Raw genomic sequence first — 121,896 nt, forward strand, 5'->3', positions numbered from 1 at the left:
AGGCCAATATCCTGTCACCACGTCACCCTTTATTTACACTGATCCAGCTCACTCAGAGTGAACAGAACCCCTGACACTCCCATTTATATCTGTCAGCCTGGGCTCCCTATTGGACCAGATTAACAACCCCAATTAGAGAACTCAGATTCTAAGAGGATCCTCCCGGTTATAGTCACTACATGTGGAATGTCACACCTGTACAGAGCCAAGGAAACCTCAAACATAAAGATTTAATAGAAAGAGATAAAGACAGTGTGACTACCTATCTCCCCCTCAGTAGGGTGGCATCTTCTATAGATGTGTTTGTGTTTTAAATTTCCAGGGATATACAAAAAAAGAGGGCTTCGAAACTGACTACAATGCCTGGTCTATGTGCGTTAGTGGCCTGGCATATTGGTGTGTGAACTCATGGGCTGTGAAGGTCACAGCTTGGAACAGCCACTGAACACCCCTACACTCCAGGTAAAAAGGAAAAGGATGTCTCTCCATCTAAATGCTGCCAAAAAGCGACATTCGAAAGGAACTAAACCAAAAAAAATTCAATCAAGCCGCAAAGCCAAGAACATCAAAATCAATTGTTTATCCATCAGCATTAACATAACTACAGTCCTTAAATTCTACTATCTACTCTTCATTAGCAATTCAGAGATTGATCCCTATGTCTGTTCTTAACTATTTTTGGACTCACTTTGTATTCTTGATCTATGTTGCATTTGTGTGGTGTTATCTTAGTTTCCTGTATTTAATAACTAACATCATTCCTTTGGTAAGAAAGCCTGGTTGTTTGTTCCTTTTATAACATAAATTTATTTGGGTCTGGGGGAAAGACATCTACAAGGGAGGGCAATCTTGATAGACTAACCTCGCTGCAGCCAACCTGGGGGGTGTGTGTGAATGAAGAAAGGGATTTGTAGAGTTATAGAGTCATAGAGATGTACAGCACAGAAACAGACCCTTCGGTTCAACTCATCCATGCCGACCAGAACTCCTAACCTAATCTAGTCCCATTTGCCAGCATTTGGCCCAGTTCCCTCTAAGTAAAAAAAGGTAAATCCCTCTAAACCCTTCCTATTCAGAAACGAATCCAGATACCTTTTAAATGTTGCAATTGTACCAGCCTGCACCACTTCCTCTGACAGCTCATTCCATAAAACGTTACCCGTTAGGTTAGTTCATCTCCTCTCTCCAGGAGCTTAGCGATTTGGATTATCCCATCGAGGACAGTAACCCAGTCAGGATCCATAGCTAGGAACTGGTTGTGACAGCTGCCTGTTAGTTTGGAAGGTGACAATGGAATGCTGGGATGTCATTGGAATGCTGATTACTGATGGCCAGGCTAATTCCTTATGATTAAATCCCATCATTACAATTCCTGGACAAAACCTGGAATTGAAAGCTCGTCTTTGTGACTGTGACCATGACATAGTCGTTGATTGTTGTAAAATCCTACCGGGTTCACTAATATCTTTTTGGGAGGAAAATTGGCTGCCAGTACCCAGTCTGCCCCAACCTGTGTGACTCCAGTCTCACAGCAAGGGGGTTGACTCTGAAATGGCCCAGTGAGACACTCAATACAAGGGCAATAAAGGTGTACAATAGATGTCAGGATTGTCAGTGACACCCACAGCCCATTAGAAATGTTTTAAAAGGCTGTGCACCTGATCATTGGGCAAGACTGGAGCCCAAATCTCCAAGCTGGTGAGCAGTGACTCCATGCTCATTATCAGCCTGAAGCCATTTCCCTGCTGTCTCACTCAAACTGTAGGCATGTCAGAATTCCATCTGGGAAGAAAGGAAAGACTTGCATTCATATAGCACCTCCCGCATCCACCAGATGTCTTAGAACAAACCAGTCAGATCCCAAAAGCTGTGACTCAATAATGACTTGTTTATTAGATTTTAATTGAGGGATAAATCTTGGGTCAGGGCACACAAAGATAACTTTCCTGTTCATCTTCTGGACTGTGACACAGGTGCTTCTAGCCCCACCCAGCGAGTGGAGTGGGCCTTGTTTTAATGCCCCATGTGAAAGACAGCACCTCTGACACTGCAACGCTCCCTCAGTACTACAGTGAAGTATCTACCTTATCCTTGTACTCATGTTTAGTTAAGATTAGATTGCTTACAGTGTGGAAACAGGCCCTTCAGCCCAACAAGTCCACACCGAAGCGCAACCCACCCAGACCCATTCCCCTACATTTACCCTTTCACCTAACACTACGGGCAATTTAGATTGACCAATTCACCTGACCTGCATATCTTTGGACTGTGGGAGGAAACCAGAGCACCAGGAGGAAACCAACACAAACACAGGGAGAATGGGCAAACTCCACACAGTCAGTCGCCTGAGGTGGGAATTGAACCCGGGTCTCTGGCGCTGTGAAGCAGCAGTGCTAACCACTGTGCCACCGTGCCACCCACTATGCATTGGGACTTGACCCAGAGGCTATGCAGTTGTGATATTACCTCCCAGCTGAGTCTGTCATTCAGTCAGGATTAGGAATTATAAATCACTTCACTGGAAGTCAGATTCTCATCCTTAATTGCATGATAAATATGTCCAATCTTGAAATTTCATTTTTCTTTCCTTAAACTGTTCTGGATCTGTCTCTTAGATTAGTTCAGGTTTACTGAAAAGTTTCCTTCATACAAATCTTCTGTAAGAGTTTCATTGTACCTCATTCTCATTATCTCGATTGGTTGTAAGTTATTTGCACTGGAAAATGGAACATAAAATGTAGCCCCTTCCCCAGTGTCACAGTCTCCAACAATGAACAATTACTGTTTTATGAACACCATTCTCTATAAGGGCCCACTTTGAGTGCTGTTTTCAGAGAGGAGTTAACGAGAGCACAAGAGACATGGAACATTGTCACCCAGAACTGCTCTGTAACCAGAAATCACCGCTTTATGATAATTACAAAACAACGAGAATGAGAGATGAGGAGACAAAGCAGAAATCTGGGACACACTGCCTGAGAGGATGAGGGAAACAGAGCCAATATTAACATTTAAAAAGTAATTGGATAAATGTTTGAAAGTGGGTTATGGAAATAGTTATGGGGAAAGAGAAAAGACAGTGGAAACTTGTACAAATACAGTGAGATGTACTGGTCAGGTGGGGGAGAGCTGCACTATCAGAGGTGCCATCATTTTGGATATGATTTCGGACTAAGATCGATTCACCCTCCCTCGTGAAGGCAAAAGACTCTGAGGCATTATTTCCAAAGTTGGGGGAGGGGTGGGGTGTGTGATTCTCTCTGGTGTCTGGCTCAACATTTATCCATCACCAAAACAGACGGTGTATTCCTGAAAAGATACATTAAGTTGATGCTTTTTTTTTGTCTCGTATGCACCAGGACATTTTGCAAGAATTCCATTACAAAGGGAAGCCAACATTTTATAATGTATGAGAGGAGATTGCTAACTGGTAGCCAAAGGGCCTCTTATTATAGTGGCATTACCTTGGAGAACATACAAGTTAGATGATGAGTGACAATTACTGCTAAATTTCTTTAAATTTAAACCAAGCAGGTTGACTCTGATAAGTCAAGACATTGCCCTCAGGAATGAATCAGAAAATGGCTGTCAATATTTTATTGAGTTGAAACAGTTGCAGTGTGTGTAGGTGTTCTTTCTAGCAACAAAGAACAGGCCCCATTTACTTATGGGAGAAAGTGAGGACTGCAGGTGCTGGAGATTAGAGTCAAGAGTGTGGTGCTGGAAAAGCACAGCAGGTCAGGCAGCATCCGAGGAGCAGGAAAATCGACGTACTGGGCAAAAGCCCTTCATCAGGAAGGGCTTTTGCCTGAAACGTCGATTCTCCTGCTCCTTGGATGATGCCTGACATTCTTCGTATGTAGCTTCTAGTATAGGCAAGTGAGCTGACTGACAATCCTAAATTAGTTGCCAGCATAATTCCTAATCCACTCAGGATTGTTTAACAAATGTTATCTAATTACAGAATCACACCTAATGTTGAACACTGCGTTTCATAAACTGGGGCTAATCTGTCAGTATCATCTAAAGAGATGTGTTGTTTGGAATGATCTTTCGGATGGGTGGCCTACATCACACCAGCACTGAACTTGTACCATACTCATTTGTGTGACTGGTAGGACATTGTGCTTGACAGCAGCATCCTAACCCAACTGCAAATCCAGGCTAATGTGCTGGGCTCATGTGCTCAAATCCCTCCACAGCAGCTGTAGGACTTTAAGTCAATGAATCACATCTGGAATTGAGTTAGGCTTCAGTTGGAAGGTGACACCAGTTCTGGTTGTCAATCTTAAGAAGGCTATCAGGCAGAAAACTTGTCAGGGTTGACAACAAGGATGAAGAGCTTATGCCCAAAACGCCGATTCTCCTGCTCCCCAGATGCTGCCTGACCTGCTGTGCTTTTCCAGCACCACACTCTTGACCCTTGACCCTTGACACCAAAGGTGGGGCAGGAAGGGCTCTTTGATCTTGGAAGCTCTGAGATGAGACTCCTTTCTTCAGAGCAAGGAATCTATGAGACAGAGCTGGAGTTAGCCATTTGACCCTCAAATCATCTCCACTATTCAAGAAGATCATGTTGGTCAGCTCTAACCTGCCACATTTCCCCATACTCCAGAATCCCTCAAATAACTAAATGATTCAATCTTGAACATATTCAATTCAACACAACCCTTTTGGGTAGCGAATACCAAAGATTCACCATCCTCTAAGTGAAGGAATCTCTTCTCAACCATAAACAACCGATCACTTATCCTGAGACTAAGACCCATAGGTGGCTGTGCAGCAGCAAGAGGGAACCAGTGTCTCAGCAAAGATCCTGATAAGAGGGTTAAGGGGAGTCCTAATGGAGCAGCCACACAGGAAGACCAATACATCATAAATCATCACCAACCACTCACCATCCTGACCTAGAAAGGTATTGTTGCTGCGCATTCTTTAAAGCTGCCTCATGTTAACATAGTTCCCCTTAGTTCTGGATTCTAGAATAAAGAGTTTTGATATATCATTGACCAGAGTCACAAATATAAAATAATCAGCAAAATAATTACAGGGGAAATTGAGACTGTGTCTTCACACAAAGGGGTATTTGGGTCGAGAATGTAGATTTCATATGGTCAGTCAGAAGACTATTGGACATGTATTGGTGGACCAATTTGCAGGGTTATGGGTGAAAAGGCTGGGCTGTGGAATAAACTGGACATGCCAATGAAAGGACAGCACGTTGTGTAGCCTTTCTTTGCTCTATGAGATTTGACATCTGTCAGCTCAAAATGCACTCTGGAAGCTGGAGCAACACAACATAGGGTGAGACTTCAATGTAGCACTAAAGGAGAGCAACACTGCCTGAGGTACAACCATTTGGGTAAAATGCTAAATACTGCCCTCTTCAGGTAGCAGGAAAAAATGTAGTAACAGGACTTCAGAAAGTACAAAGGTCCTTATCCCTTCAACGTTTCCTACACATCCAACAGGAGTTAGAACCGAGTACTGAATTGGTCATCTGGCGTTTCCTTATGCAGAAACAGAATATTTCCTGAAAATTCGCTGATTGAGGCTTGTCACTGTGTTTTGTTCACAGAAAATCTGCTTCAAAAACTAACTGGAACAGTTCAGGACATTTCAATGAACAACACAACAGAACACAAGAAATATTTCATTGTTAAAGTGAAATGCTCTCTCTTTTATCATAAGTTGAATCTTACTTTCCGTGTGCCAGTAGGTTTAATAGGGGTTTGAGCATTCACTGATGAGAGACCTGTTGCCAATCTGTCACTCCTGTTCCCCACCATTATAGCACAAGGGCTTCTCATTTGTAGGCATTCAGTGTCTGATCGAACGAACTGTCACTGGGAGGGGACAGCTTTCTGACAGCTCTACAAACCTCCCCAGTCACTGCTCAGACACCCCCAACAACATCTGCCCTCTCTGCCCCCTCCCTCACCACTGCGTCTTCTTCTCACTCAAACCCTCCAATCCTGGCAATATCCTTGTAAATCTTTTCTGCACTCTTTCAAGTTTAACAGCATCATATATCTTTGATGTTTTCTGAAATAGCTCCTTAAATCTCTGATATAATTCGTTGAACTGTGCATCACAGGTGGACAGGATGGTTAAGAGGTGTTTAGCACACTTGCTTTCATTGCTTAGACCTTTGAGTATAAAAGTTAGGATGTCATGTTGAGGTTGTACAGGGCATTGGTGAGGTCTTTTCTGGAGTATTGTACCCAGTTCTGACCGTCCTGCTGTAGGAAGGATATTATTCAACTGGAGAGGGTGCAGAAAAGATTTACCAGGATGTTGCTGGGAATGGGAAGTTTCAGCTATAAAAATAGATTGGATAGGCTGGGACTTTTCTCATTGGAGTGTAGGAGGTTGGCGGGTGACCTTATTGAGGATTATAAAATCATGAGGGGCATAGACAGGGTGAATGACAAGGGTCTTTTCCCTGGGCTGGGGTAGTTTAAAACTAGGGACATATTTTTAAGGTGAAAGGAGAAAGGTTTAAAAAGATGAGGGGCAACATTTTTTAAATAGAGTGGTTTGTGTGTGGAATGAACTGCCAGAAGAAGTGGTGGATACAGTTAAAAGACATTTGAAAGGTACATGAATAAGAAAGGTTTGGAGGGATACAGGCCAAGCGCAGACAGGTGGGACTAGTTTAGTTTGGGAACATGGTCCATGTGGACTGGTCAGACCAAAGGGTTGGTTTCTGTGCTGTATGACTCTATGACTCTGTGACTGCGCCTGTATTGATCACTGCCTTAATCTAGTTTGTCAATTCACCCTCTGACCTCCTGCCCCACAGACTATAATCATTAAGAATAGGTGATAACACCTCCTCCACCATAATCCTCACACTGGTGCCCCGCAGGGCTACGTACTCCAGTCCTTATACACTCACCAATGTGTGGCCAAATCCACTTCCAACTCCATTTACAAGTTTGCTGATGACACCAGCATTGTAGGTCGGCTCTCAAACAATGACGAGAGAGAATACAGGAAAGAGATTGAGTGCTTAGCACCGTGGTGTAAAGACAGGAATTTCTCCATCAACATCAGTGAAATGAAGGAGCTGGTCATTGCTGAGGTGGAGAGGGTCAAGAGCGGCAAGTTCACTTTATCCAGTTCTGCTTTCATGCCCGCTGAACTAGCCTTGTTTAAGGTTAGAATATGACTTCAGGCTCACTCTTCTCACCCATAAACTGAAGATAAAATGCAATCATATTATGGATTGCTGCTTTCTAGAAATCCCTTCACAATGAGGTCACTAATCAGTCCAATGTCATTGCACAATTCCAATTGCAGTATAGCCTGCTCCATAGTTAACTCTGGAATGTGCTGCTCTAAGATAGTGTTCTCAAATCATTCTATAAATGTTTTATTTAGACTGCATTTGACTATTTACTTTTGCAAACTCTATGGAGATTAAAATCCCACATGACTATCACTGTGCAATTCTGCCAAGCTGCCATTCTTTCATTCTTTATACATTTCCAACTGTCTGGTTACTTTTCGGAGTCCTGTACACCACATCCACAAGTCAGTTCCTGCTTTTATCATTTCTTGTGTCCATCCAAACAGCTTTCACATCCTACATTCCTGAATCACTCTCTTCTGATATTACTAACAGAGCCACCTCTCCACCTGTTCCCAGCACCCTGTCCTTCCCAAATGTCATGTAGTCTTCAGGATGCAATTGATGTTGCCCTGCAGCCCTATCTTGACACTGGCAACCACATTTATTTCTACTGGAGTAGTCAGTTCATTAGTTTTGGTTCAAATGCTGCCTCCGTTCAGTGACAGACCCCATAGTTTTGCATTTTGACTGTTTTCATGGCCTATAGCCTTGCTTGATGAGTTTTTTTAGATGAGTACTTTCTACCCCTTGCCGCACCAGCCACTTTATCATTTTGCATATTCAGATCTTTCTTGATACTGTACCTTCCCAAATTTAGTCACTTATCCTCACAACTCACAAATGGATGGGACACGAGGTGGATCAGACTTCGGAGCGGAGTTTTGGATGAACTGAAGTTTACAGAGGGTGGAAGCAGGCTGGAAGAGCACTGGAATTGTTGCAGTTCCTTCTCATCTTTGTAATGATGGAACATTAATCACTTGAAGATGAAATTTTCCCAATTACAAATTAATAATGGATTTCCGAGTACATTATATAACTAGACAGACAGCAATCCACATTCATGGCACTGGTTGAGACAGGTTGATGTTAGGAAATATCAGCTTTTTGACAATTATACTGACTCCAATTATACTGATTATGAAACCTTAGTAATTTGTTCTTTACAGTTGCAACTTGCAGAACTAATTTTTGGCATTGAAACAACTGGATCTGATCTTCCATTTTCAGTAGTTTCCTTTGAAATCAGTGATGCAGGTTTCTACTTGTGGAACTTGTGACCCGAGGTGAAAAGATTCTGATTTGATGAAAGCTTCTTCTTCTTTTGACACCGTCCACGATACCATCAGAATGCTCGCAGACATCACTAACCTCTCCCTACTCTGATCTGAAGTCCCTACCTGCTTCAAGAAGATTACTATCATCCTGGTGCCAAAGAAAAATCATGCAGTATCTTCAATGACCACTGCCCGGTGGCTCTGATCGCCGTCATTCTGAAGAGCTTTGAGAGGTTTGTCATGACTCACATCATCGCCAGCCTCCCGGCCCACCTTGACCCTTTATAATTTGCCAACTGGCACAACAGGTCCACAGCAGACACCATCTCCCTGGTCTTACACTTATCCCTGGAACTTCTGGATAACAAGGATACCTAGGTCAGACTCCTACATATTGACTACAGCTCCATCTTCAACACCATAATCCCAAACAAACGCATCTCTAAACTCCATGACCCAGTTCTCTGCCCTCCTCGACTTCCTGACCCATAGACCATAATCAGGAAGAATAGGCAACAATGTCTCCTCCACAATAATCCTCAACACTGGTGCCCTGCTAAGCTGTGTACACAGCCCCCTACTGTACTTCTTATACACACATGACTGAGTTACCAAATTCCACCCCAACTCCATTTACATGTTTGCTGACAGTGCCACTGATCCAGGCGGATCTCAAACAACGACAAGAGAGAATACAGGAAAGAGACTGAGTGCTTAGTGGCGTGGTGTAAGACAGCAATCTCGGTGTCAATGGCAGCAAACGGAAGGAGCTGGTCATTGACTTCAGGAAGCAGAGTGGAGGACACACCCCTGTCTGGATCAATGGAGCTGAGGGGGTGATAACTGAGAGCGTTAACTCCCTGGGAGTGATGATCACCAACAATCTGTCCTGGTCCATTCGCATTAACATGGCAGTCAAGAAAGCACAACAACATCTCTACTTCCCCAGGAGGCTAAGGAAATTCAACATGTCCTCAATGACTCTTATCAATTTTTATAGATACACCATAGAAAGTATCCTATCCGAATGCATCACAGTGTGATTTGGCAACTGGTCTTCCTAAGACTACAAAAAATTACAGAGAGTCCTGTCCGTCATACAAACCAGCCTCCCATCCACTAACTCCAACCAACATAACCGAAGATCCCAACCACCCCAGTTATACTCTCTTCCACCCTCTTCAAGACCTCAATCATGTTTTATTTTACTTCTCCATTGCACTCACACCCTGACCTCCCTGCTCTCAACCACCTGACCATCTGAATGAAGCTCAATGAAGATTTTCAGAACAGCAACTCAACCATTGATTCAGCTTTTGACCCCTTGCCAGACACAATACAGCTTCAACAATTTCAGGTTACAATGTCTGCCCCACTTCCAGGACAGTAGCAGTTAGTAATGGTTTTGCTATTCTCATTAACACGATCGCTTGGCCAACCTCCTGTCCTATTACCATCTCCTTATTGCCTTACGCCATCATGCTTTTTAGCATTTAATCTCTGCTGTCCTCTGTTCTTTCCCTCCCCTCTCTGTAATTTCTCAAAGGCAATTATAGCTGAAATGTTTTTCAGATTCCAATGAAAATCACAGACCCGAAACATTGGGCAAGAACATTCTTCCTGTGATGGCCCTGTCCAGTTCTATTGGAATTTATTGAATTCTTTGAGATCCCCCATTGTTTTTCTAAACTCCAGTGAACAAAGTCCTAACCGATCTTGTCTCACCCCATTCATCAGTCCTGCCAAGCCAGCAGTCAGTCTGGGAAACCTTTGCTGCATTCCCTCCATCACCAGAACACCCTCCCTCAGATAGGGAGATCCAAACCACACGCAATAATATTCCAGGGGTGGTCTCACCGAGGCCTCTGTGTAATTGCAGCAAGACGTCCCTGCTCCTGTACCCGAATTCTCATGCTCTATTGGCCAACGTACCATTTCCCTTCTTCACCATCTGCTGTACCTACAATGCTGACAGTCAGTAATTGGCGCACGTGGACACCAAGGTCTCCCTTTCCCAAGGTTCTGCTGGAGGAGTCTGGCTGACACTTTGAAGAATTGTGACCTGAGAGGAAGCTTGTAATAGGCTTGTCTGTGGGGGAACAGTCCTGGTGTAAGTTTAAGGCTGAGACACACTTTTCATCAGTGGCGCAACCAAAGGTTACGAGGAAAAGGCAGGAAGATGGACATGAGGAAATTTGGATCAGCCATGATTGCAACAAATGGCAGAGCAGGGCTGACCAGCTTCCTCCTCCTGCTGCTGCTATTTCCTATGGTCTTACAGACTTCTTAAGGATGTAGAGGGGTGGGTGGAAAAGGCAGGCATGGGAAGGGGACTTATGCAGAGAAGCATGAGGAAGTTTACTTGTATTTGATAGGAGGGATGGCTGGAGAAAATACACCACAGTTCCAAAGGAAGGTCTAGGAGTCAATGAGGCTACATGTGCAGAAATCGCTGAAGTTGGCAGGATGGGTTGAGAGAGTAGCTATGCAAGCACACAGTCCAAAGAATTACAGTTGGTTCTGACATTACGCGATAGTTCCGAACTTGTGCGATCCCACGTTACAAGAAAATCGTGCAATCACCACACCATTTAAACGAATGGGTCAGGAATTGTGTTATAGCCAATACAGGTAAGGAAAGTTCACATTCTACAAATAACAATCTAAGTTCCTCAATAGCGGTATATCCGATTTGTGTTGAAGAAACCCACGTTATAACAGAACTGCCTGAATGTTTTTTCATGCAGAGAAGACAACACTCAGAAAGTTTTGCAATCTTTGTATTTTATTTAAATATATATTTAAATCTCAAATAATCTTTCCAACTGTAGAGAAAGTATGCTTTCTCTGGTAAACACTCATTCTATGAAGAACAGCCAATATGAAATTGGGGCTGGAGTCAACCCTTCAGCCCATCAACCCTGCTGCACCATTCAGCAAGATCATGGCTGATATCTGTTTGAACTTAATTTTCCTGCACTATCCTCCAACCCACTTTAACCTAAACTCCATGGACCTCTCTTCTGCGGCTATCCCAGGATGGGCCACCCACAGCTCTCTGAGTTAGAGATTTACAAATTTTGAGAGAAAGAAGTTTTCTTCATCTGAAGTCCAATGACTTAATCCCTTATCCTGAGATTGTCAACATGCATTCCAGATTCCCCAGCCTCAAGACCATAAAAAATAATAACAGGAGTAGGCCATTCAGTCCCTTGAGCCAGCTCCACCATTCAATACGGTCATGAGTGATCCAACATTCCTCACGTTCACTTTCCTGCCTTTTCCCCGTGCCCCTCGATTCTCTAACTGATTAGGAGTCTCTCTGTGTCAGCCTTAAATATATATGTACACTCTGCTCCAAATTGCACTCTGTGGCAAGGAGTTCCAAAGACTCACAACCCTCTGAAAGAAGAAATTCCTTATCTCCATCTTAAATTAGTGCCCCTTTATTCTGAGACTGTACCCTCTGGTCCCAGACTCTCCCATGAGGGGGAACATCCTCTCAGCATTGACCCTGTCCAGCCCCTTCAGAATCCGATATGTCTCAATGGGTTCACCTCCGATTTTTCTCAACTCCAGGGAGTAGAGTCCAAACCTGTTTAATCTTTACCCCTAAGACAATCCCTCCATCCCAGGGATCATCCTCATGAATCAGCTCTGAGCTACAACATTCACTCCAATGAACCCTGGTTTAGAGGGACTGTCTTTCCCAATTTCCACCTTGTCAAAACTTATCAGAGCTTTATACATTTCAACTAACTCATCTCTCATTCTTTTAAACATCAATCTCTCCTCATTAATGGGAATGTTTATCCCTCAACCCACGTGACCAAAGCAGACCATCTGATCGTTATCACGTTGTCGCCTCTGGGATCTTGCTATGCAGAAACTGGCTGCTGTGTTTCCAACATTGCGACAGTGACTGCATTTTAAACGTGCTTCATTTGCTGTGAGCACTTTGGGACATCTCCAAGGTAATGATAGGTACTACAGAAATGTAAGTCGTGCATTTTTAACTTGGATACTGGCTGTTTAAAGTATGTAGTGCTTTGCGATGTGGATGATGTTAGCGTTCTGTGAAGTAAGCAGCCCTCAAGATGATTCCTGATTGACTAGTCACAACAAGATCAGAGGGTAACACTATCCCTTCCCCGGAATGTGACAGATGAAAGGGAGAGCTGACTTCCTCCTCAACTTTCCAACATGCTCCGACAATGCTCAATAGAAGGAATTTCATCCCTGATCATCAAAACGGCCTTTTCTAAAGTCCTGTAGAATTAATTCAGGGAACTCAGGATAAAAGCATTAGTTATTACCGTCAAAGTGACAATTCATGAACCAGACATCTAATCCAAAACTAGTTTATGACACATTTTCCACCATAGACAGTAATATTTATTTAGAGTTGAAGATTATATCCTAATAATCTTTCACTCCCAATTCACACGTTTCAATGTCTGACCAACAAACTGCAGACAGAGATAAAGTAGAGACTGACACATTCCATTCATTAAAAACACATTTGTCCATCTTGACCCCTTAACTTTTCAGAAAGGAATGTTTTGTTATAAATGACACGGCCAAGAAATATCCACCAGCTTTCGGTTCTAGCTGATGGTCTAAGGGATGCGCTGTGGTCTGATTGGATATTGTCTTCCAGTTTTAGCTTCCCAATACTCCCTCTCTCACAATCACTCCTTGTCCCTGTCAATTCTGTCACTGTCAGTACAGCCTTGAGATATTGCTGATTCACTGACTCTTTGTGGTTCGTACAACATTTAAAAGACATTAGGACAGGTACATGAATAAGCAACGTTTAAAGGGTTATAGGGCACAATGTAGGAATGTGGGACTAGTTAAGTTTGGGAAACTTAGTTGACATGGATGAGTTGGACTGTAGTGTATGTTTCTGTGCTTTATGACTCCATGACTCTGAGGATCCAGATTTGCTCTGAAATCAGGACTCAGACCAATCCAATCAATCCAACTCACTCTTTCCTCAGAATCCCATCTTCCTATAACCTCTCAGCCACTAAAATCTAGTCATAGAGTCAGCTCAATCACAGCCTACACAGATTCACATGTCTCTGACATTTTGACATTTTTCACCTTATGAAAGTTGATCAGGAGATGAGCTGCTAGCTCAGGCTTTTCCAGAAGAAGATGATTTAATGGGAAAGCAGGAAAAGATCAGAAAATTAAACAATGAGTACAGGGACATTACCAAGTCACTCGTGCTGGATGACTTAAGAGATAAAGTGAGTGCCCAATCATATACGTCGCTATGGGTAGCACGGTGTCTCAGTGGTTCGCACTGCTGCCTCACGGCACCAGGGACCTGGGTTCGATTCCAACTTTGGGGTTTGCACATTCTCCCTGTGTTTGTGTAGGTTTTCTTTGAGTGCTCCGGTTTCCTCCCACAATTCAAAGATGTGCAGGTTAGGTGAATTGACCATGCTAAATTGCCCATAGTGTCCAGGGATGTGCAGGCTAGGTGCATTAGACAGGGATAAATATAGGGTAGGGGAATGTGTCTGGGTGGGTTACTGTCTGGAGGGTCAGTGTGGACTTGTTGGGCCAAATGGCCTGTTTCCATATGGAAGGGATTCTACCTCCACCTCTACAGCATCGCCATTCTGCCCCATTTCAGCTCATGTGCTGCTGACATCTTTATCCATGTCTTTGTCATTTGTGGATTTATCTGTTTTAGTGTTCTCCTGCTGATCCCCATGCTTTCACCATCTATAAACTCAGCTTCATTGGAAACCCTTTGAACAGAATACTCTCACACCAAGTCCTTTTTCACCCAGTACCGCTAAACCAATTCACCCTCCCAGATTTGGACATCTTAAAGCGTCTCACAGCCAATGGTGTGCAGTCACTGTTAAAAACATAGAAAGATAAACAATTGGAGCAGGAGTAGGCCATTCAGCCTTTTGAGCCTGTTCCACCATTCAATATGATCATGGCTGATTATCCAACTCAGTCCCCTGTTCCTGTTTTCTCCCCCATATTCTTTGATCCCTTTAGCCCTAAGAACTGTGTCATTCAATGTTTTGGGCTTAACCATTTTCTGCAGCAGAGAATCCAACAGGCTCCTCACTCTCTGGGTGAAGACATTTCTCTTCATCTCAGTCTGGAATCCTGAGACTGTGACCCTCTAGTTCTGGACTCCCTGGTCTTCGGGAACATCCTTCCTGTCTAGTCGTATTACAACTTTATACATTTCTATACGATCCCCCCTCTCCACATTCTCCTAAACTCCAGAGAATATAGTCCTAACTGATCCAGTCTCTTTTCATCAGTCCTGCATCCCAGGAATCCCTCTGGGAAACCTCACTGCACTCCCTCCATCACCAGAACATCCTTCCTCAGATAAGGAGGCCCAAACTGCACACAATAATACTCCAGGGGTGGTCACACCAAGGCCCCTGTAGAATTGCAGCTAGACATCCCTGCTCCTGTACCCGAATCCTCTTGCTACATAGTCCAAGGTACCTTTTTCACTGCCCACTTACTTTCAACGACTGGCACATGAGGACACTACAGTCTCATTGCACCTTTCCATTTCCCAATCTATCACCATTGAGATGATAACATGCTTTATTGTCGCTCGCTCAGGGGATAACCTCACATTAATGACAGTGTGTCACAGGTCGGCCAGACTGGGTAAGGACAACAGACTTCTTTTCTTGAAGGGACATTAGCGAACTAGCTGGGTTTTTAACAACAATGGTTTCTTGGTCACCAGGAGGGCCAGGTTTAATTTTAGATTTTTACTGAATTTCAATTTCACCACTTGCCATGCTGGGATTCATTAACCTTGGTTTAGAACATTAGTCTGAGGCTTTGGATTATAATCCAGCCACATTAGCACTGTCAGCACATCTTCACTGACCAGAATTCATTCACAATAGTCCGAAAATAACACCGCCCTCTGGGACAGTATTTGGGCCATTGATGCTGGTGGGTGCTGGAAGTGATAGGGATCCCTGTTGCCACCAGCCAAGAACAAGAGTCTTGGCAAAGATTAGTTCATTTGCGGTTCCCTATTACAGTGACTAAGTCATAACTGCAATGATACAACATGCCACAAATAGATCACCACCAACAACAACAATTTGCATTGATAAAGCAACTCCAACACACTTCATTGGATCCTTATCAAACCACATCAGGAAGTACTCTGAGCCAAGAGCTTGGTCAAAAGGATTGGTTGTAAAGGGATAAAGGAAAGTGAGGTGGACGGGTCTACGTGATACTCAAGACACCAGAGTTGGGAATGTGCCAAGATTTTGAAGGCTGTGAATGTTGGGTGAGGTTACAGACATCATGAGGTGGAGAGATATAAATCATTGATGGTACAGAGTGAACCCACTAAGTCCATGCTGGTTCCCCGTGGAGCGGTTGCATTTCCCCCAGTCGTTCCTCGGAGCTCTGTAAGTTTCTCATTCGAGAGCTCCATCTGGTTTCCTCGTGAACCCATCAATTATTCCCATTTCCATCACCCTCGGGACATCATTCCCAATCACTACATGATGAGGTTTGTATATCTCTGTACCTCTCGCCCAAAATTTTAAATCTGTATCCCCCAGCCCTTGCATCATCAGCTAATGGATTGTAGCACAGTCGTAGTGTCCCTATCTCTGAACCAGGAAGCCTGGATTCAAGTCCCACCTACTCCAGAAGTGTGTACTAACATCTCTGAACAGGACGATTAGGAAACAAAGAGTCTGTCTCAAAACTGTCATGCTCTTGAATCTTCCGTCAATCTCCCAGCCACTTGCCCCTGCTACAATAACAGCTCAGCCTCTCTGGTCTAATCTTGTCACTAAAATTCCCCTATCCCGGGGATAAACCTCCTCTGCGTTTTCTCAAGGGTCTTCATGTCCCTCCTAAGGTGTGGTGATCAGAAATGGACATGATACTTTAGGAGGGGCCTAGCCAGAAGGTTAGAAAGATTCCACTCAACTTCCTGCATTCTCTGAGCAGGTTTAGAATTGTAAAAGTCACAATGTTATCAGACCAGGTGTCAATGTCAGTCAGTGAGCGAGGTAACAATTGAACAACATGGATTACAAAGTTCAGGTCTCCATTTATATAAAGGATGTGGAGACACTGGAGGAGGCACAAAATAAACTTCATGAGGTTGATACATAACAAAAAGAATCAAACGTTGAAGATTGAACACTTTGGGAACCGTTTATCCATAAAAGAGAAGGCTGAAGAGTGACCTGACAGTGTCTTTAAACTATGAAAGGGCCCAACAGCTTTGACATCGACAGGATGGTTTAATTTGTGAGAGAGACTAAAATGTGGCTCATCACCAAAAGATAGTCATTAATAAAACATAGAATCGTAGAATCTCGACAGTGTGGAAACAGGCCATTCAGCCCATCAAGTCCACATCAACTTTCCCAAGAGCGTTCCACCCAAACCCAACTTCCTTACCCTATCCCTGCAACCCTGCATTTCCTATCCACATAACCTGCGCATCTTTGGATTGTGGGAGGGAACAGGAGCACCCAGAGGAAACCCACACAGAAACGGGGAGAATGTGCAAACTCTACACAGACAGACAAATCTGTCCTGAAATTCAAGGGAAACTTTCAAAGTGTGGTGAAAATGTTTTATACACTCCCACAGTCAGTGGTGGAAGTGTACAGTGCAGACACTCTACAGTGTAAGGTACACTGTATATAAGAAGGAGAAGGAAAGAAAGATCTTCTGAAGGGATGAGATAAAGACATGGTAGGAGGAGGTGCGTGTGGAGTAGTCAGGCCGAATGGCCTGTTTATATGGTTCAAATTCTACATGAAATGTTAACACTTGAAACTCCTAAGCAGTCATATTTCAGCTGGCTTAGATAATGCAGAGGAGAAAGTGAGGACTGTAGATGCTGGAGATCAGAGCTGAAAAATGTGTTGCTGGAAAAGCGCAGCAGGTCAGGCAGCATCCAAGGAGCAGGAGAAGTGACGTTTCGGGCATAAGCCCTTCTTTAGGCATAAGCCTAAACGTCGATTCTCCTGCTCCTTGGATGCTGCCTGACCTACTGTGCTTTTCCAGCAACACATTTTTCAGCTTAGATAACACAAAGTTGAGCTCATTATAAATGTAGGAAGAGTGAATAACTCATTATGGCCATAATCACAGTATTGGTCATCTGAGTGTTGCTAAAGAAATTCACTATGGCATCTCCACAAACATGGACAAATATATTTTATCTTTTCAACAAGTTTAAAATGTTCACTAAAAAAAAGGACAATATTTGAAAACAAATTAATATATAAACAGTTTTGAGGAATGGTCACTGGACTGGAAACATTAACTCTAGTTTCTCTCCACAGATGCTGCCAGACCTCCTGAGCTTTTCCAGCAATTTCTGTTTTTGTTTCTGATTTACAGCATCCGCATCTCTTTTTGGTTTTTAATGTATAAACAGGGTTTGGTGACAGCATTAATTGCGTTGTCTAAAGGTGTAATACTGAGCAGTTTCTTACGTACCACCCACTATGATGGTGTCATCTGGACTAGTTGTGCAGAACAGTTTTGAATCTCGAACATCAATGTCCTATTCTCTGTAAAAGATCTACCTTACTAATGTTACCTGTAACTAGCTGTTAACATGTAATAAACAACCTGTTAATGACGACAGCTGCTTCTAGTTAGGCCAGGACATGGTTTTCTTTCCCACACTAGATCATGCTGTCCCTGTAGATCCCTGTCGATCCCGTAGATTCTTACACTTTCGGGGGAATGGTAGCAGCAGAACTATCCCACGGTAATGTGCAGACTTGGCTTAGCTGTATATATAACAAAAAAAAATCAGAAACTAGTACAGTATGAGGTCATTCAGCCCATCAAGTCTCTCTTGGCTTTTTTCCGAGGCTAATCCAGTTAGTCCCACTCCCTGACATTTTCCCCAGATCCCAGTAAATTATTTCCCCTGAGGTAATGCTCCAATTCCATTTCAGGTTTATTTTTGAATCTGTTTAAGGCAGTGCATTCCATAACCGCTCGCTGCCTAACCCTAACTCCATCACAAGTTTTTCCCAATGCCTACCCGACTCTTTTGTCAATTATCCAACATTTTAGCTGTTTGAATATCAACCCTTCAGCAACTGGAGACAATGTCATTTTATTTACTCTATCACAACATGTCATGGTTTGAACCACCTCCCCTTAACCTTCTCTACTCTAAGGATAGGAATCCCAGCTTCTTCAGTCTCTCCACATTCTGTAAGTCTGATTGTAGGCTGAATTGGGTAATGGACTGGTTCACAGCAAAGAGTCAAGAAGGAGTTGCTGTATTTTTAAAAAGTAAGTTACTAAAACTCATTGCAAGTTGTGTTTACACTGTTGCTTTATTCAACCAGTAGGGAATTCTATTTGCAGATGGATCAACACCAGGAGGTGTGTACAGAGTTTGTGGAGTTGTACCCAGTTGGGGGTGACAAAGGACCATCAGCCTGACAACAACTACCTGGTTGGCTCCTGGGAAGCTGACAGCTTGTGGGTGTGAACGATGTAGGGGGAAGCATTTGGACTCCTATGGAGGGCAGATGGTGGGTTTTATCTCTGATAAAAGACCCAAAGCCTGAGGGAACTCGGTTTATTTTCCTCACCAGTCACTATAAATTGTGGCCTTTAACCAGTAACTAAGGAACTTGGTTGTTAATGTAACTAATTGCCTGTGACTCCTGTGAAGAGTGATAAGGACCTGGAGAAACGAGACTGAAGAACTGCAAGTCCTGACAAGAAAGAGGATCATCTCAGAGAACCCTGTGGACGAGCGCCATTGAACTGCCTTCCCCAGTTTTACTTCCCTCCACCCCATGTCACCAATGTCACTGTATACATGTGCAGTTTTATAAGGGGGTAGAGGGTAGAGCTTTAACTGGCAGACTTAGATGTCAGCAGTTCTTAATTGTTTACTTGTGGTTAGAATTGCTGTATTTGTAATAACCAGTAACTGTTATTAAATATGGAAACTCAATCCCTGATTTATGTTAGGAGAAAGTGAGGACTGCAGATGCTGGAGATCAGAGCTGAAAATGTGTTGCTGGAAAAACGCAGCAGGTCAGGCAGCATCCAAGGAGCAGGAGAATCGACGTTTCGGGCATGAGCCCTGATCTCTGTTAGCCTGGGTCTAATCAGGGAATTTGACCAAATCTGGAGACTCTGGGAATAGTGAGGGTTGATTTTCCAGCTCACTCCCCCCAGTGATGAGTGACACATTCAAAATTGCAACTTTAATTGTGACTTTTTAAAAAAGAATGTCCTGGCACGAAGATTACTGACATGGCAACAGGACTGCACTTGTGCCCGAGCGCAAGGTGCCCGTGGGTGTCTCCTGGCAGGTGCTGAGACTGTAGGGCATGTGGTGTGACCCTCAGAGGATGGGCATCACACCCACAGTGATGACATCAAACAGCTCCCTTCCTTCCAACTGAGTGCTTACACGCAAATAACTTTCCGCCACATTCCTGAGTTTTGAAACAGAGAGGAAGGTGGGTGCAATGCTTTATTTTCTTTGGCATTAGATTTGACAATTTGTCCAGTAATTAGCATTTTAATTAAATCAATAATTCACTCTCTCCCAACAATGTCAGCTCTGCTAAGATTAACCCAAAGCAGCGATCGTGTGAAATTCCTCACTCTCCTATCTTCAGCATGGTGGTGCTTCATACACTCTTCCCAACAACTCAGATTTACATTGTACGTTTAATACAGCACAATGACTTACGGTGATTCACAGGGACACTGGCCAAGCCAAACTGAACTCTGGGACTCACGCAACTATACTACAACAGGTGGTTTAAAAACTCGCTAAAGGCTAGGTTTTAAGGGGCATCTCAAAAGAAGGAGCTACAGATGGTGAGGTTCAAGGAGGGAGATGCAGATGGTCTAGCTGAAGGTATGGCTACCAGCAATGGAACCATTGAAATGAGGAGGGGGAGGGACAAAAGGGCAGAACGGGGTGAGGGGGGGTGGGGTGTATGAGTGCTGCCTTGGAGGGTTGCAGGGGGCTGGAGGAGATAAAATGTCAACAGTTTGAAATGTGGATTCACCATCAACATTGACACTATCTTCAATTACATTAGTCAGACCAGTCCAAAAGCTAGTAAAACAAGCATCAGCTATAAAATGGCTCTTGGATATCCACAGATACCACAAATAAACTTTGTAACAGTGGCACCTCACTACGCCTGGGATTGTCTGGCACTTGTTATGAACGTGTTGTTCTGGGGTGCTCTGGGTAAATTCAGTACCATCAATCCTTCATATTGATATTGGTCTTTGACATCCTGATACCAGATGAGGAAGAATAGCAACCCAAAGTGTTTGGCAGAAGAGACATTTGAATATGTTTGTTACATAGTACTTAGTAGCTAGTTACATTCATTCTGGCTTTCATGTTAGACCTCCGGTTAGAATTGGCTACATAGACATAGCAGTTACAACAACCCTGGAGCTCTTGTATGCATACACCCCTCTCCATGACAGCCCTTGTGGATCTTGTAATGTAATGTCAGTTAACCCTTTCAATCCTAACTGCCTTTTAGGATAATTCACCATCAATGTGTACCTCACCCCCACCCCTGACCAACTCAAACACTTGCCAGGTTAGATTTCTGATATCACATTGCAAACCATAATTCAGCAGCTTCTGCCTCTGGTTCATGAGGTTGAGGGTTCAAGTCACACTCTGCAGCCTTCTCCCTGTGTAAATGACATTTCATTAAGTGAAGTGATCAAACTCCTCATTTCATTTTTCTCTTGGGTAGAATTTTATTCCCAACCAATCGAAATAAAAGGATCCATCTCAATGTCCCTGTGGGATTGCACTGAATGGATGCAATCATCTAACACTATCTACACTGTTCACCTCAATACCCAGGCCTGTGTAATCAAATGTTTTGAGGAAGATTACTTTGGTTTTAGATGAAGTTCAGAGATCCACTCTTGAGACAGAAAATTGACAAGTCAGGCCCGAGCCCCACTTCAGAAAATGGTGCACAAAACTCCAGGGCAGGGTTGGAGACATATTATGTTGTTAGAGGGTCTGTTTTCTGGATAAGGTGTTAATTCAAGGTTCCCACCCAGTTCCTGTAAAATATAAAAGATCCCATGCACTATTCCAAAGAAGAGCTGGAGAGTTCTTTGCCAAATACACATCTCCCTTAACAAACATCGATGCAAAAAGTATTGGCTGGCTCATTATCACATTGTTGCTTGTATAGTGTTGCTGTGCACAAATCAGCTACCAAGTTAACATACTGGATTGTTAAGGGGTGTGGCAGGGTCAACACTGAGAAGTTTCCCTTCATAGGAGAGTCTAGGACCAGACAGTATAGTCTCCGAATAAAAGGGCCCCAATTTAGGATTGAGATAAGGAGAAATTCCTTCTAGGAACTCCTGGCCACACAGAGCTGTGGGGGCAGAGTTTTTGTGTATATTTAGGGTAGATAGATTCCCAGTCAGAGAAGCAAGATTTACAGGGAAAGGACAGAGAAGTGAACGCGAGGAATGTTAGATCAGCCGTGATCCTATTGATTGGCTGAGCAGGCTCGAGGGGCTGAATGGTCAACTCCTGTCTCTGTTTCTTACTGTCATATGGTCTAAATTTCTTAAATTACAACAGTGAGTCCACTTCAAAAGGACGCTTAATTGATGCCACGGACTTTCTGAGGCCATGAAATACCTTCTAAAGATGTGAGACTCCTGAAGGAAGATTCAGCTCCCATCAAATGCCAGTCCAAGAGGCCACAAGAAACATGGGTGACCTCAAAATCATGGTGGCTGTGAAAGTTCCGCACAGATTGTGACCCCTCGAGTTCTGTTTCTTAATTAAATTATTTTGGTTTTCCTATCCTTCAACATCTCTTCTCCCTTCATTTCCACTGTCCACCAAGCCCATTTGCTGAAGGTTAACCATGATCCTTCAGAAGCTCCAGCCGTGAGTCACAGTTAACATTCCCGTCAATCTATCTTACTTTATGAAGTGCAAGGGACTGCTCAGTTGGCTGGACGGCTGGTTTGCAATCCAGTGTGAAGGACTCTCCTTCTCAAACTCTCCCCTCACCTGAGTTGAGGTGATCCTCAGGTTAAACCACCACCAGTCAGCTCCCACTAATGAGACAGTAACCCATGTTTGGGTAGGAATATGGTGACTTCACCATTTTAGGATTGCAAAGCACTTTAAGACATCTAGTGGTTGTGTAAAGTGCTACAGAAACTTTCTGTTTTTCTTTGTCTTTCACAACATCAGAACAAGATCATGTATTACCTGTCCTCATTGGAGCCCAGAGAAATGGAAGGGCATCTGATTGAAACATTTAGGACTTTGAGGGGGTTTGACAGAGTAGAGTTTTCTCTCATGGGGGAGTCTAGGAATAAGGGGAATCGTTTAAAAATTCTCCCATTCAAAACTGAGAAGAGTTTTCTCAGAGGGTCATCGTGTTTGGAATTCTATACCACAGTGGGCCACTGACTGTATCCGAGGCTAAGTTAGACTGGTTTTTGATTGACTACGGAGTTAATAGTCACAGCAGGAAGTGAAGATGAGATTGACATCAGCTTGGCCATAATGATATTGAACAGCAGAGGAGGCTCAATGGGCCAAATAACCTACATCTATGCTCCAATTTCTGTTAGTGACAGACCATTCAGCCCAAATGGTCCACACTGGTGTTTACACTCCATACGTATGTCCTCTCTCCTCCACTCTTCATTTCACCCTATCATCATTTCTTACTCCTATCATTCTCAAATGCTAATGCACCTTCTTTCTGATCCATATGGATGCTGTGCACCTCCACCACTTCATTTGGGAGTGAGTTCCCCCTTCTCCCCACTGTCAGGATAGAGGAACGTCTCCTGAATTTCCAACTGGATCTATTCATGTCTTTTATTGAAGGCCCCATTAGTTGTAGAGCCAGCCACAACTGGAATAATCTTCTATTTGTCTACCCTCTGACACGATAGGCTCGACTGAACTTTCCTTCTTCCCCATTACACTGAATGCTCCCTTTGTGTCTACATGGGATGGATGGGGCTTGTTTTCATTTTAAGGAGACTATGAGTTGAATTCAATTCTAGTTCTGCCATTTAGAACATGAACTCTAAATGTCAAAACACATGCCTGGTATTTGGCCGTGACAGAGTTCATTTCCCAGAGTTTCAGTGACTCCATTCACTGGATACCAACAAGCAAGAAGCATCAGTAATGAAACCCAACTTGAGTGTCCTTCAGTTACCTCACCAAGGAAACCCTGCAGCCAAATGTGCATGCACTCACAGAACAGCATCTCCCCCCACACTCACACACTCGGCTCTGCTGATTATGTTTGTTTAATCAATGGACCATAATGGAGCGGGGGTACAGTGGTCTTCTCAATATCAAAATGGGAGACTCAAGCATGTAAGGAAATCCCTTTCTGTTACACTTCTGATTGTCGTTTTTCTTTTGAGAAATAAAGTCTCCCAGTTGAGGTCTGCTCTATGTTCTATATTTTACATCAATGTATGTTGACAGCATGAGGCACATTGAAAATTACAGTGACCCTCCACTAGCCACAATGTATAGCTCCTTAAACAGGCCATGACTGAGGGAGTCAGAGATTTTACAGCATGAAAAGAGACCCTTTAGCCCATCATGTCCATTCCAGTCATCAAGTATCAATCTATTGTAATCCCATTGTCCAGTACTTGGCTCATAGCCATGTTCACTTCAAGTAATCCTGGAGGTTCGACCTCCTGTTGAATCTGCACAGCACCCTCTCGAGTACAATTACATCCCTGCCAACGTGTGGTGACCAGAACTGCACACATTCAGTGTTTACTCCCTTACCTTGTTAATCCTCCCAAAATGCATCACCCCTTCCCCACCCCCCCCCCCCATTTTCCAACGTTAAATTCCATTTGCCACTGTCCAGCCCATTGGACCAGCCTGTCTACAGTCATCCTGTTGTCAAAGACTTTCATCCTCTCTTCTCACCGCACCACTGATCTCCACGTCATCTCTGATCAATCCCTTTGATTGGAATCTGCAGCATGAGGTCTGATCTCCCATTGGGAGCCGCTGATCATTTGTCCTGGATACTGCTCACTTTGTAGGGCACAAAGTGGTTGCTGGGTTTTCTATATTACAACATGTTGAGATCTCTGGGGATGGTGAGAAAGGGGTGCTTCTAAAATGCAGGTCTTCCCTTCTCCTTTTTTCTGACTTTCCCTAATCCAGTAGCTCCTGACACGTCTCTGTGACAGGGAGCCAACACCACTAACTTCATCACTGTGCACCTAGATCTGGGAGAGAGGATCTGCTTCATTCCCAGGCATTGGCTCAATGGAGTTGATGTTAGTGTTGTGTGCCTGAGGTCTCCAACAGTCTCCATGCAGACACCAGCCTCCTCACTGTCCCATTGACCACTGTATTCTGTCGTGCCTCACAGCTCCACTCGTTCTTCAACTCACCCAGTCTCCTCAGACAGCACCTTCCAAACCCATGACAACTTCCATCTAGAAGAACAAGGGCAGCAGATACATGGAAACACCACCCTCTACAAGTTCCCCTCTAAGCCCCTCACCATCCTGACTTGGAGGTATATCATCGTGCCTTCACTGTCACTGGGTCAGAATCCTGGAATTCCCTCCCTAGGGGCATTGTGGATCTACCTACAGCACATGGACTGCAGCGGTTCAAGAAGGCAGCTCACCCCCACCTTTTCAAGGGGCAACTAGGGACGAGGCAATAAATGCTGGACCCAACCAGTGACACTCATGTCCCACAAGTGAATTAAAAAAAATAGCTGCCGCCTAAATGCTGTCAATTTGCCTTTAAATTAACTTTGCTGTCTACATTACCATTCATTGATATTTTCTAATGGGTTTTCTCTATCAGTGTACCACACGTTCTGATTAGCTGTGAGGGTACTCCCTGGTGTTGTGTTGGCAGAAATAATCCTAGACTCAAAAGGTTAGCTTGCTCTGTCTCCCTGGATGCTGCCTGACCCACTGTGATCTCCAGCATCTGCAACAACTTGCTGGCCAGAGTGAGACTATCCTGGGATTCTAGAAAGTTCAACAGCGCCACCAGGAGGAACCCGGAATTGGCAGCTGAGTTTCTCGTCTTCATTTCCATTAAAACATAAAACAAAAGCAGAACGCACTGGGGGAAACTGGGGAGGTTTTGCAGAGTCTGAAACGAGAGGATCAGAGTTAATGTTTCGGGACTTTTCTTTGGAATCTGAGCTGGCTGTTCTCTCTCTATTTCCAGTTACTGCATCACCAGCCAAAATGCCACACACAGCAAGTCCCACTGATTCCTACTGATTTAATTTGATTAATTATTGTCACATGTACCAAGGTACAGTAAAACATAGAGCATAGAACATTGAAAAGTACAGCACAGAACAGGCCCTTCAGCCTACGATGTTGTGCCGAGGACTAATCCTAATGTAAAATAAAATAACTTAACCTACGCACCCCTCAACTCACTGCTATCCATGTGCATGTCCAGCAGTCGCTTAAATGTCCCCAATGATTCTGCTTCCACCACCTCAGCTGGCAATGCATTCCATACACTCACAACTCTCTGCATAAAGAGCCTACCGCTGACATCCCCTCTATACCTTTCTCCTAATATCTTAAAACGATGACCCCTTGCCCCAGTCAATCCTACCCTGGGGAAAAGTCTCAGGCTACTGACTCTATCCATGCCTCTCATTACCTAGTATGCCTCGATCAGGTCACCTCTCTTCCTCCTTCTCTCCAGAGAGAAAAGTCCGAGCTTATTCAACCTCTCTTCATAAGGCAAGCCCTCCAATCCAGGCAGCATCCTGGCAAACCTTCTTTGCACCCTCTCCAAAGCCTCTGTATCTTTTCTATAGTAGGGCGACCAGAACTGGACACCTTATTCCAAGTGTGGTCTCACCAGGGACTTGCAGAGCTGCAGCAAAATCTCACAGCTCTTAAATTCAATCCCCTTGTTAATGAAAGCCAAAACACCATATGATTTCTTAACAACCCTATCCACCTGGGTGGCAAATTTGAGGGATCTATGTACCTGCACACCAATATCCCTCTGTTCCTCCACACTGCCAAGAATCCTTTCTTTAATCCTATACTCAGCATTCAAGTTTGACCTTCCAAAATGCATCACTTCGCATTTATCCAGGTTGAACTCCATCTGCCATTTCTCAGCCCAGCTCTGCATCCTGTCAATGTCACGCTGCAGCCTGCCATAGCCCTCGATGCTATCAATGGCACCTCTAACCTTTGTGTCATCTGCAAAGTTACTAACCCACCCCTCAACCTCCTCATCCAAGTCATTTATAAAAACTACAAAGAGCAGAGGCCCAAGAACAGAGCCCTGCGGGGCCCACTCAATACTGACCTCCAGGCAGAATACTTTCCATCTACAACCACTCTCTGCCTTCTGTCAGCCAGCCAATTGTGAATCTAGATAACCAAATCTCCTTGTATCCCATACCTCCTGACTTTATGAATGAACCTACCATGGGAAACCTTATCAAATGCCTTGCTGAAGTTCATACACACCACATCCACTGCTCACTCTTCGTCAACCTGTCTTGTCACCTCCTCAAAGAACTCAATAAGGTTTGTGAGGCATGACCTGCCCCTCTCAAAGCCATGCTGACTGCTTTTAATTACACTGTGCTTTTCCAAATAGTTGTAAATCCTATCCCTCAGAATTATTTCCAAAACCTTGCTGACCACAGACGTAAGACTGACTGATCTGTAATTGCCAGGGATTTCCCTATGACTATTCTTGAAAAGTTTTGTTTTGTGTGCAGTACAAGCCGATCATTTCATACAGAGTGCATTAGGGCAATAGAACAGACCGCGGAATACAATGTTACGGCTGCAGAGAAGGTGCACAGAGAGCAAGATCAACATTAGCTTTGAAATTTGAGAGGTCCATTCAGAAAAAATGGTTAGAATCTTTACGGACTCACTGGTCCCATTATTGCTGTCTGAAATACTAGAGGTACTTGAAATCTTCTGGAAGGGACCTACAACACCCTCCACTTCACACGTCTACCATTTCTGCTGGGAGTAAGGTCTGCAGTCTTTACATAAATGAAGCCCACACTTCCCATTTATTGTACCTTCTTCTGGAGTAACTGCTGGGTTTCTCCTTCAATAACCTGCACAGGGGATGGGTCTGGCTCCTTCGCTGTTGACAGGTTGCTGCATTGGCTCCTCTCTGACCTCGGAAGAAATGGGGCTGTGTCTTGGACAAACAGAATCTCAGAGGTGTTAGGGGACAGAAAGAGGCCATTTGGCCCATTGTGTCTGCACCAGCTCCCTGACTGAGCATCATGAGTTTGTACCAATTGTGTCCCTTTTGCCGGATTAGAGTGTTGCTGGAAAAGCGCAGCAGTTCAGGCAGCATCCGAGGAGCAGGAAAATCGACGTTTCGGGCAAAAGCCCTTTATCTGTGACCCTTTTCCCCAAAACCCTTCAACATTGTTCCACTTAAATAACCATCCAATCCCCTCTTGCATGGTTCAATTAAACCCGCATCCAACAGTTTCTCAGACAGTGCACTTTAGACCCTAACTACTCCCTGGGTGAAAAAGTATTTTCTTGTCACATTTGCTCTTTTTGCAAATGGTTTAAATCTGTGCCCTCTTGTTGATGATATTTTCATTAGCAGGAACAATTCCTCCCTATCATTTGTACAGACCTCGATGGAAACCTCTTTTAGATCACCTTTTATCTGCAGGGGAAAACAGTCTCAATTTCTTTAATCGATCTTCATAACAAAAGTACCACATCCCAGCAATCATTCTTATAAATCTCTTCTCCATTCTGTCCAGCTGTAATGACGCATACTCTGGTATATCCTCAGGTTCCTCGTCTCCTGAGCCACGATTAGAATTGTACCCCATATTTTATATTATCTGCCCATGTTCTCCACATAAATGCATCACCTCACACTTCTCTGCATTGAAGCTCATCAGCCAGCTATATGCTCACTCCACCAAATTGTTTATGTCCTTATGGAGTTCTACACTGTCCTCTTCATTGTTTACAATTCTTCCCAGTTAAATCCGTATATGCGGCAGGTACTCATGTGATTCAGCTAACATTGTCTTTCTTATATGCTGCAGGCAAAGATGCCCCGAAGCATGGCACATTGGCGAGACCAAGCCAATGCCGTCACAATGGATGAATGGGCACTGTGCAACAATCACTAGATAGGAGTGCTCCCTTCTCATCAGGGAAACACTTCAGAAGTCCAGGACATTCGGCCTCGGTCCTCCGGGTGACCGTCCTCTAAGGCGGACCTCGAAACAGGCAACAACGCAAAGAGGCCGAGCAGAGGCTGACAGCTTAGTTTGGTACCTATGGGAATGGCCTCAACCAGGACCTTAGGTTCATATCACACTACAGGTGACCCCACTGCACCACACACGCGTGTATACACACACACACACACACACACACACACACACACACACACACACACACACACACACACACACACACACACACATACACAGACTCATACCCCATCACACTCACACACATGCTTGACCAAGCTTACACATAAGTATACACACACTCTGTCTCATGCACTCACACACACACACTCACATACACACACCCACTCTGTCTCTCCTGCACACATACACATTTTATTTTATGGGGTAAATTTGTATTTGCAGAGTTACATTTTATTTTGCTCAAAAACTGCATAAATCCATGTAAGATTCTGTAAGCCCCACTTTAAAAATAGAATTGACTCAACATTGGTACAGACTTTACCTTTACACATTTAATGCATTGTCTGAGCTGAGATGACACTTATTATTAGATAAGCTGACGCCACCCTGATAATGTAATTCTGGGATTTACATATTAAAGAACCGAAACCACCGTATCCCATTCTAAAAGATGAAAGACTTAATCTGAATTTGTTTACGAACTGTAACCTGGTGTTGTGTGATTTTTAACTCTGTTGGACTATAACCTGGTGTTGTGTGATTTTTAACTTTGTCCAAGTTAAATCTCATCTGAAATTGTCTGCTGTACACCAAAAACCAAATAAATAATGTATTTCCAGAAATGGACATAATGCAGAATCTCTGGGGAAATTCACTATTAACCTTTTCCCAGCGTGAATATAATCCATTGACCATTATTCAGTGTTGGTAAAAACAATGACTGCAGATGCTGAAAATCAAATACTGGATTAGTGGTGCTGGAAGAGCACAGCAGTTCAGGCAGCATCCAACGAGCAGCGAAATCAACGTTTCGGGCATTATTCAGTGTTTCCTATCACTCAGCCAGTTTTGTTTCCACATCGCTACTGCCCATTTTAATCCAGGACTGTAACTTTTCTCCAAAGTCTATTGTGGGGCATTATTTGGAAAGCCTTCTGTGAGTCTGTGTAAACCACGTCAACTATATTACCCTCATCAGCCTTACAGTTATCTCTTTAAACCACTCCACCAAATATAGTTGGACACTGTTTTCGCTTAGCAGCTCAACGCTGAATCTCCCTTAGCAACCCAAGGTATGTCTCGCAATGACCAATTCTGTAATAATGTACTGTTTCTAGAAGCTTCTCCACTACTGAAGCTAAACTGACTGGTCTGTATTTACTGGGCTTCTCCCTTCAACCTTCCTTGAACATGGCTGCAATGTTTGCAATTCTCCAGTGGGTCTGGCATCTCCAACAAGTCAAGAGAAGATTGCAAGATTATTGCCTGTTCCTGCAATTTTTCATTCTCAATTCCTGTTGCATCTAACCTTTCTGGATTCAACTCCTCCTGACTCCACCTTGCCAGTTTTAAGAGGCAACAGTCAAACCTACACTTTCTCCATAATACATTTTGAATCCTTGAAATGGCAGTTTCTTTATCCAGCTCATTGCCTGACGAGTATAGAGTCATAGAGATGTACAGCATGGAAACAGACCCTTCGGTCCAACCCGTCCATGCCGACCAGATATCCCAACCCAATCTTGTCCCACCTGCCAGCACCCGGCCCATATCCCTCCAAACCCTTCCTATTCATATACCCATCCAAATGCCTCTTAAATGTTGCAATTGTATCAAACTATCTCAGGGATCACAAACACACCTGTTACATTAGTGCAGTGAAATGTTCCCAGTCCCCTGGGTTCACTCAGACAATCCTTTCGTTTGGCCAGGGCCTGTTTCTCCTTGGTTTCTCTTCTCTAAATACTTTCATTCGATTGAGGGAGGCACAGAGCAGCTGGTTCACTATTTATAAAGACTCTAGGTTATTGGTTCAAAGGAAAAACTTATAGCAACTGGTAAACAGGCTTTCTTCAGAATTTAGGGTTTTATCTTTCTGCAGACACAGCAGCACCACCGCCCCTTCCAGAGGTCCGAAGGCTTCTGGCCATAACATTCATACCCACAAGCTACCTGGGAGCTAGTTGCACAGTTGTTGGCAGGTCGAAAGCAGTCACCATCAACAACTGTTCCCCACTCAACAGACCAAACAGCTACCTGTTGCTGGCCGGATCTCCCTCATACACACCCCCTGCTTCCAATCTATTCGCACTACATTCCTCTCTGCAGGAAGAAACAACGACATAAACAGCAATGATTGTCAGAAACTTGCTTTTAAAAAGCACAACAATCCTTGTCTGGCAAAACACATCTCTTCCCTTTTCAGACCACCGTCAAAATACAGAATAAAAAAGGAGCAGGTTTTACAAAAAGCAGTCTTACAGTCTGGTACTCGCTCAGCACTGACCCTCTGACAGTGCGGCACTCCCTCAGCACTGACCCTCTGACAGTGCGGCACTCCCTCAGCACTGACCCTCCAACAGTGCGGCACTCCCTTAGCACTGATCCTCCGACAGTGTGACAATCCCTCAGCGCTGACCCTCCGACAGTGCAGCACTCCCTCAGCACTGACCCTCCGACAGTGCGGCACTCAATCAGCACTGACCCTCCAACAGTGCGGCACTCCCTCAGCACTGATCCTCCGACAGTGTGACAATCCCTCAGCGCTGACCCTCCGACAGTGCAGCACTCCCTCAGCACTGACCCTCCGACAGTGCGGCACTCGCTCAGCACTGACCCTCTGACAGTGTGACACTCCCTCAGCACTGACGCTCCGACAGTGCGGCACTCCCTCAGCATGGCCCTCTGACAGTGCAGCATTCCCTCAGCACTGACCCTCCGACAGTGCAGCACTCCCTCAGTACTGACCCTCCGACAGTGCGGCACTGTCTCAGCGCTGACCCTCCGACAGTGTGGCATTCCCTCAGCACTGACCCTCCGACAGTGCGGCACTCCATCAGCATGGCCCTCTGACAGTGCGGCACTCCCTCAGTCATGACCCTCCGACAGTGCGGCACTCCCTCAGCGCTGACCTTCTGACAGTGTGGCATTCCCTCAGCACTGACCCTCCGACAGTGCGGCACTCCCTCAGCACTGACCCTCCGACAGTGCGGCACTCCCTCAGCACTGACCCTCTGACAGTGCAGCACTCCCTCAGTCATGACCCTCCGACAGTGCGGCACTCCCTCAGCGCTGACCTTCTGACAGTGTGGCATTCCCTCAGCACTGACCTTCCGACAGTGTGGCATTCCCTCAGCACTGACACTCCGACAGTGCGGCACTCCCTCAGCACTGACCCTCTGACAGTGCAGCACTCCCTCAGTCATGACCCTCCGACAGTGCGGCACTCCCTCAGCACTGAGCCTCTGACAGTGCGGCACTCGCTCAGCACTGACCCTCTGACAGTGTGACACTCCCTCAGCACTGACGCTCCGACAGTGCGGCACTCCCTCAGCACTGACCCTCCGACAATGCAGCATTCCCTCAGCACTGACCCTCCGACAGTGCAGCACTCCCTCAGTACTGACCCTCCGACAGTGCGGCACTCGCTCAGCGCTGACCCTCTGACAGTGTGGCACTCCCTCAGCACTGACCCTCAGACAGTGCGGCACTCCCTCAGCACTGACCCTCCGACATTGCGGCACACGCTCAGCACTGACCCTCCGAAAGTGCGGCACTCCCTCAGCACTGACCCTCCGACAGTGCGGCACTCCCTCAACATTGACCCTCTGACAGTGCAGCACTCCCTCAGTCATGACCCTCCGACAGTGCAGCACTCCCTCAGCACTGACCCTCCGACAGTGTGGCATTCCCTCAGCACTGACCCTCTGACAGTGCAGCACTCCCTCAGTCATGACCCTCCGACAGTGCGGCACTCCCTCAGCACTGAGCCTCTGACAGTGCGGCACTCCCTCAGCAATGACCCTCTTACAGTGCAGCACTCCCTCAGCACTGACGCTCTGACAGTGTTGCACTCCCTCAGCACTGACCCTCCGACAGTGCGGCGCTCCCTCAGCACTGACCCTCTGACAGTGCGACACTCCCTCAGCACTGACCTTTAGACAGTGCGGCACTCCCTGAGCACTGACCCTCCGACAGTGCGGCACTCCCTCAGCACTGACCCTCCGACAGTGTGGCACTCCCTCAGTACTGACCCTCCGACAGTGCGGCACTGTCTCAGCGCTGACCCTCCGACAGTGTGGCATTCCCTCAGCACTGACCCTCCGACAGTGCGGCACTCCATCAGCATGGCCCTCTGACAGTGCGGCACTCCCTCAGTCATGACCCTCCGACAGTGCGGCACTCCCTCAGCGCTGACCTTCTGACAGTGTGGCATTCCCTCAGCACTGACCCTCCGACAGTGCGGCACTCCCTCAGCACTGACCCTCCGACAGTGCGGCACTCCCTCAGCACTGACCCTCTGACAGTGCAGCACTCCCTCAGTCATGACCCTCCGACAGTGCGGCACTCCCTCAGCGCTGACCTTCTGACAGTGTGGCATTCCCTCAGCACTGACCTTCAGACAGTGTGGCATTCCCTCAGCACTGACCCTCCGACAGTGCGGCACTCCCTCAGCACTGACCCTCTGACAGTGCAGCACTCCCTCAGTCATGACCCTCCGACAGTGCGGCACTCCCTCAGCACTGAGCCTCTGACAGTGCGGCACTCGCTCAGCACTGACCCTCTGACAGTGTGACACTCCCTCAGCACTGACGCTCCGACAGTGCGGCACTCCCTCAGCACTGACCCTCCGACAATGCAGCATTCCCTCAGCACTGACCCTCCGACAGTGCAGCACTCCCTCAGTACTGACCCTCCGACAGTGCGGCACTCGCTCAGCGCTGACCCTCTGACAGTGTGGCACTCCCTCAGCACTGACCCTCAGACAGTGCGGCACTCCCTCAGCACTGACCCTCCGACATTGCGGCACACGCTCAGCACTGACCCTCCGAAAGTGCGGCACTCCCTCAGCACTGACCCTCCGACAGTGCGGCACTCCCTCAGCATTGACCCTCTGACAGTGCAGCACTCCCTCAGTCATGACCCTCCGACAGTGTGGCATTCCCTCAGCACTGACCTGCCGACAGTGTGGCATTCCCTCAGCACTGACCCTCTGACAGTGCAGCACTCCCTCAGTCATGACCCTCCGACAGTGCGGCACTCCCTCAGCACTGAGCCTCTGACAGTGCGGCACTCCCTCAGCAATGACCCTCTTACAGTGCAGCACTCCCTCAGCACTGACGCTCTGACAGTATTGCACTCCCTCAGCACTGACCCTCCGACAGTGCGGCACTCCCTCAGCGCTGACCTTCTGACAGTGTGGCATTCCCTCAGCACTGACCTTCCGACAGTGTGGCATTCCCTCAGCACTGACCCTCCGACAGTGCGGCACTCCCTCAGCACTGACCCTCTGACAGTGCAGCACTCCCTCAGTCATGACCCTCCGACAGTGCGGCACTCCCTCAGCACTGAGCCTCTGACAGTGCGGCACTCGCTCAGCACTGACCCTCTGACAGTGTGACACTCCCTCAGCACTGACGCTCCGACAGTGCGGCACTCCCTCAGCACTGACCCTCCGACAATGCAGCATTCCCTCAGCACTGACCCTCCGACAGTGCAGCACTCCCTCAGTACTGACCCTCCGACAGTGCGGCACTCGCTCAGCGCTGACCCTCTGACAGTGTGGCACTCCCTCAGCACTGACCCTCAGACAGTGCGGCACTCCCTCAGCACTGACCCTCCGACATTGCGGCACACGCTCAGCACTGACCCTCCGAAAGTGCGGCGCTCCCTCAGCACTGACCCTCCGACATTGCGGCACTCCCTCAGCACTGACCCTCCGACAGTGCAGCACTCCCTCAACATTGACCCTCTGACAGTGCAGCACTCCCTCAGTCATGACCCTCCGACAGTGTGGCATTCCCTCAGCACTGACCTTCCGACAGTGTGGCATTCCCTCAGCACTGACCCTCTGACAGTGCAGCACTCCCTCAGTCATGACCCTCCGACAGTGCGGCACTCCCTCAGCACTGAGCCTCTGACAGTGCGGCACTCCCTCAGCAATGACCCTCTTACAGTGCAGCACTCCCTCAGCACTGACGCTCTGACAGTGTTGCACTCCCTCAGCACTGACCCTCCGACAGTGCGGCGCTCCCTCAGCACTGACCCTCTGACAGTGTGGCACTCCCTCAGCACTGACCTTTAGACAGTGCGGCACTCCCTGAGCACTGACCCTCCGACAGTGCGGCACTCCCTCAGCGCTGACCTTCTGACAGTGTGGCATTCCCTCAGCACTGACCCTCCGACAGTGCGGCACTCCCTCAGCACTGACCCTCCGACAGTGCGGCACTCCCTCAGCACTGACCCTCTGACAGTGCAGCACTCCCTCAGTCATGACCCTCCGACAGTGCGGCACTCCCTCAGCGCTGACCTTCTGACAGTGTGGCATTCCCTCAGCACTGACCTTCCGACAGTGTGGCATTCCCTCAGCACTGACCCTCCGACAGTGCGGCACTCCCTCAGCACTGACCCTCTGACAGTGCAGCACTCCCTCAGTCATGACCCTCCGACAGTGCGGCACACCCTCAGCACTGAGCCTCTGACAGTGCGGCACTCGCTCAGCACTGACCCTCTGACAGTGTGACACTCCCTCAGCACTGACGCTCCGACAGTGCGGCACTCCCTCAGCACTGACCCTCCGACAATGCAGCATTCCCTCAGCACTGACCCTCCGACAGTGCAGCACTCCCTCAGTACTGACCCTCCGACAGTGCGGCACTCGCTCAGCGCTGACCCTCTGACAGTGTGGCACTCCCTCAGCACTGACCCTCAGACAGTGCGGCACTCCCTCAGCACTGACCCTCCGACATTGCGGCACACGCTCAGCACTGACCCTCCGAAAGTGCGGCACTCCCTCAGCACTGACCCTCCGACAGTGCGGCACTCCCTCAGCATTGACCCTCTGACAGTGCAGCACTCCCTCAGTCATGACCCTCCGACAGTGTGGCATTCCCTCAGCACTGACCTTCCGACAGTGTGGCATTCCCTCAGCACTGACCCTCTGACAGTGCAGCACTCCCTCAGTCATGACCCTCCGACAGTGCGGCACTCCCTCAGCACTGAGCCTCTGACAGTGCGGCACTCCCTCAGCAATGACCCTCTTACAGTGCAGCACTTCCTCAGCACTGACGCTCTGACAGTGTTGCACTCCCTCAGCACTGACCCTCCGACAGTGCGGCGCTCCCTCAGCACTGACCCTCTGACAGTGTGGCACTCCCTCAGCACTGACCTTTAGACAGTGCGGCACTCCCTGAGCACTGACCCTCCGACAGTGCGGCACTCCCTCAGCACTGACCCTCCGACAGTGTGGCACTCCCTCAGCACTGACCCTCTGACAGTGTGGCACTCTCTCAGCACTGACCCTCCGACAGTGTGACACTTCCTCAGCACTGACCATCCGACAGTGCAGCACTCCCTCAGCACTGACGCTCTGACAGTGTTGCACTCCCTCAGCACTGACCCTCCGATAGTGCGGCGCTCCCTCAGCACTGACCCTCTGACAGTGCGGCACTCCCTCAGCACTGACCCTCCGACAGTGTGGCACTCCCTCAGCACTGACCCTCTGACAGTGTGGCACTCTCTCAGCACTGACCCTCCGACAGTGTGACACTTCCTCAGCACTGACCATCCGACAGTGCAGCACTCCCTCAGCACTGACCCTCAGACAGTGCGGCACTCCCTCAGCACTGACCCTATGACAGTGCAGCACTCCCTCAGCACTGACCCTCAGACAGTGCGGCACTCCCTCAACACTGACCCTCCGACATTGCGGCACACGCTCAGCACTGACCCTCCGACAGTGTGACACTCCCTCAGCACTGACCCTCTGACAGTGCAGCACTCCCTCAGCACTGACCCTCTGACAGTGCAGCACTCCCTCAGCACTGACCTTCTGACAGTGTGGCATTCCCTCAGCACTGACCCTCTGACAGTGTGGCACTCCCTCAGCACTGACCCTCCGACAGTGCGGCACTCCCTCAGCACGGACTCTCCGACAGTGCAGCACTCCCTCAGCACTGACCCTCAGACAGTGCAGCACTCCCTCAGCACTGACCCTCAGACAGTGCAGCTCTCCCACAGCACTGACCCTCTGACAGTGTGGCACACCCTCAGCACTGACCCTCCGACAGTGTGGCACTCCCTCAGCTCTGACCCTCTGACAGTGCAGCACTCCCTCAGCACTGACCCTCAGACAGTGCGGCACTCCCTCAGCACTGACCCTCTGACAGTGTGGCACTCCCTCAGCACTGACCCTCAGACAGTGCGGCACTCCCTCAGCACTGACCCTCCGACATTGCGGCACACGCTCAGCACTGACCCTCTGACAGTGTGGCACTCCCTCAGCACTGACCCTCAGACAGTGTGGCACTCCCTCAGCACTGACCCTCCGACAGTGCGGCACTCCCTCAGCACGGACTCTCCGACAGTGCAGCACTCCCTCAGCACTGACCCTCCAACAGTGCGGCATTCCCTCAGCACTGACCCTCCGACTGTGCGGCATTCCCTCAGCACTGACCCTTTGACAATGAGGCATTCAACCAGCACTGACCTTCAAACAGTGCAGCACTCCCTCAGCACTGGCCCTCCAACAGTGCGGCACTCCCTCAGCACTGGCCCTCCAACAGTGCGGCACTCCCTGGTACAGGCGAATGTTAAGAGTTTGTGAAAGAGTGTAGAACGATTGTAGGAAATGGGAAACTTAGATCTGCACACAGGAGCTCGCAAGGAGTCAACCATATCTGGCGCTGTCTTGCATCCATTTAAACTCCCTTCCTAAGCAGGTGGGTGGGAGGCTGGGGGGTGCGGCAGTGCAGCCTCTGAATCGTGTTCAGGCAGCGGGAGATAGATTCTCAATAAGTGAGGGGCTGGAAAATTACCAGGGGTAAGGAGAGAGATCAGAGTAATCATATCAGTCATGATCACATTAAATAGAGACAAAGAGACTGCAGTTGCTGGAATCCAAAATAGACAGGCAGGAGGCTGGAGGAACACAGCAAGGCAGGCAGTATCAGGAGGGAGAGGGACACAGCAAGGCAGGCAGTATCAGGAGGGAGAGGGACACAGCAAGGCAGGCAGCACCAGGAGGGAGAGGGACACAGCAAGGCAGGCAGCATCAGGAGGGAGAGGGACACAGCAAGGCAGGCAGCATCAGGAGGGAGAGGGACACAGCAAGGCAGGCAGCATCAGGAGGGAGAGGGACACAGCAAGGCAGGCAGCATCAGGAGGGAGAGGGACACAGCAAGGCAGGCAACATCAGGAGGGAGGGGACCATAGCAAGGCAGGCAGCATCAGGAGGGAGGGGACCACAGCAAGGCAGGCAGTATCAGGAGGGAGGGGAACACAGCAAGGCAGGCAGCACCAGGAGGGAGAGGAACACAGCAAGGCAGGCAGCACCAGGAGGGAGAGGGACACAGCAAGGCAGGCAGTATCAGGAGGGAGAGGGACACAGCAAGGCAGGCAGCACCAGGAGGGAGAGGGACACAGCAAGGCAGGCAGTATCAGGAGGGAGAGGGACACAGCAAGGCAGGCAGCATCAGGAGGGAGGGGACCACAGCAAGGCAGGCAGCACCAGGAGGGAGAGGGACACAGCAAGGCAGGCAGTATCAGGAGGGGGAGGGACACAGCAAGGCAGGCAGCATCAGGAGGGAGGGGACCACAGCAAGGCAGGCAGCATCAGGAGGGAGGGGGACACAGCAAGGCAGGCAGCATCAGGAGGTGGAGAAGAGACCTGAAGAAGAGTTACACCCGAAACATTGACGTCTCCACCTCCTGATGCTGCCTGACTTGCTGGTGCTCCTCCAGCCTCCTGCCTGTTTATTTCTGATCACATTAAAAGGTGGAACAGGCTGGAGGAGCCAAATGGCCTACTCCTGTTCCTGATTCACACATTGACTTGTCCCACAGATATCCATGGGAGGAATTTCAGACTGTCACGGTGAACTTTATGTCCAACTGACCTACATTTATTCTGTCAAATAACAAACCTTGCTTTCATTAATTGCAAGCATGGTGGCTCAGTGGTTAGATTAGATTACTTACAGTGTGGAAACAGGCCCTTCGGCCCAACAAGTCCACACCGACCCGCCAAAGCGCAACCCACCCATACCCCTACATTTACCCCTTTACCTAACACTACGGGCAATTTAGCATGGCTAATTCACCTGACCTGCACATCTTTGGACTGTGGGAGGGAACCCACGCAGACACGGGGAGAATGTGCAAACTCCACACAGTCAGTCGCCTGAGGCGGGAATTGAACCCGGGTCTCTGGCGCTGTGAGGCAGCAGTGCTAACCACTGTGCCACTGTGCCGCCCACAGTGCTGCCTCACAGTGCCAGGGACCTGGGTTCAATTCCAGCTCCAGAACACTGTGTGGGATGCTTTTCAGAGAGTCAGTGTGGGCTGAATGGCCTCTCTGCACTTTAGGGATTCTATACTTTTTTTTGTCATCTTAATGTTACAGTGGGATCCTGTGGTGCACAATTTGGTTGCCATATTTCAACTTGACGACACTTCATTGGCTGTAAAGCACTTTTAGACATGGAAGGTGCTATATAAATGCAAGTCTTTCTTTTGTTATATCTCTGGGTATAGAAGTCCTTGAAATGATTTGTCACTCTCTCTGCGCCTCCTCTGGATCTTCCCTTTACTCTTTGTGTTCTTTGTGTTCTTGACCTCGCTTTCTCCTATTTCATTGTAAACAGCGATTGTCACACAGCCCGATGGACAGGCTAGCCTTCTTTCATATTATCGCCACTATTCACTGTGTCTACACAGAAACATAGAAAACACGAGGAGCAGTAGGCCATTCGGCCCTTTCAGCCTGCTACACCATTCAAAAGGATCATTGTTGATCACTCAACTCAGTCTCCTGTTCCTGCTTTCTCCCCATACCTGTAGCCCAAAGAACTATATCTAATTGCTTCTTGAAAACGTTCAATCATTTGCCCTCAACAGCTTTCTGTAGCAGAGAATTCCACAGGCTTCCTACTCTCTGGGTGAAGACCCAGCCCATATCCTTAGATCCCTGGTTCTGCACTCCCACATCATCAGGGACACATTCCCTGTGATTCTCCCATCAAGAGACCCTTACCTAACATTGAGCCACATTAAGTGTTTACAATCAACAACTTTGTAATTACTTAGACAAATAAACCTAGCTGCAAAACAAAAATGTGGGTGTTTTCCTCCTTTGTGAAACTCCTGTGATTTCTGTATTCACAAAAGATTCCTTCCCGCTTTGACCATAAATCACAGGGTAGACAAGATAATTAAAGATGTTCACCCCCTGGAATTTCCTACTGTGGTTGTGATGCTTGATTTCTTGTCTACTAGTGCCAACCATACCCATTAATTTAGCATCTCTAACTTGGTAAATAAAGCTGAGCTGTTACGTAGGACAATTAGCAAATAGAAACTGACAACAAAGCAACAAAATAAAAAAAACAAAAGAATTGCAGATGCTGTAAATCAGAAACAAAAACAGAAATTGCTGGAAAAGCTCAGCAGATCTGGCAGCTTCTGTGGAGAGAAATCAGAGTTAGCATTTTGGATCAAGTGACCCTTCCTCAAAACAGGTCAAGTAATTCTCGGTCAGGTATCTAAAAGCTTCGACTCATCGAGTCATAGAGATGTACAGCACGGGAACAGACCCTTTGGTCCATCCCGTCCATGCTGACCAGATATCCTAAATTAATCTATGACCACTTGCCGCAATTTGGCCCATATCCCTCCAAACCCTTCCTATTCATATACCCATCCAGATGCCTTTTAAATGTTGTAATTGTACCAGCCTCCACCACTTCCTCTGGCAGCTCATTCCATACACATACCACCCTCTGTGTGAAAAAGTTGCCCCTTCGGTCCCTTCTAAGTTTTTCCCCTCTCACCTTAAACCTATGCCCTCTAGTTCTGGACTCCCCCACCCCAAGGAAAAGACCTTGTCTGTTTCCCCTATCCATGCCCCTCATGATTTTATAAACCTCTGGCAGGGTGATCTTAACGCGCTCTGTACTGATTGCACGTAGCTAACTCTGAAACTAAAGACTGAACATGTTTTACATTCCCGTTCATGATGTCTAACATTAAAAGCACCATTGTCTCAAACCTTTTGTGCTTCCATTTATCCAAATACTTTTTACTCTTGACAAAAGTCTGACAAAGATTTTTTTTCCCTCGAGGGACCAGATAGGAAGGATGTGGTGGTGTTGGAGGGGAGTCCAGAGGAGGTCCACGTGACAGACCCCAGGGATAAAGGGATATGAGGAGAGGTTGAGGACTGTAGGTCTGTACTCAATGGAGTTTAGGAGGATGAAGGGAGATCTCATTGAAATCTAATAAAAATAGAATATCGAAGATCCTGGGTAGAGTGAACGTGGAGAATATGTTTCCACCAGTAGGAGAGACTAGGACCCTAGTCCTAGTCTCTTTCGAACTGAGATGAGGAGGTATTTCTTCAGCCAGAGGGTGGGGAATCTGTGGAACACATTGCCGAAGAAGGCTGTGGAGACCAAGTCACTGAGTGTCTTCATGACCGAGATGGATAAGTTCCTGAAGAGGAAGGGTCAGAGGAAAATGGAGGTGAGAAACAATATCTGTACAAAATGAAGAGAAGCATAGATAGAGTGGATAGCCACTGGTGGTGGTGTCAGATCTATTAGGGACAGTTAAGTGATTCTTGGATAGGCACATGGACGATAGTACAATGAATGGTATGCAGGTTAGTCTGATCTTAGAGTAGGATAAAAGGCAGGCACAACATCAAGGGCCGAAAGGCCTGTACTGTGATGTACTGTTCTATATTCTAAAAAGGCCTCCTCTCGGCCTCCGACGCTCCAGGGAATACAGCCCCAGTCTATTCAGCATCTCCCTATAGCTCAAACCCTCCAACCCTGGCAACATCCTTGTAAATCTTTTCTGAACCCTTTCAAGTTTCACAACATCCTTCCGATAGGATTGAACATAGAGATGGGTTTCAAAGGCCACCTTCAAATATATGGTAGGTGTGGGGAGGTGGGGAGATGTAGAGAGGTTTAGGGGTGAGGTTAGGGTTCTGGAGATTATGCTACATGTGACAATGTGCAGATGGCTTTCAGAGTGAAACAATTTGATTTGGAGGATGTTCCAGACTTGGAGTGTCATAGGGCTCAGGGAGATTCACGAGATAGGGAGAGTGTGAACGTGGCTGGATTGAAAACACATGATAAAAATTGAGGCGTTGAAAAGACTTGTGTTTTGTTTCACCCTATTTGAAAATTACAGACATTTTAATCCCAGTTTATAGAAAACTTAAAATGAAACCCCAAATTTCTCAACTGCCAGAAAGTATCAAGAACAAAGGTGAGCTGCTCAAGTTGGTTAACTGAATATCAGAACATAAGAAACAGGGCAGGAGTAGGCCATTCAGCCCATCAAGCCTATCCCACCATTCAACATCCAGCTGAGATCATGTCCTTTCACAGAGGTAAGGGACAAGGTTAAAGAAGACAGCTCGTGATGTTCATAGCTCAGGGAGACATTTAAAGTTTGGGAGAAGATTTGTAGCTCGGGTGCTCGTTGTTGTGGTTCTGTTCGCCGAGCTGGGAATTTGTCTTGCAAACGTTTCGTCCCCTGTCTAGGTGACATCCTCAGTGCTTGGGAGCCTCCTTTGAAGAGTGCCATTCCTAGAGGCATGGCACTCATCCACAGACTCTATCAACAAACACATCGACCTGGACCCAATATACCGGCCACTGCAGTGGACAGCTGGAACTGACAACCGGAAGCGGCAGATACAAACCACTATAAATGCCAGAGGAAACATCACAGAAGCGCTTCACAGGAGGCTCCCAAGCACTGAGGATGTCACCTAAACAGGGGACGAAACGTTTGCAAGACAAATTCCCAGCTCGGCGAACAGAACCACATCAGGGAGACATTACTGTAACATTCAGCGATCTGTGCAGCACTGAGGGATCTGTTACTCTATCAGAGATCTGATCTTTCAATCTTTCAAGTAAAATGTTCAACTGTCTGTTCTCTCGCGTAAAAAAAATCCAACAGCACGATTTTAGAGAGAAGCAGGAGATTTCTCCCCAACGAGCTGGTCAATATTTACCCTGAATCAAAGTCAAAATACCCAATTATTATCACACTGCTGACTGTGGGATCTTTCTGTGCGCAAATTGACTGCCATATTTCCTACATTGCCTTGAATGTTTCAATTCAACTTATACATTACTGCCTGCAAAGTGCAATATGAGATATGATGAAGTTGTGGAGGGTTCGATGCAAATGCAGGTCAGTCATTTATTGAGTGCTCAGTGCTAATTCCAGTTAAGTTAATCCTTGCTTTCTTACAACTGAAGAGTGACTGGATACAGGTATGATGTTGCCCTCATGCCCTCTCCCCCAGCCCCTCTGTTCACTGTAAAGGTCGCAAACTCCTTTGTGTGCGCCCAGTCTCGAGATAATGTCCAAACAATCACTGTATCAGAACTGCAATGATTGGGAAATCGGATTGGTTCTTTAAAAGAGTCATAGAGTCAGAGAGATCTACAGCACAGACAAAGACCCTTCATGCTATCAAGTTTATTCTGGTCAAAAACAACCCCCTAACCTAATTTAGCGTCATGTTTGGCACAACACTGTGGGCCAATGGGCCCATTCCTGTCCTGTCCAGTTCTACGTTCTACGTTCTACCTATTCCAATCCCCTTTCCCAGCACTTGGCCCATAGCCCTGTACACCTTGACATCACAAGTGCACATCTAAACCCTTCTTCAATGTGATGAGGGTTCCTGCCTCTCCCACCCTCACAGACAGGCAGTTCCAGATTCATTTGGAAGCACTAGCTTTCAGAGCCCTGTTCCTTATGCCTGATGAAGGAGTGGTGTTCTGAAAGCTAATGCTTCCAAATAAACCTGTTGGACTATAACCTGGTGTTGTGTGCTTTTTAACTTCCTTTTTCAGGTAGCAGTGAATGATTTGGCTCATGCACCTCCTCTCAACTCATCAGAGTTTCCTCACTTCACCCATTAACCTCTTCATCCACCTTGCACCATCATCTCTTTCAGGTGTTTAATCTCTCTGGTTTACCACCCTAACACAGACCCGTCCCTTCCACTTCTCCAGCTCCCCACTCCCCCCATTTCTCTCTCAAAGATGCTCCCCAGGTGCTGAGTATTTGCTGCTTTGAACCGGGGTTTGGGGCTGGGCTTGGTCCAGTCACTTCAGTGTTTCTGGAGATTGTTGGCCCAGTTGAGATTCCCTACTTGGCTGATACTTCAGGAGATACTGTGATGTTTGACTTAATGTTATAAGGTACTCGTGCACCTGGCCTCGGCATCTCTGACCCTACAATGTGCCTGACAATAGAACATAGAACATAGAACATTACAGCGCAGTACAGGCCCTTCGGCCCTCAACGTTGCACCGACCTGTCACACCAATCTGAAGCCCATATAACCTACACTATTCCATGTACGTCCATATGCCTGTCCAATGACGACTTAAATGTACATAAAGTTGGCGAATCTACTACTGTTGCAGGCAAAGCATTCCATACCCTTACTACTCTCTGAGTAAAGAAACTACCTCTGACATCTGTCTTATACCTATTTCCCCTCACTTTAAAGTTGTGTCCCCTCGTGTTTGCCGTCCTCATACTTGGAAATAGGCTCTCCCCGTCCACCCTATCTAACCCTCTAATTATCTTGTAAGTCTCTACTAAGTCACCTCTCAACCTTCTTCCCTTTAACAAAAACAGCCTCAAGTCCCTCAGCCTTTCCTCGTAAGACCTTTCCTCCATACCAGGCAACATCCTAGTAAATCTCCTCTGCACCCTTTCCAAAGCTTCCACATCCTTCTTATAATGCAGTAACCAGAACTGTACACAATACTCCAAGTGTGGCCGTACCAGAGCTTTGTACAGCTGCAGCATAACCTCCTGGTTCCGGAACTCAATCCCTCTATTAATAAAGGCCAAAACACGGTATGTCTTCTTAACAACCCTGTCAACCTGGGTGGCAACTTTCATGGATCTGTGTACATGGACACCGAGATCTCTCTGCTCATCTGCACTCCCAAGAATCCTACCATTAACCCAGTACTTTGCAAACCGATTACTCCGGCCAAAGTGTATCACCTCACACTTGTCCACATTAAACTCCATTTGCCACCTCTCAGCCCAGCTCTGCATCCTATCTATGTCTCTCTGCAACCTACTACATCCTTCGTCACTATCCACAACTCCACCAACCTTAGTGTCGTCCGCAAATTTACTAACCCACCTTTCTACGCCCTCATCCAGGTCATTTATAAAAATGACTTCCTTTTTACTGGTTAGGGTTTTCTCTCCTAACCTTGGTTAAGGAAATCAATTTCTCCTTATTCTTGGGCATCCTGATGCATGCTCCACTCCAATCCAGCTCTCTAGCACAACCCCCCCCCGAAAAACAACCCAGTCATGACCTGTCTTACTTCTCCCTTCTTGGGTAATTTCTGTGCATCGTTTGCCATTCCCAAATTGTTGCCATCTCTTTGTTCTCTAACTCGTTCACCTTCTTGCTCTCTCCCTTGCTTTGTAACTCCTATAGTTCCACAATGTTTCAGCTCTCTATGGCCCTTTGTTATCGTGAACAATCCCCATGTTCACCACTCCCTCACTAGAGGCCATACCTATAGCTGCCTGAGACCCCAAACTCTGTTCCCCTTACTTTCTTGGGTGAACACCAAAAACCCCTTGGCCAACATTCAAAGAGCAGAGGAGTTCACCCCAGTATCTCTCAATCGATATCAGTAAGAACAATTTTTTCAGAATGAGGATATTGCTATTGGTGGGAGCTTGCACAAATTGGCTGCTGAATTTCCTGCAGTGCAACAGTGCCCGAATTTCAAAAAGCACTTCATTGGTTGTAAGATATTGCATGATATCCTGGGGTCGTAAAAGGTGCTATCAAAATGGAAATTCCATATTTTCTTCAATTCCTATCAGCTTCTCCACTTGCATCTCCTCCTTTAAGATGCTCCTGAAACTGTGACCTTTGACCAAGCTTTTGGTCATCCTTATGGGACTGGTTGTCCCATTTAGTTTAATAGGCACTCTGCTATACTGCTAGGACAACGTAAAATGTAAACTGATCTGCTGGAAAAAGACCCTCATCTGGAAATAACAAATTCTGCCTCTCCTAAAAAGTGGCAGTTTAAACAATGTTGAACCAAGGAAATTGTCTCCCTCATTCTCGCTCAAGACAAAAGATCCTGATCGCAAAACCAGCTAAATAAAATGGTTTTCTTTCAGTGATGTAGTTTGAAAAGATAAAAACTGATCAAGCTTCAGATACTAAGACTCCTAATTGTTTCCCATTTGAATTTGAAACTGCTCTGAAAATCTTCCATTGCTCTGTGGAGAATAGCAACTGGGTCTTGTAGACACAAACCAAAAAAAGAATGAGAAGTCAACTCATTCTATCTTTTTTAGTTTGGAGTCTTGATCCACAAGGTGGTTTTACAGAGTCATAGAGCTGTACAGAATGGAAATAGATCGTTCAGTCCAACCCGTCCATGCTGACCAAATATCCTTAATTAATCTAGTCCCATTTACCAGCATTTGGCCCATATCCCTCTGAACCCTTCCTAATGCCTTTTAAATGTTATAATTGTAGCAGCCTCCACCACTTCCTCTGGCAGCTCATTCCATACACGTATCACCCTCTGTTTGAAAATGTTGACCCTTCGGTCCTTTTCAAATCTTTCCCCTCTCACCCTAAACCTTTGCCCTCTACTTTGGAACTCCCTCAATCTGAGGAAAATACTTTAGCCACTGACTTTATCCATGCCCTCGTGATTTTATAAACTTCTGTAAGGTCACCTCTCAGCCTCTGATGTTTCAGGGAAATAGGTCCCAGCCTATCCGACCTCTCCTTATAACTCAAACCCTCCAGTCCTGGCAACATCCTTGTAAATTGTTTCTAAACCCTTTCTAGTTTCACAACATCCTTCCTATAGCAGGGAGACCAGAACTGTACACAGTATTATTCTTATTTTCTTCAAATCCCTAATACTCAATGGCAGTGTCACATTTTTTTCTGCTTGTACATAAATGTGGTGGAGCTAGGATTAAGGGGGATATAGTTTAAATCTGTGTGGTATCTTAGTTAGTTTAAAGAAAAAGACTTCTTCTGAATAAACAAGTTGTTTTAGTTTATTGAAGGTATTTGATAAAAGCCTTTTGGCTCTAGAGAGTAGGAATTAAGAAAAATAAATTGATTACCCTTATAAAAGATATAAAAGCTGACCTTGGGAATTCAGCATTCTTCATTTTGTCGGCTACTGTTGGAGTGGGAGGAGTGACAGCAAGGACCAGCGGCCTGACGGGAAGGTAAATTTTTTAAAAATATAAAAGTTTACCTCGTGTACAGGTGGAACGCACGCTGAGCAGGAGCGGACATGGGACTCCTGGGTAAGTGAGGTTTAATATTTAGGTGGTTGATTTACCAGAAACACTACTCGGGTAGTGTCTCCCACCCATTCTCCTCCTCAAACCAAAAAAAAGGTTCTGTGCGCTAGATTGGTAAGGTGACAAGTTTCTTTAATATTTTTAGTTTCTCAGTTGTTTACTTTAGTGATGAAAGGGAAGTACATACTGCAGAGCAAGGGTAATAGCTAGGGGAAAGGCAATTACGATGCAATTAGGCAGGATTTAGAATGCACTTGAAATGTGGAGTTTATTCAAGGACCAGCCACTGGGTGTCCTTGATCAGTATGTACCAGTCAGGCAGGGAGGATGTTGTCAAGTGGGGGAGCTGTAGTTTACTGAGGAAGTTGAATCTCTTGTCAAGAGGAAGAAGAAGACTTATTATGTTAGGATGAGATGTGAAGGCTCAGTTAGGGTGCTTGAGAGTTACAAGTTAGCCAGGAAAGACCTAAAGTGAGAGCTGTGAAGAGCCAGGAGGGGAGATGAGAAGTCATTGGCTGATAGGATCAAGGAGAACCCTAAGGCTTTCTATAGGTATATCAGGAATAAACGAATGACTAGTGTAAGATCAGGGCCAATCAAGCATTGCAGTGGGAGGTTGCGCGTGGAGTCAGAGGAGATAGGGGAAGTGCTGAATGAATATCTTTTCATCAGTATTCACACGAGAAAAAGACAATGTGGTCGAGGAGAATACTGAGACACAGGCTACTAGACTAGATGGGACTGAGGTACATAAGTAGGTGTTGGCAATTCTGGAAAGTGTCAAAATAGATAGGTTCCCTGGCCAGATGGGATTTATCCTAGGATTCTCTGGGAAGCCAGGCAGGAGATTGCTGAGCCTTTGCCTTTGATCTTTATGACTAGTGCCAGAAGACTGGAGGATAGCAAATGTTGTCCCCTTGTTCAAGAAGGGGAGTAGAGACAACCCTGGTAATTATAAACCAGTGAGCCTTACTTCGGTTGTGGGTAAAGTGTTGGAAAGGGTTTTTAGAGATGGGATTTATAATCATCTAGAAAGGAATAATTTGATGAGAGATAGTCAACACTGTTTTGTGAAGGGTAGGTCGTGCCTCACAAACCTTATTGAGTTCTTTGAGAAGGTGACCAAACAGGTGGATGAAGGTAAAGAGGTTGATGTGGTGTATATGGATTTCAGTAAGGTGTTTGATAAGATTCCCCACGGTAGGCTATTGCACAAAATGCGGAGTTTTGGGATTGAGGGTGATTTAGTGGTTTGGATCAGGAATTGGCTAGCTGAAAGAAGACAGAGGGTGGAGGTTGATGGGAAATGTTCATCCTAGAGTTCAGTTACTAGTGGTGTACCACAAGGATCTGTTCTGGGGCCAGTGCTGTTTGTCATTTTTATAAATGATATAGATGAGGGCATAGAAGGATGGGTTAGTAAATTTGTAGATGACACTGAGGTCGGTAGAGTTGTGAATAGTGAAGAAAGATGTTGTAGGTTACAGAGAGACATAGATAAGCCACATAGAGAGGTGGCAAATGGAGTTTAATGCAGAAAAGTGTGAGGTGATTCACTTTGGAGGGAGTAACAGGAATGCAGAATACTGGGCTAATGATAAGATTCTTGGTTGTGTAGATGAGCAGAGAGATCTCAGTGTTCAGGTACATAGATCCTTGAAAGTTGCCACCCCGGTTGATAGGTTTGTTAAGAAGGCATATGGTGTGTTTGCTTTTATTGATAGAGGGACTGAGTTTCAGAACCATGAGATCATGCTGCAGCTGTACAAAACTCTGGTGCAGCCACACTTGGAATATTGCGTACTGTTCTGGTCACCACATTATAGGAAGGATGTGGAAGTGTTGGAAAGGGTCCAGAGGAGATTTACTAGGATGTTGTCTGGTATGGAGGGAAGGTCTTACAAGGAAAGGCTGAGGGACTTGAGGCTGTTTTCATTAGAGAGAAGAAGGTTGAGAGGAAACTTAATTGAGACATATAAGATAATCAGAGGGTTAGGTAGGGTGGACAGGGAGAGCCTTTTTCCTCGGAGGGCAAGGGGACAACATTTGCTATCCTCTAGTCTTCTGGCACTATTCCTGTAGACAATGACAACATAAAGATCAAAGCCAAAGGCTCGGCAATCTCCTCCCTGGCTTCCCAGAGAATCCTAGGATAAATCTCATCCGGCCCAGGAGACTTATCTATTTTTACACTTTCCAGAATTGTGAACACCTTCTTATGCACCTCAATCCCATCTGGTCTAGCAGGAGGAGACATTGCTTTAAATTGAGGGGTGATAGATACAGGACAGATGTCAGAGGTAGTTTCTTTACTCAGAGAGTAGTAGGGGCATGGAATGCCCTGCCTGCAACAGTAGTAGACTCGCCAACTTTAAGGGCATTTAAATGGCCATTGGATCGGCATATGGACGGGAATGGAATAGTGTAGGTTAGATGGGTTTCAGATTGGTTTCACAGGCTGGTATAACATCGAGGGCCGAAGGGCCTGTACTGCGCTGTAAATGTTCTATGACATTGAAAGTGACACAAGCTTTTGAAAGTTGGAGGATGTATCAGTGACTGGTTTATGTCATTTGACTACAGCTGCACTAAGAGAATCAGCAAAAATGTTACACGTGGAAACTCCTGCCAAAGTGAAGCAGACAGAGATAGTTGAAGCACTGACACAGCAAACACAAGAGAGGCCAATACTCCAATGAGTGAGTCATCAGAGTAAATTGAAAGCATTGAAAGGATCCTATGCAGATACATCACACAATGGTTTGGCAACTGCTCTTTCTAAGCCTGCAACAAACTACAGAGCGTCGTGAACACAGCCCAGACCATCACACCAACCAGCCCTCCAACCATTGACTCCACTTATACTTGCCACTGCCTTGGGAAAGCAACCAACATCATCATAGACCCCTCCCACCCTGATTATCCTCTCTTCCATTGGTCAGAAAATATAAAAGCTTGAATACATTAATGGACCTCTTAACTGTTAATTCTGATCTCCCTCTCTCTACACCTTCTCTGTATTCGGCACTCTGTTCTGCTACCCTGATGCACTTTGTATGGTACAATCTGCGTGTGCAGCAAGCACAACAACACTCGTCACTGTATCTCAGGACATGTGAAAACAACATATAATAAATAAATAAGTTATGATTCTGTTGCAGATAAAGCAGTTTGAGAATGAAAATAAAATCAGACTGCTTAAAATAGGAAAACAATCTGAAATCAAGAGACTTGAATTTAAGAAGAATGTGAGAAAGAGAGCATTTTTTGAGGCTGGAACTAAAAATTTGGGAGTGTGAAATGAATAAAGGGAGAGAATTGAAAAAGAATACCACCTTAATAGGGCTGTGTATAAAGAAAAGAGATGTCAGATACAGAGAAAAATTCTGATCAGAAAAAACCTGGATATAACCTTAACTCCAGTAAGGAAATGTTTAAACTTATTCAGGCCCTACCAAAACTCGAGAAAAAGTGATGTGCAGGCATTCTTTATCATTTGAAAATGCAAACCAAGTGAAGTGACCAAAGGAAAACTGGATAATGCCAATGCAGAGGAGGATGATGGGTACAGCACATGAGGTTGCTAGTTCATTAATAGAAAAGGTTATGTCAGAGTATAACACAGTATAGGAAGTTGTTTTGATTTTGATCCTGGAGAAAGTCAGCAGATCTGTGAGCATCTGTAGAGAGAGAAGAACAGACCTACATTGAATTTGAAAGGGATTTGCGAGTAATTTTGACAACTGAATACAGGCATTAGGAATATTATGTTTAATTCACTCATAGGATGAGGGTGTTGCTGGCTAGGTCAGCATTTATTGCCCAGAGGGTAGTTAAGAGTCAAACCATATTGTTGTGGGACCAGAATCACATCTAGGCCAGACCAGGTAAAGATGGCAGTTTCCTTCCCTAAAGGACATTGGTGAATCAGATGGGTTTTTCCAACAATTGGACAATAGCTTCATGGTCATCATTACACTCTTAATTCCAGATTTTATTTTTATTGAATTTAAATTCCACCATCTACATTGGCAGTATATGAGCCTAGGTCCCTAGGACATTACTTGGATTAATAGCCTAGTGGTAATATCATTAGATCATCATCTTCCCTGAAAGAATTTGGCTTGAAGACCAGAGGGTTACAAAGCCAGACTGGTAGTGGGTGCACTGATAATTAAGAGCTAACCCATAAACTAAATAGCTGATTCCCAAAGATGAATCTTATCAGATTTGAAACATTAACTCTGTTCCTCTCTCCACGGATGCTGCCAGACCTGCTGAGTTTCTCCAGTAATTTAAATTTTTATTCTGTAAAACTAGACATTTTTCTCCTTCCACCAGCATAAACCTGAGGAGGAGACAAGGTGGGAGAGTAAAAGGATGACAAATAGCCAGGGGAAGGGAATACCCCAGGAATTCTTTGTCAAACTGGAAAGTACGATGTTGAGGGTGGAAGGGACACTCAAGGGCTGAAGTGTTGTAACAAAGTAAGATATTCTCATTCAGATCGGTGGAAGGTACAAGGAAAACCCATGGGATTTACTGGGGTCCATAAGGAGCTAAACTAAGCCAGTATCAGAGGAATATATGAGAGAGAAAGAAACTTTGAGATTGTTATTGGCTCTTTAACATTTTGAAGTCTATGTCAGTGATGGTAACAGAGAAACCCTATTCTACACAGAGACCATAATCCACTGGCACCTCTTAACAAGTTTACAACTTGAAACACAAGACTATCCAGATGAAGTATTTTCTTTTAGTTATTTAGATTATTCACATTGCTGAAACATATAATCTACACTGGCTGGGCAAGCACTTATTGTTCATCCACAAGAAGGATACTTTGTTCCATCTGGAAAGTGATGGAATAACTTTTTTTTATCACCAAGGACAGGAGAACGGATTGCTGCTCTTTTGAAAACAAGTTACTGAAGGTTGTTATGTGTTTACACTGTTGGTTTGTGCCAGCCTGGAGTGTTTGTGGAAAATGAAATTCTCCTAGCAACAGGTAGCTGATTGGTTTATGCAATTGTGACTAGCTGGAGATGCTAAAGGTCATCAGCCTGACATTGGTTCCCTGATTGGATCTTGGAGAGGTGATCAGATTGGATGTTTGTATTTGAGGAAAGTGAGCACTGCAGATGCTGGAGATCAGAGTAGAGTGTGTGAGCAGGAGAATTAACGTTTTGGGCAAAAGCACTTCATTAGGAATGAGGTTGTGAGCCGAGGGGGTAGAGAGATAAATGGGAGGGAGGGGGGGAAAGGTAGCTGAGAGTGGATGGAGGTGGGGGTAATGGTAATAGGTTGGAGCCACTCCCAAACCATTCGACATCTGGAGGAAGAACGCCTCATCTTCCACCTCAGGGAACCCTCCAACGACACAGCATCAATGTGGATTTCACCAGTTTCCTCATTTCCCCTCCCCCCACCTTACCCCAGTTCCAACCTTCCAACTCAGCACCGCCCTCATGACCTGTCCACCTTCCTTCCACCCTATCTGCTCCACCCTCCTCTCCAACCTATCACCTTTACCTCCCTCCATCTACCTAATGCAGTCTCAGTCACCTTCACCCCAGCCCCACACCCCCCTCCCATTTATCTCACCACCCATTTGGCTCCAAAGCCTCATTCCTGATGAAGGGCTTTTGCCTGAAACGTCAGTTCTCCTGCTCCTTGGATGCTACCTGACCTGCTGTGCTTTTCCAGCAGCACACTCTCGCGACTGTTCGTATCAGAGACTGAGAAACTTCCAGACTGCTGGAAATGCTGGTTCTATCTCTGTAGTGAAAGTACCTTAAATCTGAAAACAAATATTCTTCCTGTGCTCCCCCATCTAGTCCCATTTCCCCACCGTTTTCCCCTCATTTATAACACCAATGTCTTTTTTTATTTATTTAGAAACTGAAATAACTATTTGTTTCTATTGACATTCCTGATGAAGGCCTTATGCCTGAAACGTTGACGCTCCTGCTTCTTGGATGCTGCCTGACCTGCTGTGATTTTCCAGCACCACACTCTTTGACTCTGACTCTCCAGCATCTGCAATCCTCACTTTCTCTGCACTGTATGTGTATGTTGAGGTTTAAAAGTGGTTTACAGCTTCAACCAGTAGAGTTCGATGTTGGTAGATCAGAGTTTTGTTTATCTGCAGCTAGAACTTATTGATTTGAACTAAACAGCGGTTTCTTGTTAAGTACAGGATCCTGGCCAGTGTTTTAGGGTCACCTGAGTCCATCAGAACTGTGATTTGGCATTTTGCGCCATTGATGAAATCTTGGGAATAATGGGGTTTGAGAATTGGTGCCCATTCCCAAATGGTGATAACAGAATGAGGGGGTAAGTTCCCAGCCTCTGTGTATTATAGCTGAAATGTCTTAAGTCAGGAACCTTCCCCAGTTCTACCTCTTGCAGTGGCTTGCTGAAGGTTCAGTGCACCACTCCTCTGGAGTACTGTGTCCAGTTCTGGTCGTCCTGTTGTGGGAAAGATTCTGTTAAACTGGAGAGTGCTCAGAAAAGGTTTACCAGGAATGGAGTCATGAGGTGGGGCTGGGACTATTTTCACTGGAATGTAGGAGGTTGAGGGGTGACCTTATACAGTTTTATAAAATTATGAGGAGTATAGATAAAATAAGTGACAGGTGTCTTTTCCCAAGGTTGGAGGATTTCAAGCCTTGGGGTCATATGTTTAAGGTGAGAGGAGAAATATTTAAAAGAGGTATGGGGGCAACTTTTTTACACAGAGAGTGGGTCATGTGTGGGATGAACTTCCAGAGGAAGTGGTGGATGTGGGTACAGTTACAATGTTTAAAAGTCACTTGGATAATTTCATGATTAGGAGATGTTTGGAGGAATGTAGAGAAGGTGAGGGTTGCAGATGCTGGAGATCAGAGTTGAGAGTGTGTTGCTGGATAAGCACAGCAGGTCAGGCAGCATCCGAGGAGCAGGAGAATCGATGTTTCGGCCCCTTCATCAGGACAGACATTGGAGGGATGTGGGCCAAGCGCGGTCAAGTGGGACTAGTTTAGTTTGGGATTATGGTCAGCACGGACTGGTCGGAGCGAAGGGTCTACTTCTGTGCTGGATGACTGTGTGAGAGGCTGCAACCCACAATGCAGCGCCATGTCTTCTGCCCAAAAACCTGTGACTTTCAAAGGCATGCACCAATAAGGCTCATGTAGTGAAAGAGTTACAGTAAAGCGTCAGGAATAAAGCAGATAACTTCCTCGCCACACTGTGCAAGGTGAAGGATAAGTCAGAATTGGAGTAAGGTATGTCCCTTCTGACAAGGGAATTCACCTTATTAATCCACCCATCCTCACCTCCCCCGGGAGAAAGCAGTCAGTGATGGACTGAAGACTGTAAATTGAAGGGGGTGAAGGGATGGTAGGAACCGCACTGATTAAAAACCGAGGATACCACAAATTGCAATCTGATCAAAACAAGCGTGCAGCCGTGTTTTACATTCCACACCAACCGGATTCAGCTTGCAAGCTTCAAATACACAACCCCATGGCAGCTCTCCAAACCCCAGGCATCTCCAAACCCCCACCGCACTCTGATCGAAAGGAAAACTGACACCTTGCAAGGTGTTGAGAATGCTCCTGCTCCTGTTACTTTATTGTCGGCACAATTCCCAAAATAAAACATATTATAAAGAACAAGGGGCGGGTTCATCTAAAATAACATGCACTCTGCAGCACATCTAAAAGTAAAGCAGACTATATGTCGCTGCACATGCTGTAGCACACACTGATGTGTTTTAGGTCACATAGCAAGAGGGAGGTTTAAAAAGGAGGAGGTGGGAGCTATGTTAATGAAACTGACGCTATTGGGTGAAAGACTAATGCAACAAGAAGTATGTAAAAAGGAGGAAAAGAAGCGAGACTCTGGGCTTGAAGAAAAACACGATGAAGAGTTAAGGAAGAAGGGCCGCAAACAGCGGCTACTGCTGCTGGAGCTCCCGGATTCCTGATCCTGATCCCCCGGGTTCTAGCTCCCGGATTCCTGATCCTGATCCCCGGGTTCTAGCTCCCGGATTCCTGATCCTGATCCCCCGGGTTCTAGCTCCCGGATTCCTGATCCTGCCCCCCGGGTTCTAGCTCCCGGATTCCTGATCCCCGGGTTCTAGCTCCCGGATTCCTGATCCTGATCCCCGGGTTCTAGCTCCCGGATTCTTGATCCCCCGGGTTCTAGCTCCCGGATTCCTGCCCCCCCCCCGGGTTCTAGCTCTCGGGAGTCCGGAGCTGGAGTTGCAGCAGCGCCCATGGAGGAGTTAGCAGCGGCGGCGAAGGCCGAGAGGCCACCCAGAGCGGAGCGGGAGGTGGTTGCAGCAGCGAACGGGGAAGCGGGGACGGTGAGCCAGGACCCGGTCATTTACTTTGTCCGGGGCCGGGCAGCAGGCGGCCCTCCCGGGCAGGAGCAGGAGGAAGAGGCCGAGCAGCTCCAGTTCAGAGCCGTGTCCGTACCGGCCTCCCCCTGCCCCAGCTACATCAGTAACAGTGACTCCAGGCCCCGGGGAGGTGAGTGCAACCCCGCATTCCCATTTTCAATTGGAACCGAGAGTTTAACAAACTCCTGGAGTTACAGCAGCTTCCTGCAGGAATTGGAAGTGTCTGTGTGTCTGGGGTGGGGTGTGTGTGTATGTGAGAGAGAGCCCGGTGGGAGGGGTGTGTGTGTGAGTGAGTGAGAGAGAGCGCCCTGTGTCTGGGGTGGGAGGGCTGTGTGTGTGTGTATGTGAGAGAGAGCCCTGTGTCTGGGGTGGGAGGGGTGTGTGTGAGAGAGATGCCCTGTGTCTGGGGGGTGTGAAGGGCTGTGACAGTGATTTGTGAGCAGCATTGGTGTATCTCCCCTCCTACTTGCCCCAGAGTGTCTTGAGTCCTATCTGCTGCAAGTGGTAGGACTGCCCTTCCTCTGGAGGTAACTGTCCCTCCTTGCTCCATCCTCAAACCAGGGTTCGCCTTTTCCTGGGCTCCTTGAAATACTTACCTTTATATAGCACCCTATCCAACCGCAGGCTGTACCAAAGAACCTCTACAATCGCTGGCATGCTTTGACTGTTGCCACTGTTGTACACCAACTCACGCACAACAAGCTCCCACAAACAAAAATGACGTGGACGAGCTGGTGTGGGCAAAGTTAAAAATCACAACACCAGGTTGTAGTCCAACAGGTTTGTTTGGAAGCACTAGCTTTCAGAGTGTTGCTTCTTCATCAGGTGGCTAGCTAGTACTTGTACTTCCAAATAAACCTGTTGGATTGTAACCTGGTGTTGTGATTTTAAACAGAAATACGTCCCCATTGGTGGGGCGAAAGTGAGGACAGCAGATACTGGAGATCAGAGTAGAGTGTGTGGTGCTGGAAAAGCACAGCAGGTCAGGCAGAATCCGAGGAGCAGGAGAGTTAACGTTTCAGGCATAAGGCCTTATGCCCAAAATGTTGATTCTCCTGCTCCTCAGATGCTGCCTGACCTGCTGTGCTTTTCCAGCACCACACATTAGACTCTGATCACCATCCGTGGTGTTGGTCAAGAAACTGAGGCGGGCAGGGGTCTGGCTCCTGCTGTTCTTTAAAGTTGTGTCTGTGGGATCTTTGGCTTCTGTCCAAGAGACCGCTGGTGACTCTGGGTGAAGAAAGTGGCTCTGGTTGAAAGTCTCATGTTGACAACTGGCCCCTGTGACAATGCGGTCCTGCCCTGGGGGGTGTCTGGCTGGATTCTGTGCTCCATAGAACAGTACAGCATAGGAACAGGTCCTTAGGCCTACAGTGTTGTACTGAACATGACACAAAATTAAACTAATCCCTTCTGTCTGCCCTTGGTGCCGTGCCCCCCATTCCTTGCGTATCAGTGCGCTTATCTAAAAGCCCCTTAAAGTTTCCCTATCGTATCTGTATCTGCAACCATCCCAGGCAACATGTTCCAGACTCCTACCACACTCTGTGTAAAAAATGTACACTCCATATACATTTGAAAGCACCATCTGACCCAACAGGGACAATACTGCTACTGAGTCATGTCAACGTCTACTGTTTACTGAATCTTTTCACTCACCAAACAAGATAATAAGTCCCTTTTAAACAAAGGCAAGAGAAAATCTCAGGATCTCTGAAAAAACATGAACTTTGGTTGCAGCTGTCTGTGTTCAACTCCGTTGCAATGCCACAGCTGATTTCTCAATTAGCTTGACAGAAATGCACTTAAATTATACCCTAAGATCTTGAAGTTTTTAAAAAAAAAGTGATTCCACGATGTGAAATGGTCATTCATTGCCCGTCCCTAGTTGCCCCCTTGAGAAGGTGGGGGTGAGCTGCCTTCTTGACCCGCTGCAGTCTATGTGCTGTGGGTAGACCCACAATGCCCTTAGGGAGGGGATTCCAGGATTCTGACCCAGGAACAGCGATATTTTTCCAATTTCTTTGTTAATCCCACCCTATTCTAATCTCAGAATAAGAGGCTGCACATTTAAAACAAAGATAAGAAAGAATTTTTCTCTGAGGGAAGTGAGTCTGGGGAATTCCTTACCACAGAGAGCCGTCGAGGGTGGCTTATTCAGTATTTTCAAGGCTGAGATGATAAGACGGATTTTTCTTTTGTTCAGAAAGGGAATTGAGGGTTATGGGAAATGGTGGCAGGAAAGTGGAGTTGAGGATTATTAGATCAGTCATGATCTCATTGAGTGGTGGAGCAGATGTGATAGACTGCATTACCTACTCCTGTTCCTACGTCTGATGGTCTCATTACTCTGTGAACATCTTCAGTTGTCCTTCCTGTTTTTCCACCTTTTCCCTTAAATACTGTTCACCTCCACCACTCCCTGAGGGAGTGACTTCCACATTCTCACCACCATCTCTGGGGAAAAAGAGCTTTCTCTTGAATTTCAGGTTGCGTTTATTTGAGTTAATCTTACAGTCAAATTTGTGTTATTGAAATTCGTGTTCCTTCACTGCACTACTCCCTTGGCGCTGACCCCTCCGACGGTGCAGCACTCCCTCAGCGCTGACCCCTCCGACAGTGTGGCGCTCCCTGGGCTCTCCCAGTTTTCCAAGGTGGTCAACATACTGAATATCAGGAATAAAAGGAATCTTTGTAATTGTCATTTTCAGTCATGGCTACCTGTTAACACGGTTTCTTTTTGGATTGTTTGTTTTCAGATCCCTCCTGAGTGCAGTACTGTGCCAGTGCTGGGCAGTGCAGTTTAAGTGGGTTCTGTTTTTCTGAATCCAGAGTTATGAATGAGATGGATCTGAGTGTGCAAGACAGTGAGGTGGGTGAAATCTGACCATGTGGGACGTGGGTAGGAGAGGGAGGAGTCTGATTGTGATGTTGCAGACATTGCACAGTGAGTCTCTGACAGAAAGTGGTCTCTTCCTGTCCTTTAGCTTGGTGAGTGAGTGCGAGTGGCAGATATTCTGTAATGTTGCTATTTGTCTCCTGGAGTACTGCATACTTGTGCTGTATCTAGCAAAGACTAGGATTTGGTCCTAATTGCCCTCAAACTGAGTAGTTTGCTGGGCATTTCAGAGGGCAGTTAAGAGTCAGCCATATTGCTATGGGTCTGGAGTCACATGTAGGCCAGGTAAGCACCAGTTAGTGAACCGAATGGGTTTGTACAGTAAACAATGATCGTCTCAGTGATACTGCCCATGAGACTTCCTTTATATTCCAGTGCTATTTATTTAAATTAAATTCCACCAGTGATCATGGTTGGAATCTAACCCATGTTGTCAGAGACCCTGGGCCTTCTGTATTACTAGTCTAGTGACATTACTCCATAATCACCACACCATTGAGACGATTGGTGTAGGTATTTCAGAATGTCGAAATGAAGTACCAATTTATCCTGTTTGTACATGAAAGGCAGCATTGGAATAGTTTAATATTCCATTGTAAATGATGTTCCTGGAAATAAGGTTTAAATCCGTGAATAAGGATCATTCATTTGTCTGTCTTTCCTCAGGATGTCCTAGAATTGATGTGAATTACTTTAGGGCCATGTGTAACTTCGGAACTGGAGTAGGCCATTCGGCCCATTGAGCCTGCCCCACTGTTCAGTATAGCGATGACTGATTGAAATTTTCAATGCCTTTTATTCATCCCATCTCCACAACCCTGAACAATGCGTCACTGGTCATCGAGATTTATCACTCTCCACCTTAACCAGACTCAAAGACTAAGCCTCCACAGCTGTCTGTCAGAGACAGTTCCAAAGGTTCACAATCCTCAGGGTAAAATAGAGTTCTCTTCCACTTGGACCCTTTATTTTTAAATAGTGTCCCTGGTTCTGGGCTCCCCAGCCATGGGAAACATCTTACCCTGTCTATCCTTTTTAAAATTATTTTGTAAGTTTCAATCAGATCACCTCTCATTCTTTAGAGACTGTGCAGAATTGGTGTGGTGTAGGTTTGGTCTTACTCATTGAAGTTCTAAGGAATTGAGAAGTGATCTTCTTGAGATCCCCCCCCCCCAGGATAGATGTTGAGGGGATGTTCTCCTGTGGGGGTGGGGGAGGGGGAAAGGGGGGGAAAGAGTCTCAAACCGAGGATGCAGTAAAACTATTCACACAGAGCTGAGAGGGATAGCAGGGAGGTAACATTCCTTTTTCTCCCAGAGAGCAGTGGAGCTCTGATCATTCGATTGATTCAAGGGTGAGTTAGGTTTTAATTGTGGAGAGCGAGGTCAGCTGGAAAGTATAGGTGAGGTTACGATCAGAGCAATCACTATTGTGTTGAATAGTACATCAGACTCTGTTCTTGCGTCCTTAGAGTGTAGGAGGCAATGTACGCCAAGCAAAATCACGAGCAGTAGGTGAAATAATTAATAATTATTATTATTAATTTGGTAGGGTTCATAAGGATGGGGATGTTGACTGAGAACCATCTCATCTCATCTTATGAGATCATTTTTAAAGACCATCGGGTGGGGGCAGGGGATCTGCTGAACCACTCACCTGAAGTGCTCAGCTCTGAGGGAAGGCTCACTGTTTACACTATATTTTCAACCAAAACCCCTCTATCGAGGAGCTCAATGCATCAATAATTGAACCACATTCAACATGGGTGAGAGCAAAGTTTGGCTAATGAAATACTGGTGCAGAGTAACTGCTGTTGTGATGGAGGAAATGTGATGGCTACACTGCACACAGCAAGATCCCATAAAAAGCGGGTACGATAACGAGATGATTTTATGACTTCCAGGCGGTGTTGGATTTAACACTTGGAGACAAATGATCTGAAGTGAGAAGAAAGCAGGAGCAGACTATTCACTTGAATAATTATAGAATTCCCACAGTGTGAAAGCAGGCCATTCGGCCCATCGAGTCCATACTGACCCTTCAAGAGAATCCCCACCCAGACCACCCTCGTACTCTGTGAGCCTACATCTCCCATGGCTAACCCACCTAGCTGGACCAAATGGGCAATTTCCCATGGTCTTAACTTGCACATCTTTGGATTGTGGGAGGAAACCGGAGCACCTGGAAGAAACCCACGCAGACACAAAGAGAATGTGCAAACTCCACACAGACAGTTGCCCGAGGGTGGAATCGAACCCGGGTCCCTGGTGCTGTGAGGCAACAGTGCCAACCACTGAGCCACCATGCCACTCCGATCAGCTATGGTCAAATTGAATGACCGAGCAGTATCGAAGAGCCGAATGGCTTACTCCTGTTAATATTATCTATGTTTTATTGAGAACCACATTTGTTCGGTGGGATTTGTTTTGTTGTTGAGGATAAATATTATCAGGGCACCTCCGAAACCCATGATCACTTTGATCTAGAAAGACAAGAGCAGCAGATACACGGGAACACCACCCCCTCCAAATCCCTCTCCATCCTGACTTGGAAGTATATCGCCGTTCCTTTACTGTCACTGGGTCAGAATCCTGGAATTCCCTCCCTAAGGGCATTGTGGGTCAACCCACAGCACATGGACTGCAGCGGGTCAAGATGGCAGCTCACCCCCACCTTCACAAGGAGGCAATTGTGCCATCATCCCAAGAATGAATTTAAAAAACACAAATGGCAGAATGTCAAGATGAACAATCCTGGGAAAAACATGACAAAAAAGTCAACAATAAAAACAGTGTGACTGGAGGAAACCTGGCAAACAGGAAAATCTGGTGACAGTAATGGGTGGAGTATCACTTACTAATTTGGTAAGGTTAATTTGTAGTTCCTCTGACAGCTCCAAGAACTCCCAAAGCCCTTTCTTTGCCAAGAAATCCTTCCTTTTCCAAGAAATCCTTCCTTTTCAAGCAAGGCACTATAGCCCAGAGAGCAGTTAAGAGTCAACCACACTGCTCTGGGTCTAGAGTCACATGTGGGTCAGGGAGGTACGTATATGGAATGAGCTGCCAGAGGAGGTGGTGGAGGCTGGTACAATTGCAACATTTAAAAGGCATCTGGATGGGTATATGAATAGGAAGGATTTAGAGGGATATAGGCCAAATGCTGGCAAATAGGACTAGATTAATTTAGGATATCTTGTCAGCATGGACGAGTTGGACCGAAGGGTCTGTTTCCATGCTGTATATCTCTATGGCTCTATATTAACTAATGCTGAAAATTCAGATTTTTAATGGGTTCCTTTTATCCACAGTGTACATTACTCATAGAATCACAGAGATGTACAGCATGGAAATAGACCCTTTGGTCCAACCCGTCCATGCCGACCAGATATCCCAACCCAATCTAGTCCCACCTGCCAGCACCCGGCCCATATCCCTCCAAACACTTCCTATTCATATACCCATCCAAATGCCTCTTAGCCTCCACCACTTCCTCTGGCAGCTCATTCCATACACGCACCACCCTCTGTGCGAAAAAGTGGCCCCATAGGTTTCTTTTATATCTTTCCCCTCTCACCCTAAACCTATGCCCTCTAGTTCTGAGGGAAAAGACTTTGCCTATTTGCCCTATCCATGCCCCTCATAATTTTATAAACCACTATAAGGTCACCCCTTATCCTCCAACACTCCAGGGAAAACAGCCCCAGCCTATTCAGCCTCTCCCTGTAGCTCAAATCCTCCAACCCTGGCAACATCCTTGTAAATCTTTTCTGAATCCTTTCAAGTTTCACAACATCCTTCCTATAGCAGGGGGACCAGAATTGCACGCAGTATTCCAAAAGTGGCCTGATCAATGTCCTGTATAGCCACAACATAACCCTTCAACTCTATGCTCAATGTTCTGTCCAATAAAGGAAAGTATACCAAATGCCTTCTTCACTAACTTATCCACCTGCGACTCCACTTTCAAAGAACTAAGATTGGTTAAAAAAAGATTGGTCTTTTTCATAACTTTAGTCTCAATTTGGGTAAAGCTGAAGATTAAAAATGGCAGGAGATCTCCGACCCGTGTTATGCTCCTGTTGCTCAGTGTGGGAACTCAGGGACACAGCTGATATCCCTGATCTGTTCACATGCAAGAAATGTGTCCAGTTACAACTCTTGTTAGACCACATGACGGCTCTGGAGCTGTAGGAGGACCCCCTGTGGAGCATATGCTATGCTGAGGAGGTCGTGGATAGAACTAGTGAATTGGTCACACCGCAGGTTAGGATTGCTGAGAGAGAAAGGGAATGGGTGACCAAAAGACAGAGAAAGAGTAGGAAGTCCGTGCAGGTATACCCTGCGGTCATCTCCCTCCAAAACAGGTATAGCGTTTTGGATACTGTTGGGGGAGATGGCTCACCAGGGGAAGGCAGCAGTAGCCAGGGTCATGGCACCGTGGCTGGCTCCGCTGTTCAGAAGGGCGGGAAAAAGAGTGGAAGGGCTATCATCATAGAGGATTAAATTGTAAGTGAAGGAGATAGACCAGGAGTGGGGAACCTGAGGCCTTAAGGCCGTATATGGCCTTCGAGGCCATTGTGTGTGGCCTTTTCAATGAATCCAAATTTCGCAGAACAAATCTTTTATTAATAGGTTTTTTTGTCCTTTTTATTATTTTTATTTTAATCTTAAAATGAATGTATTTAAATTACCAGAGAGTAAAAGAAAATTCAACGAAATAATCCTCACAGACTGACTGCCACAATTTTTAAAAATGTGAATTTTGAAGAATATATAATTGAAGTCTCTTGGATGCGGCCTTATTGGATTACAACAAGCATAATGTGGCCTTCCAACATGAAAAGGTTCCCCACCTCTGAGATAGACGGTTCTGTGGTCGAAAATGAGATTCCTGAAAGGTATGTTGCCTCCCAAGTGCACGGGTCAGGGATGTCTAGGATTGACTGCAGAAAATTCTGAGGGGGGAGGGTGAACAGCTGGTTGTCGTGGTGCATGTAGGCACCAATGATATCGGTTAAAAAAAATGGGATGAGGTCCTACAAGAAGAATTTAGGGAGTTAAGAACCAAGTTAAAATGTAGGACCTCAGAGGTAGTAATCTCAGGATTACTACCAGTGCCACGTGCTAGTCAGGGTAGGAATGAAAAAATAATCAGGATGAATGAGTGGCTTGAAAGATATTGCAGGAGGGAGGGGTTTCAGATTTTTGGGACATTAGGACTGGTTCTGGGGGAGGTGGGACTATTACAAATTGGACAGTGTACACCTGGGCCAGACTGGAACCAATGTCCTAGGGGGCGCTTTTGCTAACTCTGTTGGGGAGGGTTTAAACTAATGTGGCAAGGGGATGGGAACCAAATGAGGTGGTTAGTGGACAGTAAGGAGGTAGTAACTAAAGCTGTAAGGAACTAAATAATGAAGTCAGCATGACTAAGGGGAAGAGTAGGCAGGAAGTGGAGGATGAACGCAGAGGGACTGGTGGTCTGAGGTACATTTGTTTCAATGTGAGAAGTGTAGTAGCTAAGACATATAAACTTAGCACTCAGATTAGTACCTGGGAGTATGATGTTTTTGCGAGTACTGAGACTTGGTTGAGAGAAGGGTAAGATTGGCATCTAAATATCCCAGGATATCAACGCTTCAGATGAGGGAAGTAAAAGGGAAACAAATGTACCTCAGACCACCAGTCCCTCTGCGTTCATCCTCCACTTCCTGCCTACTCTTCCCCTTAGTCATGCTGACTTCATTATTTAGTTCCTTACAGACTTTAGTTACTATCTCCTTACTGTCCACTAACCTCCTCATTTGGTTCCCATCCCCTTGCCACATTAGTTTAAACCCTCCCCAACAGTGTTAGCAAAAGCGCCCCCTAGGACATTGGTTCCAGTCTGGCCCAGGTGTAGACTGTCCAATTTGTAATAGTCCCACCACCCCCAGAACCGGTCCCAATGTCCTAAAAATCAGATGGGATGGAGAGGGAGGTAAAAGGGATGGAGGAGTTGCATTACTGGTCCGAGAGGATATCCCAGCTGTGCTGGAGGAGGGCACTATGGAGGACTCGAGCAGTGAGGCAGTATGGGCACTGTGTTTATATGCTGAGTCCATGTTTAAGTATGCTTTACCCTTGTAAATATTTTAGTATGAGCATCTTTTGGATTTGAAAGGGATGATGCAATTGAAACGACGCTTTAATTATGTAGGCAGGTTAGTATTAGAGTCATAGAGATTGACAGCACAGAGAAAGACCCTTCGGCCCATCAAATCTATACCCGTCAAAAACAAGCACTTAATTATTCTAATCTGATTTTACAGCCGGTGGGCCATAGCTCTGTTTATCTTGTACTGTAGAATTCCCTGCAGCCTGTCTGTTTCTGTTAATTTGGGTAAATATACAGCTCCTGGAGTCCTAGAATTTGTGGCCAGTGTTTGTTGCTCATCCAAAATCGCCCTTGAACTGAGTTTCTTGCCTTGCTCAGCCATTTCAGAGGGCAGGCGAAAGTGGGTACTGCAGTTGCTGGAGATTAGATTCAAGATCAGAGTGGTGCTGGAAAAGCATAGCGGGTCAGGCAGCATCTGAGGAGCAGGAAAAATTGACGTTTTGGGCAGACCCTTCATCAGGAGTGATTTCAGAGGGCAGTTAGAGTCAACCCATTGCTGTTGGTCTGGAGTCATGTGTAGGCCAGACCAGGTAAGGATGTCTGATTTCCCTCCCTACAGGACATTAGGGAACTAGAAGGGTTTTTATGTGATGAACCTCTGTGTTTATATTTTCACACAATTCTACCTCCATTAATCATGTTACATCTGATTGCTAGAATTTCCCCATTGAAAAGGTCCATGAATGAAAGCAGATGCAGGAACACTGACCAGAATTTATGCCAGTGAATGACCGAACAGGGTTGAGTGGCTTCCTGCTGTTCCTATCGTGGAGAATTTTGCAACATGGAAAAGGAGGTTGTTCTCCCCATCATGGCCCGAAAGACTTTAGTCCCATTTCCTGGCTCTTTCCTAAGGCACTGCATCTCTCTTTTTTTTTTCTTATTTTTTATATATTTATATAATTCCCTTTTATAAATGTTGCTATTGAATTTCACCACCTTTCAAATTGCAACCAGACGTATAAATAATTTCTCTTTTTCTCTGAAGGACGGCAGACTGGAGGCCAGGATTGAATGGTCCTGCCCTTGTCAGTTTCTCCTTTCCGTCTATATCAGAAGCTGTCACAATTTTCAACTGAATTTACCTTTAACCCTGCTGCTCTAAGCAAGGCAATCCTAGTTTCTCACTAAAGACCCTTGTCCAGTCCTAAATATCCTCTGCACCCCTTGTCCAGGTTCCTCCCTAAAGTGCAGCCTAACCAGTATATTGTCAGGACTTACCAATAACTTACCTGTATCTTTTTTTGTAACTAATTGTTTGTTCAGTTTCAGATGTTTGTTGTACCTTAACATCTGGGTCTGTATGTCTCTTGTCTTTCTCTGCGCCCGTTTTAAAACTGTTCCATTTGGTTTATAGTCTCCAACCCCATTCACGACCAAAATGAATTATTTCACACTTCTGGACTCTGCAAGTTATCTGCTGATTTCACCCACTGACCTCCCGAAGTATGCCTATCCCTCAGCATTTGCTATCTGGTGCTTGGAAAATGTTCCCTTTTATACCCTAAGTGCAGGTTTGTAATTTTTTTCTGACGTGAGAATTGAATTCAGTGGCACAAATTATCCACGGCCTCATTCTCTATTGGTACTGCATCCAGGTCTGTGCTTTCCTTGAGATGTCTCTGACTGGGGGGAATGACTTCGCCCGATTGGAGTTGGATGAGAGTGTGTGTGTGTGTGTGTAATTTTATGGTTAATTGGGACTGAGCTAAGGGGATGGAACCAGCAGACTGTACGCACCAATAGTACTGTCTGTTGCAGTGTCCCAGAGCTGTGTCGGGCATTGTTTACGCATTTATAGGTCCAATGTCATGTGATGCGGAATTTTCACTCCAGGCTTTGCATTTGGCCAGCCATTTTGGTCTACACCCAACCTGCGCTAAGGAGTGAGCAGCCCTTCGATGCTTGAGAATGGTACTTGATACATCACCAGCTAGAGGAGAGATCCATTTAACCAGGTGCTGAGCATCCCCGTCTGCATTTGGAACCTTCACTTCCCCCCTCACCCCACCCCCTTTGCTGGAGATCTGCAGCTGGACTAGATCCTGAGGATTTGCAGAAAATAAGCTTCTCTATTTGTCTGTGTTGCTATCCCAGAGGCATATTTTATATAAGAGAGAGAGAGAGAGGGAAGATTACAGCGTGCCCTTGCTATTGAGGCTGTTTCTAGGTTCTCTGCAGTGTCAGCACAAACACCCTCCCTCTCTCTCTCTCTCTCTGTGTCTCTGCACTGTGATCCCTTCGTACAGAGCCAACCTTCCTGCTGCAGGATTTACTGTCAGCTTCCAGTTAGCTGGCTCATCATGTCTGACCTGACTCCCCAGAGTGATGCTCCAACACCCACCACAGACAAGATCACCCAGGCGGCCAGAGAGACCATCTACTTGTGCAACTTCCGCGTCTCGGTGGATGGAGAATGGCTGTGTTTGCGGGAACTGAATGATATCTCCCTTACACCTGACCCAGAGCCCACCCATGAAGGTAACGATCATTTGCAGACCCTACAAGCTGCTCTTTGCTGATTCTCGTGTTCCCCACCCTCCCAAATCTTTAAACCACGACAGCAGCAACATTGCCATTATTGAAAACCTCATTTTGCTTTATTTAAAGAGCCCTGTACAATCTACTCTCAATGATTTTACTGTTTATTGCAGACAGACTGAACCTAAAACCACCTCAGTGCCACGTTACCTTGTTGAATTTGCTTTAAATTTTATTGCCATTGTGGATCACAGTATTTTGTTTTCCTCCACCACATTACAAGCCTGTTTTGGTTTTATTAATGGACGGGACCAATTGATATAATTTAATCACTGGCGCAGACTTGATCCTGGAGCGTCTGCCGCCTCAGGTTACACCAGAGACCGTCTCGATGGTTTGCAGCTAGTCTGTGTAGAGCCAGTGTACAGCCCTGCTGTCAGATCTGCACCGGGTTGTTTTTCTTTCTAAATGAGAAGCCTTTTTGAATGTTAACAATTGCACCAACAGCAGAAAGCAACACAAGAGCGCATCTCTTTCACTGGGAGAAACGTTAGATTATGCTGCGTGCCTGATCTGAAGGCAGATGAGGAAGGCCATGTTTGGGGAAATGTGCTGAGTTGTGGTGACCATGCAGCAATTACCCTCTGTTCCTGTCACCCCCCCCCCCAACGCATGACCTTTGAACTGCATCAGTTGTCTGGGGGAGGGGGGGAAGAGAAGGGAGGATACTTGATAATACAAAGAGGTACTTTCATCACTGCCTTTCTTCAGAGGAGGGGCTGGCGACGCGCCTGCTCCTAATTGGAGTCTCATTTAGTCCGGGCACTGCTTCACTGCCAGGGTTAACCCTTCCCTGCCCATGCTGTTCCACAGATGCAGGGCTCCCACACATTTGAGGTGTTCACATGCAGCTGAAAGCTTTGTGATGGTGGTGAAGGTTACAGGTGTAGTAGTACAGGCTTGATTCCCGCCCCCCCCCCTCTAGTTTTTGCTTTGTGTTTCAGAATTGATTTATCTTACAGAGGACAGGCCTGCTTTTCAGAGGGAAGCCCACATTTATTAAGGTTCAGTAGTAAGACTCTTCTTTAACAGCATAGCAATTTAGTACGTTCAATGCTAAGTTGGTGATTTGGAACAGACCCAATGGGGAGATAAGAATATAGAGAAGCAATATAAAGTAATTCGAACATTTAGAGTCATAAAGATGGACAGCATGGAAACAGACCCTTCTGTCCAACTTGTCCATGCTGACCAGATATCTCAACCCAATCTAGTCCCATTTGCCAGCATTTGGCCCATATCCCTCTAAATCCTTCCTACTCATATACCCACCCAGATGTCTTTTAAATGTTGTAACTGTACCAGCCTCCACCACTTCCTCTGGCAACTCATTCCATACACACACCACCCTCAGTGTGAAAAAGTTGCCCCTTAGGTCCCTTTCACATCTTCCCCCTCTCACCCTAAACCTATGCCCTCTAGTTCTGGACTCCCCCACCCCAGGAAAAAGACCTTGTCTATTTATCCTATCCATGCCCCTCATGATTTCATAAGCCTCCATAAAGTCACGCTTCTAAGAAGATAGGTAGAGCAAAGTGTGCAGAAGGAGTTAGATAGGTTAAGTGAGTGGGCGAGGGTCTGGCAGATGGAGAATAATGATGGTAAATGTGAATCATCCATTTTAATAGGAATAACAGCAAAACGGACTATTATTTAAATAGTGAAAAGTGGCAGCGTGCTCCTGTGTAGAGGGGCCTGGGTGGCCTTGTTCTTGAATCACCAGAGTTGGTTTGCAGGTGCAGCAGGTAATTCGAGAGATGGAGTTTAAAAACAGGGAGGTCATGTTGCAGCTGGACAGGGTGCAGTTGGAGGTCACACCTGGAGTACTGTGTACAATTTTCATCTCCCTTAAGAAAGGATGTACTGGCACTAGAATGGGTGTAGAGGAGGTTCACTAGGTTGGTTCTGGAGTTGAGAGGGTTGGCTTATGAGAAGACACTGAGTAGACTAGACAATACTCATTGTAATTTATAAGAATGGGGGGGGCTCTTAGAGCAATATAATTTTATGAAGGTAATCAATAAGATAGAAGCAGGGAGGGGGAGGTTGTTTCCAATGGGGGATGAAACTAGAACTAGGGGGCATAGTTTCAAAGTAAGGGGGAAGGAGACTTGGGACTGAGTTGAGGAGGAACTTCTTCCCCCAAAGGGTTGTGAGTCTGTGGAATTCCCTGCCCAGTGAAATAGCTGATACTTCCTCATTGTTTTTATGGCAAAGATAGACTTTTGAACAGTAGGGAAATTAACGGTGATGGTGAGAGGGTGGGTGAGTGGAGCTGAGGCCATGAAAAGATCAACCATGATCTTACTGAATGGCAGAGCAGGCTTGAGGGGCAAGACGGCCTACTCCTGCTTCTGGTTCTTATGTAAGAACTGAGAATCATGGAGGCTTGCATTTAAAAATTTAACTGTGCAGGAGTTAATGAGCTTTCTTTTAAGAAATGGAGAAGAGATTCCAGAATTAATGAATGGAAGCATAAAACATAAAAGCAAGTAAATTGTTCAGACCTGACTGAGATACTGGCTAACTCCCAGCGGGAGTATTGTACTCATTTTGGTCTTCATACTTTAGCACGTCCAGACCTCTGTCACGGTGCAAAGGAGATAGACCAGACTGGCACCAGGGATGAGGCGGGCATGGGGGAGAGGGACTGGGGAAACTGGGTTTGATTTTCTCCAAGCAGAGAAGGTTTGAGGGAGATTTAATCCTCAAAATCATCAAGGATTTTGACTGTGGATAAAGAGAATTCTTTTTCTTTTGGATGTGTCAGTTAGCAGAATTATGGAAATCAGTAAAAATGAGAAGGGATCTGAGCTTTATTTTCTCCACAGTGGGCTGTTCTGGTCTCGAACATTGTCTGCTTGAAAAGGCAGTGTGAACCTCCAAAAGGGAATTAGATGGGCACGTGTCAGGACTCTGGGGCAAAGAGCAGTGGGAGTGGGACTAATTGGATAGCTCTTTGGAAGAGCCAGCATAGATATGGTGGACTGAATGGCCTCCTTCCTGCTGTGTGAGTCTGTACAATCGATAACACATTGACAGCTGCTCAGGTCAACACAGCAGATTTCCTGGAATTATCGTCGGCTGTCCCTTTGGGATTTCTGCTGCGGCAGTGAGGGCTTGTTACTGGTTTCACAGCTTTTCTGCAAAGCAGTTAGTTTCCTGTTTCAGTTCCTTACCTGAGTCCCTGAAGATGGATGGCTGGTGTGCGTGAGATTGGAGCCACAGCACAGAGTTTAATCCCCATTCCATCTTGGGATAGATTCAGGACCTGCCTGTTTGTCTGTGGTGGAGGTCATGGTACTGTGACCCAACTGTATGATGTATGTTCCCCTTCAGTCAGACCGTGTCAAGGATGTGTTTAGATTGTGGGTGTTGTCAGAAGCACAGATACAAATCTGACATTGGTAATGGGGTTTTTCAGTAGTTCTGCCTCCCCCCCCCCCCCGCTCCCCAAGGTTGAGAGAGCTTGTGGGTGAGAGGGCACTGTGTATCTACAATAGCTTCAGATCCTTTTACAGTACCTTTAAACTCAAACCAGTTTCATCTCTTATTTGAAAGATTAAAGTTTGCCTTTTAAAAGCACCCAAATGGAATTTAAGTTGAGTGGGAGCTTTCTGTCGCTGTAATTTAACACAGAATTGAGCCATTCAGCCCATCTGCTAGCTGTGTGTTCTGTAATTACACAGATACAACCCAAGTCTTACCGTATCAGTTTTATTTTGCACCCATCCCCTTTATTTTTCCCTCATTTTAGAAGAAGTTGTTTCTTTTGGTGGTTTTATTTGCATGACATTTTGTCCTTCTTTTTCCCTTTTTTACTTTTTGCTGCTCTTTGCAAAGACTCTTGGGAGGATTTAACAGTTTGGGTGGATCAGATACTTGAGGAAGCAGAAGGTGGGTAACAGGATTGTTTTTTGGCTCTTGTGTCTTTGTGAGCTAGTGGTCAAGTCACTGCATGTTCTTTGACCTTGTGTGAGCACCATGCTGATGTAGTGTAGCCACGTACAGAGATGGTAAACACAGAGGAGCCTCCGGTTCCCCCTCCCCTACAACCCTCTGAGATCTCAGTCAGTGTCGCACTGGACTCCTCAGGCAGTCATATCACTCCGCCAGTGGCAGCTGTGCCTTCACATACCTCTGTGTCTCTGTGTGTGTTTATTCTTTCACTCTTCCCTTTCTCTTTTTTCCTTTTTTTTCTTTCTTCTCCCTTTTTTCTTCCCCTCTCTGTCCTTCTTTTCTCTCTTTCTCTGTCCTGGCATCACCGTGTGGCTCAGTGATTGTTGATGAAGCTACAAACACACTGGAAGATGTTCACTGTGATAATGGCGCTATCTCAATGTAACATTTGTCACAATTGCATCATTTAAGAAATACACGCTTGAAGCTCTAACCAAAATAACATCACAGCTTAGAGTTTCTGATTCCCACTTTGCTGTCACTGCCCTTGTAAGGTTCTGCCCCTCATTCGAGACTATCCCACCAGAGGGACTGCTCTCTCTTCCTTATTTTCTCTGTCTTGCACTTGCCCTTTTTTCTTTCATGATTTCTTTTTTCTCTCTCTCTCTCTCTGAAGCGCTATCTCGCTCTCCTTTTCTCTGTTGTATTCTGTTTTTCTCTTTCGCATTCTCTCTTTTTCTCATGCACTTTTCCTCTCTTTTGCTTTCACGTTCTCGGTCTCTTCCCCTCCCCTTTCTCTCCTTTTTTCTCTCGCGTTCTCTTTCTTTCTCTCACGCACTCTATCCTCTCTCATTCTCTTTTTTTCCTCTTGTGTACTGTTCATCTCTTTTGTGCTCTCACGTTCTCTCTCTCTCCCCTTTTCTATCTTTTTATTCTCTCATGCACGCTCTCCTTTTTCTCTTTTTTTATTAGATTATGATTCGATTCTTTTCTGTCGCTCTGTTGCTCTCTCTCATATATTTTCCGTCCACCGTGTTGGCTCCTTAAATCATCTTGAGCTATTAGCTCCAGACACACCACCTCACATCCCTGTTCAACACGTCGTTCCCTGTCTCCGTCTTTGTAACTACCTTAACCACTCCCTGTGGGAGACTGTTCCACAATTTCACTGCTCTCTGGGGAAGGGGTCTCTCCTGAATTCCCAAGTGGATTTATTTGGGATTGCTGTTCACTACTACTGGTCTGCTCCCCAAGTGGAAACCTTTCCATCTTCCCTGTTCTGGATTTGCAGTCCTCTGCCAGTTCACCACTCAGTCTTCCCTTTTGTGGGAAAAGAGCCCCACCTGTTTTCCACGTGGGTTAAGACCACCTCACGTTTGCCCTTGTCCCTGGAGTCTTTGTTATACCTTTCCCAGTTTTCCATGTTGCTTTTAGGAACACAAAGATCCCAGCTCTGTATTCTGCAAGACACTGCACACTCAGTGTCTCTGAACCTGTTTCAATGCCGAGATGTAACCAGCTGCAGAAAAATGGTTTTGCTGTTAATTTGGGTGCATCCAGCTGTAATTTTTCACTGGTGGGTTTAGATCTACTTTACTGTTCAATGTATGTCAGATGCATTCTGCATTGCTGAAATGTAACGCCTCTCCAGTGAACCGTGCCTGCGAGTTATGCTTGGGAGATTTTCAAGTATTTCTGCACTTCTCATTTTAGCTTTATAAAAAAGATTGGCAGTTTTAAATTTAACCTCCTCACTCAGGCTGAGATTGCCACTTATCAGAGGAAAATCTTTGACAGTTAAACCACATCTAGATACAGGCCATCACCTGTTGTACAAACTGCTAACCATTCTACGTACTGCCCGAGGATTCTGTTAGCTGCATACTGCTATGATCTTTTAATGGTTTGCAGTTAATTAGGGAAGGTTAATACTCGAAACAGTTATGTTTAGCCTTGCCATGAGCAGAGAGAAAATTTGACTGAACAAATCCATTTTTATCTCCAATTCAAAAAGAGAGACAATAAGGAAAAGGCAATATCGAATGAATCCTGCCAAGAATTCGAGAAACACAGACCAATGAGAATGTGGAATTTGGTACGACTGGGGCTGCTTGAGGTGATCAGGGTGGATTATTTGGGAAGGAAGCTGGAGAAATGAAGTTATATTGGTTATGGAAGAACAAGGCATAGACTATTTTCCAAATGGGGAAAGGCTTCAGAAATCTGAAGCACAGAGGGGCTTGGGGGTGGGGGCGGGGGTCGAGTTCAGGATTCTCTTCAGGTTAACAGGCAGGTTCAGAAGGCAAATGCAATATTAGCATTCATGTCAAGAGCACCAGAATACAAGAGTGGGGATGTACTGCTGAGGCTGTATAAGGCACTGGTTAGAAAATGTGTTGCTAGAAAAGCGCAGCAGGTCAGGCAGCATCCAAGGAGCAGGAGATTCGACGTTTTGGGCATGAGCCCTTCTTTAGGAATGGTGATACTGGTCAGGCACTGGTTAGACTGCATTTGGAATATTGTGAGCAGTTTTGGGTCCTGTATCTAAGGAAGGATGTGCTCGTGTTGGAGGGTGTCTAGAGGGGGTTTACAAGAATGATCCCAGGGATGAAGGGCTTGTTGTAAGAGGAGGGGTTGAGGACCCTGGGTCTGTACTCAGTGGAGTTTTGGAAGGATGGGGGGGGTGGGGATATCTAATTGAAACTGACAGAATCCTGGAGAGAATGGACATGCAGAAGGGTTTCCACTGGCTAGGCCCTGAGGGGGCAGCCTCAGAGTGAAGGGAGGATCTTTTAGAACTGAGATGAGGAGGAATTTCCTGAGCCAGAGTAGGGTGACTGTGTGGAACTCATTGTCACAGAGGGCAATGGATGCCAAGTCATTGAGTGTGTTTAAGACCGACAGGTCCTTGTTTAGTAAGGGGTTCAAGGGTAACAGGGAGAAAGCAGGAGAATGGGGTTGAGAAACGTATCAGCCATGATTGAATGGCCTAATTCTGCTCCTATATCATCTGGTCTTATGGCCAGCAGGATCGTTCTGCACATTGAACAAGGGATTAATTAATGCTACAAGACAAGAAATGGCTGTTTAACCAGTAAATCCCTATCTGTGCTTTCCCGGACAGGTCTGTAAAAGTGCCATATAAATGCAAGTTTTGTTGTTGTAGATGTTTGCAGTGAAAGCAATCCTTTTGATCAAACAGTAAGTATTAATTTTGAAGCTCTAATTATCGTGGCAACAGTCCCTTAGAAACACATGATGTCAGCAGAGTTTAGAACCTACCAGAACGCTGCTGTTTCTCCAGGCATTTTGGAACAAAGACTTAGAGTGGGTGGATGAAATGGATTAAAACAACCTGAGGTTTTAAAAGCCCAGGATTTGGAGGTTAGGTTTAATTGTGTTTCCAGATAATGATGAGGGAGTCCCAGCTCCATAAATGAAGGAGAGACTATTTCCACAGACTTTAGGGTCACTAAGCAGAGGTAACATTTTTAAAGGGCCCTAGCCGAGCTGCTTTTTTAATGCAGCGATTTGTGGTGATGGTGGTCTGGAATTTGGTGTCTGAGAGAGCAATGGAAACAGGTTTCTTCTCAATGTAGTTAACATGAGAAGGTGCATGTTTCTGACTGAGCCAACCTTTGTTTCCTGTGCATAATTGCCCCTGGAGGAGATGATGAAGAGCTACCTTCCTGAACCGCATCCTGACTTGGAAATATATCACCGTTCCTTCACTGTCACTGGGTCAGAATCCTGGAATTCCCTCCCTAAGGGCATTGTGGGTCAACCCACAGCATATGAACTGCAGCGGTTCAAGAAGGCAGCTCACCCCCACCTTCTCAAGGGGCAACTAGGGATGGGGTAATAAATGCTGGCCCAGGCAGTGATGCCCACATGCAATAAATGAATACGCAACGTAAATGAATCTGCTTCCACTGCCCCTTTTAGACAGCAAATTCCAAATGACAGCAGCACACTGCACTTAATAATAAATAAACTGGATTTGACTATGGGCAGTGGGGAAAGTGGGAGTACTTTGGACAGCACCTTCAAGGAACTGTCACACCATTCTGGGCCGAATGGCCTTCTGTGTTACATATTTCAGAATGGAGGGCAGCTGACCTGTAGCATGGAATATTTATGTAATTCTTTCTTGCATCTATTAGTAAATCCTTTAATGGAGAAATATCAGAAGCCTCTGAATGATTCACTGTCCACAGCCCTCGTTCTAGTCAAGGGTAGACTCACTCAGGTAGCTAGTGCAGTTTGTTGCTTATGAGCTGAGGCCAAGGCGCTTGTGTTTGTACCTTGGATGATGACAGCTACTGGATATGAGTCAGGACCCAGAGGGACATGATGGGTGATCGAACTGGCTCTGTTTCCGCAACAACCAGCAATGTTAATTTGAACCAGTTTGGTCTTGGGAGCAAGAGGAGTCCATTCACCCCCTCAGACCTGTTCTGGCATTCATTTAAGTCCTGATTAAATGACAGGAGAAGGCCATTCAGCCCGTTGTGTCCACACTGTCTCTGAGTGTTTTACTCGTTGCCATTCTCCTGCATTTAACTCAGCGCTCTTCCATTTATAGATAACACTCTGACTCTAATGAATGGGTCACTTGAAGGTGCCAGTGTTCTGTCTCCTCACTCCACTTCTATCCCTCAGTTTGTGATCGAGCAGATTGTGTCATGTTTCTTTCTGCCCTCAGTTGCTGGGAAATATTGCTTCAAATGTTGAGGGTCCCTGTTTTCTCGCCTTTTTTATTGGTGAGGAAAGAAACCGTAGTTTTGAACCCGTGTTCATCTCTTACAGCTTTCAGTGTTTCTAGCTTTTCCCTCGATTCGATGTTGCTCACTGGTCTTTATAATGTTGCAGTCTTTCTGATGGGAGACATACGGCAATGTGCCAGAGTTTGGGGGAACCCGAATTAACTGAGGAATCGGGCAAGTCTCCTTCCAGCAGAGACAGTGAGAAGAAATTAGAATTAGGTCCCTCAGCCCAACAATCGACCCTCTGAAGAGTAACTCACCCAGATCCATTCCCCCTACCCTATTACCTTATACTTGCCCCTGACCAATGCATCCAACCTATACATCCCTGAACACTATGGGCAAATTAGCATGCATAGTTCACCTAACCTTTGGACTGTGGGAGGAAACCGGAGCACCTGGAGGAACCCACGCAGACACTGGGAGAATGTGCAAACTCCACACAGACAGTTGCCTGAGGTGGGAATTGAACCCGGGTTCCTGGTTCTATGAGGCAGCAGTGCTAGCCACTGTGCCATGGTTCTGCCCATAAATGTCTTCTGTTTGTGAGTTGTGAATCTTTGGAATCCTGTACTCCCACTGGGTGTGGATGCTTCATCCTTGAATATATTGAAGGATGAGGTCAACAGGATTTGGTCTCTGAGGGAACCAAGGGTTAAGGGTGTTGTATGAAGTAACAATTCTGAAGGGGTCAGTCCTGCCTTCAACATCAAGCTCCACCCAATCTGATGACATCATAAGGAAACGCCAGTCATTGGGTCCCAAAGGGGTTGGATCTGTGTGTTAGTTCTTCTTAGTCTTTGTTACAATGTCTCCCTCAATAAGGTAAGTTGTTTCGAATTGATTTAACAACAATTTTGTTTAAGACAAAGTCCTCTTCTCTTTACTACTCACTTGTAACTTTCTCCTACCACTCAGCCCTTCAGACTTTGACAAGGAGAATAGTAGTAGGGAGCCTACCCCAACTACTGGCCAGTCATGGTTGGCATCACAGCGTGTACAAAGGATGGTGAGGGTGAATTTGAAGATGATGATATTGAAGGGGGAGCTAGCTCAGTTGGCCAAATGGCTCCTGTATTACAGGGAGATTTAATGGAGGTGTTTAATATCTGGATGGGTTTTAATAGAGCAAATTAAAAAAAAAAGACGTTGGCACTGAGAGCCAAGTCAGGAGATGAGGGAGTTGGTTTCGATAGTGAGTTGTTGTTGTTGTTGTTGTTGTGATTTGGGACCCACTGTCTGAAAGGGCACTGGAATAGATTCAATAGTAACTTTTAAACAAGGGAACTGTTGTAATCAAATCGGGACAATTCTGGTTGCAGGGCAGTGCAGGAAGAGTTGGATATGATGGCACCTGTGAAGGGCAGATGGGGGCTTGCAAGTGTGCCGCTGTTTGTGTGTCTATGTTCATCTTATGGTTTTCAATGAATAAAACAAATTGCAGCTCTGAAACAAAATAGACTATCGATCTTTTAGAAATGTCTGTGTTACCAACATACGTACAGTGTAGACCACTCAGTACTGTGCACCTCTTCACCTTTAACCTGCAAAGTGTGTGGGCATCACTAGCTGGATCAGCATTCATTGCCCAGTCCCTAGTTGCCCCTTGAAGGTGGGGGTGAGCTGCCTTCTTAGTCCATGTGCTGTAGGTAGACCCACAATATCCTTAGGGAAGGAATTCCAACATTTCAACCCAGTGACACTGAGGAAACTGTGATATATTTCCAAGTCAGGATGATGAGTGGTTTGGAGGGGAACTTGCAAGGGGTGGTGTTCTCGTTTATCTGTGGCCCTCGTCCTTCTACATGGTAGTGCCTGTGATTTGGAAGGTTCTGTCTGAGGATCTTTGGTGAGTTTCTGCAGAGCCACACTGCTGCTAGTGAGTGTCCGTGGATGGACTGGGTGTCAAAGGTGATTGAATGCTGTTGTCTGATGGAGTGGTGCCAATCCTATAGGATTTGAGATTGAGTGAGTGATAAAGACAACCTGAATCTTTGGCTAACTCCATTCTCTGAGAGCTGTTGTAATGGATGTGCACATAGCAGTCAGGAACTGAAGTGACTTATTCTCCACAAAACAATACCTTAATGAAAATGAAATGAGAAGTCAGAGCTTATGGCCATGTTGACTTGAATTGGAGGAAAAGTGTTGCATTTTAATTACAGTAACAAGGTGCTACAGATGCTGGAGTCTGAAATGAATACATGACAAGGAGGAAATGGAGCAACTGGTATCATGGTAATGATGATCCTGAACCCCAGGCTAAGGTTCTGAGGATTTGGGTTCAAATCTCATCATGGCAGGTGGTGAAATGTAACAATTTACTTTATTAAATTCTGGAACACAAAATTAACATTGTTATCAGGACCCACCTGAGTCATCAACGTCCTGCCTAGGGAAGGGAATCTGTCATCCTTACCTGGTCAGGCCTACATGTGATTCAGACAGCGCAGCGCCCCCTCAGCGCTGACCCTCTGACTGCGCTGACCCTCGGACAGCGCAGTGCGTTCTCCCTGCTGACCCTTGGACACTGGTGTTGATTAGTGTTTCCTGATCTGTGGAGTGGAGCTCCCATCTATGAGCTGTGATTGGGGTAAATAGTGTTGATATATTTAAGGGGAGACTTGTTAAACAGTGACAGAGTCAGGGTTGTGGTGTGAGGGTGCTGCTGGTGTGAAGCCTCTGGAGTGGAATCCTATCTGACCCAAAACATTACCTCTGTTCCTCTCCACTCCTGCCAGACTTGCTGAGTTTCTCTGGCATTTTGTGTGTTTATTTCAGATCTCCAGTGTCCGCTTTCACTTAGATTTTACGTGAGTATGATTGTGCTTTCATGAATGAAAGTGTCTAGTTTTTCTAGGTTAATGTTATTTGTTATCTGCTGCCTTGTGTAAACGTTTAATGTACTTTTAAAAATCATCTGTTTTCAGACCCCAAAGATCCCATTGCGATTGAACGGTTGAACTTGATGAACATGGCAAAACTCAGCATCAAGGGTCTCATTGAATCGGCGTTAAACCTGGGACGGTCACTGGATTCTGACTACGCCCCTCTGCAGCAGTTCTTTGTGGTGATGGAACACTGTCTGAAACATGGCCTTAAAGGTGAGTAACTCCAGCCCACACACAGCTTGCCTTGTCTTTGGGGAGACATTCTCTCTTTCAGTAAGAGGTGCCTCAAACCTAAGCTCCATTTTACAAACCATACACGTGAATGCGTTGATGGGGGAATGTTGTTTGAGAGGCTTGTTTAGTTGGAGTCTTTATTCCTCAGAAAGAGAACATGTAGCCCATCAGGGTCTGTCTTGCTCTCTATAGAGCAAATCCTTCACATTCACTACTTTATCCTCCTGAACCCCACACATTCACTTCCTGCTGATGTCTTCCATCTCCTCCACGTCTACCTCGTGGGCACCCAGGTCTTGTCATGTAGGGATAAAAATACTCATCCTCTGAGCCCCTTCCATCTCTGCCAGAACCTTAGCTTTGTGTCTCCTGGTCCTTCCGTTAACGGGAAACTGGTTTGCTTTATCTACACCTGTCCTGATATTTCAAACCTGTTTCTGATTTCCCCCCCAATCCCCTCACTCTCCAGCTGAGGGGAGAAGTGGGTGATGGTTGGGCAGCTCAGTGCAATGGGGGGGGGTGGGTTTCTAGTCCGGGGGATGGTGCATGATCATAACAACTGCTGGTTCCCTTTCTTGCGGCTGCTCCTATCCTTGGGAGACTGTAGTACCCTCAGCAGGGACGCTGGCTTCTGTTCAGTCCCCATTGCACCCAGCTCCCTTTGACCTCAGGAACCTCCTCCCTACGCCTTCCCTCATCTCACCAGTCAGGAAGGGGAGGAGGGAGAAAGGGCATCAGAATTGTGGTTGAACAGCGAGACCGAGGGGTGCAGGTACATAGTTCTTTGAAAGTGGCGTTGCAGGTAGACAGGGTGGTGGAAAAGGCATTTGGTACACTTGCCTTCATCTGTCAGTGCATTGAGTACAGGAGTTAGGAGGTGATGTCACGGCTGTACAGGGCATTGGCTAGGCCACTTTTGGAATATTGTTTGCAATTCTGGTCTCCCTGCTATAGGAAGGATGTTGTGGAACTTGAAAGGGTTCAGAAAAGATTGACAAGGATGTTGTCAACGTTGGAGGGTTAGAAGGGGAGACTGAATAGGCTGGGATGTTTTTCCTGGAGCGTCAGAGGCTGATGGGTGACCTTTTGAGGTTTGTAAACTCCCATTCCTGGGTGTGATGGTAGGAAGAACACAGCAGTGAACGCACTACAAGAATGTACAGAAAGACGGCACACACCAACCAGATCCTGTATTACAGCAGCAAACACCCGAACACACGCAAGAGAAGCTGCATAAGGGCCCTGTTAAAGCGGGCTACAACAGACCCGGGCTGCAGCACACCCGATCTACAAAGAGAAGAAGAACACCTCTACAGAATCTTCGCAAAGAACAGATATCCCCACAACCTCCTCCGCAGATCCCTAACAAACACCACGACAAGATCATGCCATGACCTGACTCACTAGCCATGCTACCTTACATAAGAAACGTCTCAGAACTGCTCCAGACCTCTCCGCCCACTGGGATTCGTGACAGGCCATAATCTGACAGCCCTGCTCCGACAATAACTCAGCAGGACAGAAGACCTGATACCCATAACCTACAAGACTGATGTAATTTACAAGATTCCATGCAAAGATTGCACAAAACGCTATCTAGGACAAACAGCAGATAACTAGTAATCCGCATCCATGAACACCAACTAACCACTAAACATCACGACCAGCTGTCCCCAGTAGCCCCACGCACAGGTGACACTGACCACAAATTTGACTGGGACAACACAATGATCATAGGACAAGCTAAACAGCGGATAGCCAGAGAATTTCTAGAAGCATGGCGCTCATCCACAGACTCCATCAACAAACACATAGACCTAGACCCAATATACCGGTCTCTACAAGAACAACTAGAGCTGGAAGCAGCAGGAACGGAACCAAGTAAATTCTAGAAGATACAGTACAGCAGCGCTTCACAGGGGGCTCCAAAGCACTGAAGATATCTCCTGGACAGGGGACAAAACACCTGCAAATCAAATTCCCAGCTCGGCGAAAATAACCACAACACGAGAGAGGTTTATAAAATCATGAGGGACCTAGATAAGATGAACTGACAAGGTCATTTTCTTCCATTTGGGGAGTCCAAAACCAGTCGGTATAGCTTTAAGGTAAGAGGGGAAAGATATAAAAGGAACCTGAAGAGCATTGTTTTCACACACAGGGTGGTGTGTGCTTTAACCGAGCTGCTTGAGGGAGAAGAACAGGCTGGTATAGTTACAACACTTTAAAAATATTTGGATGTGTACATGGATAGGAAGGGGTTAGAGTCAAACAGGGGATCCAATGGCCTAGCAGTACGATTGCTGGATTGTTAATCCATAGACCCAAGGAATGTTCTGGGGACACAGGTTCAAATCCTGCCGTGAGATGGTGGAATTTGAATTCAATAAAAATCTGGAAAAAGAGTGTAACTATGACCATGGATTCCAGCAATCCATTGTTGATTGTTGGAAAACCCCATCTGGTTCACTACTACCCTTCAGGGAAGGAAGCTGCCTTCATTACCTGGTCTGGCCTACATGTGACTCCAGATTACAGCAATATGGCTGATGGGTAATAAATGCTGGCTCAACCAGCGACACCCTCATCCTGTGAATAAATAAAGAAGATTTTAAAAAATACCAGTGAATGTGACTAGTTCAGTTCAGGAAACCTGGTCAGCATGGAGATGTTGGGCTGAAGGGTCTGTTTCCGTGCTGGGCCCAGGGGGATCTAGAAGGAATGAGTGAGGATGGATAGTGCACAAAACTAGTTTGGAGTCTCTAATGTGTTTGACAAAATATACATCAGTTATCCAGCATTGTGATTATGAATGAAAGAACCTTCGAATAGTGCAACTCCTGTGTGTGAGCAGGGTAGTTCAGGTCTGTACTGGGTGAACTGGGATTCTCACTGCTGTGTCAATCCTGGGGCTGGGGGATTGATTCCTTTTGATGTTGGAAGATCTGGTGAGTTGTAGAATGGGCAGGTAATCACAGGAGAAGGTTAAAGTTGTATCTGTACATCGTCCAACAACCGTGTCGATGAGAGACTCGGGGTATTTTCCCTCAAGGAGAGGAGGCTAAGGGTGAGGGGAGGGAACTGATTGTGATTTGGATGTGAACGTTGGAGGTAGAGTTTGTAGTTTGCAGATGACACTAAAATTGGAGGTGAAAATTGTCCACCAAAAGTGAACAGTGAGGAAGGTTACCTCAGAGTACAATGGGACCTTGATCAGATGGGCCAGTGGGCTGAGGCGTAGCAGATGGAGTTTAATTTCGATAAATGTGAGGTGCTGCACTTTAGAAAGGCAAATCAGAGCATGACTTATACACTTGATGGTAAGGTCCTGGGGAGTGTTGCTGAACAAAGAGACCTTGGAGTGCAGGTTCATAGCTCCTTGAAAGTAGAGCTGCATCGATAGAATAGTGAAGAAGGCGTTTGGTATGCTTTCCCTTATTGGTTAGGACATTGAATACAAGAGTTGGGAGGTTACGCTGCAGCTGTACAGGATGTTGGTTAGGTTACACTTTTGGAATATTGCATGCTATCCTGATCTTCCTATCGGAAAGATGTTGTGAAACTTGAAAGGGTTCAGAAAAGATTTGCAAGGATGTTGCCAGGGTTGGAGGATTTGAGCTACAGGGAGAGGCTGGACAGGCTGGGGCTGTTTACCCTGGAGCGTCAGAGGCTGAGGGGTGACCTTATAGAGGTTTATAAAATCATGAGGAGCATGGATAGGGTAATTAGACATAGTCCTTTCCCTGAAGTGGGGGAGTCCAGAACTAGAGGGCATAGGTTTAAGGTGAGAGGGGAAAGATATAAAAGAGACCTAAGGGGCAACTTTTCCACACAGGGTGGTAGATTACTTACAGTGTGGAAACAGGCCCTTTGGCCCAACAAGTCCACACCGCCCCGCCGAAGCGCAACCCACCCATTCCCCTACATTTACCCTTTTACCTAACACTATGGGCAATTTAGCATGGCCAGTTCACCTAACCTGCACATCTTTGGACTGTGGGAGGAAACCGGAGCACCCGGAGGAAACCCACGCAGACACGGGGAGAATGTGCAAACTCCACACAGTCAGTCGCCTGAGGCGGGAATTGAACCCAGGTCTCTGGCGCTGTGAGGCAGCAGTGCTAACCACTGTGCCACCGTGCCGCCCGTAGGTGTGTGGAATTAGCTGGCAGAGGAAGTGGTGGAGGCTGGTACAATTACAACATTTAAGAGGCATCTGGATGGGTATATGACTAGGAAGGGTTTGGAGGGATATGGGCCGGGTGCTGTCAGGTGGGACTAGATTGGGTTGGGATATCTGGTCGGCATGGACGGGTTGGACCAGAGGGTCTGTTTCCCTGCTGTACATCTCTATGATGGAGGTGAGAGGCGTAAACAGGATTATTAGGGAGAAACGTTTCCCCTTATAGAGCGGTCAATAACCAGAGGGTGCAGGTTTGGGGTGAGAAAGGGATTTGGGGAAAGGGTCTTTTTCCTCAGAGGATGGAGGTTATCTGGAACTCACTGTCTAAGAGAGCGGTAGATACAGAATCCAACGAGACATTGAAAAAATATCTAAGTGTGTGCTTAAAGTTACAAAGGATATAAGGCTATGGGTCAGGAGCTGGGAAATGGAATGAGAATAGTTGGATGCTTGATGGCCATAACCGACCTGATGGGCTGAATGGTCTTTTACCATGCTGTAAAAACACTCTCTAACTTTATGTAATCTGTCCTAAAGTGTTTCACAGGAATAATGACTAAACTGCCTTTGACCTTGAGGAAGCTTTTGTAAAGATTCCCAAAAGGGTGGTCACAGAGCGAGGTATTTTTAAAGGAATGTCTTAAGGGAGGAGTGAGAGAGCGAGAGGTGGGAAGGTTTGTAGGAGGGAATTGTAAGAGTGTATTGTTCCAGGAAGATGAGGGCTTATCCCCCCGGCGATGGAGCAAGGGAAATTGAGGAAATTTGGGAGGCCAGTGTTTGGGAGAAGGGAGGTGTGAGAGACAGAGAGAGGGTGCATTGAGGGAGGGCAGAGAGTTCAGGTGGTTGTGAGCTGAAGATGATTATGGGGATAGAGAGACCCTGGGGGGGATTTGTACCCGTGGGTGAGAACTTTTAAAAATTGATTCAGGTTTCCACCCATTTTGATGCTGGTTGGTTTGTGCTTTAGGCTGGGCCTTGTTTTGTCTTAATGTTAAACTGCAATAAAATATCACCAAGCACAGGATGCACCTTCAGTATTGTCAACTGAAAAACTGGAAGCTAAAATAACAAGAGGAAGTGCTTGTGAGCAGGGTTCTCTCTGCACAGACACTGGGGAAGCTGGGATTGTTTGGCTCTGCTCAGAGATGGCTAAGGGGAGGTTTGATCAAGGTGTTTATAGAATCATAGTCATTCAGCACAGAAACAGACCCTTTGGTCCGACCAGTCCATGCCAAATATAATCGCAAACCAAACTAGTCCTATCTTTCTGCTCCTGGTCCATATCTCTCCAAACCTTTCCTGTTCATGAACTTATCCAAATGTCTTTTAAATGTTGTAACTGTCTCCACATCTACCACTTTCTCTGGAAGTTCATTCCACATATGAACCACTCACTATTTTAAAAAAAAAAGTTTGCCTCCCATGTCCCTTTAAATCTCTCTCCTCCTTACCTTAAAAATGTGCCCCAAGTCTTGAAATCCCCCTCTCCTCGGGATATGACACCTATTATTAACAGAGGAAATAAGGTTTTTGCAATGGCTGGGCTGGCAGGTACCAGAGGGACGCTGAAGATCAGCAAGAAAAGAAGCAGGAGGAAGCACTGACTTTGTTTCCAAAACCGTGAGCTGTTGTGGTCTGGGACATGCTGCCTGAAAGACTGAAGAAGCAGTTTCAATAGGAGTTTCCAAGAAGGAATCCGATAATATTTTGGAGCTGGGGTTGTAGGGAGTGACTGGGGTGCAGGCTAGGATGGACTGGATAGCTCTTTTTGAAGAGGCCAGCACAGCTGCAATAGGCTGAATGGCCTCTCCCTGCTCTGTCTGAACTTATAACAACTCCTCAACATCTGCAATGAATTGGATTGCCTGGAGAAATCCTGTATCACGATTAGAAATGAACTAGGTGCTGGTGCTGGGGTCATTGTTGAACCTACTGTCAAACCCACGGTGCAGGGATTCCTGACCCCTCAATGCTTCAAGCCGTCATACTGTAGACAGAGGTTCACATTGTTGCTTAATGTTCCATCTCACTCCGACCAATCCTTTGATTGTGTTTCGACCCGAATTTCCTGAGAGCCGTTGTGAAGTTGTGATGGTTTTATCTCTGGGTCTGTTAAAGGTAGATGACTGTCTGTGGCTTTGTCTAAACTTTGTTTCTTTCTCCCCCAAAGTTGTTTTTTTTTCTGATTTTCTTTTCCCCAGTGTTTTAGTGTTGTCCGTTCTGTGTGTTTTTCCCCAGTTAAGAAAACATTCCTGGGGCAGAACAAGTCGTTCTGGGGAGCGTTGGAGGTGGTGGAGAAACTGTGCCCGGAAGCCAGTGAAATCACAGTCAGCGTGAAAGACCTGCCTGGTCTGAAGTGAGTATACTGACTGGGGCCGTGACATTCGAGAAGCCAGCTCTTCGATAAGATCCCTGAGAGGCCTTACTGGGACGTTGCTGGGAAAACATTGCCCCCCCCCCACCTCCCCATGAGGGGCTGGGAAATCAGATGGGTGGGGGCATCTCAAGGTCAGAATAAGGAGCTGGCCATTTCAGACTGAGATGAGGAGAATCAACTTTCCCTTTATGGGTGGTGGAGTTCGGAATTCTTTACCATGTGATCAACAGACACTTGGGTGCTGAGGATTCCAAAGATACAAGAGAATGAAATTGGAATCTGAGTTAGAGGGTGATGGCGTTGCTGAGGTAATTTGACCAGACCTGTAATTGAGAGACCCAGGCTAGTGCTCTGGGGATGTGGGTTCAAATCTCACCACAGCAGCTGATGGACTCTAAAATCCAGGCAGTAAATCTGGGGTATGTGGTCAGTCTCCGAAATGGTCACCATGACAATTGTTTTTGCACGATCCTATCTGGTTCACTAGTGTCCCTTTTAAGCTTTGAATCTGCCGTCCTTACCCTGGTCCGGCCTCCAGGTGACTCCAGACCCACTGCAATGTGGCTGTACCTGACCTGGCTGGGCACGCCACTCAGTTCAAAGGGCCTTACCGATAATGCCCACATGGCCTGAGTGAATAAAGAGAAATAAACTGATCATGCCATGACTTCAGTGAATGGTGAAGCAGGTTTTAGAGGGGATGAATGGCCCAGGCTCCTATATCTTGCTGCCTTTAAAGTAAGGCGTTAAATATTTTGAAAGGATTAGTCCATAGATTCCTGACTGAGCAGGGGCAGCTGGGAATATGGAATTGAGGCTACAATCAGGATCAGCCATGAATGGGCTAGCAGGCTACATGGGCTGATTGGCTAACACCTGCACCTCATTTGTATGTTACTGCAGTTTGTCGCTGATAAACAGCCCTTAAACATAGATTGTACAACAACAATGTGCATTTTCGTAGGTCCTTTAACAAAGTAACTTTTGATGTTTGTAGGACTCCGGTTGGCAGAGGGAGAGCATGGTTACGTCTGGCTCTGATGCAGAAGAAGCTGTCAGATTATATGAAGGCGTTAATTAATCGGAAGGATCTGCTCAGGTCTGTGTTTGCACATCTCTTACTCACGCGAAAGGGTTTGTGATGATCCCAGGTCAATTGAGCCAAGTGACCCCCAATTGTGTTCCTGAATTTTTTGACAGGTTTGGCCTTGTAGTCATCGCTTCACTCCAGTTTGGGCTCAATATTCCTGGTGACCCGGATCAGGAAGTTGCCGGTATCCATGGGAAGGTGTTAGCTAGGGGTGGTGTCTGGGGATAGTGGCTGTTTCCCAGACAGCAGGAGGGTAGGCCTTCTGGTCCCCTTCATGGTGTGGGTACCACTGAAGGGGCAGTTTCGAGGGATATCAGAAGGACTGATACCACAGGGTGAGGGTTGCCATGGCAGCAAGGCCAACATTAGATATGATGTCAGTGGGCGTCATGGGGGAGATCTCTCCTTTGGATGTTGCAGCTTCTCTTGCTGAGCTGCTTGTGCTGAATTGCTGACCTCCTGAGATGCCTTTTACCCACATTAAGAACGTTTTCCACGTGTTTCCAGAATAGGGCTAAGTTTTCCAATGGCTGTGATCCCAGCTGATGGTAGTGCTGGACGTGTCTGGTCCCAGAATAAGATCTGGCTTGACAGATCAGTCTTTGAAATTTAACAAGATGGTCTTTCACTGAAGCACGTAAGCAAATGTGTAGCCAGTGCGTGCTTTTAACAATAAAACAGATTAGTGCATGAGATGTTTCATTTAAAATCAAGATATTAAAATATGTTAGTTTGAAAGATTCTGAACACTGAATTAAAGTCCCATTTGCTTCCCAACACGATACTTTAAACCTACACATCATCTGGTAAGTGGAATGTAACTGTCACCATTCAGTTCTGCTGCTGTGAACTGGAAAGTGTTTCCTTTTCAATATTCACACAAATGAGAGCTCAGACTTTCTCAGTCTTTTAATAATTCCAACCAAACACTCCTGGTATGGGCATTTCACAATCAATCCTGGTATTCCACAAACTCTCTTCTTTCAGGGAGGTCAATTATTTCCTTTAACTGTGCTAAAGAAATCTCCTTTTTATCCTTGGACTGACTAATCCCGTACCTGACTTCAGCCGGGTCTCCTTCCCAGTGTCCAAACAACTTTTGTACTTGTTTTGCTCATGTCTCTCGGTCTCTCTCGGTCTCTCTCACACTCTCCTCACTGTTTTTCTTTTTTTCGCTCTCTCTTTCTGTCTCTCTCGTGCACTCTATCTTTTGCTCTCGCTCCTTCACTCTCTCTCTGTCATAAACCCTCAGTGTAAGCAGCCTTCCATTAACTCTGCAGAAGGCACACACCGGTTCTGGAGTGACTGACCTAGATACCATTTAAACCCTTTGACAGAGGTAGACCAACACCCATATGCCACTGGTTTACAGTTTTTCATTTCAGTGACTTTGTCAGCGGCAAAACATTCACTTCCTGTGTTACTTATTGTTGTAGGTCTAAAAGAAAAAATGATGTTAATATGTGCAAATTCTGTACCTTTTATCCCAATATTAAATGATGGAATTGGCTTTGTGCTACTGTCAGGTTTTGGAACTAGTGATGAAAATTCACAGCGGTGAGTTTCCTTCACTTTGAGACGTGTGAATCTTTGAGAATCCACGGTCGCTCTGGAGTGGAGCATTCCAGTTAATGTTTGAAATGACTACGTTTCCTGGCCAGGCAGGGATGTAGAATTCAACCACAGGATAGAATGGCAGGATAGGTTTGAGAATGGGCTTGTGCTTCAATCCTTATGATCATCTCTTCACCAGTGAGTTTTATGAAACCAACGCTCTGATGATGGAAGAGGAAGGAGCAGTGATCGCTGGGCTCCTGGTTGGGCTGAATGTCATTGATGTCAATCTTTGTATGAAGGGTGAAGACCTCGATACACAGGTAGGAGCATGGAGTTATCCTCGACTCACTGTCTGACACTTTTAACCATCTGCAAAGTGGCAACAGCTGAATAGCAAGTAAAGGGATGCCTATGATCAGATTAACTGAAGCAGGGAGATGATTACAAAATATTAAAAATAAGGTGTTGCTGGGGATCGGACCTATAATCAGATCTTGGGTCATCCCTTCACTTGCTATTCAGCTGTTGACATTTCACTCACACTGTCCTACTCTGCAGAAACCTATTATTCAGCTTCAGCGCTGCACTCGCCCCCTACGTCAGCGCTGCACTCGCCCCCTACGTCAGCGCTGCACTCGCCCCCTGCTTCAGCGCTGCACTCGCCCCCTACGTCGGCGCTGCACTCGCCCCCTACGTCAGCGCTGCACTCGCCCCCTACGTCAGCGCTGCACTCGCCCCCTACGTCAGCGCTGCACTCGCCCCCTGCTTCAGCGCTGCACTCGCCCCCTACGTCGGCGCTGCACTCGCCCCCTACGTCAGCGCTGCACTCGCCCCCTGCTTCGGCGCTGCACTCGCCCCCTACGTCGGCGCTGCACTCGCCCCCTACGTCAGCGCTGCACTCGCCCCCTGCTTCAGCGCTGCACTCGCCCCCTGCTTCAGCGCTGCACTCGCCCCCTACGTCGGCGCTGCACTCGCCCCCTACGTCGGCGCTGCACTCGCCCCCTACGTCGGCGCTGCACTCGCCCCCTGCTTCGGCGCTGCACTCGCCCCCTACGTCGGCGCTGCACTCGCCCCCTACGTCGGCGCTGCACTCGCCCCCTACGTCGGCGCGGCACTCGCCCCCTGCTTCAGCGCTGCACTCGCCCCCTGCTTCAGCGCTGCACTCGCCCCCTACGTCGGCGCTGCACTCGCCCCCTACGTCGGCGCTGCACTCGCCCCCTACGTCGGCGCTGCACTCGCCCCCTACGTCGGCGCTGCACACTCTGCCCCCTACGTCGGCGCTGCACACTCTGCCCCCTACGTCGGCGCTGCACACTCTGCCCCCTACGTCAGCGCTGCACTCTCACCCTACGTATGATCTTTTGATCTCTCTGCTTACAAATTCTGTGCTTCCCTTCACGTCACCTGATGAAGGGGCAGCGCTCTGAAAGCTTGTAATTCCAGATAAACCTGTTGGACCATAACCCGGTGTTGTGTGAGCTTGTCCATCCTCGTCCAACACCAACACCTCCTCATCGTTATTGTGTCTGGATTAGAGTGGTGCTGGAAAAGCACAGCTGGTCAGGCAGCATCCGAGGAGCAGGGAAAATCGAACTTTTGGGCAAAAGCTGTTCATTGTATGGGGTCACTGAACACACAATCTGTAGGTGCTCACTGCATATTGATAAAAATATGCGCTGACAACCCTTAAGGTTATTGTGTGTCTTTTTAGATATGTAACGCCTATGTGAATTGCAAATGTCTATCAGTATAAATAAAAAAGAATTTACATACACCATCACCATGTCATTTGGCCCAACTGGTCCATTAGGAGAAAGTGAGGACTGCAGATCCTGGAGATCAGAGTCGAAAAGTGTGGCGCTGGAAAAGTACAGCAGGTCAGGCAGCATCAGGAATTCCTGATGAAGGGCTTATGCCTGAAACATTGATTCTCCTGCTCCTCATATGTTGCCTGACCTGCTGCGCTTTTCCAGCACCACACTCTTGACCCCAACTGGTCCATGCTGTCTGTGTGTCCACTTGCTCTCCAACTCCCAAACCAAGTGAAGAAGTCTCTGATTCTATCCCATTTAAGCTCTTTTGTAATTCTGAAGCTGGTTTGGAAGACTAGATTGTGGTGGTAGATACTGAGAGTGTCCGGCAGTGTGGATGCTGATTAACAGTCGTGTATATTTCTGCCAATGTAGTGAGCCCTGTTTTATTCTGTAAGGTTCTGTGAAATGATGGGCCATGATCCTAACTCTGGTTCTGTGTGCCTCAGGTGGGAGTGATCGACTTCTCGCTGTATTTGAAGGACGGAGCCCACAGCAGTAAAAGTGCTGAGGGGTAAGTGACCCTGTGTAACGTTGCTTTATCTAATCCTCTTGGATAACTCTGTGCGTGAACCTTCCATACTTCTGGCATATGCCCAAGTCTTTGCAGTCAGTCCATCACTTTGCAGTTTACTGCCACAGATGCACAGCATGATCCCGGGCAAGCGACACACTGGTTTATAATGTTAACCAAAAACCGAAGTTGCTGGACAAACTCAGCAGGTCTGGAAGCAACTATGGAGAGAAACAGAGTTAACACTTCAGGTCCAGTGACCCTTATTCAGAACAGGACCTGAAATGTTAACTGTGTTTCTCTCTGTCCATAGATGCTTCCAGACCTGCTGAATGTCTCCAGAAATTTGTGTATTGGTTTGATTTCCAGCATCCACAGTTCGTTATCTTTTGGCTTCTAATGTACCCTGCTGCAGAATAAATAAACAAATAAACAAACAAACAAACAAACACCATTACCAGACATCGATCTGCTGAAACACCCAGAGCTGTGTCTGTCCTTGTACATTATGATCTGATTGTACTGTGTGCAAAACAACCTTTCACTGTACTTGGGTACAACAACAAATCAAATCAAAAACTCCACCACCACAGTCTGTGCCTGAAGAGTTTGAGCTGGCTCCTAAGTTATGCAGTGAATTTCACAGAACTATGAGACTGAAGGAGGCCATTTGGCCCATTGTGCCTGCGCTGGATCTATTCCCTAGCGCCAGTCTCCTGCCTTTTCCCCATGTCCCTGACACCCATTTCAATCCAAATAACTATCCAATGCCTCTGTTGTCTCTGGCTTTGCCACCACAGACCCTGTCTACTCTGAGTGAAAAAGACTTCTCTCACGTCACCCTCGCTTTAGTTGCAAGTCACTGTTTTTCTTTCTCTCTCTCTCTCTCTCTCTCTCTCTCTCTCTCTCTCTCTCTCTCTCTCTCTCTCTCTCTCTCTCTCTCTCTCTCTCTCTCTCTCAACGCGCAATCCCCAGCACCCACCGACGCCCCCCCCCCCCCCCCCCAGCAGAACCAGCTGCTCCCTGTCCAGCTCCCTCACTAATTTGAAAACTTTTATTCAATCTCCCAGCTGCCTCCTCTCCAGAGAGGACAGCTCCAATCTCTTCAATCTCTCCTTGTTCCTGAAGCCATTCTCTTACATCACTTCTGCGCTGTGCCCAATGGGTTCCTGTCCTTCCTGTAATGTGGCGCCCACACCTGTACACAATACTTCTCGTGAAACGCTGGCCATTCATGGTTGAAAATAACTCTCTTGAATTGAGCGATTCATGTAACATTTTGTTGTGGAGAACCTGTAAATTAGATTTGCATTTCTGTAGTACTTCTGGCAGTCTTGGGACATCCTGAGGCAGTTTACAGAAAATCTTTAAGTGCAGCTGCTTGTTGTAGATCAGAAAATGTGACCAGTGATTCACACGTAGCAGGATTCCACCAATAGCAACGTGGCAATGGCTGGGTCATCTGATAGGGATGCTCACTGAGGCAGGAATGTTGCTTTCGACACTGAATAAATCCCCTGCTGCCAGATGTTTCCATGGGATCTTGGGTCAGCAAAGTACAGGAGCAGGGATATCTTGCTGCACTTATACAGGGGACTTGGTGATACCACCCCTGGAATATTATTGTGTGCAGCTTGGGCCTCCTTATTAGAGGAAGGGTGTACCGGTGATGCAGGGAGTGCAGCAAAGGTTTCCCAGACTGACACTCTTCCTGTTCTGAGGAACGCTCGCCAAACCAGAAATGTTAACTTTTGACTTTTCTTCACGGGTGCTTTCCAGCAAGTTTTTTGTGTTTTTCTTTTGTTCCTGGGGTGGTAGGACTGATTGGTTCAGTTAGGACTATATTCGCTCAAACTTAGAAGAAAGAGGGGAAATCTCATAGAAACCTATAAAATTCTAATAGGACTAGACAGGATCAACACAGGAAGGGTGTTCCCAATGAGCAAAACAGTCACAGTCTAGGGATATTGGGAAGGCCATTTCAGACTGAGATGAGGAGAAATCTCTTCACCCAGAGAGTGGGGAACCTGTGGAATGCCCTCCCACAGGAAGTAGGTGGGGCCAAAACATTGAATGTTTTCAAGAAGGAGTTGATATAGTTCTCAGGGCTAAAGGGATTAAAGAATGATCGCGATGTACAGTATGGAAACAGATCCTTCGGTCCAACATATCCATGCCAACCAGATATCCCAACCTAACCTAGTCCCATTTGCCAGGATTCCTGATAAAAGGCTCTTGCCCGAAATATCGATTCTCCTGCTCCTGGGATGCCACCTGACCTGCTGTGCTTTTCCAGCCCCACACTCTCGACTCTGATCTCCAGCATCTGCAGAACTCACTTTTGCTATAACCCTCTTCAACCCTTCCTATTCATGTACTCATCCAGATGCCTTTTAAATATTGTAGTCGTATCAGCCTCCACTACATCCTCTGGCAGCTCATTCCATACACGTACCACCCTCTGTGTGAAAAAGTTGCCCCTTAGGTCTCTTATATCTTTCCCCTCTCTCACCCTAAACCTGTGCCCTCTAGTTCTGGACTCCCCCCATCCCCAGGAAAAGACTTTGTTGATTTACCCTATCCATGCCCTTCATGATATTGTAAACCTCTATAAGGTCACCCCTCAGCCTCTAACGCTCCAGGGAAAACAGCCTCAGCTTATTCAGCCTCTTCCTGTAGTTCAAACCCTCCAACCCTGGCAGGGTTGTAAATCTTTTCTGAACCCTTTCAAGTTTCACAACTTCATTCCGTTAGGAAGGGGACCAGAATTGCTCACAATATTCCAAAAGTGGCCTAACTAATGTCCTGTACAGCCGCACCATATGGGGGAAAAAGCAGGAACAGGGGACTGAGTTGGATGCTTAGCCGCGATCATACGGAATGGCAGAGCATGGTTGAATCGCCTCTCCCTCTACTTCCTATGTTTCAGTCCCGGATGACAAGTGATTGGAGGTTAATGGTCTTGCCTGAAAGTTGCCCTCTCTGAAAATGCAGCACTCTTTCAGTATTGTATCGGAGTGTCAGTCTGGATGTGATTGGGCTACAAGGGAGGTCTAATCTTTCAGATTCTGAGGGGGGAGCATTAATGAGAGAATGCCACCAGGAGTTGGTGACCTTGTCACGTTTTAATGTTTGCTTAACTGTTGCGCACTCAACCGATTTAAAAGCAGGAATTATCTCCTTCCCTAGGGATGGGCAAATTACTGCCATTTTGGATCAGAAAAACTACGTGGAAGAACTTAATCGACACCTAAGGTATGAAATGATGTGTTGGTGCAGGACTAGGTCTACTTTAGAGTCAGGGTCAGAACTTCCACAAATCATCACAGACTGAGCAACCCCTCCCTGCTCACTGTCCCCTGGTAAAGTGATTACAGAGCTGCTGTTTACAGCTGGAGAGCTCGGGTCTCCAAGTTATAGAAACAATCGAGGTGTTGAGGAAGATGCCAATGAAGAAATGATTTAGGAAGATGATAATGAAACTCTGAACGGACTGGGACACTGCCTGCAGAACAGAGAAGATTGAAGGGTGCACTTACTGAGGTGTTAATTATTCTCCAAGGCATGTAATAGGGTTGACTTTGAGGAGATGTTTCCGTTTGTGCTGAAGTCCAGAAATAGGACATCAATATGAAAGTCACTGATAAATCAATATGCGAATTCATGAGACTTTTATTTTAAGAATCAGAGAGTCCCTACAGTGTGGAAGCAGGCCACTCGGCCTATTGTGTCCACACCAACCGTCCGAAAAGCATCCCAACCAGAGCCTAACCCTGTAACCCTGTATTTCCCGTGGCTAACCCTCTTGGCCTGCACATCCCTGGACACTATCCACAATTTCCTATGGCCAATCCACCCTAACGTGCACATCTTTGGACTGTGGGAGGAAACTGGAGTACCCGGAGGAAACCTAAGGTGATAAGAATGTGGTGGCCATTCCCACAGTGATTGCTCAAGGTGAATAATATAGACTGATGTAAACCTGTGAGGGAGGAGAGAACAGAGGGATGAGGTGGGCCAGTTGGGCTAAATGGCTAGTTTCTGTGCTGTAAATCCAAAACCTGCAAGTTATTCAATTAACATAAATGTTTTTCTTGCAGTGCAACTGTAAATAATCTACAAGCAAAAGTGGATGCGTTGGAGAAATCAAACACAAAGCTTACCGAAGAGGTCAGTGGAAGTTGGTGCAGTTCATGCCTCGTTCTTCTGTGTGATCTGTCTGAGACAATGTGGCAGGCTGGGTGTTAGAGAGAGAATCGCAGTAAATGTCTGACCATACCGGTGTGATGGCAGAGGAGGATTTGAATACCAGGGTGGACTTTGCTCATCTAGGTGCCTTTTGGCCTGGACTTTGACTTGTTGAGTACACTGAGCTTGTCAGATGAGGAGTAGCTGGGGATTCTGGGTCTGTACTTGATGGAATTTAGAAGGATGAGGGGAATCAATACTGAGAGGTCTGGGTAGAGTGGACATGGAGAAGATGTTTCCACTGGGAGGGGAGACTCTGATCTGAGGCACAGCCTCGGTGAAGGGAGATGGGGAGGAATTTCTTCAGCGAGAGGGTGATGAATCCGTGGAAGTCATTGTCACAGAAGGCTGTGGAGGCCAAGTCATTGAGGATATTAAAGACCGAGATGGACAGGTTCTTGATTAGTAAAGGGATCAAGGGTCACGGGGAGAAGGTGGGAGAATGGGGTTGAGAAATATGTCAGCCAGGATTGAATGGTGGAGCAGACTTGATGGGCCGATTGGCTGTGTGAGACAGTCGCAGCTCTGTGAGCCATATTCTTTCGCTGTGTTCTGCCTGTCGGGGAGTGGGGGTAGTGCGTGGTATAGGGGTGCAGGCCGCTTTCATACTGTGTGGTAGTGCATCCTGTTTTTTATGGAAGATTAAAGTTTACATTACTCCCACACCCCCCCCAACCCCCATTTACAGCTTGCAGTAGCAAACAACCGAATCATCACCTTGCAGGAAGAGACGGAACGAATTAAGCAGGAAAATGCCTTCTACTCCGACTCGACTCGGAAGAAGATGGAAGTAGGTACATTAGGAGGGGAGCACAGTGTTGCTTAAAATTCATCTCCAATCACTTTGACCACCTTCCTTAAAACAGTAGGAAATTAATTTCAATAAGGAGAACCTGCGTTTATGTAGCATCTCTGCTGTGGTGGGACATCCTGAGGTAGTTCAGCGTTTTAAATCAAACATGCTGGAACTAAGCTGCCGCAACCTGTTCCTAACCTATTGGCTGAATAAAACCCCCTGAACAATAGCTGGGTGAAGTTAATGTGTTTACGTTGTTTCCATTTTGTATGAATTGTTAAGAGTTCGATTGCTGTTTCAGCTCTGAAATGGGAACTAGTCTCAGCAGCCAGTTTCTGCCTGGCATCCCTAGTTGGGGCAAGAGCGCTTAAACCCCTGTATTACGTTTGCTGATCTAATAGTGATTTATTCCCACAAATTGGGCGTGGTTCGCTGAAAAGAACATCTCTGGAGGTACTTTATTCACTGGATCTTGATGGGACAGTAGCTCCATGTTAACTGGATCCAATTATGAATATTCCAATCAGTCTGGACCTTTTAACTCTGCAGGTACACTTGATGGGATTCAGGCCACACTGTAGAAAGAGAACAGTTTTATCACGTGGTGATAAGTCACTCTCAAGGTTCTATTTCTCTGTCGCTTCTCTAGTTTCTTCTCAATTCTTTTAAATCCCCATTGGTTGAGGAGATTGGATGTTAGCTCGATGATAGATTGAAGGTCCTATACTCCCGTGTTGTCTTTGTGCTGTTATAAGCTCTTGTTCCCACTGAGTTTCTTCACCCTTCCATGGGATGTGGGTGTCCTGGCTGCCTGTCCCTAATGATCCTTGATCCGAGTGGTTTACTGAGTCATTTTAGAAGGTAGTTCAGGATCAACCACATTGCTGTGGGTCTGGAGTCTGACCAGACCAGTTAAGGACGGCAGATATAATTTCCTCAAGGACTTTGGTGAACCAGATGGGTTTTGCAGCAATCAGTGGTAGTACACATGATCATCATTACTGAGACAAGATTTTTAATTCCAGATCTTTATTAACTGAATTTTAATTTTACTAGCCGTCCTGGATGAGTGTTTGATGTGTCATGACATTCAAGGCTGTGAACTGAATGTGTGAAAGTCAGACCAGTGTAGACAGTTGTGTATTTTTGACAGTACAGACCTAATAGGCTGAAGGGCCTCTGCTATAGTGTCTGATTCTGTGAATCCATGTCTCCATTAGCCTTGCCTGTGGTTTACTGGTCAGTCCAATTGTCATTACGCCACTGTCTTCCCATTGCGGTGTTCCAGGCCAAAGCTAAAAAGCGAGACATGAAGTCTACTGACCGAAATAACACATTGAGATAGCTCTCTTCGGCCAGACACGAGGTGTTATTCCTGGTGGTGTTGCAATTCATAAATAGTACGCTTAATATCTCTGTGTAGGGGTAGGGGTTAAGCTAGTTAATGATTAATGGTAGTCGGTCACAAACAAAACTAGCCAAGCATGTGGAAGCTAAATGGATAGCATTCACAGGGCATTCAGATTATTAAGACCAGTGGCTAAAAGCCAGACTATTGGAGGAGGTGGGTGAAAGAACAGCCAGTGTCTGTGAAGGAGGTGGGAATCAAAAATAATATAGGACATGATGCTGAAATGTGAGAATTATAATGTGCAAGCTGTAATTTCAGGGTGAACTGTATCCACCGGAGAGAGCTGGAAGCTTCAGTGTTGAGTGGTTCCTCTCCATATCTGAGCATTAAATAAACAATCATCACCTGTCCCCCTGAGGTCCTCCATCAGTTGGTCAAATACCCACAACAGGATGATTCTAGTGTGGGCAAAACACTGAATATAGCTGGTTTTTAAAAGTCAATCCAGGGATGGAATTTTTAGTGTCTGTAGGTCATGAAAGAATTTAGCACTGTTTTGTTGTTCTGACATTTTGCCCAATTTCTGAGGTCTAAAGTTCAATGCTTTTGTCTTTTGCAGGTGGGAAAGCCAGATGGGAATGTGGAGGGCCAGGTTCCGAGACCCCCTCGCCAGGGGACAGATGATGTCCATACTGAGACCAGGAAACAACTGAAGGAGGAGACGCAGCTCCGTTTGGTCGGTCACTACAATGTGATAGGGTTATAGAATGATCACAGCACAAGGGGAGACCATTCAGCCCGTCTCCCATGCTGGCCCCCTGCCATGTTTCCCAGAGTGGTGTGGTCTGTGTTCTCCCTGTCAGATAATGATCAGATTCTCTTTTGGAAACATGCGTTGAATCTGACCTTGCAGATCCTGGGCCAATGTGTTACAGTCCAAGTCCTAGCCCAAAATGTGTCCTGTTCAGGTTTATCTTTTCCTGTTTGAATTAACTCCCAAGGAGGCCAGGATCCCGTCACCCTTTATTTACACGGGGAGAGTCCTTGACACTCATCCAGCTCTGAGTGAACAGAACCCCTAGCCCTCCTGTTTATATCTGTCAGCCAGGGCTCACTGATTGGGGCTGTTAATTAGGTCTAATCAGGGAACTCGGATTCTCAAGTCCAAATAGTTGACATTGTTACGGTCACTAGACTGTTCCTGTTCAATCAGCCAGTGAAAGGTGTCTAAACTCACCAGTACCCTGAGTCAGGTGAGTTTTTTTTTTGTATTATAAATCCATTCTCTGGGTTTGTGTAAATATTTCTGTGGTTTAGTTAATCAGTAGTTGGATAGGCTGGGCAGGTGCTCCCTGGGCAGAGACAGATGTGAGGAATTTTGATTGAGGTTTTCAAAATCACGAGGGGTCTGGGCAGAGTGGAGAGAGAGAGAGAGAGAAAACTAGGTCCCATTGGTGGAAGAATCAAGAATCCGAGGGCATTGATTGGTGGAGGCTGACAAAAGGAGTGATGGTAAGATGAGGATAACCTTTTGCAGTCATTGAGTGGTTAGGATCTGGGATGGACCATCTTGAGAGTGTGTGTGTGTTTGGGTGTGTGGAGGGCGCAGTGTGGATGTCTAGTGCCAGGTGCACAGTAAAGGCAAGCTGTTTCGAACTAAGAAAAAGAGAAGTTGCTTAGCTTTGAGGTTGGGGAATCTTTGAAAATTTCCACGCCACAGGGTTTTTGACCGAAACTGATACATTTGAAGTTTCTAATGACGTCAAGCAACGTGGAATAGCACAGTAAAACAACACCAATGTAGATGATCAGCCATAATCTCGGGGGCTGACTGGCTTACTCCAACTGCTCCCTGTACATCACAATTTGTAGCGCTCCTACAAACTGAGCTAACTAACTCCTGCTCACAGAGTCACACAGCACAGAAATAGATCCTTCAGTCCAACCAGTCCATGCTGAACATAATTCCAAACTAAACTGGTCCCACCTGCCTGTTCCTGGTCCATACCCCTCCAAATGTCCTGTCTCCAACAGTATAATAAAGCAGTTAGAGCTCAGTAGGCCATTCAGCCCGGTTTGGATGGGTTGTTGGGGTGCAGAGTGATGTGCTCAATTCAGTGGTTAGGGTCTGGAATGGACTGTCTGAGATCACAGGAAGAACATTCTGAACCTCTCCCCTCGCCTGTAGCGCAGTGACCCTTAGATTTGCACGTGAGCAGAGGTTACTGCAAGTGCTCTGGGATTTGATTCCACTTTATTATATTAAGTCTTTAAAGGAACATTTGTTTGAGTTTTAGCTGCAAGAAACTACACTGTTGGGCACTCCATCCTTGAGTAATTTGTGTTGGTTGGGTTAGGAATTTGACAGGAATGAGAGAAAGAGAAGAAAATTTAGTAAAAGGTCTGTGGTTCTCAATAGTAATTTCGGAGTTGACTCCATGTTCTTTTGAGTGTCATCATTATGAATTGGTCAGGTGGCTATTACTTTGTGAAGTGAAATGCAGTGATCGTGGGGCAATTTGAGTGAGTGATTTCCAGTGTCCTCGAGGATCAGTAACCAGAGGTTTATGGGAAATGGTAAAGAAGCTACAAGGGAGCGATGAGAAATCTTTACACACAACGAGTTAGAATCATGGAATCCTGACAGCAGGACATTCAACCCATCGAGTCACACCAACCCTAGGGACAGCATCCCTTTACCTTATCCTGTAACACAAGGTGTTGTGCTCTGTGCAAAGCGATGTTGGAAGCAGATTCCATCAGAATTCTCAAAAGGCAATTGGATAGATAGATTCCCTACAGTGTGGAAACAGGCCCTTCGGCCCAACAAGTCCACACCGACCCTCCGAAGAGTAACGCACCCAGCCCCATTTCCCTCTGACTAATGCACCTAACACTACGGGCAATTCACCCTGACCTGCACATCTTTGGACTGTGGGTGGAAATCGGAGTACCTGGAAAAAACCCACGCAGACACAGGGAGAACATACAAACTCCACATAGACAGTTGCCCAAGGCTGGAATTGAACCTGGCACCCTGGTGCTGAGAGGCAGCAGTGCTAACCACTGAGTCACCATGCTGCAAGGAAGAAATTGCAGGGCTATGGGGAACTCTTTCAAAGAGAGAGCCCCAAGACTGAATGGGCCCCAATGGTACCACCACCACGTGCTGTGCCAATTTGTAGTTTAAATACTCCCTGAAGGACCAGAATGGGATCTGGGGGAATATCCGTTTGTGTGGAAACTAATTTAAACTTTCCACCTCTGTCTGGCTGGTTTAGGATGTTGAGAAAGAGTTGGAGGTTCAGATTGGTATGAAGCAAGAGATGGAACTAGCTATGAAAATGCTGGAAAAAGACATCTGTGACAAACAAGACGTGTTGGTAACATTCCGGCAGCAGCTGGACGATGTCCAGGCTCTCAACCATGAACTGTCTCAAAAACTTCAGGTAAGCAACACAGCGAGTTGGTGCAGCAACAACAAAAACATTGATATAGTGCCTTATGAAATAGAAACACCAGCTGGTGTTTGACATGGGCACTGTGTTCCCTCCGTATTTGTGTGCTGCTGATAGGAAACACTAGCCTTCATGCTGACCTGGCTAGTAGCTCTTTGGGTATAGCTACAATACAGGTTACAGTTCAACAAGGCAGCTACACCACTGTGTTTTCAAAAGAGCAGTTCACAACGGCTTCACCAGGAAGGCCTCAACAATGGCACCCACGTCTGGTGGTAGCGGTGACCAAAGAAGATTTACCCATTTGCCTGTCCTTAGCGGTGTCACACCACACCGTGCAGTGAATTAATATTGGGCAGCTCAAACAAGATTCCAAATTTAAAGCAGTCCTTGTAGATCAGAAACAAAATCCCAAATTTCTGGGAAAACCCAGCATGTCTGTTAGCACCCGTGGAGAGAAAGCAAAGTTAATGTTTCAGGTCTAGCGACCCAGGTCTGTTTCCAAGTCTAGTTCTGAGGGACAGTCACTGCACCCAAAACGTTAACTCTGATTTCTCTCCTCAGGTACTGTCGGACCTACTGAGTTTTCCCAACAATTTCTGGGATTAACGTACATAATTCTTTGAGATTTGCATAGACAGGATCGTTAGGAAGGCATTTGGCGCACTTGCTTTCATTGCTCAGACCTTTGAGTATAGGAGTTGGGATGCCATGTTGAGGTTGTACAGGACATTGGTGAGGCCTCTTCTGGAACACTGTGTCCAGGTCTGGCCATCCGGTTATAGGAAGGATATTATTAAACTGGACAGTGTTCAGAAAAGATTTAGCATGAGAGGCATATACAGGGTAAATAGACAGGCTCTCTTTCCTGGGTTGGGGAGTCCAGAACTAGAGGGCATAGCCTTAAGGTGAGAGAGGAAAGATATAAAAGGGATCTAAGGAGCAAAATTTTCAGGCAGAGAGTGGTACGTGTATGGAATGAGCTGCCAGAGGAAGTGGTGGAGGCTGGTACAATTACAACATTTAAAAGGCATCTGGATGGGTATATGAATAGGAAGGGTTTAGAGGGATGTGAGTCAAATGCTAACAAATGGGACTAGATTAGTTAAGGATAACTGATCGGCATGGATGAGTTGAACCAAAGGATCTGTTTCTGTGCTGTACATCTCTATGGCTCTCTCACACGCATTCTTGCACTCTCAATGCTGCCAGACCTGCTGGATTTCTCCAGAATTTCCTGTTTGTATTCCCGATCTCCAACATCGGGAGTATTTTACTTTCAATAGGATGTCTTTGAGCAGGCAGGGAGAGGTGGGGAAGTGATGGAATTTAGAGAAAGGTGGGGATGAGCTGGGTTAGAGTAGGGTCAGGAATTGAGGGTGATTCGAGATCCGAGGTGTGACGGAACAGTAGATAATGGTAGTGTTAATGGTTGTAGAAGAGACGAAGTTTACATCCACAGGAGGTGTTAATAACAGAGTCAAAGTACATCAATTTGAAAGAGAGGAAGTGAGAGGGGCCTGGGGATGTGGGGGACATGAACCTACCCCCGGGGGATTGAGATTAACATGCTCTGTATTGGGAGCTGTGGGTTATATGTTCCCTAAATACACTGAGGGACTCATGTCAGACAGACTTGGGTCGGTCTCTCATGGTTTCATTATTTAACTGTTTTGCAAATTGTGGTTCTTTTCTGAAATATCACAGGGCTCTGATAATGTGATTAGACAGAAGAATGAAATCATTACTCGTTTGGAGGAGAAAGCGAATCAGATGAGCTGCACAATTAAACAGCTGGAGCGAAGGTAAATGAACAGCGAGTGTGGGCACGGGTCGGTTTGTGGGTTACTTGGGAAATCCATGTCTGTCCCCACTCTGAACAGCAGAGTGCTGTTTTATGATGCAACAAATATCCCTATGTCGAACTGAGAGCTGGGATACAAGAGAGGAGGATTTGGGTGATTTTCCACTGAGGAGGGCCCCCCTCTGAGTAATAGAAATGTAAATAATCCTGGATGGAATAACCATCACAGCTAAAAACCTGTTACCTGTGGGCTGTTTAATGCATAGCATGATTTTAATACTGGGGTATGTTTGGCTCTCTCTGCCTTTCACTCCCAGCACGGTGGCTCAGTGGCTGCCATTGCTGCCTCACAGCACCAGGGACCCAGGTTCAATTCCACCCTTGAGCAACCATACAAATTCCACACAGACATTCTCCCAGTGTCTGTGTGGGTTTCCTCCGGGTGCCCTGGTTTCCTCCCACAGTCCAAAAGATGTGCAGTTTAGGTGAATGGACGATGCTAAATTGCCCATAGTGTCTAGGGCTGTCCAAGCTAGGTGGGTTAGCGATAGATAATTTGGATTTACAGTGTTAGGGTAGGGAGTGGGGCTGGGTTGGATGCTCTCCAGAAGGTCAATGTGGACTCAATGGGCTGAATGGTCTGCTTCCATATTGGAGGGATTCTGATTCCTGTGACTGCTCCAGTCCCCTGTATGTTGGCTTTGATTGTATCTTGCCCCATTCCTTGGTGCATGTTGCAGTCTAGCCCCATGCTGACACTCCCATTTCCAGCATCACTGTCCCTATTGTGTCATTGGCGTTACCTCAGTCAAAGGAACTAAACTGGATCGTCCTATTCCAGTGTGGGAATGCTGTGAGCTGTATGCTCCCGAGTATGGTCAGACCATGAGGGAGTGAAGTTGTGCGTGTGAGAGAGTGTGCATGTTAAAAATATGAACCCTATAGAAACTAGGAGCAGCAGGAGGCCATTTGGCCCGTCAAGCCTGCTCCGCCATTTAATATGATCATGACCAATCATCCATGTCAGTCCCCTGTTCCCACTTTCTCCCCATACCCTTTAATCCCTTTAGCCCTGAGAACTATATTGAGCTGCTTCCTGAAAACATTCAATGGCCTCAACTGCTTTCTATGGCAGAGAATTCCACATGCTCCCCACTCTCTGGGTGAAGAGATTCCTACCCGTTATCCTTTACACTGTGACCCTGGCGATCATTGGCAACATTCATCCTGTCTTTACTCTGCCTTGACCTGTTGGAATTTTATAGGCTTCTGTGAGATCTCTCCACCTGCACCCCCCCACCCCCCACGGTCTTCCAAGCTCCAGCAGATACAGTCCTGACTGATCCAGTCTGTCTTCATACCTCAGTCCTCTGTCAAAAAGTGTGGTGCTGGAACAGCACAGCTGGTCAGGCAGCATCCCAAGATAAGGAGAATTGACATTTCGAGCATAAGCTGTTCATCAGGAATGATGGGGTGATCCAAGGGGGCTGAGAGACATATGGGAGACGAGTAGGACTGTGGGGAATGTAGCTGGGGATGTGATAGAATGTCGATCTAATGTGGATTTCACTAGTTTCCTTATCTCCCTGACCCCCACCTCGTCCCAGATCCAACATCCAACCCTCCAACTCAGCACCGCCCTCTTGAACTGTCCCACCTGTCCATCTTCCTTCCCACCTATCTGCTCCACTCTCCCCTCTGACCTATCACTTTCACCCCCACCTCCCTCTACCTATCACATTCCCAGGTACCTTACCCAAGTCCCACCCCCCCCCCCCCCCCCCTCCCATTTATCTCTCTGCCCCCTTGGGGCCATCCCCTCATTCCTGATGAAGAGCTTATGCTTGAAATGTCGATTCTCCTGCTCCTCAGATGCTGCCTGACCTGCTGTGCTTTTCCAGCACCAAACTCTTGGACTCTGGTCTCCGGCATCTGCAGGCCTCCCTTCCTCTCAGTCCTGCCGTCCCAGGAATCAGTCTGGTGAATCTTCACGGTGCTCTCTCTATCCCCTCACATCTGCCCCACTACTCTGTCATGTCCCAGACAGTGACCCACCTTCACGAGCTGGACAAGGGCCTGGGAGAGCTGTAACAAAGTTCAACGCTGTGCACTGAGTAGATCGATCCGAGATAAATAGCAGTTGTCTCTGCAAGTTTTGAGAAGGTTTGTAGCTCAGGGTGAGGTTCTGGATGTAGATTTGCTCGCTGAGCTGGAAGGTTTGTTTTCAGGAGGCCCACTGAAGATGTTACCTAGTAGGGTGACGAAACGTCTGGAAATGAACCTTCCAGCTCAGCGAGCAAACTACATCTAATAGTTGTCTCTTCGACAGACTCAACACCTTTGTTCAATTAATTTTTCCCAATTTTTAAATAAATAGAATGCTATTTGAGAGTTCTATTTCCAGATTCCAATCTGGATCTCTCCATTGTTTTAGATAGCTCTCATGGAGGCCCTTCTGTCTGCACTGACTCTGTGAAAGAGCTGTTGGGTTCATCTCACTCCATTGTTCTCCCAGTAAATTGTACTCTGTAACCTGCATTGCTCGTTCGCCCTATCCATCTCGCACTCTTGCCACCCCCCACTGTGTTCACTTCCACCCCCCCCCCTCACTCTTGTGTGTCGCCTCTCACGCTCTCTGTCTCTGTCTCTGTCTCTGTCTCTGTCTCTGTCTCTGTCTCTGTCCTGTGCACAGTCCGCTGCACTTTCTCTTTGTGTCAGCTATAAACAAACCTGACGCTGGGCGTTTGCCTGAATCTGTCAGAAATGCTGCTCGAGTGAAATTCGATCAGCATCGCGTCTGATGTCTGGAAGCTTTCTCCTCTGATACAGTCCCCAGGGTTGCTGCTTGCCTCTGCCTCAATTGTTCCCCTCTAGTGGTTTAGTTACGAAGTATGAGTGATGGGGCAGGAGGCACTGTTTGTTGAAGATGGTTCCCCCTCCCTGCGCACTCGATTTGGATGGTTGGACATTTCAACTTGTCCTTTTATTCAAACACCGCCACCTGTTGCAGAGACAGTGTGCAGAATGTACACACCAGCCTCTGAGAATGTCAAACTCTGGGACAGTGTGGGTTGGAGGTGGAAGGGGGTCAGCACTCGCAGGGGCAAGGCCAGTTTACTCCAAGAAACAACCAGAAATTGTTGGAAAAGCTCAATGGGCATGACAGCATCTGTGGAGAGAAATCAAAGTTAATAATTTGGGTTGAGTGATCCTTCCTCAGAACAGTTTACAGAGATCCATTTAATTCACTGAACAAACAACCGCTTCAACAGTGCTGTGCATAGTCTATTGATTTTCCTTTTAAGAAAAAGGAGTCTGTATGAACTACAATCACTGACACCAGTTATGGTACAGAGGCTCAGTGGTTAGCACTGCTGCCTCACGGTGCCAGGGATTCAGGTTTGATTCCAGTCTTGGGACCACTGTATGGAGTTTGTACTAAGGTGGAATGGCCACGGGAAATGCAGGGTTGCAGGGATAGGGTAGAGGCTGGATGTGGGTGGGGTGCTCTTCTCAGGGTCAGCGTCAACTCGATGGACTGAGTGGCCTGCTTCCACACTGGAGGGATTCTGCGATACAATGGCAGGCCCCTTCCTTCAGTAAGAAGCAGCTGGTGGAGGGGAGTTATGTCTTGTGTGAAAAAAAACCAGTGAGTGGATCATTTCTCCCAATCAATCCTCACCGCTCCAGCCAGTGATTCGGAGAGGCTGCTTGCACCCAGAGGTGAGGGCACTATATAATTAAAGTAATTTCCCCTTGCTGCAGACTCCATCCTGTTGTTCCTCCCCAGACCCCCCACTCAACACTCTTCCCTGCCTTCTGTATGAGAGAGATGGCTGGAAGGGGGCCACGTGGACCTGATGGGGATAGTGCCCTGCACACCAGCATTTCCAAAGCAATGTTTGTACCTGTACAATCTCGGGGGTGATGAGTGTGTTGAAACTGATTTTTAAGACGCAAGTGCTTAGCTCAAAAGACGAATTTAACCTGAACATTTGTTCATGGAAGTTCTGTTTACTGTGTTTCTCTTTCTTTCTCCTTATTTTTGTTTCATCTTCCCTATTGTTTTTTTTATTGTTTTTGCAATCTCTCTCACCTACCACCTTCCCTTTTTGCCCTGTCTCAAAAAAAGTGAAAATGATTTGATGAAGCAAGCTAGGAATCTAAACACTGCAGCAGGAAAGCTGGTACAGAGACACTAGGCACCGAGAGGAGAAGACATTCTACTAGCCCGGCAACAGAAGAGAAAACCTTTTTTTTTCAAAGTTGTGGTTACAGTTTGAAGTGCAGCATTTCTTTTTCCCCAATTTAAAAACAAATACAGAGAGATGTTTATGATAGTATTTGAGTACTTCATGTTTCACTGGCAGCCCTTTTATAGCCACCATTTCCCTGGCCTGGTTTTGTTACTGCTCTGTGAATGGTGCGATACTCTTGGGAGTCATTGACCACTGGCAGCAGAGATCCCCTTTCAAAGTAGTTGTTGTTTTAACTTGGGGCACAGGTTCGAGTGCAATTGAGTCGCTGTTGATTGAGCTTGTCTAAGTTGATACGTTGCAGAACTTAAAATTTATAATCTTCGCTATTTAAGTTTGCATAGTGGATTTGCCTTATTATCTCACACACATCTTCGCTGTCTCCCTACATTATAGTTTGACCTGAAGTGTTTCATTAAAAAAGATCCATTTGACCAGTTTAGTGTATGGAGTGACTGCCAACTGGGATAACCTCCAGGCTGCAGAGTACTGCACTCGATGCAGTGATAACCCCTCTGGCTCTAGCAGAGCAAGACCGAGTTTAGAGTTTGAAACCGATTGGGTTTGATGGATCTGGGCTTCACAGATCAACCCACAAGTTCACTCTTCCTGGTTTGTCCCTGACCAATTCTGCTCAGCTTTTGGTTTCTCTTTATCGCTGGATGGCGCCCATCGGAAATATCAGGAATATTGGTTTTGCAAGGTCACGAGTTGAGCAAGTGTTTTTCTGAGGCGTGCTGGAGTCAAATTTATTGAGGGCACTTTCATTGCATGAGGAGATTGCATGATGATGATTAGCGGAGTGGACTCGATGGGCCAAATGGCCTGCCTTCCACTCCTATGTCTTATGGAAAGCAATAAAGGAGGTGCAGCATGACCAACTATACTTGTGTTCTGTTTGGTAAAGTGGGGATTGCTCGTAGATTAGGAATGCCATCTAATAATGCCAGCACTGATTAAATGGGTGGGATTGTTCAGAAAGTATTTTTATAAAAAAATACAAACAGCTTGAGGGATGATGGCGACCGAGAGTAGGATCAGGTTAAATGGAAATGCAGGGCTTTGATGATACACGACAGAGGTGTTGAGAAATGATACATTGGACACAGCAGTTCCCATGTTTTCACTTCATGCTTTAAGCTCAGAGAATCTCAGTTTCATAACTTTAGACAAACACACTGACAATTTTTCAATTCCAAATTCTGCAACATGAAATAGTGTGATGATGATGATAAGATTTCACTCTAATAATTTGGGATGCGATTATTTGCAAATGAAAGCTGCCACACGTTGTAATGCCTTTTGGACTTCAACTGGACAATCCAATTTGGCCAAACCCCATTTTGGGTAAATTCTGTTGAAAGGGATCAGGTGCTGAAACCATTGTGTGAGACGCATGAAGAGGCCATTCAGCCCCTTGATCCTGTTCTGCCAGTTGTTGCGCTCTTGAATAATCTGTGACCTTACTAGTACACATTCCCAGGTGTTTCAACAGGACCTCCTGTTTAAAGTAAACTTACAGTGGGCTGATGCCAAAACACAACTGGATTTTAACTTAACCTTAGAGGATCCAGAATTAAGTAGCATATGTGGAATTAATTGTGACTTGTGTGGGACTAAATGGTTGCTTTCAGAGATAAATCAATTTTCAACAAATTAGATAATGCAGGACTTAATCGTGCAACCAATATCAGCTTTTGCACAATCCTGTCCAGAATTATTTTTTATTTAAACATGCCTAGATCGATTGTGTTAATGATGATCTGTTGGCAGTTGCACTGGAGTTAATTCTGGTGCAAGATGTGTTTTTGCTGGGGGCAAAATAATGTCGACAAAGACCTGTTTTGTTAATTAACCATCATTATTGTGAACTGTGTAGTAATAGATCCAAATAAACACATTGAAAGAAACCTTCTCACTGTCTGGAACCCCTTTCCTTTGTCGAGATTGCCAGTGTGTTTCTTTTTCGTTGTTTCTAACCATCATTGAGTTGTTTTTTTTTTGTTTTTGTTTTTAAATTTGATCTATTCCCACCCCTTCACCCGCTGCATCCACCACATCTCCTCTCTCTCTCTCTCTCTCTTTCTTTTGTTTTACCACAACCTCATCCGATTCAAATCCCAGATTGCAACAGACACAACACAACTGGCAGTTGGCTGAGGAAGCCAATTATCTCTTCAAGCAGGAGTTTGGGGAGAAGATCATCAGTCTCCAGAACGAAGTAGAACAACTCACAAAGCAACGGTAGGTGAACCCCTGACCACACTGTCGACTTGTGGGGGGACAGGGGAGGGTGAAATGGCTGTTCACTGCAAACTGGAGCTTTGATGTGGATAATCTGGTTTGCTTTATCCATTGAATGTTCAAAGAAAACAAGAATTTTGGTCTGGAGTTGGCTACGTTGGCTCTGGCTCTTGCCATCCAAGGAGAGATGTTGGCCAGTATACTTCAGATTCACCCCCCAGATTCCATCATTCCTTTCGTTCCCTCCAAAGCTGTACTGTCCTCCATCTGGAATAGACTCTGAGCATTTGTATCAGATCGGGTTAGAGAAATCCAAATAATAATTTTGAGCAAAGACATTGCCCCTTAGCTCAGTCCTAAATGGTTTCTAGACTGCAAGGTCTGACCTTTTTGTCAAATGCTGTCTGTTTTGGGGAGGTGTATAGTACAGGTCGTTCTGTGATAATGCACATTCTGTTAACCTGAATTTGCTATAATGTGATTGACGAATTGGGGTTTGTAAAGTGCAAACTTTTAGCAACGTGTTGGCTGTAATGTGCTTACATCACAAAGACTTCAAGTGCCATTTCTAAAACTGGCAATAAATGCCAGCCCAGCCAGCGATACCCACATCCCAAACAAACAATTTAAATATTGGCAAACTCGACGTGAGACAGCATTGATGTCCACTCCATTCATTTGTGGGTGTTGTTTAAGTAGAAAGTGATCCAGGTAAAATTACTCCAGTTGAGAAAGAGACATTAGCAATTAATCAGAGTGTTAGTTCCACAAAGACTTGATTTGTAGGAAGTTCATTTTGTCCACAGACCACCCCAAACTCCTACTGAGTCCACAGGCCATAAGACAAAGGAGCAAATTTAGACCATTTGGCCCATCAAATCTTCACCATTCAATCACGGCTATGTTTTTGAACCCCATTCTCCTGCCTTCTCCCTGTATCCCTTGATCCACTCACTAATCAAGAATCTATCTCTTCCTGTCTTAAACACACTCAGTGACTTGGCCTCTGAAGCAATGAATCCCACAGATCCCCCAGCCTCTGGCTGAAGAAATTCCTCCTCATCTCAGTTCTAAAGGGTTGTCCCTTTGCTCTGAGGCTGTGCCCTCAGGTCCTAGTCTCTCCGACTGGAAACATTTTTCTCCGCATCCACTCTATATTGCAGGTGTCTCAGTATTCTGTACGTTTTAATCAAAACCCCCTTCTGACCCTTCTAGACTCCATAGATTACAGACCCAGAGACCTCGACCACTCCTCATGTGCCCCTTGCTTCCTGGGATCATTCTTGTAAATCTCATCTGGACCCCCACCCAAAGTCAGGACATCCTTTGGACCCCCCGCACAAGGCCAGGACATCCTCCTTCAAATATAGGGACCAAACCTGCTCAATATTCCAAATGAACAGGTCCTCACAGAGTCTCTGCTCTTGTATTCTAACCCTCTCGAAATGAATGCTAATTTTGCACTTACCTTCCTAACTGCCCACTGAACCTCGGCGTTAGCCGGCCGCCCAGTGGCACGGTGACTTCTTTGCCCACTCTCCCAGCCTGTGGCAGCAGAGTTTCAAAGATGGGTGTTGAACTTTGACAGCCCCTCAATATGAAATTGAATATCTTAAATCGGCACATCCCACAAATGTGGACATTCATTTGCGGTTTCCTGTTGAGTGATTTGTTTCGAGTCACTGGTTTAGCTGTGAGTTATTCTCGGTAAATGAGTGACATGTCTGTGCATGTCCAGGAAGTGGATTGAAACACCCAAAGATGTGCTGCTCAATAAAGTGACCAATAATGTTCCTAAAAACGCTGGTCTGCAGATTGTAATAATGATGGGAAATGTGAGACGCAAATGAATGGTGTCAGTGTTTAAATTATTTGTTTGAGATGTGGGTACCGTTGGCTGGGCCAGCATGTGTTGCCTGTCCCTAATTCCCCTTATGTTAACTAACCACATTGCAGTGGCTCTGAGTCCCATATAGGCCAGACCAGGTAAGGGAGCCTGATTGCCTTCCCTAAAGGACATTAATGAAATGTGATGTGGAGGAGTTAGTGTTGGACTGGGGTGGACAAAGTTTAAAAACCACACAACACCAGGTTCTGGCCCAACAGGTTTATTTGGAAGCACTGGCTTTCAGAGCGCTGCCCCTTCATCAGGTTTTCCATTATAACAATTGACAGTAGTCACCATTAGACCATTTTTTAAAAAAAAAGTTCAAATTTCTGCAGTGGTGCTATTTAAACCAATGTCCTCATAAAATTAGCGCTGAAAATGTGTTACTGGAAAAGTGCAGCAGGTCAGGCAGCATCCAAGGAGCAGGAGAATCGACGTTTCGGGCATGAGCCCTTCTTCAGGAGGAGATTCCTGAAGAAGGGCTCATGCCCGAAACGTGGATTCTCCTGCTCCTTGGATGCTGCCTGACCTGCTGCACTTTTCCAGCAACACATTTTCAGCTCTGATCTCCAACATCTGCAGTCCTCACTTTCTCCTCCTCATAAAATTACAAGTGCAATGACATTAAACTATCCCATCATATCTCCGATAATTCTGCAAAGATTCATGAAAGGTTGTTGGAGGAACTTTGTAAAGAGCACATGGTGATAGACTGTGTGTGAATCTAGTATGAAGCAGTATGGCAAGAAGTTAGCTTGGTATGAAAAGGTGGAAGAGTTGGTGAGAAGTTGTGAATGTTTCTTAAGATTGAGAAATGATCCACTCACAGTTCCTTTCGTTTTGGATACATGTTTCAATCGTTGCCCCGGACCAGAAGTGCCTTGTGTTGAGGTTTTGAGAGGTGGGTTGATAGTTTTTGGGTTGTAAGAGCTGTTAGTGCCACATAATGGTCCAGCAATTACTTCAGAAGAGTTGGGAATGTTTGAGTGAGAATGAAGTTGAACTCTCAACCCCTAACATCAAGGGGGACCTGTAGAATGGGGTGGACCGGTTACAAACAGATCTTTGCAGATGTGGTTCCCAGGTGACAAGCCAGGCTGTCATACCTTCTCTTTTATGAAACACCCCCAAAGTCTCCAATCTGCTTCCCCTCCTAAGGAGTTAAGCTAATTTTAAACTTGCTCCTAAGGTAAGGTTTAGTTTTCTTACAGGTTAGGGTGGATTGAGCGTGCTAAATTGTGCTGAGGTGTGCAGGGATGTGCAGGCTTGGTGGATTAGCCACGGGAAATGTAGGGTTATCGGGGGTTGTTCTTCGGAGAGTCAGTGCATACTCCACGGATCACACAGTCTCTTACTGCATTGGCAATGGGAGAGAATGAGCAACCTTCTGTAGTCCAAATGTATCCAAATATCCAACAGAGCAGTACAAAAGCTGGAAAGGAAGCTAAATTCTCCAGTAACAGAATCCACCAGTAGAATGAACTGTAGTCCAGTGTCTGTTTAAGACAAATTATTGTCACAGTCTGTCATTAATGGAATTGGTCACCAATCAGAATTGTGACCCAGTCAGTGCCGTTAAGAAAGCAGAGACAAGATAGTGGAACTGGAAGGAAATACACCACTGCAAAGGATTGGGATGAATTGACTGAAAGTATGTAGGAAGAAGCATGCGGTTTTGCGAGAATTATGCCAGGGTTGGAGGATCATGGTTATATGTTCAGACTAAAGAAGTTCCTTTGACAGAGGTTTGTTTGAGGGTTTAGGTAAGTAACGAAAGAGGAACAGTTTCTAATGGCTGAAGTGTTGGTAAGCAGAGACCAAAGATTACGATAATTGGCAAAATCAACAGAGGCGTAATAAGAATGAGCTAACTATCCACCGGAGTCAATTGGACACTGGAAACCAATTCAGTAAAGACCTTTAGCAGGGAATTGGATAAATACTGAGGGCAGACTGTGGGATGTAGAGGCAGTGGGCTGAATGGGCAGAAAGCTAGATGGGCAGGGATACAGTCTGATGGGAGAATTATAACCAACAGCATGGACCTCGTCTAGTAGATAACTGCCCCCAAAGTGAAGCAAAAAAAATGACAAATAAAAGCAAAATACTGTTGATGCTAGAAATCTGAAACAAAAGCAGAAATTGCTGGAGAAACTCAGCAGGTCTGGCAGCATCGGTGGAGAGAGAAAAGGAATGAATGTTTTGAGTCCTGTATAACTCTCGTTTTGAATCTGTAATAGACGCCAGTGTTGATTAAGCAGGCTGCAATGATAATGTTTGGAGACGTCTAGAACAGTTGAATACCAACAGTGGATAGAAATTAGGATTCTGGTTTAATGCAAACAGTATGCAGTGCACCGTTTTCACACAGAGGGTGGTGCGAGTGTGGAATGAGCTGCCAGAGGAAGTAGTGGAGGCTGGTACAATTACAACATTTAAAAGGCATCTGGATGGACATATGAATAGGAAGGGTTTAGAAGGATATGGGCCAAGTGCTGGCAAATGGGACTAGATTAATTTAGGATATCTGGTCGGCATGGACGGGTTGGACTGATGGATCTGTTTGTGCTGTACAAATGTATGACTCTAAGTTGAAATGTCTTCATTCAAACTGATTATATTTCAATAGGAAGTATCACTTTTATTTTCAGGTATTTACTTTGCTTAATTAAAAGCAATCAGTTAGGAGCAGATTGGATGTTTTTTCACCAGTGTAAGATTAGAAAAGAATGTATTTCAAATTGCAGTTATAGCTGAATCAATCCCACGCTGTTTAATAGAACATAGAAGAATACAGCGCAGTACAGGCCCTTCGGCCCTCGATGTTGCGCCGATCAAAGCCCACCTAACCTACACTAACCCACTATCCTCCATATACCTATCCAGTGCCCGCTTAAATACCCATAAAGAGGGAGAGTCCACCACTGCTACTGGCAGGGCATTCCATGAACTTACGACTCGCTGAGTGAAGAACCTGCCCCTAACATCAGTCCTATATCTACCCCCCCTTAATTTAAAGCTATGCCCCCTTGTCATAGCTGACTCCATACATGGAAAAAGGTTCTCACTGTCAACCCTATCTAACCCCCTAATCATCTTGTACACCTCTATCAAGTCACCCCTAAACCTTCTTTTCTCCAATGAAAACAACCCCAAGTGCCTCAGCCTTTCCTCATAGGATCTTCCTACCATACCAGGCAACATCCTGGTAAACTTCCTCTGCACCCGTTCCAGTACCTCCACATCCTTCCTATAGTATGGCGACCAAAACTGTACACAATATTCCAGATGCGGCCGCACCAGAGTCTTATACAACTGCAGCATGACCTCAGGACTCCGGAACTCAATTCCTCTACCAATAAAAGCCAGTACGCCATATGCCTTCTTCACTGCACTATTTACCTGGGTGGCAACTTTCAGAGATCTGTTGTTTGATTCCATGCCCCCTGATGTGTTTGCCTGAAACATATTAACACGATTCTCCCCACAAGTCCTTATCAGCGTAAGCTCCACATTCTCCCCACGCTCTGGGTAAAGAAAATCTCTCCTGATCAGTTAGATTGATGAGTGGCTGTCTCTTATTTTTAACACTTGGATATCCTCTGTAGTGGAAATATCTTTCCCGCCTCTCCCTATTGAACCTGGCGATAGTTTTAATCTCTTTAACTGTGTCACCCTAACCTGGTCACCTCTGAACGAGAGAAAAGACCCCTTTTTAAAAACACAACTCCACACAACGGGCATGTATCTAACACCATGCAGGTGAGGGTCTGGATACAATTGAAAACAGATGGTGATATTTAGATGTTGATGCTTTTGATCTTTAATGGTGTTGCTGTCTCCAGTACCCTGAACTGCCTGATACAGTGGGGGTGCGCACATGGGGATTGTGGGTGATTTTATAAAATGTGTTTATTGTGGTTTCTTTGGGTCAGGAGTGTCTCACAGAGAAAACATGGGAGTGTTCCCCACCCTAAGCTACTGAATAGTCCCCTAGAACCATGTCTGCCCTCTTCCTTCTCCTGTCCACTCTGGTGTCCCTATCCCATTCTGTTTATTTGATTGTTGGGGGTCCTTTTTCTGTGGGTCCCTGTCCGTGATGTCTCCGTGACCCTGCCCACCAGTCACTGTGTCAGTCCAACTGAGCTGAGACCATTCAGTCCATTTAACATGGTCCAGCATTCACCTGAGATTTGTGACTGATCCGTTATGTTAGTGTCATCTGCAGGTCTCCCATCTGCAGCTCTTCCAACGAACAAAAAAATCAATCGATGTGAAATTTTGTGTTGATGCCCCACCCATCCCCGACCTGGTGGATTTTGGGGAAGAGGGTGAAGGGTCAGTGTTTATTATCCCCACTTTGTGAAGAAGTGTCCACACACTCTCCGTTTCTGTGTGGGTTTCTATGACATGCTCTGGTTTCCTCCCACAGTCCAGAGATGTGCAGGCCGGGGTGGATTGGCCATGCTAGCTTACCCCATAGTGTCCAGGGATGTGTAGGTTAGGTAGGTTAGCCATAGGAAATGCAGGGATAAGATGGGTGTGGGTGGGATGCTCTTCAGAGAGTCAGTGTGGACTTGGGCCAAATGGCCTGTTTCCACACTGTACGCATTCTTGTTCCTGTCTCATTCACCAAAAACAATTTGTGCTTTCTGATATCACCCTGAGTTGCCTTTTTTTTTTAAAAGGATGAAGGAACAGAAAATGTTGGAAAGAGCAGCTCTGGCAGTGTCTGTGGAGAGAGAAACACAGTTATTGTTTCAGATCAATGACCTTCCATCCAAACCCTAACATAACTTTTTTCTGAATTCCACCACTCTGTTGGAAATGACACCAAAGAACATAGGAGCAGGAATAGGCCATTTGGCCCATTGAGTCTGCTGCACCATGAATGGGAACATGGCTGATCTGATCATCAACTCCACTTTCCTGCCTCTCTCTTCTCCCCCGCCCCCTATAATTTTTGATTCCTTTCCTGATTAAAAATCTCCACCTTGAATGTACATAATGACCCAGCTTCGACAGCCCAGTGCAGTCAAGAATTCCATCGATTCACTCTCCTTGGGGAGAAGACATTCCTCCTCATCTCTGTCTTAAATGGGTGACCCCTTAGTCTGAGATGATACCCTCTGGTCCTACACTCTCCAACAAGGGGGGGGGGGAAGCAAGCTGTCCACGTCTCCCCTGTCAAGTCCCCTAAGAATGTTGTATATTTCAATAAAGTTGCCTCTTCTTATAAACTCTTAGTACAGGCTCAACCTCTCCTCCATAAGACAGTCCCTCTATCCCTGGGATCGATCTGGGTGATCGATTGGCAGATAAAGGCATTGAGCGATTCATTATCGTAGTGTAACCCTTTTACTCCAATATCTTTGAATCTGCATTTAACCCCAGGTCAGAGCTCACAACTGAACAGTGTTCCTGCAGGATGGGATTTGATGAAAGTTTGAGTGTCATTCCAGACTTTGAGATGAAGGATAACATTCCAGTTACTACTTTTGGATGGAAATCTAATTTGGAAACTTGTCCAGTTGGTTTGCTGTTTTCACTTGTCCCCGTGCTGCTATTTTTTTGTTAGCTCTGGGTCTCATGCCAACTCAAAGCTGGAACCCCTTTGTGAAATTATTGTTGTCAAACTAAACCATTGAAATGGTTTCTCCATCACTCAGTCTGATTGCATTCTTTCTTTCTACAGTTCCCAGTTGGAAACTTGTTTGAAGGAGCAGAGATCAGGTTTACACAATGATTCCATTTGTGATAACGATGTAGAACAAGTCAAGAGAAATCTGCAACAAATGGCCAATATGCAGAAGGTAAACGATCAATAAAGACATTGAATTGGGCTCAAATGTTAATAGGAGCAGAATGAATTTTCAGTTTTAGCGAACTTTGAGAAGGTTTGTAGCTCAGGTTGAGGTTCTGGATGTAGGTTTGCTTGCTGAGCTGGGAGATTCGTTTTCGGACGTTTTGTCACCCTACTAGGTAACATCTTCAGTGAAGCACCAGTGGTATGGCCCGCATGTTATTTGTGTGTAGATTTCCTTGGATTGGTGATGTCATTTCCTGTTGTTTCTCTTAGGGTCATTAAATTTACCACCCCTGAGAAAAAAGAACAGGAAAGACATCACAGGAAATGACATCACCTACCCAAGGAAACTAAACACAAATAAAGCGGGCCATACCACCAGTATTTCACCTGAGGCTCACTGAAGGTGTTATCTAGTATGGTGACGAAACGTCTGAAAATGAACCTTCCAGCTCAGCGAGCAATCTTACATTCAGAATGTTCAGTTCTGGCAGGTAACACCTCATGACCTTTTCCAATGCTGTGGCATTCCCTCAAAAACCTCTCCACTCCACCTCTTTAGTACTGTCCTTCAGCCTTAATTTTCTGATTCAAACTGGTCACCAAAGGTTCAGTATTTCTCTGTACACCTTGGTGCTGCCTGCTGTTTGAAACAGTCTTGTTGGAATGTGATTATATTCAAGATGCTCCGGTTTCCTCCCATGGTCCAAAGATGTGCAGGCTTGGTGGATTAGCCTTGGGAAATGCAGGGATAGGGTTGGAGGGATGCTCTTCGAGGAGTCGTTGTGGACATGATGGGCCAGATGGTCTGCTTCCACATCTTGGGGATTCTATGTTGGTATCAATACAAGTGCCACATGAAAGGACAAGCTGTGGTTCGAGTGATTGATGCTGTGAACGTTATGGTGGTGATGGTGGAGCTGCTGTAGTGTGGACCTCATTGTCACTACTGAGAGGGACAGCAGTATTGGAGGGAGTGCACATTGACTCCAGTGAGTGGCTGGCCTTCTCCTAGATGGTGCTGCTTCACAGGAAAGTGTGGAAACTGCACTCTCAAGCAAGTGTCAGTTACCAGTTGGGGTGTAAATTGAGTGAAAAGCATTACTGAGTTCTGAAATGCTGTAAAACTCTAAAGATGAATATTAAGTAGAGTTTCAACCTGCCCATTATCTGGCCAGGCCAGTACCTGAACACTCGAACTGCATCTGTCACCTTTATTGACCAGGTGGGATCAGCAGGATTGACATTCCTATATCCAAGCAGTCCAGGTTTGAATGCAACAGATCCAGACAGTATCAAAGCTGGGCTTGTCTCGTGGCAAATAACTTTTCTGGGGGTTATCTTTGACAAGAAACTGAATTGTTGTACCATCTACAAGATGTACTCCAGAAATTCACCAAAGTTCCTTAGACAGCACCCATGACCACTTCCATCAAGAAGGACAAGGGCAGCAGATACATGGGAATGCCACCCCCTGCAAATAGCCATCCAAGCCACTCACCATCCTGATATGGAAATATATCGCTGTTCCTTCAGTGTCGCTGGCTCAAAGTCCTGGAATTCTCTCCCTAAGGGCATTGTGCGTCTACCTACAGCACATGAACTGCAGCGGTTCAAGAAGGTAGGTCACCCCCCCCCCACCTTCTTAGGGGGCAACTAGGGACGGGGAATAAATACTGGCCCAGTCAGTGACGCCCAGGTCCAATGAGTGAAGTTTTTTTTAAAAAAAATTCCTGTATCATTGCTGCGTTTGCAAACGGCTTTTGTTTATTCCCCAGTCGAATGTTTTGTTTTGTTGACCATTTGTTTATGGCAGGAATTGGAACAACTTCGGGAAGCAAACAAGAGACTCCAGGAAGTAGGAAAGAATAAACCTTCAAATGGAGTGCACCGACGCAGGAGGTATTCTGACATACACTATGTTGTGTTTATAAAAAGTGTGGAGGTGTTTATTTCTATGTTGCAGAATGGTTGACTGTCATGCAATGATAATAGGTTTTGTAGAGGAAGGTGTTTGAGGAATTGAACAGCATTGGGAACAGAATCCCCACTGTGAGCAGCTCCTTCTATAACTAGGTAAAAACAATGACTGCACATGCTGGAAACCAGAGTCTAGATTAGAGTGGTGCTGGAAAAGCACAGCAGGTCAGGCAGCATTCAAGGAGCAGGAAAATCGCATTCCTGATGAAGGGCTTTTGCCCGAAACTTCGGATTTTCCTGCTCCTCGGATGCTGCCCAACCTGCTGTGCTTTTCCAGCACCACTCTAATCTAGACTCCTTCTTTAACTGTCTTACTAACACCATCCAGACTGAAAGCATTCATCAGTCTGAACCAATGGTCAAAAATCAATTCAACATATCTTAATTATTTTTATCAAAATTCAATCCACATGTAAAAATGAGGACTAGTTCTGAAAGTGAGGGAGGTGAAATGTTCCAGATGGAATTTCCTCTTTGCCTTTTTTACTCATTTGTGGGACATGGGCATCGCTGGCTAAGTCAGCATTTACTTCCCATCCCTAATTACCCAGAGGGCAGGTAAGAGTTAACCTCATAGCTCTGGGTCTAGAGGTCACTTGTAGGCCAGACCAGGTACAGATGGCAGTTTCCTTCCCTGAAGGACATGAGTGAACCAGATGGGTTTATCTGACAATCAACAATGTATTTGTGGTCATCATTAGATCCTTAATTCCTGATATTTTATTAAATTCAAATTCTACCACCTACTGCGGTGGGATTCAAACCTGGATCCCCAGGGCACTGTCTGGTCCCCTGGACTAACAATCCAGTGTTAATACAGCTAGGCCATCACTTCTGTGTCCAGCTTCTAAGAGAACTCTCATTACCACAAAAGTAAATTTAATTTTCTCCTCATTTTTTCATCCTATGTCAATTCCCCTACAAGACTGTAAAGAAATAAGTAATCTTCGCTCCTCTGCCTGTCTCTATCCCTCTGTGTCTGTCTGTGTCTCTGCCCCTCCTGAGAATCTCTCTCCCCTGCCCTGCCCCACCCCACCCCACCCCACCCTCCCACCTCTGTTTCCCCCTTGCCAACTCACCACAGGGCTGTAAACTTTCTTTACATAATGAGCTCAATAATCGATAGATTGCGAAAATTGTAACTGAATGCAAATCATCTTTAATGTGTTTTCAGGTCAAGCACACACACAGTGACAGAAGCAGAAAAGGTTAGCAATTTTTTTTTGTGTTACAATCCTTGCAGTTTTGTACATTTTCCTAAGAGGCTGGTTTTTATAACTGTCCTACATTGTGTCTCACAGGAACCTGACTGGTCAGTACTGGAAAAGCAGAATACAATTTGCAAACTCTGCCAAGAGGAAGCCTCAGTAACCAGGGAGAAGGTAGATTCTTCATTATCATGTCCAAACCACTGCTGCCTGCATTTGAAATCTCCCCAGGTCCTTTTTCCCTGTACCTGTGTGCTCACTAACTGACAGTGACTGCTTGATGCGGTAATATCCTGATTTGTAAAAGCTTTCACCCTTGACTTTAGATTCCCCCCTTGTGACCTAGCCCTGTTTCCCGTTCTGTCATTTCCTCTCTGGCCTCTTCTACATCCTGGATCGTGTTTTTAGTGCTTGCCTTCAGTTACCAAGGTCACAAGTTCTGGAACCCCTCCCGGTCTCACTACCTTGTTGTTTCCTCATTTTTTTCAGTTGCTCCTTTAAACATTTCTCTTCAATGAAGTGGTTGGGTGATTGTCCTAATAGTTTTTTTTTGTTTAGTCACTTATTTGGGGACCTGGGTGTTGCTGGGCCAGCATTATTACACATCCCAACTTGCCCTTGAAATGCCCCTTTTACGTGGCTCAGTGCCCTAACTTATATAATGCTTTAATATAAGGATTCAGAGTTGGATGGTGGGGGAATAATTGTACTTTTTAATGAGGATGCTGGAGCTTTCAGTTTGAGCACCCCGAGTCAGGCCAGTGCAATGTGTCCTTCATCAAAACACACCTGAGCTTTCAATAAACTTAAATCGCTGATAAACCGGAGGGGGTGGGGGAAACACAGGAAATGCCCCTGGGACGTGGGTGACACGGTGGCTCAGTGGTTAGCTCTGCTGCCTCACAGCACCAGGGACCCAGGCTCGATTCCACTCTCAGGTGATTGTGTGGAGTTTGTCCATGCTCCTTATGTCCCAGTGGGTTACCTCCACATGCTCTGGTTTCCTCCCACAATCTAAGGCCGTGCAGGTTATGTGAATTGGCCATGCTAAATTGCTCATAGTGTTCAGGGCAATGCTGTGTTGTAGGGATAGCCATTGGAGGGGGGTCCAGATGGGATGCATCTCCTTGGAGGGGTGGTGTGACTTGATGGGCCGAATGGCTTGCTTCCATACTGCAGGGATTCTATGATAGTCTAAGACATTTTGGATATTTCAGCCCGTGGTGCCATTGCCTTCTGCAGGTTGAGCACAGTAATCTTTAATATGGCTGCAATCACTTTTCTGTTCTCTCCTCTGTACGCTTTTACTGAACTTCCCCTTTCTTAAAAAAAAACTCCCTAACTTTTGATAAAGCAATTGAATTGTGAGTGAATTCTAAATCTGTCCCTTAATTGTATAACTATTCATCCAAACTGTCGTCCTTCCTATTTGTGTTGTTTACGTACTTGACCCAAGGAAATGTCAGCTCCTCTAACCATCATGTCGCTGGTTCAGACCAGACTTTACCCAGTCCAGATATTAAAGATGGTGATGTAGACCCTGACTAGTTCTTAACTAGGTCACACCCACTCCCTGATGACCTGATGTGGATTTAAACAACAGCTGTGATTTTTTTTTAACAGAAACGCTGCAGCAATTGCCTTACCATCGTCTGCAGTCAGTGCGCCGTCAATGAGCTGCCGCTACCTTCCTCCATCCAGCCTGTGAGAGTGTGTAACCCTTGCCATGGAGCCTTATTACAGCAGTACTCGACAACATTGCCACCCTGACACACTCGCGCGCGCGCGCGCGCACACACACACACACAGTTGATCAACTGACAGCCGTTGATTGAGTGAGTGCGGGGACAATCGAGGCACCTCTCACCTTTTTGTCTTTCTCTCATGAGGTTAATGCACAAATTTGTGTAAATTCCACATTTCCCCCGCCCCCCTCCCTCCACCCCCCCCCCCCCCCCCCTCTTTCCCCCCCTCCCTCCCTCCCTCCCTGGAAGAAAACCCCTTGTTTTGATACAGTTCTGAGTGATGCAGTTGCATGCTCGTTCATGCTAATGGTAAACTCTCTCTGTTAGTGAGATAGTCTACTGATGACCAGCAGCAATTGTGTACTGCAATGAGCTAAAAATATCTGAAATCCGTCCAACATTCAGGTGCTTAACCTTTGTCTAAGGATGAGGAGACACTAGATTGTCTCATTAGTGTCACCAAAGTGCCCCTTTTTTTAAAAAATAAGGAAGCAATTAACTTAAAGGGAAACAAATAACTTAAATGTCTATTGTCAG

General features: G+C 46.0%; 1 protein-coding gene across 7 annotated transcripts; it reads left to right on the forward strand.

Moving 5' to 3' along the window:
* The first annotated feature begins 55,104 nt into the window (after positions 1-55,104).
* rufy3 (RUN and FYVE domain containing 3) lies at positions 55,105-121,557 on the forward strand. 7 transcript variants are annotated; one of them, XM_072583777.1, is made up of 19 exons: positions 55,105-55,786; positions 71,096-71,149; positions 78,849-79,022; positions 85,465-85,582; positions 86,601-86,702; positions 88,447-88,570; positions 90,511-90,575; positions 93,765-93,830; positions 94,676-94,745; positions 95,512-95,613; positions 97,590-97,706; positions 100,252-100,419; positions 102,136-102,233; positions 108,613-108,732; positions 116,316-116,433; positions 118,243-118,328; positions 119,581-119,614; positions 119,708-119,788; positions 121,238-121,557. In XM_072583777.1, the coding sequence occupies exons 1-19, from the start codon at positions 55,531-55,533 to the stop codon at positions 121,382-121,384; spliced, it is 2,100 nt and encodes a 699-aa protein (XP_072439878.1). In that variant the 5' UTR covers positions 55,105-55,530; the 3' UTR covers positions 121,385-121,557. The 7 variants fall into 7 exon arrangements, with proteins under 7 accessions (XP_072439878.1, XP_072439879.1, XP_072439883.1 ...); XM_072583779.1 differs by lacking the exon at positions 55,105-55,786 and adding an exon at positions 66,474-67,192; XM_072583778.1 differs by lacking the exon at positions 71,096-71,149 and having other exon boundaries at positions 55,109-55,786.
* Positions 121,558-121,896: the final 339 nt, after the last annotated feature.

Source organism: Chiloscyllium punctatum, chromosome 14 (assembly GCF_047496795.1).
Source record: "Chiloscyllium punctatum isolate Juve2018m chromosome 14, sChiPun1.3, whole genome shotgun sequence".
NCBI classification, from domain to species: Eukaryota; Metazoa; Chordata; class Chondrichthyes; order Orectolobiformes; family Hemiscylliidae; genus Chiloscyllium; species Chiloscyllium punctatum.

What these genes read in the sequence shown, in the direction of transcription:
- rufy3 (XM_072583777.1), top strand. Translation starts at nt 55,531, where the DNA reads ATGGAGGAGTTAGCAGCGGCGGCGAAGGCCGAGAGGCCACCCAGAGCG. An exon ending in TGACTCCAGGCCCCGGGGAG is followed by an intron (nt 55,787 to 71,095) that starts GTGAGTGCAACC and finishes CTCTTTGCAAAG; the next exon opens with ACTCTTGGGAGGATTTAACA. An exon ending in AAATGGCCAATATGCAGAAG is followed by an intron (nt 116,434 to 118,242) that starts GTAAACGATCAA and finishes TGTTTATGGCAG; the next exon opens with GAATTGGAACAACTTCGGGA.